The sequence below is a fragment of the Haliotis rubra genome, unplaced genomic scaffold (genome assembly GCF_003918875.1).
Source record: "Haliotis rubra isolate DU_JTF1 unplaced genomic scaffold, ASM391887v1 Scf523, whole genome shotgun sequence".
NCBI classification, from domain to species: domain Eukaryota; kingdom Metazoa; phylum Mollusca; class Gastropoda; order Lepetellida; family Haliotidae; genus Haliotis; species Haliotis rubra.
The window spans coordinates 40,360-184,538 of NW_025767217.1; the positions used below are offsets into that span (position 1 = coordinate 40,360).

The 144,179-nt window shown below is 40.0% G+C and overlaps 3 protein-coding genes and 1 long non-coding RNA gene across 4 annotated transcripts; 2 read left to right on the forward strand and 2 right to left on the reverse strand.

Annotated features, from left to right (window-relative positions):
• Nucleotides 1-20,270: 20,270 nt before the first annotated feature.
• Nucleotides 20,271-51,482, forward strand: LOC124252773 (stimulated by retinoic acid gene 6 protein-like). Its single transcript, XM_046686429.1, has 17 exons — nucleotides 20,271-20,385; nucleotides 22,160-22,261; nucleotides 25,085-25,173; nucleotides 29,645-29,775; nucleotides 31,795-31,915; nucleotides 33,775-33,826; nucleotides 34,164-34,292; nucleotides 35,531-35,572; nucleotides 42,683-42,811; nucleotides 44,039-44,186; nucleotides 44,902-45,059; nucleotides 45,494-45,542; nucleotides 46,442-46,559; nucleotides 46,903-47,034; nucleotides 49,111-49,274; nucleotides 50,073-50,231; nucleotides 51,018-51,482. Exons 2-17 carry the CDS (start codon nucleotides 22,181-22,183, stop codon nucleotides 51,167-51,169), a joined length of 1,854 nt encoding a protein of 617 aa, XP_046542385.1. The 5' UTR covers nucleotides 20,271-20,385; nucleotides 22,160-22,180; the 3' UTR covers nucleotides 51,170-51,482.
• A 4,438-nt stretch (nucleotides 51,483-55,920) lies between these two features.
• LOC124252758 (carboxypeptidase A1-like) lies at nucleotides 55,921-63,499 on the reverse strand. The gene is made up of 8 exons (XM_046686410.1): nucleotides 63,284-63,499; nucleotides 62,037-62,135; nucleotides 61,625-61,729; nucleotides 60,463-60,593; nucleotides 59,543-59,649; nucleotides 59,210-59,412; nucleotides 56,576-56,660; nucleotides 55,921-56,108 (listed from the first exon to the last, which is right to left on the reverse strand). Exons 1-8 carry the CDS (start codon nucleotides 63,497-63,499, stop codon nucleotides 55,921-55,923), a joined length of 1,134 nt encoding a protein of 377 aa, XP_046542366.1.
• Nucleotides 63,500-73,400: 9,901 nt separating this feature from the next.
• On the forward strand, nucleotides 73,401-90,795 carry LOC124252757. Its single transcript, XR_006892023.1, has 3 exons — nucleotides 73,401-73,411; nucleotides 77,303-77,307; nucleotides 90,700-90,795. It is a non-coding gene; the product is annotated as an uncharacterized LOC124252757 (long non-coding RNA).
• LOC124252755 lies at nucleotides 74,967-75,717 on the reverse strand. Its single transcript, XM_046686408.1, has one exon. The coding sequence runs from the start codon at nucleotides 75,680-75,682 to the stop codon at nucleotides 75,134-75,136; it is 549 nt and encodes a 182-aa protein (XP_046542364.1). The 5' UTR covers nucleotides 75,683-75,717; the 3' UTR covers nucleotides 74,967-75,133.
• Nucleotides 90,796-144,179: the final 53,384 nt, after the last annotated feature.

The following is a 144,179-nucleotide window of genomic DNA, read 5'->3' on the forward strand; positions in this document are numbered from 1 at the left end:
AGATCGTGCTATTGATCACTGGATTATCTGGTCCAGACTGGATTATTTACAGACTGCCGCCATATAGCTGGATAATTGCTGAGTGTGGCGTAAACAACAAACAAAGTGTCACATGATGTGATGGGATGTGTTTATGTGTTTATGTCAGTCAGGACTAATCCACTATGTAATGTTGGCCCACTAAGATACCATGCCTCTATTTAACACAAAGTCTTGCTCCAAGGCTGTACTGAATGCTAAGCTCATGGGTGTATAGTAATTCTATCCTTGAAAGAGGCAGGTCTAGATAAGCGGACATCACAAGGACCCCAGTCTGTTAAAAGGACAATGTGTTCTTTTTCTGTATATTTTTTAGAAAAGAATATTCAGATTATCAATTATTACTTTAAAGACTTGTGCAAGTGTTTATTTAACACTGATACCTGCTTCAGACAAGTTGTACTGACCAAGGTCGATCAGTATTGTTTTATCCCCTTGATACTGAGTGACAGGTTGGGTAACGATAAATACCACGTGATCTTTGTGTACGATGCCAGATTGGAAATTATATTTCAATAGCATTTTTATCATGTGTTAATCATTTTTCACACGTCTCATTTTACTTTATTCCCTCTTCATGTCTGGGACGCACTGTTTTTTAAATAAAAATCATGTAGAGTTAGGTTTTTATTACGTTTTCAATATCTATACAGTTGAATTCCTGTTTTTATCCTCGCCGTGACAGGATTATCATGTGGACTGTTGCAGACATGTTTACAGACAGATTTATATCATAGAGATTTAAAAACTGTGTGGCTCTGATAACCAGCTGGCCAGAACTGGCGCTGATGGTCCAAGAATTTGTTATGGCATGGACAGATCATGTTGCCTGTTTTTAATAACAGATTTTATCATATCCTACTGTAGAGGGTGAAAAAAGATTTCTCGTTTAGTTGATAGGAATGTCAATAAATGGTTGACATGAGTAATCCGAGCCATCAAGAATTTGTGGTAAGACATTCAAGTGACAGTATTTACTGAATTATGAATGTGGGATATATTCAGGTCGCAGCTGTTAAATAGTTTAGCGTTCTATACATTAAAATTGTTTGTCTTAGTCTTTAAATAAAGCCTTAAGGTTGATGTTTTTTATACTTGAAACCTGAGAAGGGATTTAAAGTCTGGAAAAAGTAATGTGCTTTTGATTAGCCAGCTGACCATAATTAAAGCACTGGAACCACAACATTGTATACAGTTTAAATATTTGCACTACAACAACCCAGCCTAGACAAATGCTTAGTCTATGAATATCTCTAATTTGGATAGTAACAAATAAAACCCATTTAAATTGAAATGAAGCCTCAGTGAGTTGGGAGATTCAACATGGCGAAATCTAGACTTGCTTCATTTAGGACTTTAGCATTGCAGGGAGGGCTGGGCGGAAGGGAAATAATATGGTTCAGGGACTGTGAGACAGACTAGCTAATACATGGCATCACTTGCTTTTACAGATACTTGAATGTAGCATCAACAAATGTGGAGAAAATAAGAAGTTTACTTACTGACTATCACCATGCACTGTTTGATGAGTCAGACCCAGGCTTCGCCTAGCTCAATGTTGGTAAGGGTGGTGAGGTAGTCAGTGGTAGTCACTGAAGACCCAGGTTCCGATTCCCACATGGGTACAATGTGTGACGCCCATTTCTGGTGTCCCCCAACGTGATATTGCTGGAAGTGGTGTAAAACTAAACTCGCTCAACCTTGATTTAGCTGATGGTGTTTCACAGTACTGTTATAGGGACTAATTCAGGACAGCCATCGTCCAAATATTTAAAAAGTCAAAAACTACGTAGTCAAGACATGTGAGACTTTATTGTAATTATTTATATGACGCTAATCTGTATTCTATGTAATCCTTATCACTTCCGCATTGTACATTGACTTGTCAGGCAATTAATCACTGTATATGACATTTATAACCTTAACTGGTCATCCCCCTTGGCCGTGTCTGCCATCACATCAACTGGTCAAGGAAGTGCTATTGTTTTTCTGTCTCCATTGATGAGTCGTCACCTGTCCATTGTTATCAAAAACTGTATATATATATTAAGTATGCTCACATCTGTACGGTGAAGGAGTACGAGTCTGGTATTCCGACTCTCTGTGTAGGGACGTCCACGAGCAGGAGAATGCCGCTCGTAGGAAACACCCTGGGGTTGAGCAGGTACTCCACTAACCTCTTTTATGTCTAGTGTATTTGTTTGTCATGTAACTAAAGAAGTTTGAGCTCAACGTATTCCTTCGTCTTGTCAACGTATTGTACATACACTTCATCTTAATTATGAGCTAATTCCCCAGTTGACGCGTACACCACGCGTTGACAGTGCACTGATGTAAGGTGTGTCCATGCTTTCAGCCCATGTTTATCTGGTCCAGACTTGAACACCGGTTATCTTGATATCGCTGGAATTTACTTACTGTGAAATCAACTTAACTGCTCGGTCATTTTACAATATTGACAACAGCAGTGACTTTGTCAGATGTGGACCACCAAGCAAGCTGTCATTCATTTCCCAGTGAATGTCCAGTGATTAGATTTCCAATCAAGTGGAGAGTTATAGAGCTCAATATTTCAATCATTGTGGAATTTGCTCATGTGAGACGCTGTCTTCATTAGCTGATGAAGGTCAACAGATACATCAATTCATAAATATTGACAATAGCAGGCTGACCTTGACTAGATGAACACTACCAAGGCAGCTTTTGTTCATTGTCCAGTGAACATTGTGAATTAAGAGGACTGTTACAGAAGTCAATATTTCATGCGTGGTGGAATTTGCTCACATGGAGCCCTATCTTCATCAGGTGATGAAGGTCAATAAATATTGACAATAGCAGGGTGACCTTGTCGAGATGACCACTACTAAGGCAGCTTATGCTCTTTCTCGATGAATGTCAGGAATGTCACATGGTTACATTGTACACTGGTGGAGAGCCACAGAACTGTCCATATTTCACACATCATAGAATTCATTGGGACAGTATCATCATACAGCCTTTAGACAGATCTTGTATATATGAAGGATAACCAAACCTAATATAGGCATATATTTGTAGTTCCAGAGATTGCTGTACATAAGAAAATGCACACAGCTTTACACTTTTATGTGCGATATGTAGGGGTGGGTATTGCAGAGAATTTTCATATTGCGATATATTGCGATGCGGTAGCATATATTGCGATATGTATTGCAATATATTGAAGGATTATGTTTTTAACAAAAACTACTTATAATCGAGTTAATGCTTGATTATAAAGCAAAAACACAACAAAATTACTATGACTGATTAACCTTTTATAAAAACTCTTAATCATGACAAAATAAAAAATTAAGTAACATTTGGCACTAATGAAACAGGGAAAAGAACTATTCAAAAAACGGAAATATCCGAAGATCTCCGAGCGTTACGAAGTTTTCCGAATGCATGTCAAAATACCGGTTTTCGATCAGCGTATCGCAATACGTATCGTTTTATTGTCTGAACCGGTAAATACCGGTAAACCGGTTATATTGTGCAGCCGTAGCGATATGGGTTTGGTTTGGTTGTTTGTTGTAAATGGCCTCACTCAGCAATATTCCAGCTATATGGCGGCGGCCTGTAAATAATTGAGTCTGGACCAGACAAATCAGTGATCAACAGCTTGAGCATCGATCTGCACAATTGGGAACCGATAACATGTGTCAACCAAGTCAGTGAGCCTGACTATCCGATCCTGTTGGCCACCTCTTACAACAAGCATGGGTTACTGAAGATCAATTCTAACCCGGATCTTCACGGGTCTTGTGGCATGGGAGAAAGGCAACCATGCCACCTCAAGTGGTAACCCTATCTTCAGAAGCTCATTGACCGCCTCCGTGGTGTAGTGGTTAGAGCGTCTGCCTGGAGAGCGGAAGGTCACAGGTTCGATCCCCGGCCGCGTCATACCAAAAGACGTTAAAATATGGTACTTGATGGTCCCTGCCTGGCGCTGGGCATTAATGGGTACAACAAGAGCCTGGTTGGCTCAGAGTCAGTATAATGTGTCTGAGTGGGGTATCCATGCTTCACTGCGGCATGGTATCTCAGTGGGCTAGCACTATTAAACCAGCTTAAGTCTGGGATAGTACAAGCAGACGCACATACACACACACACACGCATGCACGTCGTCATATGAGCGAAATATTCTCAAGCATGACGTTAAACCCAATTTCACCTCACCTCACCTCAGAAGCTCATCTAGCCCTTCTATGACTCAAACACACACCAAAAGTTCACAGTGCCACACAGATTGTTTCATGAAGTATTTGCTCACCTGAGGCACTGATTATCAGCTGATGAATGTCAACAAATACAACATCAGTCCTTAATTATATATCAATATCATTAGTATAAGTTATTTAGAGAGGGGTTAAAAGTTTGTCTGACATAGTTTAAGCTTTCAGACATTTTCTCCTGAATATGTGAATTTCTTCAACATGCTGAAAGACATTTTATGGAAAAGAAACAACACAAATCAGAGACCACAGAATACATGTTATCAAAACAGCACAACGAAAGTTGTTGATCAAGACAGAAAGAGACTGACAAAGGTTATAAACAGACACGCGACTTCGAAGATCCAGGTTAGAATTGGTCTTCAGCAACCCATGCTTGTCATAAGAAGCTTTACCTCCCTGATCGGGGTCAGGCTCACTGACTTGGTTGACACGCGTCATCGTTATCCCAATTATGCAGATCGTGCTCATGATGTTGATCACTTGATTTTCTGGTCCAGACTTGATTATTTACAGACCGCTCCCATACAGCAGGGATATTGCTGAGTGTGGCGTTATACAACATCCAGACCAGACCAGATATTAACAGACACAGCCTTTTTGTTTTTAACTCATTTTACCTAAAATTTGCAGTTGATTTGACCATAAATTTTCAGGTATGCACATGACAGAAGCTGTTATTTATTCACTTGAACTGTAAAACTCTAAAAGTTTATTTTGCCAGATAAGAATTACATATCTGTTAGAGTGCCTCCGTGGTGTAGTGGTTAGAGCGTCCCCGCCCGGGAAGCGGAAGGTCGCTGGTTTGATCCCCTCGACCGCCATACCAAAACACGCTAAAATATGGTACTTGTTGGTCCCTGCCTGGCGCTCGCATTAATGGGTACAACAAGGACTGGTCGGCTCGAGTCAGTATAATGTGTCTGAGTGGGTATTCATGCTTCACTGCAGCATGGTATCTCAGTGGGCTAGCACTATAAAACCAGCTTCAGTCTGGGCTAGTACAAGCAGCCGCACCTACACATACACACCCATGCACGCCGCTATATGAGCTTAAATATTCTCAAGCACGACGTTAAACCCAATTTCACCTCACCTCACCTCACATATCTCGCCTCCGTGGTGTAGTGGTTAGAGCGTCTGCCTGGAGAGCGGAAGGTCACAGGTTCGATCCCCGGCCGCGTCATACCAAAAGACGTTAAAATATGGTACTTGATGGTCCCTGCCTGGCTCTGGGCATTAATGGGTACAACAAAAGCCTGGTTGGCTCAGAGTCAGTATAATGTGTCTGAGTGGGGTATCCATGCTTCACTGCGGCATGGTATCTCAGTGGGCTAGCACTATTAAACCAGCTTAAGTCTGGGATAGTACAAGCAGACGCACATACACACACACACACGCATGCACGTCGTCATATGAGCGAAATATTCTCAAGCATGACGTAAAACCCAATTTCACCTCACCTCTCCTCAGAAGCTCATCTAGCCCTTCTATGACTCAAACACACACCAAAAGTTCACAGTGCCACACAGATTGTTTCATGAAGTATTTGCTCACCTGAGGCACTGATCATCAGTTGATGAATGTCAACAAATAGAACATCAGTCCTTAATTATATATCAATATCATTAGTATAAGTTATTTAGAGAGAGGGTTAAAAGTTTGTCCGACATGGTTTAAGCTTTCAGACATATCTCCTGAATATGTGAATTTCTTCAACATGCTGAAAGACATTTTATGGAAAAGTTACAACACAAATCAGGGACCACAGAATACATGTTATCAAAACAGCACAAAGAAAGTTGTTGATCAAGACAGAAAGAGACTGACAAAGGTTATAAACAGGCACGACTCGTGAAGATCCAGGTTAGAATTGGTCTTCAGCAACCCATGCTTGTCATAAGAAGCGACCTCCCTGATCGGGGGTCAGGTTCACTGACTTGGTTGACACGTGTCATCGTATCCCAATTATGCAGATCGTGCTCATGATGTTGATCACTTGATTTTCTGGTCCAGACTTGATTATTTACAGACCGCTCCCATACAGCAGGGATATTGCTGAGTGTGGCGTTATACAACAACCAGACCAGACCAAATATTAACAGACATGAGCTTTCTTGTTTTTAACTCATTTTACCTCAAATTTGCAGTTGATTTTAGCATAAATTTTCAGGTATGCACATGACAGAATGCACATGTTACTCATTTACTTGAACTGAAAAAACTCTAAAAGTTTATTTTGCCAGATAAGAATTACATATCTGTTAGACCGCCTCCGTGGTGTAGTGGTTAGAGCGTCCGCCCAGGGAGCGGAAGGTCGCGGGTTCGATCCCCGACCACGTCATACCAAAAGACGTTAAAATATGGTGCTTGTTGGTCCCTGCCTGGCGTTCGGCATTAATGGGTACAACAAGGCCTGGTCGGCTCGGAGTCAGTATAATGTGTCTGAGTGGGGTATTCATGCTTCACTGCAGCATGGTATCTCAGTGGGCTAGCACTATAAAACCGGCTTCAGTCTGGGCTAGTACAAGCAGCCGCACCTACACATACACACCCATGCACGTCGTCATATGAGCGAAATATTCTCAAGCACGACGTTAAACCCAATTTCACCTCACCTCACCTCACATATCTGTTAACCTTCCGCCCCTGAACTTGAATTAAGGAATTAAACTTTTATCTGTAATTTTTCAAGCACTCCTTTCCCAACCTATCCTCTATTTTCAGCTGGCTGATGTGCCTATATGGAAATACTGCTTGGCGTCGGTCGTGGGTCTGCTACCAATGGCAGTGTTGAACTGTTACCTTGGATCGACACTCCGATCCATGGAGGATGTTCTAGGAGACGGTACCAACAAAACAACGGGTTATTTTATATTTGCTGCCCAGGTGAGGACAATTTTCCAGATTACCAAATTTTCAATACTTTTATAACCCTCCAAGAATTATTAAGTAGACAAATGCTATATATTGCTTTTGAGACAAACCCTGGGTCAGTTTAAAATCTTTATGAGGTTTCATTTGATTTTGGCTCTTGCCCTAATCTTGTTTTTAAGTGTTTAGCAATACATGTGCAAGATATTTTGGGTTTTTAGAGTTCTGATAAGTTATCTTGATGATATATTGTAATACCATGACACACAGATAAATCATATATTTACAGTTTTTAAATGCCTCTTATCATTACTGTTGATAAAAAATGTGGTTCTGAATTAACTCCGAAGCTTAAGTCAGCCATTTGAGATAAATTATGACAGTTTCAGTGACTACAAACATATCTGTCTGAGGTTAATGAGCAAAAAATGTACATTGAAAATATTTTATCAGAAATACATGTTTTTGTGAGTTGAATATTTTTTGGTTTAGGTTATAAGAATGTTGATCTTTTTCTCTTCAGCTCCTGTTTACAGCTGGCGTAATATTTTTTGTGGTGCGGAAAGCACGAGTGGAACTGAAGAAAACTGTGGTTGATATAAAGGACGAAAAACAAGTGCCAGAAAATGACATTGTGTATGTTGATATAAACAACGAGAGCTGAGATTAACTGATTGTCAAAGAAATCCTCATATGTATATTGTTATTGTTGCAATAGATATTTATATATATCTATCTATATATATATTTGGTTTGGTTGTCAAAGACTGTACATGGATAGAAGGGTACCAGAGTGCAGTGTTTCTGAAATCCATGAGTGTGTCTGTGGTTTGACAAATGTGTTGTTTAGTTATGATTCCAGATTCTTCCTTATGGATGTATTCATTTTTCTGAGATTGCCATTATTTCATGTCAGAGGATGAGTTACATTGTGTTTTAGACCTGAGGCCATTATGCGTCTTAACAAATGTCAGTAAATTTTCTTAAACTGGACTTAAAAATGTCCAAATTCATGTTATGGTTAAAATTTACATTTAAACATGGCTTTTGGAGGTGACTTAAATTTTACTGACAAAAGTATATGTAAAGAAGATTTAATGCTGAGTATAGTAATTGCTTTACGTAAAATGTATACCTAAATTAATGGGGGGAAAGAACCTTTAAAAACATCCAAATTTTGAACAAGATAACAATGTCTTTTCTCAATTTTCCTGTCAAGGGCAGATAATTCCCTGTTTGGGAATGGAAGGCAATAATGAAGACCATTAGAAAAAATGTGGTTTTGTGTTTATGTGTAAAATTTGAAGATGTTTATTAGAACTGTCTTAATCAGGGTTGAATATTCAAGTAAATGAATGACAGAGCTCTAAGTCAGTCTGAAAGTGCATGTATGATAAGGAGTTGTGAATGCATGATAAGTAGTTCTGTATTCATGATAAGTGGTTGTTTATAAAGATGCATGTATGCATGATGAGAAACTGTACATGAAGAAAGGTTTAATGATGTAAACTGCAGACCTTAAAAATGTTTTGTTTTACAGATTTTGATAGTGGAGAGTATGGTTGGAAGGTCCTATAGCATTGTGTTTGCATTTTTAATCACTAACAGAGTGATCTGGAGTCGGTAAGGTTATTAAAATGACTTTAAAAATACAGGTTTATCATTGAAGAATAGTTCTGTTCCTGTCATAAAAAATCTCATGAATTTTTTTTTTGTAAAGGTAATCACTACCGTCAGCATTAATGAAATTCCTTGTCATTCTTAACTTTTGTATTGTAGGGTGGATCCATCCAACAAGCCACAAATATAATGCAAGGCTTTAGATGCAATAGAAGTGCTTCCAAATGTCACATACGACGTTTGTCGTAATATGGAATATTTAGTTGCAAGAGTCATGTTTTATGCTAAAATAGGAGCATTGCATTTTGTAATTGCATTTTGAAATTTAGTCCTAGAAATAAAGTTTCTCATTTAAAAATACAAAATATATATGTATATCTACAAAAGAAATGCAATTGGACAACAGAACAATCTTGCCTTGCAATCTAGACTTTAGTAGGACTCTTATTTGATTTGTTCTCTAGTGTCAGGGTGACAGAATAGAATGCCCTGCTATAACTGGAGTACTGCAGACTAACATCTAGTCTCTGAAATAATATATTTTACTGAAAAAACACTTCCTAAATTATAATCATAAAATATAATAAAAAGGAGCCCAGAGACTTTCTTCATTCTCCTGAAACTGTTGAAATCTAGACTTGCCACAGAATCTAGACTTGCCACAGAATCTAGACTTGCCACAGAACCTAGACTTGCATGGTCATTCTAGGATATATTTGTTTCGGGGTCTGTGTGACAGACTAGGAGTACTGTTAAAAGAACACATAAAAGTCTGAAATAATTCATGTTCTTGGGACCAATAGAATAGTTAGAGCCAGTGTTGATCTTATGTGTAGCCATTGCCAAAGTAACACAATAGTTTAAGAGCACACCCTTTGAGTTACTTGTTTTGCAGATCCGCATGTCAAATATATGTGGAAGCAAGATGAAACAATATAAAATAGAAATACATATGAGATATATTCTTTCATTTTAAAATAAAAAATCAGTTTCTAGGAAGATATTTTCTCAATTTCTTACGAATAATATAAAAGAATCTATAGTCTTCATCACACGAGGACAAACTTCAAAGTATCAGTTTAACAGTTCATTAAGATTATAGGTTGCAATACATTTCAGCCTATGAGAAGCAATATTAATTTGTGCCATTGGCATTATAAGGGACTTTACAGTGATCCCAAATGTCATATGTCAGGGGCACCATATTGGGTAGCATTGGAAACTGGAAACATGGTTTTGTTGGGTTTGGGAGTAACTTAATAGGGACAGCTGGATCCGTTAAACAAGCAACTAAATTGGTTTGGCCTTGTGATGGAATGTTACCTAGTTAATTTTGATTATCTCCCCTGATCATGTAGAGGGCATGATAGTCCTCAGTGCAAGAAATCCATTTTCAGTTTGAGTTTGTGATTAAGACAACTTCATGACAGAGATAGCTGTGATAAATTGCTTGGATATAGCTTTGAAAAATAAAATACTGAATACTTTAGAACCATTGACACTGAACAAGAGAGGAACAAGCAGGGTTGTTTATTCTCTCAATCTCTGTTGCAGTTAGGTGTAAAGAGTTTTGTAAGTCACCATCTGAAGAGACATTGATGTAGCCGAGTGTTTGCAGGTGCCTTTAACATGGCTGTGATTGGCTTATCTCTTCATCTTTTCATTTTCTACACAACTGAAGGGCTATGGATCGAACTTAAGAAATGTGCGTTGTAAGATTTACAGCACAGTTCTACATGTAATGTTGGATACAAATAAAAAATCCGTAAATTTCTACCTAAGGCACTTAACTCCACATTTGTATGCCTTTTTTCATTGTAGAAATTTGAGAAAGGATTTATGATCGACACAACTGGTAGCTCTTTCATGGATAGTGCCAGTAGAAGTAGTAGTAGTAGTAGTAGTAGTAGTAGTAGTGTTGAGGGGATGTGTGAATGCAGCTGACTTAAACTTTGTTCACTGAAAGGTGAGTTCGTGAAAGAGACAACCGTTTACAGTTTACTATGAGTGTGCAGTGCCTTTCTTTCATTGGTTGTTACGTTTGAAGTTTAGAACGTACATGTATGTATATATCGTGTGAAGAATGCAGTGATACGTATGAACGGATGTAGAATATATGTGTTGTTGAAATTCATGCCAAAAATAAAGAAACAGCGTGTTTTGCTTTCTGTACTAGTCTACTGCCAAATAATTGTCCGTTTACTTCCGGGTACCCGTTTATTACATCATACACATGCTTCCTTTTATTGCTGTTCCCTTTATTTTTTTCATGAGTATATATATAGTAGTTCATGGTTGCAATAAGGCAACCACGCTGTGGTGTACAGTTATCATTGTTATGACTGATGTGTTGCAATAATTTACTGGTTTATGATTTATTGGCCATAACATTTTATTTATAATGATTGAAATTTATACCGGATGGACTGATGAATCGCGTGAAGAATAGAGTCAGCGAATTACTTAGGGGACATTACTTAGGGGACAAAGTGCTACTATGTACATGAAGCAGGCCATTCTAACAACAAATTAGTCATATCTTTCATATCTATTCATTACTTTAATTTTTTAAAATAAAGAGATATAAAAGGTATTTCATGTGTCTATTGAAATATGATGTATCTGTCGAGTGACACTGAGCCAAAATGGAATGTTTTTCACATCACGAGATGGCAGATGCATCATATTTCACATGACATAGGAAATATACCATCTATTATGTGGTTCCAATATTTGTTTAATTTAATTAATATGTTATTAATACAAGCAGGCTCAGTCTGTCACACCTAAGTATATAGTACAATATTTTTGTGGATTTTTTTAACTTCCTTCTTTTTTTCTTCCTCATTATTTGAAAAGAATTGATGTGACCTTGTAGGGGGTTTATGAGATCTTGGCGGAGCATGGAGTAGGGTGGCCTCATGGTTAAAGCATCCACTCACCACAACTAAGACCTGGGTTCGATTCCCCACATGGGTAAAATTTGCGAATCCCATTTTAGGAGCCCTACCCCTTCCTTACTAACAGGGGCGGTGGGGTAGCGTGGTTAAAGCGTTGGCTCGTCACACCGAAGACCCGGGTTCGATTCCCCACATGGGCACAATGTGTGAAGCCCATTTCTGGTGTCCCCCACCGTGGTATTGCTGGAATATTGCTAAAAACGGCGTAAAACTAAACTCAGTCAGTCAGTCCTTACTAACAGAGGTATGATACCTCACTCACTCTTCATTGAGAGGTATCAGTGTACAACATTTGATTTTAATATTGTAATTTTACAACTTTTCTGCACTTTTTTTCACCACTTCCCCAAATTGACCTGCCTCTTAAGCCACGAAAAAAACAAACATATTACAGGTAGAATGTCAAATGGAGTTAAAAAATGTATCAAATATTGAAAATGTTCGAATAAGTAATCCTGTTTATGTTGGAGTCGAATGAACAGCCCTGTTTCCCGTTTCCCACCATGTATGTTGATATGAAAGGGTGGACACCAGTTTAACCCACGAAATTAAGTGATCAATATCTCAGACCACAGCCGAATGTCAGTGAGCATAGTGGTAGCTTTATTTCTTGCTTTCATGGAGCAGTTGGGTAGCCTTGTGTTTTAAGCGTTTGCTCGTCACGCCGAAGACCCAGGTTCGATTCCCCACATGGGTACAATGTGTGAAGCCCATTTCTGGTGTCCCCTGTCATGAAATTGCTTGAATGTAAAAGGCGATAAAACTAAACTCACTCTAGCCATCATTGTTTTTTATCTTTTTACTTGTTTAATTTTGCAAGAAATATGGTTTAATGTCAAGATCCGACGATCATATAATTGATATTTTTCCTCTTATTTTACCACAAGCTTTCAAAAATCCTTCCCAATATAGACAGACAGAGATAATGGTCTCTGTCAAGTGGCCTTATTATTTCTTCGTATCTGAGGCCACTGACATGTTTACAGCCAACTTCCTTGATTTGACTTTCATTTAAAAAGAATGTTTTAAAGTTCTGATGATAAGTGCATTTGTTTATAAGCAACATTATCAAGATATCAGGGAGGTGGATGATAAGTAAAACTTACCATCACATCATCTCTGTCCTGAAATATGAATTTTAATTAAATGATTACATTTTCAATGGGTTTGGATTTTTTTGGTTGAAGTGAATTTGGTTTCAGGGGTGTGATATGGAACACCTTGGCTTCAATGTGTTCTTTTATTTCATTCTGTCATCATACAACTCCATGTAGATTGAGTTTTTTGTCCAAATGGACCACTTCTACACTATTTTTGTGAAGACATCTTTTTCAACAATCATTTCAAGTATATTTCCTTATCATCCTTGCACAATTAAGAGTTCCCCATTAGTCAGGTCAAGGGTCATGGTCATCATTGAGGTCATTACCTAATTTTTTCTTCTTTCTTTCTTCAGTTTTTGCTTCAGAGAATGTAGGGAAGTTTTCTAAATCCTAACAAGTTGAATACACTTTCGTAATATTATTGAACAGGAATATACAACTGTGTATTATGTTCAGCATAACTCCAAACTTTTTTACTGCAGTGGCATAAGACAATATCGTCATAAGGGTAGCATGGTATGCAGTATGTTGGCCTGACCTTCCATTGAGGTCAAGGTCACAGGAATTGTTCTGCTTCCTTGTCTACTGAACCAACCCATGTGTTGCTTTGACATTTTTGTGAGATATTTACCATGTTTTCAAAATGAAATAATCAGTAAGTAATTAGCAGAAATTGAGGCTCAGGGTCATTAAATTATAAATAAATGATTAGCAGAAATTGAGGCTCAGGGTCATTAAATTATAACCTTCCAACTTATGAAGGTTGCTAGGAGTATGGGACTTTCAACATTACAAAAGTTTACTGAATAAGTCATGTATTTTCCCAAACCAGTGAAGCCATGAGACAGAATCTATACTGTGTTAGATAACTGATGTATGTACTTTAAGTAGCAAGGTTGTGCATGTTACATTCTGACTAAAGCAGCAAGAATCATGCGCCCATATGACCTGTATTTTCCACAAGCAGTAGTGATTTAACCAAACCGAGGTAATGGTATCACATTTTACAGAGACGAGTGAGTGAAGATTTCTGGTTGTCTTCTAGAAATGAACTGCTTCTGTTTTCTATTTGCATTTACTTGCAAACACCGTTCCAGTTTACTGGAATTTGATTTTTGTTTTGTTTTTAAGATTGTGATCAAAATATGTTTTTTATTTTCAAATATTTTTTTTTGCGTGTATCATTATGTGATTCAGTAAGTTTATTTTCTGAAGCACCACAGTTATATATGCATGCTTGATTGACAGCAGAGTTCCTGACTTGACCAAGATAGGTAGGTAATGTCAGAGAATGTCTTTAGAGACAAGGCAGTAGTCTTGGGCATGGAATCGGTCTTGGATTCCACAGAATAGACAAGGGCACCATTCCATAATATCATTGTCATAGCAACGTTGTGGCATCATCATGGTTGTATCCTAACATATAATTACTCACTCACTTGACAATTCTTTGTTATATGAGGTGCCAACATGATAAACTGTTACCATTTCTTGTGTGAATATTTTTGTGATGTTTCAATTTCCCAATGCTATGTTACTGCATGGATGGTTTGGTGTGTATAACAGGGATGTATATATTGGTTGGTTAAACTAACATTCATGACGTAGCATATGCAAGTGTATTGACGTTTCCCACAGTTACTCTTCAGTTGTCATGGATACATGTTCTGGCATAGACATACAGTGACACCTCATTAATCCAAACACCTGACATTGTTGCGTTGAATGTTTACATATTTTCAATGGGTTAGTGTTTCATTAATTGATTGGATTGGGGTTTTTTTTTTTCATGCCGTACTAGCAATATTCCAGCTATATGGCGGCGGTCTGTAAATAATCGAATCTGGACCAGACAATCCAGTGATCAACAGCATGAGCATCAATCTGCGTAATTGGGAACAGCCAAGTCAGCGAGCCTGACCACCCGATCCTGTTAGTCGCCTCTTACAACAAGCATGGGTTGCTGTTCTAACCTGGATCGTCACGCCGAAGACCCTGGTTCGAATCCCCACATGGGTACAATGTGTTAAGCCCATTTCTGGTGTCCCCTGCCGTGATGTTGCTGGAATATTGCTAAAAGCGGCGTAAAACCAAACTCAGCCAGTCTAACCTGGATCTTCACAGTGTAGTGTTTCAGGCTGCTTGACTGACCCATTAATTTTATTTGTGACCCAAATGTCTTTATCACAGCTGGGAACAGTTGAAGAAATCCAATGGGCACATTAGGTAACAAATTAAGGTTTCCTGTTAAGCATTGCTGCTGGTATTTTGTCCAGCAGATTTAAGAAACATCACATATATCATTGATTCGAAAGGGGATGCCCCTCTAATCAAAATAAAAGAAATATATTAAATAATAAATTTCCTACTGGTTCAGATTTGTTTGGGTCCTCTTAACTGAAATAATTGAGATTTTCTTATGCCTAATTTGGAAATTCTTGCTCAGGTGCAGTCCAGTTTCAAATTTCAGATTTTACCTAACAGAAACCCTGTTAAAACAAAGTCACCATTCTGAAAGATGTATTTATAATTGATGCTTGTATCAGGAGTCACTGAATGTCGGTCTACTCAGCTTCATTGCCGACTAGCTTAGTGGTTCAGGTGTTCGACACACTCACAAATGGGTTTGATTCCATGTATGGTTGCAGTGTGCCAGGGATCTATATTTCAGGGATTGCTGCTATAATGCAACTGAGGAATCTTCCGATAGGTCTGGGTCCAGATGTACTGGTATGTTGGTATGAGAGTTAATACTCTTAATCGATTCTGGTCAAACATATTGTGATAGTGTACAGAATTTATGAGACATTGATAGTGTAAAATAAAACCTTCAGACTTATTTTGTGTGATGTTTTGTGTATAAATACTGCCAATCAGGGCCTGGAACAGATATATTAGATTTCATGTCCTCCCTATGAAGGAGGTGAGGTAAGGTGAAATTGGGTTTAACGTCGTGCTTGAGAATATTTCGCTCATATGACGACGTGCATGCGTGTGTATGCGCGGCTGCTTGTACTAGCCCAGACTGAAGCTGGTTTTATAGTGCTAGGCCACTGAGATACCATGCTGCAGTGAAGCATGAATACCCCACTCAGACACATTATACTGACTCCGAGCCGACCAGTCCTTGTTGTACCCATTAATGCCGAGCGCCAGGCAGGGACCAACAAGTACCATATTTTAACGTCTTTTGGTATGATGTGGTCGGGGATCGACCCCGCGACCTTCCGCTCTCTGGGCGGACGCTCTAACCACTACACCACGGAGGCGGTCCCCTATGAAGGAGGGGTGGTGGGAAAAACCTAGTGGTTACAGTGTTCTCTTATCACACAGAAGGCCATGGTTCGATTCCCTACATGGACAAAATGGACAAAGCCCAATTCTGGTGTCCGCTTGCGTGATATAGCTGGAATATTGCTAAAAGCTGCGTAAAACCCAACTCACTCACCTATGAAGGAAAAGACTGCTCGAGTATACTGACACAACAGAGAGACTATTCTTTTTTTCACCATAGTTTAAGGTTGAGTGTTTATGCTATCAGCCATTAGTTTGAACAGGTGTTCATCAGCGCTTGATTGCCAGTTCTTACACAGGCACTACCAATGCAGTTACTAATTGTTTGGTTGAGAATGAATCACTTGATTGCAGGGTATGAAACTCCCAAAAATTTCAGCCAGGGCTGGTTAGATGTAAAACTTGCAAGCCCTAACCAAAACTTACCTGCCCGCAAATAATTTAGGTTTGACAAACGACGTAGTTTATCATCCAATTGGAATTCATCATTTATTTTTACGTGTGAATTAATAATGATTTAAATCATTTTCCAGAAATATGATGAACTTGATATCTTCATATACATGTCTAAATTTTAACCCGACCGTCCAGCTGGTGAATTTGAGAATCTGGCAGTCAGTGTTGAAAATAACCCGTGCGGACGGTCGGACAGGCAGGTATTTCGAAAGCTGATGATTGTCAGGTCCAGATTTCATTGTTTACAGGCTGACATATTGCCTTAAATAGCATAGAAACAAACCACACGAACATCACATGGGACATTGTTCATAATATCAATTACTAAGTTATCTGACACAAATTATTTTGATTTGAATTTTCGGATAAGTCTTTTTTCTTTTACGATGTTTACTAATTTGTAATTTGTTATTATTTGTTATTATTTACCTAGTAAGGCCACATAAAATAATAAATATCTTGTTTCTCATCACTTCTTCTTCTTTTTTAAATGGTTAGGTAGGGCGGATTTTATTTTTTAATATTTTTTTTCTGATTTTCTATACAATGTTAGTCGAAAGTTTGGAATGCCGGAAGCATTCGTGACCAACTCGTGTTATTCCGGGACAAGCTTGGAGGTTACGGAAAGAGGCGAGTGGTGCCGAATGTGCCGGAAGCTGAGACGTATTTCGGAAGTCTGTCGGCTTTATACGCACAAATTTACCAGTGCAAAAAATACACAAAAAATTGGGTCGGCGGTAATGAGATAAAAGAAATTTTGTGGCCTAACTAAATGTTATTTTACGTTATAGGTGCCATTTTGGAAAAGACCAAGTAACTGGTGTTTCACAAACTGTGAAGACTCCTTTCTTTCGGAAACAAATACATCTTATTTTCTCTTTTCCTTCGACTGATCCCAAGGCCCCGAAAACCTACAATGCAGGAAACGAAACCCGAGCTATATTTACGAAGGAATTAATATAACTTGCTTTGAAAAATCCGCTTCTGTGTTGATAACAAATGACGCGACGCGATATGTTATCGGGAGTTAACGGGTTTATCGTTAACTATAATTCTCTGGGGAATAAACAAACACGTCGTTTAACCTCAACGATAACAGTGTTCTCAGAGACTGCCCTCCGCCCTGTAGATTCAAGGTTCTCTTACATTTATAACATGATTAGATTTAGAATGATAAATAAGTCATTGCTTTTGATATTTTTATCCTCCTATCTCCAGCTCATGAAAGCTGCAGTCCAGTGAATGAATGAAAAACGCTGTCACTTTATATTCTAAATTTATTAAAGTAATCTGTTAAAAAGTGAGTTAATAACACTCAAATAGGATATGCCATGTTGTGATTGTTGTTTGACGCCGCGCACCAGAATCAAGCCATGATACTGCGCCAGTGGACCAGACAATCCAATGGTCATCGATCTACACAGTTGGGTACGATAACATGTGTCAACCAGGTCAGCGAGCCTGACCACCCGATCATGCTAGTCGCCTCTGGATCAGACAATCCAGTGACTGACGTCAAATGCATCAATTTAGGCAACTTGGATACTATGTCACGTGTCAACCAAGTCAGCGAGCCTAACCACCCGATCCCGTTAGTCGCCTCTTACGACAAGCAGTCCAGTGATCAACATCATGAACATAGATCTGCTCAGCGCCTTGAGCATGCACTAGTGCGTGGATATGCGCGCTATATAAATATCTTAGAATAATGATTATAATAATCTACGCAAACGGGATACGATGACTGTCAATCGGATGAGCGTGACCACCTGATCCTATAGTCGCCTCTTACGACAAGCATGGGTTGCTGGAGATCAATTCTAACCCGGATCTTCACGTTGTCCGAGTTACTACACATGCAGTATGAAGGTTTCCAGAGATTCCCGAACACCAAAATCTAAAAAACCAATATAAAACGCTAATACAAAGGAATGTCCAGTTTTAACTATCCTCAGAAACAGCAATTGGCCTAAAGGGTAAAATACTGTGTAAATAATAAGAATGGACTGCTACCATGTGTTTGTGAAAACGGTAAACATGTCCTCCGATACTGATACCACTTGCCATTCACACAATCTATCATAAAAAGTGTGTATTTGCAGTCCGACGAGTAAACAAACCAGACAATCAGGTGATCGATGGGCCAGAGAATCCAGCTGAGTTTGAATTACGACTACATCGCAGAAGTGCAGAGATTCCTCCAGTTACACGTAAAGAAATACGTTTTGGAAACAGTGTTTGTCCTTAACCCTGAAAAGCTGCAGGCCCTAAGGACCCAGGGCCCCGTTACACAAAGCTCTCGTAAGCCTAAGATCTCGTAACTTTTCTCGTAGCATTCGTACCTCCTATACTGTAACATAGGAAGTTACGAGATCTTACGCTTTCGATACCTTTGTGAAACGGGGGCGGTGGGGTAGCGTAGTGGTTAAAGCGTTCGTTCGTCACGCCGAAGACCCGGGTTCGATTCCCCACATGGGTACAATATGTGAAGCCCATTTCTGGTGTCTCCCGCCGTGATATAGCGGGAATATTGCTAAAAGCGGCGTAAAACTAAACTCACTCACTCACTCACTCACTCACTCACTCACTCACTCACTTTGTGAAACGGGGCCCAGAACCATAAAAAGTTGTGGGTCCTGATCAGAATGTGTAGGCCCTGTATTTTAATATGGAAATAATACTCTTAGTTATTCGGGATGAAAGAGCTGTCGACCATAACGACCTGCAGAAAACAAAAACTGTGGGTCCAAGTGGTTTTCAGTCGGCTTCAGGCCTAAGGACCGACGTTAATTTCGAACGCTGTTTGAAACAGTTTGTTTGGGTTCTGGGACCCAACGTTTCTTTTGTGGTTGACTCAGCATGCTTGTGAGATTCGACCAAGCTCATTGTACTATACATGTAGTTGTACTTAGGCCGGGATAGGTGTTCATACTGTCAACCACTGTTTTTCCCGTCAACACACATTTCTATGCAGTGCTAAGTGATGGCTGTTTTAATCCTTTAAGCATTAAGTATATATATTATGCCTAGTGTAAACCGGTTTCTGGACTGCCAGTTTTCATTAAATTTACCAAGGGGATTTTATGATAGAATTCTGTAATAAAAAAGCATCAATATGTTTAATGATGAAATGTTGTACAGGTCAGTATAAAGTTGACTCGTTTTCAAAATTATAATTGCCACATTTAAAACAAAATCGGGAATCAAAATCATTCCTATTTCAATCATCAAGTTTTGACACCCGCTTCGCAATATCGATAGAGCTTGTCTAATAAATATCTGATTTCCACAGGAAAGATACGCCATTTGTTTAAGATTAGTAAGTCACACAATCTAGAATTTAGAGATTAGTTTCATTTGTTTGTTGCCTAACGCCGCGTTCAGCCATATTCCAACTACATTGAAGCTGTAATTCATTGAATCTGGACTAGACAATCAAGTGATTGACATCATGAGCATGATGACAACCAAAGACCGGAGATCAGTTCTGTGAATTTTGTTTTCTTCTTCAGTATGCTAGTGTTGTCTATTAACGTCTTCTAATCGTTCTTTAACCAGGAAAGAAAATCCCCATGCCTCGGACAGATAAGATTCAAAATGCAATGGTTGAATGATTAAAATTATCCAACGTGGGAATACAAGCACCTGCAATGCTTATCAACTAGCCCTCGGTGAATCACAAACTGCCGTTGTACTCCAGGACAAATGGAGGGTTATGTTGCTGCAAGGTTGGATCTATTACCCTGAGGACCTCCTGTATACGATACAAGTGTTTATAGAAGGTAGGAGGGCTGTTGTTGCTGTAGATTGAGGCTGTGTGTGGTGTAACGTGGCTTTGTCTGTTATCTGGATATGCCAAAACAAGACACATCTCAGGTTTCTGACGAAAGGATATGTGTCGTGTTATAATCACGATCATCTTTTTAAGAGGAGGGACGTTAGGGGCCGTTCATAATTTATGGCAAGGGGTTGGGGGGTGATGATGATATTATGGAGAAGCATGTACAATGTGAATGACCCCCCTTAAAATTTATGTACAAAGTAGGTGAACCCTCTGCATGTCATGTACAAAATCAATGCCCCCCCCCCCTTCCCATAATTTCTAAGCATAATTGTAAACATAATTTTATGTACAAATTTGGGGGCTGACCCCCCGCCCACCCCACACACACACCTTAGTACGTGTGTACAAAATGCTGAACGCTCCTAGCTCTCCAGAACAAAATAGGTGACACCCCTAAAAATCATCATCACGGTGTGTAAATAATCATAATAATAAACCAGACAATCCAGTGATAAGCATCATGAGCATGGACCTTCGCTGACGTGTCAACCAAGTCAGGAAGCCTGACCTCCCCATCCCGTTTGTCGCCTCTTACGAAAAGCATGGGTTGCTGAAGACCAATTCGAACCCGGAACTTCACTGGTCTAATGTTTGTGACTTGTTGCGGAAACACAACCCACCCAAAGCTCCAAATGTACACTTTCTTCTGTATGTCAGTATAATTTGCACTCGGTGTTCAATGTGATTTTAAACACAACGATATACTTTCTTCACATTCAGATCCACATCCAGAATATAGAGTATAATATATTTACTTGTTACACTCCCCTCCCACCTTGCCACAAAATTTACTACCCGTGAAGACCAGGGTCTGCAGCAACCCATGCTTGTCGTAAAAGGCGTCCAATGGGATCGGGTGGTCAGGCTCGCTGACTTGGTTGACGCACGTCATCGTATCCCAAGTGCGTAGATCGATGCTCATGATGTTGATCACTGGATTGTCTGGTCCAGACTGGATTATTTACAGACCGCCGTCATATAGCTGGGATACTGCTGAGTGCGGCGTTAAACAACATGCACACAAACCAACAAAATGCACTCAGGCCTAACATAATTTTTGTCTCAAAGTAGCAGTAGATGACGAAAACGACAATGTGTGTTTCCCATTTTCATCACTTGATGCAATGGAAAAATATTTAGTCCTACCAAACATTCACGTGTAACGTTGACCATCCCCAAAGGCAAGGCAGTTAACGTACTGAATGACTCGTGATTCACTCAACCCAGCCCTCACCTTGTGTTAAGGTTTGCGAGAACTTCCAGAGATGTTGAATAAACGTTTTTTCCGTGTTTTCATCAGAAATGCTGTTTAAACGAAATGTTTATGTCGTCCATATCTCGACACGACATGTATCATTCTGGCCATTCGTGACAATATCTGTTGCAGATCAAATATTTTTAATGTGAGAGATGGCTGTAAATATCTATTTCTTCTAATCTTTCTATTACATAAATATACATTCATCTTATTTCTGTACACCTTATCAAAAATAAATGACAATAAATTTTAACGTTCATCTTATCAACCGCCATGTTGTCCCGCCAATGACGTCACGCTAGAGCGTCAGATGAACTCATACAACATTCCTCGTTATTACAGGCCGCACGGACAACACGATAAAACCCATAAAACAGTAACAATGTTTATCTTTATGTTAAATGTTTGCTATGATGGTAATCCAGTAGCAAAGGTTTTGACCTTGACCTTCCAGGGTTGAACGCTTCCCTGTCCAATGGCGGCGTCGGGCACTGACGTCTCGTGTCGGCATACCATCAGTCTGCTAGACTTCACGCACTTCGCTGTAGGTCCCGCGGTAAGTGGAGAGGGTATCAACAACCACTACGGGGTGATTGGAGATAGGTCACATCAGCTTATGGTTTCGGAGGTCTTTGTGCGTCTAATGTTTTCAGATCGCGTCAGGAGTGGCTGGGTGAGGTACCGACTGTTTGCTTGCATTCTCTGTGTGAGGAGGGGCTCAGGGGATGGGAAGTGTTACGTGTTCGTAGTTTCAAGGCACGCACTTTTTTTCGAGGGTACGGGGACTAGACTAACGCTCAGTCTCTGAATATATATGTATGTAATATTGATAGTAACAAATGAACCCATTTTTACTTGAAAAGGAGCCAAAGTGAGATGGGAAATTCAGACCTGAAGAAATATAGACTTGCCTCATTTAGCATTGCAGGGAGGGCAAGGCAGAAGGGAAAATAATGTGGTTCAGGGTCTGTGAGACATGCTAATACGGGGACGGGAAAGATCACTATACCTCGCTGTTGGAGAGGATTATTGCCACATTCTGAAACAAATATCATCTCCGTAGAAGATACTTTCATCTACGCATGTTCCTTACACCGTGATATTGTTCACAAGCGGGTGATAATTTCGTCATCGTTTAATATAGTAACATAAACATAAACGTTGATGAAAGTACGGTCTCCGTATATGTATCATCCACGTGAGTACTACGTAAGTATAGTCTCTGTAGATGTAAGTATCATCCACGTAAGTACTATATCTCGGTTTTGTTGGTGAAAGTATCATATACGTAAGTACGATGTCCGTAGATCTATCATCCACGTAAGTACTATCTCTGTTCCGGTTGTGAAAGTATCATATACGTGAGTACGGTCTCCGTAGATGTATCATCTACGTAAGTACTACGTAAGTACAGTCTCTGTAGATGTTAGTATCATCCACGTAAGTACTATCTCTGTTCCGCTGGTGAAAGTATCATATACGCAAGTACGGTCCCCGTAGATGTATCATCCACGTAAGTACTACGTAAGTACAGTCTCTGTAGATGTTAGTATCATCCACGTAAGTACTATCTCTGTTCCGTTGGTGAAAGTATCATATACGCAAGTACGGTCCCCGTAGATGTATCATCCACGTAAGTACTACGTAAGTACAGTCTCTGTAGATGTTAGTATCATCCACGTAAGTACTATCTCTGTTCCGCTGGTGAAAGTATCATATACGCAAGTACGGTCTCCGCAGATGTATCATCTACGTAAGTACAGTCTTTGTAGATGTTAGTATCATCCACGTAAGTACTATCTCTGTTCCGCTGGTGAAAGTATCATATACGCAAGTACGGTCTCCGCAGATGTATCATCTACGTAAGTACTACGTAAGTACAGTCTCTGTAGATGTTAGTATCATCCTCGTAAGTACTATCTCTGTTCCGCTGGTGAAAGTATCATATACGTGAGAACGGTCTCCGTAGATGTATCATCTACGTAAGTACTACGTAAGTACAGTCTCTGTAGATGTTAGTATCATCCACGTAAGTACTATCTCTGTTCCGCTGGTGAAAGTATCATATACGTGAGTACGGTCTCCGTACATGTATCATCTACGTAAGTACTACGTAAGTACAGTCTCTGTAGATGTTAGTATCATCCACGTAAGTACTATCTCTGTTCCGCTGGTGAAAGTATCATATACGCAAGTACGGTCTCCGCAGATGTATCATCTACGTAAGTACAGTCTTTGTAGATGTTAGTATCATCCACGTAAGTACTATCTCTGTTCCGCTGGTGAAAGTATCATATACGCAAGTACGGTCTCCGCAGATGTATCATCCACGTAAGTACAGTCTTTGTAGATGTTAGTATCATCCACGTAAGTACTATCTCTGTTCCGCTGGTGAAAGTATCATATACGCAAGTACGGTCTCCGCAGATGTATCATCTACGTAAGTACAGTCTTTGTAGATGTTAGTATCATCCACGTAAGTACTATCTCTGTTCCGCTGGTGAAAGTATCATATACGCAAGTACGGTCTCCGCAGATGTATCATCTACGTAAGTACAGTCTTTGTAGATGTTAGTATCATCCACGTAAGTACTATCTCTGTTCCGCTGGTGAAAGTATCATATACGCAAGTACGGTCTTCGTAGATGTATCATCCCCGTTAGTATTATTTCTATAGATGTAAGTGTCATTCGTATACCTTAGTAAGAACCGGTCCTTGTTAAACTACGATACGGAATTTTCGGTGTAGTCCAAGCTTTCACACACACGAGCGTGTATGCGTGTAAGTCAGTTCAACAATCTGTAACGCGTGATTAAGACCCATTTCATCTCACCGCGCCTCTTAGGAACAGGCATACGGCGTATAAATCCTATTCTTACTAGCCCCGATACAGGATAACGGGAAGATAGCTAAAACTAAACTCACCCACCCATTCCTCGACAATATTGTCTCCAAGACAGGAAAAAATAGGAGTGAGTTTCATTTAAGGCCGCTGTTAATAGTTTCAGTTTCAGCCTTGTTAATACAATGAAAATGGAATTTTTTTAATTCTTTTAATTTAATGGTTTAGGGGATTTTGTTTGCTTTTATTTTGGTTTTGATTTTTCGTTCTTTTTGTTGTTGCTTTTTACACTTTTTTTTTTTTTTGCTGTTAAACAAATATTCATTATGCTGTTACTTCTCAGTAAAAAGGCTTATGATAGACAACTTTGGCATCACAGGCCTTTATACGCCACATTTAGCAATATTCCAGCGATATGTCGGTAAATAATCAAGTTTTGACCAGACATTCCAGTGACTGACATCATGAGCATCGAACTCCACAATTTAACCGAATCTGGGCTCAAATGCTTCAGATCTGTCATGTTTTCTCGTCAGCTCTTCATCATCCTCATCCTGAGTCTCCTGGAGAAGAGGCGGAACCCTAAACGCTGTCGATGTTGCGGAGACAGACCCGGCCTCCTGGTGTAAGACACTTTCTAAATTTATCTTACAGAGGGTGAGTGAGTGAGTTCAGTTTGACGCCGGTTTTATCGGTAATTAAATAAATCACGGCTTATTCACTTCATGTGATTCATGTATCAGACCTTTACCATTTAGTTAACCTCAGGAGCAAGGGAATAATCCCATCCTACCATTGACCACAGTCAAGGCAAATCTGGGATTCGAACCTATGACTACGGAATTGAACTATTTCTTGTAATTCCTTTTTTATTCACTTTCCTGTAATCAACACTTAATTAATATGAATGCTGTTTTGCAAAAGAACGCATAGTATTAAAACTTTCACTTGACCAAAAAATCACGACCAGGCTTATTTTAAGCTTATTTTAGCTCCAAAACAATTCAAACCTGACGTGGGGCGGTGGGGTAGCCTAGTGGTTAAAGCGTTGGCTTGTCACGCCGAAGACCCGGGTTCGAATCCCCACATGGGTACAATTTGTGAAGCCCATTTCTGGTGTCCCCCGCCGTGATGTTGCTGGAATATTGCTTAAAGCCGCGTAAAACCAAATTCAGTCAGTCAGTCAATCAAACCTGACGTCCGAAGCAAGATACACCATGTCTCGCTGCTTTGTTTTAGCCACTGTCAAACATGTTTGCATACTTTCTTCTTACGGTAGTTGATACTGAGAAATCGGTAGCCGAGCATATATACACATGCTCAAAAGTATCGCAACACATTGATTGTTAACCCCTATATAGCCATTTATATTCATACTATAATTATGTTTGTTTGTGGGAGTATTTTGACCCGTTGCATGCAATATACATTGATTCAGATGGTGTTGCGATACTTTTTTCCGTGTGTATTTAGATACGGGCTAGACGGTAATCGATTCAAACGGACTGATGTTATCTACAACGCTAACTGTATTGACTGTGGGAGTTGATTACAGATCACGAGCACGTACTTAGTTAACCTGCTGGTACAAGACATTCTCATTGATTCCTCTGAAACACCCTCCTCACACCCTCCAGGGCTTCGTTTCACAAAGCTATCGTAGCGCTACGACTGTCGTACCTCCTATACTGTAACATCGACTTACGACAGTCGAAGCGCTGCGATATCTTTCTGAACCGGTTCCAGGGTCGTAGGGTTGTAGCGGTTGCAGCAGAGCCTTGAGTGAGTGAGGAAATCTACTTCAACGCCGCTTTGATCAATATTCCACTTATATAACGGCTCGAAGTGGGTGGAAAACGGAAGTGACCCAGGTCTCAGACTTGTACCACTTTCTTTTAACGTCGGGAAAGGTGCCGACATACGGACAAACCTGGAAAATATAATCGGGTGGACCCCACAATCATGGATTTCAGGTTTGCCCTAGTCTGTCTCAGAGTCCCTGAACCACATTATTTTCCCTACTGCACAGCCCTCGCTGCAGTGCTTAAGGGGTAAATGAAGCAAGTCAGATTTCCACAGGTTCAGGATCTCCAAACTCAGTGGGGCTTCTATTCAATATATGTATTCAGGGACTAAGCATTAGGTAGTCTAGGTTTGCCCAAACGGAGCAATTCTACGTTATCGTGGCGACTTGGCCCACCTGCAGCTGCGGCCGGGATAGTAGAGCCCCATATCCTCATATCGAAGACCTGTTGTGAGTGTACATTCATGGCCATCTCTGCGACTGTAATATGTGGGTTTTTTTTCTCAGAAATTAGAATTAAATTAAACTTAGATAAAATTAAATACTGTATTTTACATGGGATCTAAAAAATAATTCATGTCTTTTGTGCCATTTTTAATTTCCCAGTGAACAACCGGTGCTATCGTATAGAGCTCCATGTCCAACTCGGTGATACGTTGCGTCTGACAATAGAGGTACATACCCTGTGTATGTATATATATATGTACATAGATCACAGGTCATCTAGTTGAAATCATTGTGGGCCTACTGTCCGTTATCTCACCTGTCAGCACATGCAAGGTATGTGTGTTAATGTGGACCACGTCAGACAGGTAACTATCACAATGACCTGCACGCTTATCACTAGGTCACACCTGTGGGTATCAGTCACGGTCAGCTGTTGTTCGGATTTCTGATATTTCGTGGACTGATAACTTACTGAGCTAGTTACAATTAACGTGATGCATTGTTTCAGTCATTTAAGGTGATGCACGATGTTCAATCCTTATATGGATAGTTTATATTAATCATAACAATATAATATTAAAACACATATACGTCTCTGTATTGACAATAGCGGGTGACCTGTCCTAAATAGAAACCTTCCAGCTAGCTGTTGTTCATTTCCTGATGAGGGGCGCTTTACATGGGTACAGCGTGTGAAGCCCATTTCTTGTGTCCCCCGCCGTGATATTGCTGGAGTATTGTTAAAAGAAGCGTAAAACCATACTCACTCACTCCTATAATAGCCCAATCTAAAAATGGCAGAAATACAACAAAAGAATGACTCCAAACTACTCCACAATTCAATAGCAGCCCTTCAACGAGAGCCTTCTTACAACTAGGAGTGCATGACGCCCAACTTTAAAACATGACACTAACTGCTGACATGTTCTCAATATTACAGGGGCAGTGGGGTGGCCTAGGGGTTAAAGCGTTCGCTCGTCACGCCAAAGACCCGGATTCGATTCCCCACATGGTACAATATGTCATGCCACAGATATTTCGGGGACTGATAACTTACTGAGCAAGTAACAATTAACGTGATGCATTATTTCAGTCATTCAAGGTGATGCACGGCGTTCAATTCATATATTGACAGTTGCATGAATCATAACAATATAATATTTAAAAAAAATATCTCTCTGTATTGACAATAGCGGGTGACCTGTCCTAAATAGAAACCTTCCAGCTAGCTGTTGTTCATTTCCTGATGAGGGGCGCTTTACATGGGTACAGCGTGTGAAGCCCATTTCTGGTGTCCCCCGCCGTGATATTGCTGGAGTATTGTTAAAAGAAGCGTAAAACCATACTCACTCACTCCTATAATAGCCCAATCTAAAAATGGCAGAAATACGACAAAAGATTAACTCCAAACTACTCCACAATTCAATAGCAGCCCTTCAACGAGAGCCTTCTTCCAACTAGACCTGCAAGAGGCCAACTTGAAGCATGACACTAATCACTGACATGTTCTTATTATTACAGGGGCAGTGGGGTGGCCTAGGGGCTCGTCACGCCAAAGACCCGTGTTCGATTCCCCACATGGGTACAATGTGTCATGACACAGATATTTCGGTGAATGATAACTTACTGAGCAAGTTGCAATTAACGTGATGCATTGTTTCAGCTATTTAAGGTTTCAAATTGAATTTGGTGGCGTTCTTAAACCACTCGTATGCAAATTCCATATTACGAGATCCTCAATCTTTATGCTGACAGATACATAAATTATAACGAAACAATACAACAAAACCAAAAATACATGCCACTATATACTGAAAGTAGCGGGTGACCATTACAAAGCCAGGTGTCATTCATTTCCCGATGACCCGTGCAGGTACGGATTAGAATGAACCTTCAGTAACCCATGCTTGTCGTAAGAGGCGACTAACGGGATCGGGTGGTGAGGCTCGCTAACTTGGTTGACACATGTCATCGGTTCCCACTTGCGCAGATCGATGCTCATGATGTTGATCACTGAATTGTCTGGTCCAGACTCGATTATGTACAGACCGCCGCCATATTGCTGGAATATTGCTGAGTGCGGCGTAAAACTAAACTCACTCACTCACTCATTTCCCGATGAATGTCAGTATGTCGCAAGATTGAAAATGTATACCTCTCTTTGGATTTGGTTTATTTTGTTGTGAGTACAATATGTGGAGATCTTTTCTGGTGTCCCTCGCCATGATATTGCTGGGGTATTGTTCAACGCAGGGGCGGTGGGGTAGCCTAATGGTTAAAGCGTTGGCTCGTCACGCCGAAGACCCGGGTTCGAATCCCCACATGGGCACAATGTGTGAAGCCCATTTCTGGTGTCCCCCGCAGTGATGTTGCTGGAATATTGCTAAAAGCGGCGTAAAACCAAACTCAGTGCGTCAGTCAGTGTTAAACGTGGCGTAAAACCATACTCACTCACTCACTTAAGTCACTTATGTGCACATCGCGATGCACACTATTATTGTAAGTACCGTTACTCAAGTCCGGGTTACCGAGGTTCTGTTAGTAGAGAATGTGTTTATGTTTTAATGTTCTGTTGAGTTTAAATACATTTCGAACGTACACTGTACATACTGTTCCAAATGTAACTTTCCCAGCATGAAGTTGTGAACACACGATTGCAAGAGTTGCCTCCCTTCCGAACTCCTTTGTTCTTACAATTTGCATTTGGTCTTTTTTTCAAACATTATACTGTCCACACCATCTTCTGTTCGGAAGCCCATTTCTGATGTCCCTCGCCGTGATATGGCTGGAATAAAACTAAAAAGCGGCGTAAAACTGTACTCACTCACTCACTCTTCTGTTGCAGCCCCGTGAACCTCTTGGATGGAGACCAGGACAGATTCGCCTATGCCGCTGCCTTCGGCTCCACCGCCACCAACTGCCTCATCTTGTTCGGGGGCGACTACATCCCCGACAACTCGCCCATGTGGTCACAAGGTCAGCAAACTACCCACAAACACACGCGGTGCCTTCAAACCAGAAAATTTATTCTTATAACAAAATTGAGGCTCGACGTACCAACTCCGTACCATAGAGCCGAAGTGCTTTTTCTCACCCACTTAATGAATACGTCACTGAATTTTAAAGAAGTTATTTATCTTGAATAAACGAAGTAACAGAGGGACATCTTGCCCTGTAAGACCCTTCCAATGATGGCGACTTCAGTAACCTCTCCAGAATAATCTACAATAAAAAGTCGTAAACTGAACATGTTATGTTCAATAAGAGAATATGGCTAAAACAGATTAAAACTGAAACAAACATCCCAGCTGCCTCCATAAATCCCCTTTTCGATCCCCACTCCGCTCTAGAAAAGTTAGAAAGGTCGATGATTGTCACACCAGCAGCCAAGTGGTTAAAGCGTTCGCTGATCACGCCGAAGACCCCGGTTCGATTCCTCACTTGGGTACATTGCATAAAACCCATTTCTTATGCCCTTCACCGTGGTATTGCGGGAATAGTTCTTAAAGCGGCGTAAAATCATAACAGACACACACTCCAACAGGTTGGGGAAACCTACCGATCGGTCTATAATACGCCGAACGGAAATTATAGGCCATTCTGCCTATGTAGCTATGGGCCGATCGGGCTATATTTGAACATTTTTCTAATTATTTCACAAACTATCAATTTCCGCACGAAATGGTATTATACGATCATAGAGATGAATAGTTAATGGACCTCCTCAGCTTGAAAAATCGCATTTCTACGTCTTGGACAGGTTGGGGAAACCTACCGTTCGACCTATCATGGGCCAAACGGGATATTATAGGCCAATCAGCCTATAATTATGATATTTATCAAATAAATTTGAAGTGGTGCATTTCCGCATGAGGATATTAACATCATTCAAGTTTTGATGTCCTAAGTTTTTCATTCAAACCCTTTTTGAGAATTTTCATCACATAATAAAGGAGTTTGGAAAATGCATATTAAATATAAGTCTATAATATTTTGGACAATTTTCACTGAAGATTAATGACATAGATATTCAGTTTTTAGTTTTCAAAAAGAAAATATATGCAAAATTGTGTTCTTAATGAACATGATATAAATTTCCATTTTGTCCAAAAACTTATTTGTTAATCCTCCACAGTTCAGAATTTCCTATAGGGAATCTGCACAAATCCAATGGAAAATTCTTTAATAAAAATAGTCTTTGATACCGTAAATCCGTGTCTAAAAAGGGCGTGTGGAACACCCTTCAGAAGTGTTGGCATCATGGAAGTATGGAAACAGTTCTTTGAGGATGCCAAAAGCAACATGTCACTGCGGCTCGGGCATATCTTCCCTGATCTCTGCAACTGTCTTTTCAAGACTTTGATGGGACCATAGGGGCGTGTCTCGCTTAGAAACAGCGTTAGAAAGACATGTAGGTGTATAGATCCTATTACTATATAAAAGGACACGCCCTTATGGAAGGGACGGTGGGTCAGCCGAGTGGTTAAAGCGGTCGAACACCCGGGTTCGAATACCCACATGGGTACAACGTGTGAAGCCCATTTCTTGTGTCCCGCGTTGTGATATTGCTGAGATATTGCTAACATGGCGTAAAACTCCCGACTAAGAAACTGTTGGCAGAAATATGTCTGACATTTTCTTTTCATCATTCGTCACCACTCGCCCCTTTCCGTAACCTGCAAGAAGACTCGTCCCCCTCCATTCGTGACCAACTCGTGTTATTCCGGGACAAGCCGAATAGTCTTCTTGCAGGTTACGGAAAGGGGCGAGTGGTGACGAATGGTCCCCCTCCATTCGTGACCAACTCGTGTTATTCCGGGACAAGCCGAATAGTCTTCTTGCAGGTTACGGAAAGGGGCGAGTGGTAACGAATGGTCCCCCTCTCTATGCTTGTTCATTCGTCACCACTCGCCCTTTTCCGTAACCTACAAGTAGACTATTCGGCTTGTCCCGGAATAAAACGAGTTGGTCACGAATGTCATTTTATGTTTTCAGTGTTCCTGGCCATGCTGGCCGTGACGGAGATGGGAATAGATTACTACCCGTTCTTCGCCTGTCTGGCCAAGAAGACCAGCTTCATCTGGTCACTGATAGGCCTGGCCTACTCCATCCTTTGGTGAGCATGGTCATTGCTCTTGTTCTGAAATCAAACAATATCTTGAGAATCAGCTTAAAACGAGATTTTTAAAAATCCGAATATTTTAATGAATATTATGGTTCTTACGGTTTATGTAATTTGTGAGTGACGGCTGCAGTCGGCACGACATAACCCTTTTTAACGAACACCTCGTGACACCAATTGTCAATGGACCATTCGTCAATTTTCACCAGTATTTATCCTTGTACATCCAGTGCAATTTGGTTTGTGGGATAGTCGAGACTTGTTATTAAGTCGGAAAGCCCTAATGACACATTCATGACCAACTCGTGTTATTCCGGGACAAGCCGAATAGCGGTTACGGAAAGGGGCGAGTGGTGACGAATGCCTAATGACACAGACTTTAAAGGCACAATGTCACACATTTTCGACAATATTTTGACTTATGTTAAATATCTTGAGGCATATGCACTCACTTTAGCTTCCTATTGATGCAATAAAAAACTTATTATTCCTTACGACTTGCCTGAAATCCACAATTGAAACTTCCAGGCGAACAGCTTCCAAACAGAGAACACTTGTCATAAAGTAAACAATTACTCGAGCTCTGTGCATCGAAAACTGTCGCACGCGGTGTTGTTGGTGTTGCCGTACTGGTTTCAATCACAAGTTGTGCGTAGGATATTTGTAAAGAGCGCTCAAAGGGACATTGCTTAAAATAATGTTCGGCTGGTGGAGGGCGCGACAGTCGATTTAATGCAACGTTGCGTTAATTCATTCGAATTTAATATTGTAATCTAAATGCGTAATTTGTTTTTAGAGAGGCGTGGTGTGATATAGTGCCTTTAAAATCCTGACTGTCAACTGTTTCCCCGTTGTGATCTTTGAACAGGTATATGCTAGAGTCCCATTCCACCTATAATCCCTAGGATTAGACTCTTGGGGACATCTGTTCCTCTTGAGAACCCGGGTTATAATTGTTCCTTAGCACGTCGCGTTTGTCGTAAGAGGCTGCTTAAAGGGTCGGGTGTTTAGGTTCGGTGACTTGGTTGTCGTCATGTCATCGTTGCCTGCGGCGTGGATCGTTGTTCATGATATCAGTCCCTGGATTGTCTGGTTCAGATTATAATGATAATAATAATAATCTACTCACAGGCGCTTGTGTAGTCCCAGTCTATTTCATTTCAAATAGATGTGTCTTTAGATGTTTTCGAAATGTTTGTAGACTTGGAGCGGATTTCAGCCACATAGGGAGGTTGTTCCATAGCATGGGAGCTGCACATTCAAAGCAGCGGTCCCCGTATTTGGTCCTGGATGATTACAAACTTCAGCCGTCTTATGGCTGAACAATTGCTGAGTGTGGCGTTCAACAAAACAAATACACACATTTACATTAAATATAACGCTGGTGTTGCTTGATGCATACTACCCATATGAAGGTAGAGAGCGCCCGATTTTGTTTCATGTAACTATACGAGTATGACTATCAGTTCAATCCGTGACAGATTAATTTCAGTCATATAAAACAATTCGGTGATTTTTAACTTATTTTGTGTAGTATATATGGACACTTCAAAAGAGTTGTATGTTCTATAAGTTTTGAACACCGGTCATAGTTTTCTGGAACACATGAGCAGTTAGCAACTAAGGGCATGAGGACACTAAACTGCATGTAATCTTCCATAGAGTAGAGTGTTTTTAAAAATTTGTTTCGCTTAGGAGTTCCACTTTCAGTTTAAGCATATACTCACATATGGTAGAGACCTTGTTATGTTTGAATCCCTAAGTATGCAGGGTAAATATTCCTTCACTTGATCACTGTATTTTGAAGTCATGATCAAGAAATTCACTATGTTTTTCCCTTTAATCGATTTCAGGTTTTTAGTCAACCTGGCTCACGTGTTTGAATGCGTGGATGCATCCGACTGGGTTCGTATAAAACTAGAACTATCTACAGCACTGTTACAAACGCCGGTGGTTGAAAGTAGCTGGTTAGCTTACCATTTTCGACAGCTTAGTTATTGAGAGAGTTTCCAACCCCCTTACTGAAACATATGTTACCAAAGTGTCCCTTGAGGCAAGTCTTCGAAATGTGAACTCAGCCGCGAACCTTCTAGCCTCACTGGCTTTGGTTGTATAACTCCCAGGAAGCTGAGAATTAAAAAAGGAACACCTACAGTTCCATTGACTGAGTAATAAAATTTAGTGCCATGTGCATCGGGCGGTTTCTAAAACATGCTGAGGTTAAGTCCCGTGTCCTGCACAGGTCTTCACTGGACAACCAGTGGTCATCCAGCTTCCGGTGCTCGCCTGTCTTCTGTACCTTGTCATCACCTTCTTCATCCGGGTCATCGTCGCCATCTTGACAACCATCAGATCAATGACAGAGTCGTACGTAAGTGCTTTGTAACTCATTATCTCCCGGGGCGGTGGGGTAGCCTAATGGTTAAAGCGTCCGCTTGTCACGCTGAAGATTCGGGTTCGAATCCCCACATGAAGTCCTATTTCTGGTGTCCCACTCCGTGAGGTTGCTGGAATAGTGCTAAAGCGCCTTAAAACTATATACACTAACTCATTATCTCCCGAAGGACAGGGGTGTTCTAGAATCCTTTTACCCTTGGCCAGCATCATGCCGGAAGTGAATCGACATAGGCGCCTTAATTCGCTGCGCGGAGTTGCGGCCCATTAAAATCAGTGATCAAGGACTCGAGTCCCGGTTCGTCTCCATTATGTTTCTTGATTTGTCAGCACCATGGATTCTACCACAGTGATTAATATCTAAGACCAGGATCATATTGAGCTTTTTCTCTTTCACCTGTCGCATAACCTTATTATGATTATAAATATTTTACATTTATAGAGCAAAACCTGCATAAGAAATGATGCAATGCTAGAATATATTTCTCTTTATAAAATAATAGTTTCAGATACTATATATGTTGTTCCGATCACTGCATCAGAATTCATCTCCTTATATTATTGCGTATGTTTTATCTAAATCACCGGTGGGAACGTGTGCACAGTTGATTGCTATTTCCGACTCTGTATACAAGACAAATAGACATGATAATATTAATCCCTGCATATAAGACAATGCCTAGCAAAAACAAAATAAAATGAAATCTTGTCTGGTGATTGCAAATTTGACGTCTTTACTCACAAAGTCGTCTTCTCTCGTTTGTCAACACGAAGCAATACGATGTCGTTTTCTTACCCCCTGAATTTTTTTTTGACGAAAGTGTAACCAATAGATAAGCCGACCCCTTCTACAGACTGCTTTATTGGTCCTCAAAATTCGGCTTATCTACGGTAATATACGGTAACTCATCATGGCAGTTTCTACGGTAACGGACGAAACTTGTCTAGTCCGGACTGCTCTATAATCCGGACAAATGAGTCGGTCCCAGTCCAGTCCGTAATAGACAGATTCCATTGTTCCGGGCAGTGTTAACCAAGCTATGGTTTGTTTGTTGATCAAATTATTTGTTGTTTGGCGTCGTACTCGGCAATATGACATACATATTACAGGTACCAGTGAGTAATCCATACACGTGAGTAATAAGATTGTTTAAAGTATGAAGATGTAACTCAGATATCGTACATTCTGATATTTCTTTTCCTTTTCGTGTTCAGACACATAATACAGATTCAACCTACCTGATCAACGATAACAAGGTACCGTTATGTGATTATTATTAATATTTGAGCATGCTTACACCGAAAGCAAAACGGCGAAAGTGGCCTGTATCTTCTATGAGAAGGAACGGATCTTCTTTGTAGATGAAAGTATCATCTATGAGAAGGAACGTATCTTCTTTGTAGATGAAAGTATCTTCTATGAGAAGGAACGTATCTTCTTTGTAGATGAAAGTATCTTCTATGAGAAGGAACGTATCTTCTTTGTAGATGAAAGTATCATCTATGTGAAGGAACGTATCTTCTTTGTAGATGAAAGTATCTTCTATGAGAAGGAACGTATCTTCTTTGTAGATGAAAGTATCTTCTATGAGAAGGAACGTATCTTCTTTGTAGATGAAAGTATCATCTATGAGAAGGAACGTATCTTCTTTGTAGATGAAAGTATCTTCTATGAGAAGGAACGTATCTTCTTTGTAGATGAAAGTATCATCTATGAGAAGGAACGTATCTTCTTTGTAGATGAAAGTATCTTCTATGTGAAGGAACGTATCTTCTTTGTAGATGAAAGTATCTTCTATGTGAAGGAACGTATCTTCTTTGTAGATGAAAGTATCTTCTATGAGAAGGAACGTATCTTCTTTGTAGATGAAAGTATCATCTATGAGAAGGAACGTATCTTCTTTGTAGATGAAAGTATCTTCTATGAGAAGGAACGTATCTTCTTTGTAGATGAAAGTATCTTCTATGAGAAGGAACGTATCTTCTTTGTAGATGAAAGTATCTTCTATGAGAAGGAACGTATCTTCTTTGTAGATGAAAGTATCATCTATGAGAAGGAACGTATCTTCTTTGTAGATGAAAGTATCATCTATGAGAAGGAACGTATCTTCTTTGTAGATGAAAGTATCTTCTATGAGAAGGAACGTATCTTCTTTGTAGATGAAAGTATCTTCTATGAGAAGGAACGTATCTTCTTTGTAGATGAAAGTATCTTCTATGAGAAGGAACGTATCTTCTTTGTAGATGAAAGTGTCTTCTATGAGAAGGAACGTATCTTCTTTGTAGATGAAAGTATCATCTATGAGAAGGAACGTATCTTCTTTGTAGATGAAAGTATCTTCTATGAGAAGGAACGTATCTTCTTTGTAGATGAAAGTATCTTCTATGAGAAGGAACGTATCTTCTTTGTAGATGAAAGTATCTTCTATGAGAAGGAACGTATCTTCTTTGTAGATGAAAGTATCTTCTATGAGAAGGAACGTATCTTCTTTGTAGATGAAAGTGTCTTCTATGAGAAGGAACGTATCTTCTTTGTAGATGAAAGTATCATCTATGAGAAGGAACGTATCTTCTTTGTAGATGAAAGTAGTTCTATGAGAAGGAACGTCTTCTATGAGAAGGAACGTATCTTCTTTTTGTAGATGAAAGTATCTTCTATGAGAAGGAACGTATCTTCTTTGTAGATGAAAGTATCTTCTATGAGAAGGAACGTATCTTCTTTGTAGATGAAAGTATCTTCTATGAGAAGGAACGTATCTTCTTTGTAGATGAAAGTATCTTCTATGAGAAGGAACGTATCTTCTTTGTAGATGAAAGTATCTTCTATGAGAAGGAACGTATCTTCTTTGTAGATGAAAGTATCTTCTATGAGAAGGAACGTATCTTCTTTGTAGATGAAAGTATCTTCTATGAGAAGGAACGTATCTTCTTTGTAGATGAAAGTATCTTCTATGAGAAGGAACGTATCTTCTTTGTAGATGAAAGTATCTTCTATGAGAAGGAACGTATCTTCTTTGTAGATGAAAGTATCTTCTATGAGAAGGAACGTATCTTCTTTGTAGATGAAAGTATCTTCTATGAGAAGGAACGTATCTTCTTTGTAGATGAAAGTATCTTCTATGAGAAGGAACGTATCTTCTTTGTAGATGAAAGTATCTTCTATGAGAAGGAACGTATCTTCTTTGTAGATGAAAGTATCTTCTATGAGAAGGAACGTATCTTCTTTGTAGATGAAAGTATCTTCTATGAGAAGGAACGTATCTTCTTTGTAGATGAAAGTATCTTCTATGAGAAGGAACGTATCTTCTTTGTAGATGAAAGTATCTTCTATGAGAAGGAACGTATCTTCTTTGTAGATGAAAGTATCTTCTATGAGAAGGAACGTATCTTCTTTGTGTAGATGAAAGTATCTTCTATGAAAAGGAACGTATCTTCTTTGTAGATGAAAGTATCTTCTATGAGAAGGAACGTATCTTCTTTGTAGATGAAAGTATCTTCTATGAGAAGGAACGTATCTTCTTTGTAGATGAAAGTATCTTCTATGAGAAGGAACGTATCTTCTTTGTAGATGAAAGTATCTTCTATGAGAAGGAACGTATCTTCTTTGTAGATGAAAGTATCTTCTATGAGAAGGAACGTATCTTCTTTGTAGATGAAAGTATCTTCTATGAGAAGGAACGTATCTTCTTTGTAGATGAAAGTATCTTCTATGAGAAGGAACGTATCTTCTTTGTAGATGAAAGTATCTTCTATGAGAAGGAACGTATCTTCTTTGTAGATGAAAGTATCTTCTATGAGAAGGAACGTATCTTCTTTGTAGATGAAAGTATCTTCTATGAGAAGGAACGTATCTTCTTTGTAGATGAAAGTATCTTCTATGAGAAGGAACGTATCTTCTTTGTAGATGAAAGTATCTTCTATGAGAAGGAACGTATCTTCTTTGTAGATGAAAGTATCTTCTATGAGAAGGAACGTATCTTCTTTGTAGATGAAAGTATCTTCTATGAGAAGGAACGTATCTTCTTTGTAGATGAAAGTATCTTCTATGAGAAGGAACGTATCTTCTTTGTAGATGAAAGTATCTTCTATGAGAAGGAACGTATCTTCTTTGTAGATGAAAGTATCTTCTATGAGAAGGAACGTATCTTCTTTGTAGATGAAAGAATCTTCTATGAGAAGGAACGTATCTTCTTTGTAGATGAAAGTATCTTCTATGAGAAGGAACGTATCTTCTTTGTAGATGAAAGTATCATCTATGAGAAGGAACGTATCTTCTTTGTAGATGAAAGTATCTTCTATGAGAAGGAACGTATCTTCTTTGTAGATGAAAGTATCTTCTATGAGAAGGAACGTATCTTCTTTGTAGATGAAAGTATCTTCTATGAGAAGGAACGTATCTTCTTTGTAGATGAAAGTATCTTCTATGAGAAGGAACGTATCTTCTTTGTAGATGAAAGAATCTTCTATGAGAAGGAACGTATCTTCTTTGTAGATGAAAGTATCTTCTATGAGAAGGAACGTATCTTCTTTGTAGATGAAAGTATCATCTATGAGAAGGAACGTATCTTCTTTGTAGATGAAAGTATCTTCTATGAGAAGGAACGTATCTTCTTTGTAGATGAAAGAATCTTCTATGAGAAGGAACGTATCTTCTTTGTAGATGAAAGTATCTTCTATGAGAAGGAACGTATCTTCTTTGTAGATGAAAGTATCATCTATGAGAAGGAACGTATCTTCTTTGTAGATGAAAGTGTCTTCTATGGGAAGGAACGTATCTTCTTTGTAGATGAAGGTATCATCTATGAGAAGGAACGTATCTTCTTTGTAGATGAAAGAATCTTCTATGAGAAGGAACGTATCTTCTTTGTAGATGAAAGTGACTTCTATGTGAAGGAACGTATCTTCTTTGTAGATGAAGGTATCATCTATGAGAAGGAACGTATCTTCTTTGTAGATGAAAGAATCTTCTATGAGAAGGAACGTATCTTCTTTGTAGATGAAAGTGTCTTCTATGAGAAGGAACGTATCTTCTTTGTAGATGAAGGTATCATCTATGAGAAGGAACGTATCTTCTTTGTAGATGAAAGTATCTTCTATGAGAAGGAACGTATCTTCTTTGTAGATGAAAGAATCTTCTATGAGAAGGAACGTATCTTCTTTGTAGATGAAAGTATCTTCTATGAGAAGGAACGTATCTTCTTTGTAGATGAAAGTATCTTCTATGAGAAGGAACGTATCTTCTTTCTTCTTTGTAGATGAAAGTATCTTCTATGAGAAGGAACGTATCTTCTTTGTAGATGAAAGTATCTTCTATGAGAAGGAACGTATCTTCTTTGTAGATGAAAGTATCTTCTTTGTAGATGAAAGTATCTTCTATGAGAAGGAACGTATCTTCTTTGTAGATGAAAGTATCTTCTATGAGAAGGAACGTATCTTCTTTGTAGATGAAAGTATCTTCTATGAGAAGGAACGTATCTTCTTTGTAGATGAAAGTATCTTCTATGAGAAGGAACGTATCTTCTTTGTAGATGAAAGTATCATCTATGAGAAGGAACGTATCTTCTTTGTAGATGAAAGAATCTTCTATGAGAAGGAACGTATCTTCTTTGTAGATGAAAGTATCTTCTATGAGAAGGAACGTATCTTCTTTGTAGATGAAAGTATCATCTATGAGAAGGAACGTATCTTCTTTGTAGATGAAAGTATCTTCTATGAGAAGGAACGTATCTTCTTTGTAGATGAAAGTATCTTCTATGAGAAGGAACGTATCTTCTTTGTAGATGAAAGTATCTTCTATGAGAAGGAACGTATCTTCTTTGTAGATGAAAGTATCTTCTATGAGAAGGAACGTATCTTCTTTGTAGATGAAAGTATCATCTATGAGAAGGAACGTATCTTCTTTGTAGATGAAAGTATCTTCTATGAGAAGGAACGTATCTTCTTTGTAGATGAAAGAATCTTCTATGAGAAGGAACGTATCTTCTTTGTAGATGAAAGTATCTTCTATGAGAAGGAACGTATCTTCTTTGTAGATGAAAGTATCTTCTATGAGAAGGAACGTATCTTCTTCTGTAGATGAAAGTATCTTCTATGAGAAGGAACGTATCTTCTTTGTAGATGAAAGTATCTTCTATGAGAAGGAACGTATCTTCTTTGTAGATGAAAGTATCTTCTATGAGAAGGAACGTATCTTCTTTGTAGATGAAAGTATCATCTATGAGAAGGAACTATCTTCTTTGTAGATGAAAGTATCTTCTATGAGAAGGAACGTATCTTCTTTGTAGATGAAAGTATCTTCTATGAGAAGGAACGTATCTTCTTTGTAGATGAAAGTATCTTCTATGAGAAGGAACGTATCTTCTTTGTAGATGAAAGTATCTTCTATGAGAAGGAACGTATCTTCTTTGTAGATGAAAGTATCTTCTATGAGAAGGAACGTATCTTCTTTGTAGATGAAAGTATCTTCTATGAGAAGGAACGTATCTTCTTTGTAGATGAAAGTATCTTCTATGAGAAGGAACGTATCTTCTTTGTAGATGAAAGTATCTTCTATGAGAAGGAACGTATCTTCTTTGTAGATGAAAGTATCTTCTATGAGAAGGAACGTATCTTCTTTGTAGATGAAAGTATCTTCTATGAGAAGGAACGTATCTTCTTTGTAGATGAAAGTATCTTCTATGAGAAGGAACGTATCTTCTTTGTAGATGAAAGTATCTTCTATGAGAAGGAACGTATCTTCTTTGTAGATGAAAGTATCTTCTATGAGAAGGAACGTATCTTCTTTGTAGATGAAAGTATCTTCTATGAGAAGGAACGTATCTTCTTTGTAGATGAAAGAATCTTCTATGAGAAGGAACGTATCTTCTTTGTAGATGAAAGTATATCTTCTATGAGAAGGAAGTAGATGATCTTCTTTGTAGATGAAAGTATCTTTCTATGAGAAGGAAAGTATCTATCTTCTTTGTAGATGAAAGTATCTTCTATGAGAAGGAACGTATCTTCTTTGTAGATGAAGGTATCTTCTATGAGAAGGAACGTATCTTCTTTGTAGATGAAAGTATCTTCTATGAGAAGGAACGTACTTCTTTGTAGATGAAAGTATCTCTATGAGAAGGAACGTATCTACTTTGTGGATGAAGGTATCTTCTAGTATCTTCTATGAGAAGGAACGTATCTTCTTTGTAGATGAAAGTATCATCTATGAGAAGGAACGTATCTTCTTTGTAGATGAAAGTATCATCTATGAGAAGGAACGTATCTTCTTTGTAGATGAAAGTATCTTCTATGAGAAGGAACGTATCTTCTTATCGTAAAAATGAAAGTAAAACGTTTATCTATTTCATTGATTCCAATCATCCGTACCTGCCAACAACTTATATTTTCAACTTGATGCCAGGTGGCTCCTTTAAACGCTTAATGCTCGCTCCTATGTACATGTTAAAGTATCTTGCTTTACATGGTTTTATCATTTTTATTTGGAGAAGATCCACTCTCCTTCAAATATTCTAAAAAGTAAGTAAGCTTTTGTCACTTTAGATACAGTTTAAATTTGGACAATCTACATTTTTAAAAAGGAAATCTAATGAAAAACATCAGTCTGCAGTCTGTGAACTGAGAAACCAAATTGCCGTTAAGAACTAATATCATTCACGTTCCTGAGAGCCAGCTGGGGGGATATTTTACTTCCGCTTCTCGAAGTTCACTGGAAGTATGTTTGAAACATTAAATTGTCGATACTGTTTCATATTTGTCTTTCGGCACTCCCCAATGTCCCCGTCTTACATCCTCAGTCAAGATTTTATCCTTTACTAGATGTTGTGAAACGAAAACTATGTAGTGAAACCAATGTGTTGTGAAACGTGTGTTGTGGAACAGATGTGTTGTGAATTCAAACCAATGTGTCATGAAACCAATGTGTTGTGAAACCAACATGTTGTGAAGTTAAACCAATGTGTTGTGCTTTTAAACCAGTGTGTTGTTAAACCAATATGTCGTTAAACCAATGTGTTGTGAATCAGATGTGTTGTGAAACCAATGCTTTGTGAATCAGATGTGTTGTGAGTTTAAACCAACGTGTCGTGAAACCAATGTGTTGTGAATGAGATGTGTTGGGAAACCAATGTGTTGTGAATCAGATGTGTTGGAATTCAAACGTGAAACCAATGTGCTGTGAATCAGATGTGTTGTGAATTTAAACCAATGTGACATAGAACAGATGTATAGTGAAACTAGTGTGTCGTAAGGCATACGTTATGCACCTACTTTCAGAAAAATAATTTGTATTGTCTTGAAGCAAACTATTCTGTTCTTACAAAAGTTCCAGTACTCCCAAAATAATTTTAATACGTCGCTCTTCTATCTCGTTTCTCTGTCCCCAGGTCAGCGGACTGGAGTACAGGGTTGTGGTATGTGTTTAACGCTCGTCAAGATCCAACATTCAGATACTCCCCTCGTATCACAGTCACCGTCACTGTCGCCCTGCTCTGTCTGTACGAGGTACGGTGGTTGTTCTGTTATGTCTTCCATATCCTTAACACACCTTTATATGCAACGAAACCCTGCATAGAGTATGAGTCTTAAGCTCACATAGAATCAACTGCGCGGTAATGCTATTTTGTAATGGAATGTACATGGTGTCACAGATATATATATGCACAAAAGCGAGTCAGTTGAATGGACTGTTTCAGAGAGGTCTGTAGAATAAGCATCCTCGATAATCTCCAGGGTATAAATCGCCACTATAATGGATGTAGAATAAGGGGCGATAGGTTAGCCTTGAGGTTAAAGCGTTCGTTCGTCGCGCAAAAGTTCCGGGTCCGATTCCGACATGGATACAATGTGTGGAGTCTATAATTTAATTTTGTTTTGAGTGGCATAAAACCATATTCACTCCCTCAACGATGAAGATATGAGTACACCACAAGGGAAGGATCAGCTCCTGACATCAGATCAAAATGGACACCACTCGTGATATTTTAGATCTGTTAGAAGCTAATACAGAAAGGTTCTTGCAACGATTTGTGATTATGAACGAAACCTGGGTTCACCACTTCCAGCCCAAACAACAGTCTCCAAGTACGTCATCACTGCACGTTTCTATTAATACAGATATTTTAGATTTTTTAGCTCTGTTTGAAGCTAATACAGAAAGGTTCTTGCAACGATGTGTGATTATGAACGAAACCTGGGTTCACCGTTACCAATCTCCAAGTAAATCATCACTGCACGTTCCTTAAGTTTGTCCTTTTTTCAAAAGGTCACCCCTACCTATTTTACTGAGTTGTAAAAGCGAGACAGTTTGTTCATTCGACTTGGTTTTTGTGGATATATCTCCATGACCTCGTGTAATGCCCATTTTAATTAAAACGCAATTCCTGCGCTCTGAAACTTATGTCAACATTACATATCAACTCAATTTCGTCAAATTCTGTTAAACCTGATAAACATTTTTTTTTTAAATTGTGTTTATATTTTTGACATATGATCAAATTAACTACATACATGCAGTGCTCCATGGTAAAATATTGTTTTCTAACAGCTGCATATAATTTTATGTGTGATTCGAAATTTAACAAATGCATTCGCATAGGAACTGAAACTTGCAAATATAAATATATAAATGACATCAAATACGTGAAACAATGATAGTCCCTCAGAAGATGTTTCGGTAAATATCACAGAAGCGAAAGTTGTAAAGATCTACGCTGTCCTGATTACTTTCAGTTTGGCCTGCTGTCGTTCTTAACAATAGAGAAGGCCATAGGTGTCGCCAAGGCATCCTTGCAGAACGCAACTGTGTCGTCCAACATCGCTACAGTGTTCGGGTCAGGGATGTACAACCAGATGAAGCTCCTGCTATACGTGGGACAGAGTAAGGGAACGATATATAATATCCAGGGTGGTGGTGGGCACGAGAGGTGGGTAACTTCACACTTGCATTTATACGTACCATGATTCAATTAGTCGTATCGGGTATGTTCACAGTGACGAGTGTCATGTGAGTATGAAACATCAGTTCAGAAAACACACAGTCTCAATATCCTCAGAAAGAGATTCACATTTATTTCCTACTGATGATTGTAACCCACTAAACGAGAAATTGCATTTTTTAGCAAAACGCTCCAGAGTTTGTTTTTACGGATGAATTCTACGCCAAAATTAAAAGATGATTTTAATTTATTCTCTTTATCTCAAACTGTAGCACTCGTCTAATGTGATTTAGTAAATTTCAGAAATCCAACAATGATGTACCCTTGCGTTGACGTTCCATGACGTTGAAACGTTTCCCCTTTTCGCGAACACCTGGTGCTATCAAATACATTTCACTGTTCATTTCCACTTTACGCTTAGTGGCATTTGTATCGTTCTATAATCGAGGCGTTGACGTTCTATATATTCCCCATGTTTCTTTTACTTCTATGTATTGCAGGGCGGTGGGGTAGCCTAGTGGTTAAAGCACGGTCATCACGAAGGCGTGTGTTTGATTCCCCACATAGGTACAATGTGTGTCCATCGCCGTCATATTGCTGGAATATTGCTAAAAGCGGCGTAAAACCATACTCACTCACTCATTCTATGTCTTCCAGTGTCATGGTATGTTGCTTTTGGCGTGTCGTCGGTGGTAATAGTGAACTACATCCTCAGGATATTCGTCAGTTACAAGCTGCAGCTTAAACGACTGATCAGGGGAGACCACTCTTTTATTCCAAAGCACTGCTCTTCTTTATCCAGGAGTACACTGGTGGTAAGGAAACCTCGCGTCACTCTACATGCCGTTGAGTTTTGCATACTGAACAACATTAGAAACGCACCACCCGTATAATACGAAATATGCCCGTCAGACTGAAATGTAACCATGATATCTGAGCATCGTCGGTGCATTTCAGTGTGGTGCGTTTCTAATGTTGTTCAGTATATTACATATTAATCTCAAGCTCAGTCTAATAGTGGTTTAACTTCGCTTTTAAGATTAATGCACTTGAACATGGCGACTGTTCGCTAGTTAGTAAGTGAGAGACGGCATCCCAACTCCGACCAGACCTTGTTATATCCGTATGTGATAAAAGTTTCTTTTGGTGTTTTTTTTAATTCTCATTTTACAAGAAATAATTTATTTAAAAAAATAACTAATAATAAATACCACTATGTCAAGGTAATATAATCAGTTTCATGTTCTAGGCTCACAGTCTGATGTATTCTGGATCTCAAATTGCTTATATTTTATGGGGTAAGTTAATGTGGACGATTCTGTCCCAGTGAGTGAAGTATTAACTCTATTAAACACTATTTCACAACGTAAAATAACGTTAACATCCTTTCCGAGAACCTTTCCATTTGAAGTAATAGATTTTCATACTAATTCACATAGGGGAAGACTTCATTCGTTTAATTCAAACAACAAGTCTCGGTAAGATTTTGTTGATACTTATTCACAATGGGGAATAATTTGTTAAGATAGATTCACAGAGGAGAATAATTTGTTCATATTGGTTCAAGTGGGTAAGACTTTGTTGATAAGGATGCACATCTGATAAAATCGTTTTCATACTGATTCAAAGAGAGTAAGTCTAGGTTCATATTGTCCACAAAGAAGGCTTCAAATTGATTCCCATAGAGTACGATTTGTTTATAACAACTCACCTAAATAGATTACCATAGATGAAGATATTTCTCATATGGATGCACATAAGGAAGAACTTTCATATTGATTCACATGGTATCATAACGTGAGATGTGTTATATTAAGTTCAGTAGAATAATATTCATACATATAGTATGTTCACAACTTCATGTTGTAGCATACACGTAGTGTGTTATCAATGTCATAATACCACGAGGGAGCCACTTAGAATGGGTTTCATAGAATGTCAAGTCATACGCACAAGGGGTATTAAAACATCGGTAAGATTCCCCTTTTTCACATTGCATTATGTTGTTTCTTTTGGCTATGAATCTTGAACATGACAATATAAATAAAGTTGGAGAAGCATGTGTCTGATGTATTTTATACTCATACCATGAAAAAGGGTAAGACTTTCATATTCACTCCCATAGCGGATGATAACGTCATAGTTAGTATATTGATGACTTCATTAATATGTACATGTTGAGGGGTACTGTTTTCAGGCTACTACATGATGATATTGTCAATATTCATCATCAGTCTCATACTGGCCTACCTGCTCATATTGCCTCTGCTTGGCTTTGTCTCAAGACTACTGCTGGAACCATTCTGGACCATCCTGTACGTACTCCCATCATCACATCTTAATTCCATTTCATTGACCCATTGGCCAAACGCTACGCTGCTGTCAATGTAGTGTTGCCTTTGGGGTTCGAATTTCTGCCAGCAGGTTGCTTATGTTCGTTTGTCCGCAGTGAGAGCTGCGTTAGGCTTTACTTTCATAATGATCAGTCTTATACACTCACCTAAGTTATACAAATTGCGACTATATTTGAATAATAACTTCTGTATGCATATACATGTCCTGGGATTTAAAGTGGATTGCGTTGAGATATGTATTTGACATACGTTGGAATAACAAGTCTATTTGACTGGAGTAATTGTTCTTTTTCCTGCCACCCAGACCGACGGTTTTGGTGTCCTACACGGTATACTATCTCCAGATCCTGGTGTCCAAGAAAGCTTTGCTGCAGAATGAACATTTCTGTAACAATACAACCAACAAGGTCAGAAGGGTGCTTGCGCTGGACAACAGGTGCGATCTGTAATAATAATAGTCAAGTTCTAGTTCCTCTTTAAATTGATATGGTCAACGATAATGCCATCGACTTTCTTCCTAAAACAGATTCCATTGGGCGTAATACGCAAACGATTGATGAACATTCTACCATGACTTTAGTAAATACTAGATTGTGATTGGTTGATCAAAGTAATTCAGAGGTATATAATCACGTTATATACCTCTGATTTTCAAACACATTATGTATGGGTTTTTTAAAAATCTAAATAACGCGGTTATGGTAGAATGGAGATAAACATATTGTGTTGGAAAATCAGAGGTATATAACGAAATTATAATAGCTCTAATTTTTTTAGTTAAAACCTCACTCTACGCGTTCTTAAATCAAATTAGAGCTGATATAATTTCATTGAGATTTACCAACACAGTGTGTTTATCTTTTGATTATTTGAATTGAAACTATGTTTAGGTTGGATGTAGATCCATATGTGGCCCAGCTTGTACGAGCTGGTAATCATTCCTATAAAGTCGACCTGTTCTCTAAAATGAGTGAGTTGAGTTTTACGCCGCACTCAGCAATATTCCAGCTATATGGCGGCGGTCTCTAAATAATCGAGTCTGGACCAGACAGTTCATTTATCAACAGCATGAGCATCGATCTGCGCAATTGGGAACCGATGACATGTGTCAACCAAGCCAGCGAGCCTTACCACCCGATCCCGTTAGTCGCCTCTTACGCCCAGCATGGGGTACAGGCCAATATTCTAACCCGGACCTTCACGGGTTGTTCTCTAATATATGGAATATAGGAATATGCTGTGGGAGCCAAAAGTATTTATCACGGTAGCGATGCCGACGGATACACATCAATGCAAGAAGATGAAGATTTTTAACTGATTCACGTCATAGAGAAATACTTGTATAAATTATAATTGATTCACGTCATAGAGAAATGCTTGTATTTAATTGATTCACGTTGATTCAAGTTTGTTTTAACTGGTTTATGTCATAGAGGAAGAATTGTTTACAAAGGTCATGCCTTAGTGGGAGACCTTGTAAATATCAGTTCACTAGCCGACCGCCTCCTTGGTGGTTAGAGCGTCCGCCCGGAGAGCGGAAGGTCGCGGGTTCGATCCCCGACTGCGTCATACCAAAAGACGTTAAAATATACCTGGCGCTCGGCATTAATGGGTACAACAAGGAGTGGTCGGCTCGGAGTCAGTATACTGTGTCTGAGTTGGGTATTCATGCTTCGCTGCGGCATGGTATCTCAGTGAGCTAGCACTATAAAACAGCTTAAGTCTGGGCTAGTACAAGCAGCCGCACATACACATACACACGCATGCACGTAGTCATATGAGCGAAATATTCTCAAGCACGACGTTAAACCCAATTTCACCTCACCTATCAGTTCACTAATTATAAGATGAAGACAATTGTTTTAAGAAAATGGTTCACGTCCTAGGAATAACTGAGTAAAGTTTTACGCCGCTATTAGCAGCCGGGTCTTCTGCGTGACGAGCGACCACTTTACCCACAAAGTTACCCCGTCGCCCCACGTCATAGAGGAAGACCATGTAGTATTGATTCACATACTAGAAGGATTTATTAAAGTTGATTCACATCATAGAAGAAGACTTTATACATATTGATTCTCACACGGATAAATATATTTACATACATTATTTTCAGACAAGACAAAAGCAACACATTCGCTTTAGAATCACTGCACTTTTAAATGGCGTAAAATCAATGATTGAGAATGCAAACAAATAATACTAATTGTCATTCACTAGATTACCCAGAAAGCTGTGGTAGGACGGGTGGTGGTGGGGTAGCCTAATGGTTACAGCGTCCGCTGGTCTCGCTGCAGATCCGGGTTCGATTCCATACATGGGTACAATGTGTGAAGCCCATTTTTGGTGTCCCCCAGCCGTGATATAACTGGAATCTTGCTTAAAGTGGCGTAAAATCATACTCACTCATTCGTCCGCCCTGGTGGAGTTTTACCCACTGTACAATCTCTAGGACACTTTTGAAAATAGTGTTCTCAATATGTAAAACTGATCTTTCACATGCATAATCTTTCAGGCGTGTGTTCCACAATGTGTCCTACTTCCTGTTTTTCTTCCACATTCTGTTGGGTTTGTACACGTGTTTGGTGAGGATTGCCAAAGGGATTCTTCTTGGAGTTGTCTTCCTTGGGAGAATTGACCGCAGTGGACTGGTCAAGGGCTTTGAACACTGGGACACAGGTAGACACATTAAACACACGGACACTGTTAAAGCATATCATGTAGTGGAACTTTAGAATATTACTGTGAGATGAGGTAAATTTTGGGTGAGTAATTTTGGTTTCACGTCGCATTGAATAGAAGTTTATGTCAGCATAACCCGCTGAAAGCTCGAAATTTTGTAGCTATCAGAGGTTCATATCAGATGCGCAAGAGTTACTTAACTTGGACTCGGGCGGAGCCGCTGATCTTGAGCTGGAATATCAGATTCGCCTGTGAAAGTTGTTTTCTTTTTACCTTCCTCCATATAATGCTAGCCATTAATTAAATTAAATAAATAAAATTAAAAATTAAACTCTTTTCCTCAGTACATATGATGGTCAGCGTCAAGACCCGGGTTATATGTTGTCCTTTAGCAACCCGTGCTTAAGGAAAGTGGTGACTGATGGGATCGGGTGGTCGGGCTCGTGGAGTTGGTTAATGTATGACGTAGCCCGATTGCGTAGATCGATGACGTCAATCACTGGATTTTCTAGTTCAAACTCGAATATTTACAGCTTGTTTTTTGACGCTGCACGCAATAATATTCCAGCTGTGTGGTGGAGGTCTGACCATACAATCCAGTGATGAACATCATAAGCATCGACTCAAATGGGATACGATGACATGTGTCAACCAAGTCAGCGATCTGGTTAGTCACTTACTACAAGCATGGGTTGCTGAAGACCAATATTCACAGACCGTGATAGATGGAATTGATCTGATTGAAGCGTACAACAACGAACACAGACAAACACCAATATTGATGCCTTGTTTCAGGGTATCTGTCGTTCGTGAGTTTCCTGCAAGTGGAGCTGGCTCACACACATCCTGTACTGGTTGTGTTCTGTCAGCTGCTGATGAACGGCGCCAGAGACAGAAGGATGGCGCGGTTCTCTCTCAGTCAGGATGGCCGTAACGGATCTCCATACAAAACATGTTCGTACATACGACAAGTCATGACATTTGAACACCTCTTGAACAGATGTATTTTCAAATAAAGAAAGTTAGGCAGATGTAGAACATAAAAGGGAACATAAAACTGACTATTTGTTGCAGACATATGTACAAGTATTTCCTTAGAGTGTATACTAGTGTATGTGTAACAGTGTGTTGTTACAGTACTGAAATTATTTCTTGACACTCAATTTTACTAGATAAATTTGCTCAGTACACATATTAAGCCAGTAGAAATAACACCCTCTGGTCAGATTAAACACAAATTTGGCATGTTATCAGAAATGTCTAGGTTCAGTGCAGCTTCTACTGCCCTATAAACACTGTCAATATTCCATGTTGAACTAATCATCGTAGCGTCAGTCTCTGAATATATATATATATATATATATATTGATATCTATATATATATACGTGTATATATATATAAAAAATATTTTGATTGTAACAAATAAACCCATTTAAATTAAAACGGAGCCCCAGGGAGACCAGGGAAATCTAGACTTGCTTCATTTAGGGTTTTAGCATTGCAGGGAGGGCTAGGCTATAGGGAAAATATGATCATCTCGTCGTTGACATATGGCACCCGTGAAGATCCGGGTTAGAATGGTTCTTTCCCCTTATGTTTTACTTATGGAGATAACCGCACAGTATTTGTATAAGCCTAGGAGAACTCTGTTGGTAAAATGGTGAGGGTACGGGTCAAGATCGAGTCAAGGTCATTGTCAAGGTCAAGGTAACCGTGGTTCCATCGGTTGTGTATTTCAGTCGGTGACGTAGAGCTTCTGTCTATGGAGTCATCGTACAGGGTGCGGACCAGATGGATGAAGGCCTACACTCTCATCAGGAACCCAGCACTGAGAACAGACAGGAACACGGCACAGGAGGACTGGAAACTACAGCACCTTACCACACAGTGACTTGAAGTATAACTCTGGACGATTCTCTGTGTTTGTTTTTACAGTCGATCATGCTCTTTTTACCAGGATTTCAAAGAGCGTCATACGGCTCTTGCTCAGAAGAAGTTCAATCAAGCTTACAACATTCAAAGCCTCAGTAAAGCTATCAAAAAGTTGTATGATAAACATGGGGAGGACGTTTCAAACGTTGAAGCATCAGTGACAAAACATAAACATATGCAATTTCCTGTTTTGACTTGTACAATACGGTCTGGATTTCTTTTCAGGCTACACCTGGTATCATCATTGTGACTCATAAACACATGCTCTGTCATCTTATGTCATGTTAAGCACTGGATTGTCTACTCCAGACATCCGTCATGCAGTTGTAATATTACCGAACGAGGCGCTAAACAAACAAACACAAGCTCATTATTAGCTGAAGTTGTCGACAATCGATTCTGCTTTTAGCACAGATTTTCTGTGGTTGTAATAAGGGTTCTGTCGCTCTTTTTATAACTTGAACTCAACAATATTCCACCTTAAAGACTAGGGCTTGTGTTAATGGTGCTTGATGTCATGAGCAAAGTCTTACGTTGTTTAGAGTGAGTGAGTGAGTTTCGTTTGATGCCGCTTTTAGCAATATTCCAGCAATATCACGGCGGGACACCAGAAATGGGCTTCACACATTGTACCAATGTGGGGAATCGAACCCGGGTCTTCGGCGTGACAAGCGAACGCCTTAACCACTAGGCTACCCCACCGACCCTATGTTGTTTAGATACTATGGCACATGAAGAAACACTGAGTCTGATCACACGGTATATTCAGTTTGTGAGCGAGGTAGGTTCTATGCCACTTTTAGCAATATCCCAGCAACATCACGGAGGAGAACACCACAAATGGGTCAACCACATCCTTATGGAATCGAACTCGGATCTTTGTCGTATTTTACCACGAGGCTGCACCATCATTCCATTTTGTTTATGTTTGTTATTAACCGTCCCGAGAGGAAATACACTAAACGCCAAAAGAAACGTTACCCTCCTACCTTTATGAATTACTGAAAAACTATCAAAGATATGTTAGAAGGCATTAGTTTACAAGAGAGCTGAACAACACATCTTTATGCAAATCACGAAAATAAATTCACAGATGCATTCATATTTAGGTGAATTGCATCTTTTTCAGAAGTATTAAATTGTCCTATTTTCGACCATGCCGAAATAAACCAATAACAGTGATTTTGATGTCCAAAAGGAAGGTTGAAAAATATTTCTGCTTTGAGACAAAGATAAACCATTTAAAAATAACCATTGTTCAACTATTAAAACAAGAAACAACTGTTGTAGAGTGTGTAAAATTGTCAAATAATGATTGCTATGATTTCAATCTTTTAAAACATTTTCTGTTGATTTGCATTAATGAAAACAAGAAAAACGTGTCTTTGATGTTGTGAAAAAGTGTTTAGGAACATCTAAAACTTTCTTTTTTTAACATTTTTGCTTGCAAAGTAACATTTTTCGATTTTCTGTTTACACATAGCAATATCAATCGCCAAAACGCAGCAATATTCAAGCAGCATTTGCGTCCATTTCACATGTAGAATGATTCTATAGGGTTTGACGAGAGACTAGAATGCATGATATGATACACAAGTACGAGAAATATGCCACGATTAACAGCTGAAGAGAGAGAAAGAGCCAATGGGAATGTGCAGTTGGGGTCGACATACAACGCTGTTGCCAACGCCCTCGGATGCCTTATTCAGTGCTACAGACATACTGGGGTCACCGTAGACAGACCAAGAAGTGGACGTCCGCGCATCACAACGCCCGCTGAAGATAGGTACCTCTGTCATTAAGGAAGGGGGGTAACGTTTCTTGTGGCGTTTAGTGTATGTATCGTGTAAAGAATAAATATAGACATTAAGATGTATTCATAGCGTGTGCCATTACATTCTGCGTGACCCGTGAAGATCTGGGTTAGAATTGATCTTCAGTAACCCATGCTTGTACGAGGCAACAAACAGGATCGGGTGGTCAGGTTCGCTGACTTGTTTGACACATGTCATCTGTTCCCAATTGCGTAGATCTATGCTCATACCGTTGATCACTGGATTGTCTGGTCCAGACTCGATTATTTACAGACCGCCGCCATAGAGCTGGAATATTGTTGAGTGCGCGCAAAACTAAAGTCACTCACTCACATTATGCGTGGGAATAAACGTAACGTTTCTTATCAGACTGAGAATCCACCTCTCCTCAGACAAATGGCCCCCTGGCCAATATTTCACGATAAACGTATATTCATTACAATGGAACTTTTATATACTACTCACACTTTGATAAGGATCACAAAATTTCACAACTTTACTTAAACGTAGATATATAATTTGAAAATGTATCCATTTAAAATTGGATAAATAATGATATGGTAGCCCCTCTTTAGGAAAACAGCAACTTTTATATAACCTTATGCACTTGATACATGAGTAACCATAGACATGGTTTTCATGGCACCAATCAACCATTTTGCAAATCATGGAACGAGTCATTGACAAGTACACATCACCAGTCAATAGCAGGTATGGGATTCACAAGATGCAATGACATACTGAAACCTAGGATCCATGCTAACAATAAGCTGAGATATTTAAACCAAATTTGACCCCACATCAGAGTATTCTGTTGAATCCATGATTTGATCCTTAGCAAAGTGTGAATGGTATACAATTTGTTATTGCGTTTTTTAGTGTTTGTTTGTTGTACATCAACATCTCCCATTATTCTTGGAACCAGATTAACAAATCCTCACTTCTTCAGTGACGGAGTTTCTGACTTATGTCGCCCCTGCACGATCCTTGATAAACCTCACATTACCTGTAAACTAAACTGAGGGGCAAAAGAAACGTCCCCAAAGTAAAATTTGAAAAAACAGTTCTTCTGTTGTCGTTATGACGGAAATTTATTTAGGAACACATCTCCCGAACGCATCCCCACGTCTCACAGAAAGGAAATCCACGTGGAGTTTTTGGTAAGCATGAAAATTGCTTTTATTCACGTTTTTTGCATGCTTCGGTGGAAACATACCCGTATGAAAGTACAGTATAAAAATTATGCTCGACTGTTCAAATTCATCACTTCAATACGTTGGACACAAAGAACATGCCTCGACTCACGGCAGAACAGAGAGAACGAGCTATTGGGATGTTGCAGCTGGGTGCTTCTCACAGTCACGTTGCAAGAATCATGGGTTGCAGCAAGAAAACCATCACCAGACTGATGACACGCTTCAGAACAACAGGTCGGACTGCAGACAGGCCTAGGACAGGGAGACCACCCGTAACCACCCCTCAGGAAGACCGCCATTTACGGGTGCTTCACTTGCGCAACAGATTCCTGACTGTGACGTCATCAGCAACAACCAGCCTTACCCATCCAGTCAGTAGAAGGACCATATCCAGACGACTCCGCCGATTCGGTATCAGAGCCTACAGACCATTCCGGGGCGTGACGTTAACGCGTGAACATCGACGTCGTCGCTTGGCTTGGGCACGTAGAGTTCGGCAGTGGCAGCCGCGGAACTGGCGCCGGGTACTCTTCAGTGACGAGAGCCGCTTCCAGTTGAACAAAGCTGATGGTCGGGTACGAGTCTACAGACGTCGGAACGAACGCACAGCACGTTGTTGCTTTGGCTCAAGCTCTACAGGAAGAATGGCGTCGCATCCCAGATCACGTGATCAGACGTCTTGTGCACTCTGCACGACGTCGTGTGGCAGCATGTATCGCTGCAAGAGGTGGACACACTCGCTACTGAGGAGTTGGACACTCAAAGACACTCTGTCAATACTGATGTGCATGTGTTGTCATGATCGAAACCCGGACATTTGAACCTCCTGTGAAAAACGTCACAAAAACTCTACTTACAGCAAATTGTTTCAATTGTTCTGTAATGACAGTCTGCATAATATGTTCAACAATTATATAAAACATTTCAACATTGAATTGCACGTGTTTGTATCATTTTATGATAAAAAAATGATCGGGGACGTTTCTTCTGCCCCTCAGTTTATGAAGCGCACAGCAGAGCTCATAATACAAATAGAAAGGCCGTTCTCTCTCTTTCGCCTGCAACATATGCTCCCGTGTTTCATCTGGTGAATTCTGACTTGCCTTTGCATGTATTTGTGACGGGTGCAACAGGTGGTACAGGATACGCTCACCTTTCCGCGAACACCTGGTGTCATTACTATACCTTTCCGTGAACACCTGGTATCATCACTATATGCTTTTGACTTATGAACACATGTTTATGACATATCCCGAATCCTACAATCACATTCAAGATTGCTTACAATTATTGAAGAATTGGTATGGATTTATCGGATTTACTTCTCCTTGGTATTAAACAGTCATGCTCTTTCATTAAGTCTATAATCTCAAGGAAATAACCCGTGAAGGTCCGGGTTAGAATTGTTCTTCAGTAACCCATGCTTGTCGTAAGAGGCGACTAACGGGATCGGGTGGTCAGCCTCGCCGACTTGGTTGACACATGTCATCGGTTCCCAATTGTGCAGATCAATGCTCATGCTGTTGATCACTAAATTGTCTGGTCCAGACTCGATTATTTACAGACCACCGCCATATAGCTGGAATATTGCTGAGTGCGGCGTAAAACTAAACTCACTCACTCACTCAAGGAAATAACGAGAAAGAACAAGGCACAATTTTATTGACAGCAACACTGATCCTTATTTGGTGCCAGCTGTATCATGGGTTGTTGCGGACGTAGTCAAGGAAGGCCAAGATCCCCGCCAACGTCTCCTCCCCAGTGGGAATGATTTGTTCGGCTGGGAGGAGAAACCCATACTGCCCCTTGTCCCTGAGTTCCAGAGACACGGAGTATTTGATTCTGGCTTTCTTGTACATGTAGTCACATATGCTGCCTGTCACTTGGTCTGAAAATATTAATACACGTGCTTCATCCATTTGAATAGGGTAAGTGACTGAGTTATAGTTTTACGCCGCTTTTTGCAATATTCCAGCAATATCATGGCAGGGACACCAGAAATGGGCTTCACACATTGTACCCATATGGGGAATCGAACCCAGGTGTTCGACAAGGGAACAGCCTGTTTTTCAGCCTGAGGGCCAATAATGTTTTCAGATCTTCCCGATGGTGTCACGACCTCTAAATGTACAGAGTTCACCCAGTGGAAGTCGGTTGGCAATGCATTCACTCTGGGCAATTTTGCCTGAATCTCCATCAGGAACATGTTTATATTGGAGAGAATTAGATGCTCTGAATTGCTCACACATATCTTCTGCGATTGGCCCAAACTTGTAGGCCGTTCCATGAACTGCAGTTGAATCTACCTTACACATTGTTACATAAATTAAATGGTAGATAACATGAATTGCTCACATATAACTTCTGCGATTGGCCCATACTTGTAGGTAGTTCCATGAACTGCAGTAAGGGCTGCAGTTGCCGCTTGGGCAGATGCCCTCTGTAAACATACAACAAATACTTTAGGTCATTACAAATATTCATTATACACCTCTTGTTTTATCTCTCGATTCCGAACAATTTGGAAACTATTTAAAATCATCATTTTTCAGTAAAAACAAATTATATTGATAGGTAAAATCCTTCACACAACTTGTTTGAAATTAACTTCCAGATAAGGACTTTATTAATTTGGTTCATTCAAGAGTGAGTGAATTAGATTTAATGTCGTTGGGAACAGTATTCCAGTTTTTTAACGGGGTATCAGTTTAATGTGGGAAATAAACGATGCAGGTATCAGGACTAAAAATGTTGGTAAAAACCCACGAGCCTGGACACGGTACAGGCAAACCATCAAACAAGAAAATGGAACTGTATACAACGAAATATACTAGGCACATAAAGAAACTGTGCATTGTCAAAATATTATCCCAGTTGATAAGTACGATAACAATGTCAAAGGTACATATTAACTGTAATGGAGGGATCATGAGACCATAACAAGTCGGGAGAATTGAACTGAAAAGTCAATCACAGTGTCGTCACGAGTCCACACGCGGGAAAGGGGTCAAACGACCATGTCACAAGCTCAATAACGGGTATGTCCACCATCGTCATTGAGAACAGCAGTGCATCGACGACGCATAGAGCCTATCAAACGTGCAAGGAAGACTTGTGGGATGTCACGCCAGATTCTCTCAAGTTCTGTTGCAAGGTCAAGGACGTTATCTGGCGGATGAGGAAGACGGCGTAGACGTCGATCCATCTCGTCCCAAACATGTTCTATCGGGGAGAGATCCGGTGAATTTGCAGGCCAAAGCAGTAAGTCAACGTTGTGGTGTTGCAAGAAATCCATAGCAACCGTTGCCGTATGAGGGCGGGCATTGTCCTGTTGGAATGTTAACCCAGGGCCATGACGTTGCAGAAAAGGAATTGCCACAGGTCGAAGAATCTGATCCCTGTAGCCCACACCAGTTAAGTTGCCCTGAACAATCACCAAAGGAGTTCTTTGGCGTGCTTTTATTCTACCCCAAATCATCACGGAACCACCACCAAAGCAAGACACAGGCCTGTGCATAACGTTCTCCCACGCGTCTATAGACACGTTGACGTCCATCACTATGGGAAATGTTAAACCTGGACTCATATGTAAAAACAACATTTCTCCACCAAAACAAGGGTCTGCGGACATGATTTCCGCACCACATTCGGCGAGCTTGTCGATGACGTTGTGTCAGGATAGGCCGTATGGCGTGACGTCGTGGTCTGATCCCGTGATGACGTAAACGTTGTCGAACTGTGTTGGGGTGGATACGGCGAAGTCCTGGGATGGTCCGGGCAGTCATCACTGCAGTCTGAAACCTGTGGCGAAGATGGGTCACCCTTATCCATCTGTCCTGTCTTGGCGTTGTTACACGTGGACGTCCAGAACGTGGCCGATCGATGACGTCATTTGTGTTCTGGTAGCGTCTCACCAGTGCAGAAATGGGGTTCCGGTGGCAGTGGAAATGTGCAGCCACTTGTCGTTGAGACATTCCCCCACGGACCATCCCAATGGCCTCATGATGTTGTGCAGACGTGAGCCCTGGCATGCTATGCGTTTCAATAGCCGTTTAATTTTTTGAACGATCGCAAGGGCAGGGGTTGAGCTTTCCAAAGTGAGAGTATTGTGTGAAATTCATTTACTCTGTTTCTCTTTCCCGGACTGCACGTGCAACAACGTCTTGCCAGTCTCAAGGACGAAACCACTGACATCACGGAACGTGGCACGTGCATGCATGTTGGATACATATCACTAATCTCTGAGTTTAAATCCTTATGTGTCTACACAGGTTTGATAAATTTAGATTTTAAATTTTTGTATGCACAGTTTCTTTATGTGTCTAATATATATTGCCAATATTTTTAACGGAATTTCTCGTTGTTTCAATTATTTGTTTATAGTTTTCGATATTTCAAGAATTTTCTCGTCATATCGATTAATGTGTAGTTACTTCAACTTCCGATCAAGAAATGGAAATTTCGAGTATTTTACTTTACTTTGATGAGAAATTAATCGAAGCAACGAGAAAATAATCGAACTTTCTAGGTGTGAAGGAAACTTGAAATAACGAGAAAATACTTGAAATTACGAGAGAAATAGAAAAATAATGAAAAAGCGAAAAGAGTAAAAAAATCGAATTTCGAATAAATGGATAAATAATATATACTAATATTGGTTATTTGTATAGTGTCAATATCCAGCTCAGTTGCTCAACTGCGTTTTGTTTTTCCCTCGATCACTGGATGTTAATCGCAACGGCACATCGTATTTTCACTCTCAACTGCATGAGTATCATACAACCCTTGCAGACATTTAGGCGCGCCAAGTTAATACTTGAAATGAGGAGAAATTTCGATGAAAAAATATGCCGCAAAGGTGGCACTATTAGCCTTCCATAGTATGCAGCAAACTCATATGGAAGTGTGTTCAGTGTGCATCCCTTCACCTAACAACGTAACCACCGATTCCTGCTTTCTACAATGAAACAAATGCTGCAGATTACTTACAAAATCCGCGTCGTTGCGGGTAACGCCTTGTTTATAAGCATACGGGTACATCCATAGCTGGGCGTAACTATGGATGTCGATGAAGGCCACTCTGTTGCTGATGCTCATCACAAACGACTTCAAGGCCCTTGTCTCACGCTCAGAAAAACTGAAACTTCCCTTGTAGGTATCTGAACAGGGGTTCACGTTGTCGGGGTCCCATGCTATGAAAATATACCAGATATATGTTACAGTCAATGTGTAAAATCAGGCAATTTGTAAATTGTAACATATATATTACTGAATATGGCTGAATTTTTTGGGAGTTTCATACCCTATGGTTGGGAATATTACCTGACCAACGTATCCTGAAGTTGCGATTCAGGTCAGTTCCCAATGCACCCTGAATATTTTTCTCCAGCTGTTCTTGGGTCGTCTCTGTTCTTCCTCCAAAGTCGAGTCTGGAATTAAATCAAACCTGATTAAAGATAAAGGATAAAAGGATAAAACACTCCGAGGTTTTGGTAGCAAATCCCGAGGGCTGAAGGCCCTTGATAACGGTGTTAGCACCTACACCGAAACGTCGCACTCATTGCAATAAAGAAGTTGACTATCCATAGAACTTGATTTTCCTTCACCTTTACAACTTCTAAAATGCCTCTCAAAGAAATCTCATTCTTCACAGCTATCCTTCATAGCCTAGTGGATAAAACCGCCAAGCTAGAGAGCGATGGGTTGCGGGTTCGAAACCAGTTATCGCCACTATATATTGGAAGTTTTCAATAATGTGATATTTTACAATCAGTGATAGCAAGACAAAGTTGTGTCAATCATAAATAATGGTCATTTCAAAACCTCATATCAGGTAAAATAACGACCATTTCAAAACCTAGGTTGTGAAAAGGTCACAACCTGATTCTGGAAGGAACCCACTTTACTACAGACAAAATCGGAGATAGGTTTATAAATACCATCGCAAATCGTTACTGAAGAGTGACTATGTCCGTCACCAAACACAAATTGCTATGCATAACGACAATAAATAATTTATAAAAAAAAACATATTTAAAAATGTCCATCTCATTACATGTTCTATGTTTTGTTGGATTTAATAATGATTCCTCAAAATGAATATTTTCGCTCTCCATGGATTTTGGCTTTCTAGCGTGCCATGACGATTTGCCCAGACAGACGGACGAGACGGCTTGAACAATGGCCGCCGTGTCAAGCAGTTCATCCGCGAGCATAAGGCGTTACTGACGCCCGGTACTTACACTATTTTACTCACTTCTGGTGACTGCCAGCTGTAGATGTATCCGTCGACGTTAACAACGGGGATGACGTAGATGTCGAACTCGTTAAGGATTGCTGTCACATCGGCGTCAGTACCGTACCGCTGCAGAAGCTGAGACAGAGAGCCAACGATTTTGTTTCTTAACACCGGACAAAAAGGTGTGATTTCCGTGTGTTATAAATCAACCAGACGGAAATCACCGCTTTTCGTGCTGTGATTATCAAATGCGCTACATGGTCAGTAACAAGCGACTGCCTATCATTTGGCAAATGACAGGGGAGATTGTGTCAAAAGAAACTGCAAACTATCTCTTCAGTCATACATCAACCGGCCCTTGAAGATCCGGGTTAGAATAGGTCTTCAGCAACTCAGGCTTGTCGTAAGATGCAACCCAGACTCGATTATTTACAGACCGCATTTATATAGCTGGAATATTGTTGAGTGCGGCGTAAAACAACAAACAAACTAAAGCACTCAGTCAGTAGGCTGCTGTTAACAGGTGCTTCACTAGTATTTGGACGATTTCTCTGCGATACCAAATCGGCACCATACGAAAATAGACCAATACATTATTGCCGAACGTCCAACATTTTCACAGCATTAATGTCCATCCACACACGTCATTTATTCCGCAGTCGTATCTTATTAATGTCAATGCATGAAGCAGGAATTTGACAATAAAACCGATTTGAAATCAATCCATAGAGCATTTATTCCAGTTAGACGGCATGGATGCCAGTCCGTACCATAGTATTTCCATAAATGTACATCCTCATTTCTCATTATGTTTCGTAATTATACCGTATTCATTCCAAAAGTATAGGTAACTCTGAAACTGTTCTGCAAAGCAGTAGTGTATATACACATGCTATGAATCCGTAAAGGTACATAGTTGTGAACAGAAGCGTGATACCAGTCGGCCAAAGGTTTTTTTTGAAGGTACCTAGTTGTGAGCAGTATTGTCCATACAACTGATTTCAATCAGTGAAAGGGACTTAGTTATGAGCACTACTGTGTATACATATGATATCAATCGGTGAAAGGTACATATTTTGAAGCAGTAATGTACATACAGCTGATATCAGTCGGTGAAAGGTATTTAGTTGTGAGCAGTACTGTATATGCATTTGATATCATAATACCTCGTTGGTCATCCAGAGGATGCTGGCTGGGGATATCCACTCCCTGGCGTGGAGCGTCCCTTCTAAAAACACAGCCGGTCTGTTAGGTGCAAGTGACACGGAGATCTGTACACGGAATAAACACAGGATTAATGTGTTGTGTATGCTTTCGACAAAGTTTTAACTGCTGTGCAACTCTGGAGTAGAAGCGAGCAGGCATTTCACCAACATTTCTACAAAAACAACCAAAATATCAAGCAAGAACTTTACTTTATCAAGAAAAGTATTATGAAAACCCATTTGATCTTCATCTTCAGCGAAGAAAAGGAATTTGACCAGTTTGATTCGAAAAGTAGTATAGTTTGAACACTGAACCTTGGGATCACCTATAAACCCATGACAATTAAATATATGGGGATTGGTGATATCATACCTTGAGAACCTTGATGTCATTCCCACCATTAGTTGATCCAATGTCCATTATTGTGACGTATTTAGTAGACGCAGCTTGGTCTAACATCCACTGGTAGATCTGAAGCAATAAAACCCGCATTAAGAGTGAGTCAGTTTAGTTTTACGCCGCACTCAGAAATATTCCAGCTATTTGGCGGCGGTCTGTAAATAATTGAGTCTGGACCAGACAATCCAGTGACCAGCAGCATGAGCATCGATCTACGGATTTGGGATACGATGACATGTGTCAACCAAGTCAGCGAGCCTGACCACTCGATCCCGTTAGTCGCCTCTTACGACAACCATGGGTTACTGAAGATCAATTCTAACCCGGACCTTCACGGGTACGCATAAAGAACCCAATACATTTCAACTGCACAGACATAACACGACACTGCCCATGAGTTGGGTTAACATGATGCAAATCATTTGCATGAGGCAAGTCTTAACATAAAATGGGTTACCTAAACACGAAACATGTCAAATCTTGCCAGCAGATTGTGTGTAAACACAGCAAACTATGAAAAAGTCAGAAATGGTTTGAGTTTTTTTAGGATGCTCAACAACACGGACCAAAAGTATCCCTAAATCATGTCACACTCGTACTGTATTATGCATTTTCAGGTTGGATGTTTTAATACCGTATCTTAACACATGTAATATTATTTAATAGTATTATTATTCGGAACCGGTATTACGATTTTGAGGTTACTGGAAGGTATGCATATGCACCGTACCCTGAGCGATAACTTGTTTTATTAAGACAAGAACTTGTACTGACATGTGTTAAGTGGCAGCTGCTGACTTCAGAACCCATATCATTAAGAACAGGAGTATGTCAGGGCGATTCCTTGAGTCATTTGCTTTACTGCATTATTGCTTATAATAAGTCCAGACCTTCAACACGTCTGACTCAACATCTTGCCAATCCACACCTAAAATACATATTCTTCCTTGTGGAAGTCTTTTCCCGTGGTATTAACATGTTCTTAAAATTCTATAGCAAAAGTCTTCATCTGAAACGTGGCATGTTAGAAGCGAGAGGATTAGTTTTGAGTAGTGAGTTATTAACGTCTTGAGAAAGGTCAAATCTGTACGCATGTACACAGTTTTTGCGTTACAAGGCCCAGAGCTATTTTCATTCTGATCGCTTCGTGCCTTTATCCCACATCTTCACACACCATGATTTAGCTCTGAGTGGCTTTAAACCTCAACGCATGGTCCTACCTCAGACATGGGATGATAAACGGCGTAGTTGAAGGTCGTTACAGAACTTTGAAGACGTGCCTGTTCGTTCGAGAACAGTGACATATTGACGGCCTTCTCAACATCCGGGATCTGGACGGTTGAGGTCAAAGTGAGACTGTCCATCAATGCAGCCATGTTGGGTGGCAGGATGAAGTCGAGAGATGTGTTAGGTCCGGGAACTTGACCGCCATACATCGATCTGTAAATACAGGGGACTATTTTCACAACTTATTTCGTAATTTCGTTCCTAGTCTGTCTCACAGTCCCTGAACCACATTAATTTCCCTACTGCCAAGCCCTCTCTGCAGTGCTAAAGCCCTAAATAAAGCAAGTCTAGATTTCCTCAGGTCTGAATCTCTGGTCTCCCTAGGGCTCCTTTTCAATATAAATGGGCTTGCTTGTTACTATCAAAATTATCTATATTCAGAGACTAAGCCTTAGTCTAGTTCCTTACTGTCCAAAATACAATGACGATGGCTGTTTAAATGAGACTTTTTCAGTTTGATCTCACGTCATTGGTACAAGTGTTCTTCAACAGACACGCTGCTCTTCTAATTAATCTCGAGCCTTTGGCAGAAGCATTTTCTTTTCGTTCTGATATTAATGGGCAAATAACTGCTATTCGTTGCAATTCAAAGCAACTTTTGATGAATGAACTTGCGTAGTTATTTTCAGCAGATTGCACACCAACAGGATGACGTTCTTAACGTCACAAGAGTGAGTGAGTGAGTATGGTTTTACGCCGCTTTTAGCAATATTCCAGCAATATCAGGGTACACCAGAAGTGGGCTTCACACATTGTATCCATGTGGGGAATCGAACCCGTGTCTCCAGCGTGACGAGCGGACACTTTAACCAGTAGGCCACCCCACCGCGCCACGGCACAAGAACAATACATGTATAACATACATAACACCCTACCCCTTCCTTCTGAAGCATTTCCTGAAACTCTCTGGCGACGTGAAACTCTTGCATATTTTTGGGGGTGACTCGCAACAGCTGATGCCTTGAAAAAATGATAATTAACAATGAAAACATAAGATCAAACTTAGATTGATGTTGTTTATTAACGTAAACGGACATCGGCCCATGTAACGGTTTCAAAGCATGTAAAAATATTTTTTAAAAGCACATTGATGCATGTTAGTGTTATATTATACAGACTTGTGACAATCGTAGTAATTCAACAACAACTTATATTGAGTAGAGCGCAGTGGATACAGAAATTGTTATACTGCAACGTATACTTTGTTTGTAGCAACTACTTCTCTCTCTCTCTCTCTCTCTCTCTCTCTCTCTCTCTCTCTCTCTCTCTCTCTCTCTCTCTCTCTCTCTCTCTCTCTCTCTCTCTCTCTCTCTCTCTCTCTCTCTCTCTCTCTCTCTCTCTCTCTCTCTCTCTCTCTCTCTCTCTCTCTCTCTCTCTCTCTCTCTCTCTCTCTCTCTCTCTCTCTCTCTCCCTCTCCCTCTCCCTCTCCCTCTCCCTCTCCCTCTCCCTCTGAGGCTAAGAATACCTGTGCAAGGTCCTTTAGTTAGGACGTGTTACAACAGAGCAAGTGTCTGGGTTATGGATTCACTATAATATTTATGAAGGAATGTCTTGTCTAAGATCAGATTAAAAGGGTCGTTCGAGACAAAACTGGTACTCGGCTTCTGCTTGTAGTAAAATACAAAATTGTATCTTTGGTATATCATATTTTCTTCTACATAACCTAAGAGTATGGCTTGAGCAACAGAATCGTACGAGAGAAAAACTAAATAGGGTCACATCAACATGTTTAACACAGTCAAGCAAAAAAAGCTGAAAGATTCTTGTTTCGAATAATAAAGCACGAGCTGAGAGATTGTTCTAGCCTACCAAAACTATGTTGATTTTCAATATCAATACATAAACACAAACACAACACTATTCCCCAAAACATGTTTTCAACCAAACCGAAGCCAAAGGAATACATCACCAAAAACATAAGAGGCCCAGAACGTTTAATCCACTCTGCTCCGAAACACTGTCGGTGTGAGAACAGCATTATCTATTTCTGGGAACCTCTTTCAAACTGTAACCTTTACATAACGTACACCCCAAATATAAAACCTACTTGCAAAGAGATATTCTTCTAGTTTCCACTCAGTAATTGTCGCATCGCCATGTTGCAGCTATTCGCGGCGATTTGGTGTCAGAGGAGGGATGGAACAATATATACTTTTAGACTATTGCTTCAAATGTACGAATACATTTCGGGTAGAGCGGATAGCTACAGTGATTGAGTAGGACATGTGTCGATGCGGCGGTGAGGTTCGGCTGACAGCCTGCAATTATATTCATAATATCAATCACTTGATTGTCTGATCCAGGCTGGATTATATTCATTCCTTCTTCATATGGCTGAAAGTGACATGGATGTGCACACACAAACACACACACACGCACGCACGCACGCACGCACGCACGCACGCACACGTTAACCTTACCCGGCGTAGCCATGTTGTTTAGCCGCTGCTAGGCTAGTGACAAGCAACAGCAAAAAACATCACCACGTTTGTCGTGAGTGGGTCCCTGACTGTAGTATTGGCTAACCTTTGATTTTATATGCAGGTAGTTCTGAGGACAATATGGGATGTAAAGATTTGTGTGTCGTGTTTGTTATGCTTAACAACTGTGAGATATTTAATGTAACAAACAGCTTGAGATATGCAATTTTATAAATAATCAGAATTCTGTATCCAACTGTTTTCAGACAATGTACAATTATTCAGATGTGTGACCACATAGCACTTTTTTAATCATATACAAACTCATTATGAAGGACCGGGCACACAGGGACTCACGCACTGTGCTGGAGTTCATACTTATTGATTTTAATTATCTACATTAAACATCATATAGTTTATTGTTTAGTGACACACGTCTTGATATCTTAAAGTCAACGAGTAGGGACATTCATCATCATCAGCATCATCATCATCATCATCATCATCCTCCTCCTCTGTAACATGTGATATTTGGGATTACTCTTTCTCAGGGTGACAAAATCACCACCATCATCACCACCATCATCACCATTGCCATCATCATCATCATCACCATTGCCATCATTATCATCATCATCACCACCATCATCACCATTGCCATCATTATCATCATCATCATCACCATCATCACCATTGCCATCATTATCATCATCATCACCACCATCATCACCATTGCCATCATTATCATCATCATCACCATCATCATTATCATTGCCATCATCATCATTGCCATCATCATCATCATCATCATCACCATTGCCATCATTATCATCATCATCACCACCATCATCACCATTGCCATCATCATCATCATCATCACCACCATCACCATTGCCATCATTATCATCATCATCATCATCATCGCCACCATCATCATCCCATTGCATCGTTATCATCATCATCATTGCCATCATTATCATCATCATCACCATTGCCATCATTATCATCATTCATCATCACCACCATCATCACCATTGCCATCATCATCATCATCATCCATCATCATCATCCATCATTGCCATCATCATCACCATCATCATCACCATCATCATCATCCATCATCACCACCATCATCACCATCAATCATCATTACATCATCATCATCACCATCATCACCACCATCATCACCATTGCCATCATTATCACCATCATCACCATCCATCTTATCATCATGTGATATTTGGGATTACTCTTTCTCAGGGTGACAAAACCTTCATCCATCATCATCACCACCATCATCACCATTGCCATCATTATCATCATCATCATCACCACCATCATCACCATTGCCATCATTATCATCTTCATCACATGCTCATCCTCACCTCAGCAGCAGCAGCAGTTTTATTTCCTCCTCTTGGAGACTGTATGTACATTAAAGTCTAGCAGATAAAGAAATCTTAGTGACCTCAGGTTTTAGGAACACTCTCTCAAAAGTAAGTCTTCCCTATTTGGGTGATATTATTTGTGAACCAAGTTCTATGATTGTATAATTATGGATAAAGAAAACGCTAAGACAATTCCATTCACAGCGCGTTATGAATTTCGTGCAAACAGGTCAATTTCGTGCAGGGGTTTCACACCCTGTGCACGTGGAATATGGTCGGGCCAAATTCGGAATTTTACAATGAAACGTGTCAATGTGTATATGTACATTCGAATAATAAAATCAGAGTGAGTGAGTTTAGCTTTTGCGCCGCTTTTAGCAATATCCAGCAATACCACGGGGATTTGGCTTCACACATTGTACCCATGTGGGGTATCGAACTCGGGTCTTCGGCGTGACGAGCGAACGCTTTAACCACTTAGCTGCCCCACCGCCCCGATAAAATTTAACTGAAAGTTGATCTGATATTGTTTTAAACTCAATTAAACCTGTTTTCACATGCGACTACGTGCAAATGTTATGTTGGAAGTTGGAACATGAACAGCGTCGATCTGGTCGACCATTGGCGACAACTAGTGGGCAAACACTGTTTCAACAGAACCTAACTAAACCGTGCTCAAAACCGTCCTCTTAAACGGTGTGCGAAATAGCCACTGGCCCGCTAGCCCGTGGCTACTAAAACCCCAGTCGGGCCAGTAAATCTCCAGAGTCACTGGCCCGACTGGCTGAATGAATTTCGATGGGGTAATTTTGTAAATATATCACTCTCTCGACTGGCCTGATAATATGTTCATCATAATAGCATTCTTAATGTCATGCCGACAATATCTTATTCTCATCCATTTTTGTAATCTTCTGCTTAGTTTCTACTTTCAAATTTCGGACTAGAGATATATTTTGTGGGCTAGTAACTTTCAGGCATAGGTTGCCCGACTGGCTAGCAAATAATCTGGAAACTATTTCGCACACTGTTCTTAAATTGGAGATGAGAGAGGCACGCGATATTAATACGTCAAGTTGAACTTTTCATATTTAATGACGTGATGTACAGTAGGGCGCTAACATCATCTAACAAAATCTATAGTCATCTGACGTTCAACGACTAACGCAAATCTCAGTTAGATGGCCCGTTACACGGTTACACTTTTTTTCCTCAAATAAAATATCAATAGTTTTGACAACGTTTGTGTTGAATATCCCCTACCTTTAAATAGAGTATAATATAGTAAGAAAATAACCCCAGATAGACAGTGGACACTCTCGTAACCAGATTATATCATAACAGGACCAATTTGTTTTACTTTAGTACGGCTCTTCTTTGATTGGCAGTTAGAAGTTGGGTAGATGAAGAATGAGGACTATTTTTATGGATATACAACTTCTTTATTCTGTATAGGCGACGTTTCGACATAGATTCTACTGTCGTTGTCAAGCAAGTGATACATGAGAAGTAATTTTGAGTGATATATACATGAGATGTTTGGACAGTAGATGAGGGATGCGGCGAAAATGAGTTGTTTATACAATAGAAGAGGTTGATAACACAGGATTAAGTAGGTTGGTAGGAAGCCAGTAAAGAAGATGTACCTGGTTGTCTACATAAGAGATTAAGGATGTTGATGGGCAGCCAGTAGGGAATGATGTACATAGGTTGTTTACATAAGTGATAAAGGGGCTGTTGGGAAGCCAATAGTGAAGTGATGTTGCACAAAGGATAATGTAGAGTAGGTTACATGAAATTAATTCAGCAAGTGTACGGTTCGTTGGTATTACGTGCTCATGGTTAATTCCTTTGCAAATAGTAGTTGAATAGTATACGATCCTAAATGGGGGCTCTTGAGAACATTGACTGATTTTCCGCCTGGTTGACTGATTTTTTACATTTATTAATTTCCATTGCGATTACCATGTTTGGGGTAAAATCTAATGAGTCATTGGATAGCATTTTCAAATAACAATAATTATAATTTTCTATGGATATAATGCATGACGAATTCCCATAGTGAACTTCGATAATCTTGCTGCTATGGATTGTTGTTAATATCGACTGGCGCAGTTAATGCATATTATTCATAATACATCATTCAAGGCCCCATGCTACTTTTAAAAGGAATCCTGTGTCGTCCATTTTGAATTTATAATGAGACACATGGTTTTGAGTCTATTTTTAGACCATCAGTCTTTGTCTCAGGTCTATAGTGAGATCTATGGTGTGAACACCTGGTGTGTCTATTTTTAGACCATCAGTCTTTGTCTCAGGTCTATAGTGAGATGGTGTGAACATCTGGTGTGTCTATTTTTAGATGATGAGTCTTTGTCTCAGGTCTATAGTTAGATCTATGGTGTGAACATCTGGTGTGTCTATTTTTAGAATAATAAAAGGTCCCCCTGAACAGCCCTCCATACACAGTTTCAGTCACTACACCTAGTGATTACACATTGTGGATATACCAGTGTATTTCTCATTGGATTATACTGTGTGCACTGGATTACTAATCAACCTTGGATTATACTGTCTACTGGGTTTATATTTTCATCAGCCTCTCAACTACACATCTCTGGAGTAATTAAACATTGTGTATATTTCTCACTGGATTACAAAACATCTTTGGATTATACAATGGAGTCACTACACATTATACTACCAGTGTATTTCTCTTTAATCTCAAAGCGAGCGCCCATTATCGCAGTATCAATTCCCGTCTGACTAACTATAACTATTAAAAATGTGAAATTCAAATGCATACAACGTCCTACCTTCAGTCCTTACATTGTAACACAGAATACATCGTAACACAGATTAAGATTTACATCATCATCAGATTGAACGAGTGTTGGGGATAAAGACTAGTGTACATGAAGTCAACTCACCTCTGTTCATCATATCCATTGTTGAGGCAAACAGTGGTGGTAAATCTAGATGTTTAGAGGGGTTGGAACAAGTAACCCATTCATGTGAAGAAACAGATTGATTCATACTGTACTCCAACAATGAATGACTCATTTGCCCACCCGTAAGTCCGACCTACAGCCATTCAAAGCTATGTTTACGGGAAGGGAATCCCCTCTCCCACCCAAGCATGAAGATTAAGAAAACAAGCGTATAATGGAGTGAAAAATAAAATAACTTCAAATACATGTTACCGAGTGTCCATGTTAATACTTTCTTTTAATTTGCCACAGCCTCCGAGTGAGGTGTGCCATGTTCATTCTGCCATAACATTGCCTCTCCCTACGTTCAATGAACCGAGAAGCATGACGGCCTTCACGCCCATTGAAGAAACCAGGTCATAGATCGCGTCCCCCCGCCGCCATTTTGAAAAAAATGATAAATATATAGATTTAAACACATAACAAATTCCTAGCCATGCCCGCCGATCAAAAACTGAGTATAATGTTGAAACTCATCGCGAAATCACTCACAGCATGCTTCTCACCAAAATATCCCATGTAGAACGAGTCACCATGAACTTACTTTAAAATCCCACATAATCATATGAATAAATACAGCCCACACAGAATACAACCTATAGAAAGTTGATTACACATGACTCACATATGCCATGAGCCTACTTTAAAACTCACACACAATCACATGAATAAACACAGCCCGATACACACACAGGATACGATCGATAGAAAGTTGACATGACTCCCGTTTGCCACGAATCATTAAATCCCAACACAATAAACACAGTCCAATCATAATCAGAACCTTTCCCTAGATTCATCGTTTTTTTCTAAACTAAAGCTTGTATAAAACCAATTTTAGTGCGTAGATGTACTCGCATTGTTAACATGTGTACTCACGATACTGTCGTCAACAACATTATTCACACAATACGTTCATACGCAAAAATACTCACAAATTAGAATAGAGAATGATCCATCACATAAATTCCACACCTACTGTGCTGTTTTAAACGGTCATGAAACCGCCAGAATACCTAAACACGCACAGCACAACATACCGGCTGCACACGGCGGTGAACAAAGAGCATTCAAGCTTGGCGCCAACAGCCCCTGCCTAAAACCGGTTCTGTCAAACTGGATCGCAAAAAGGGTCTATCAAACCGGTTCGCAAACGGTTCTGACTCAAAATGGCTACATGTCCAAACCGGCTACATGTCCAAAACGGCTTTGTAGACCAAAAATGGCTTTACAACACTAGTGTAATAGCTTATGTATTTATAAACCGTTAATATATAAATATATTCATTACAGATCATTAAAATTGTTGTTCAATACAATGAACTGTAACAGTTGTTATCTTCAATACCATGAACTGAAACAGTGGTTATTCAATCAACAGGAATGACGTTTAAACTGAAACTTGTATGTCTGATAATAGTATGAGGAGGTTAAGAATATGTGGATTCAGTGAAATAGGGTTGAAATTGGTATTATAAAAAACCAAGAATTGTACAACAGTCAATCCTACAGCAATACATTCAGTGAGTCTAGTACACTCTCAGCAGCTCTATGGAGGTGGTCTGTACATAATGTACATAATCGAGCCTGGACCAGACAATCCAGTGATCAACAGCATGAGCGTCATTCTACACCATGTGCCATGTGTCAACCAGCGAGCCTGACCACTCGATCCCGTCAGTCGCCTCTTATGACAAGCATGGGTTACTGAAGGGTAACCCAGGGGTACAATACATTAAGAAACAAGAGAGATATACAGATTTCATTGTTTATTAGCTCCGTTTCGAATGAGTAGACATTAGGATAGGAGCTCTCCCAAATGCCTACTTTACATCTGTTGTCTTATTACCCTTCATCATCATCCACCTGTCCTTCACTCTCTTCATCAGATGTTATGTCTTCATCTTCGGTCATGCCTTCGACCCAAGACTTATATTGGTACAATTTTGAAATCACTTCATGATACATATTATTTGTGTCTTTTACTTGTTTCAGTATTCCTTCTGTCTTTGGACCATACTGCATATGGTACAGATAAGTAATAAATCGGGCATACGTCTCTTTAAACGTGCTCCACATCAATTTGTTCAGTTTGGCTTGAATCATGTCTTCGTTTAAACCTCTTTTTATGTACAGCTGTCGTTTCTCATCCAAAAAGTCTTTATTCAGCTCACGTGTACGTGAATACATTTGTCTTATACCTTGCTCTTCGAGATCAGCCATCTTATTTTTCCTGTTGCCATGTGTGACATCGCTTAATGATTCAACATCATCGTCCTCATTTTCCATTTCAGGACATTGTTTATCGTGTAAATGTCTTTGTAAATTATGGTTAGTGCTAAACACTTGACCACAATAGTCACAATCCGACAGAGGACGTGGTCTCTTTACAGGTGAGAAGTTGTTGTCTTCCTCCCACTGCCTTTTCACTTGGGGTATCCCAGGAGGACCCACTGAAGACTTTTCGGGACACCAGTTTCTTCTGTGTTTTTGCAAATCTTGCACATCTTGAAACACGAGTCCACAGGCATCACAAGTTGGCATGGTTGAGAGGTTTTCTTCACACGTCTGCTCACGCTGAACATCTAACTCGGACTGAATTGCCCTGGCTTGGAGGTGTCCTTTTAAATTGAATGCATTGGGACAAAGTCGCCTATGGGGTGGTGTTTGGGGTTTTAGATCAACCAACAAGTAGCCATAAGGCTTCTGGGTAGCCCTTTGAAACGGCTCCATGAAATGGTCTGTGTTACCTGGATACATTTGCCTCGCCAAAGTCATGATGGGTTGTTGATCGATAGGGTTGTTGAACAGAAGCAGATAATGACAGTTTCTTCGTTGTGTGGGATCCTTACTGAAATACAAATTCTGGTTCAAGGCGATCACTGAGAGATTACGATGATGACTTCCTTCCGTAAACAGATCTGTAATGCGTGGATCTTTGCTGGCAGTAGACATTAAGTCATCGAGGATAACCACGTTCACCACATGGGGGTCTAGAAATGCATCCTTTTCGAGATCAGAAGGAATGCCTTGATGAAATTCCACATAGGGATAAACATGGGTTTGAATGGCATTATACAAGGGCTGCCATCGTTTGTAGAGCCATATAATACGTTCAGGATAAGGTTTAATGTTCATCCTTTCTAGAATCTGTTTCACTAAGTAGGTTTTCCCACAGGAGGTGGGCCCTGAGACAATCATGGTGAATGGATGTCGCAACCTACATTCTTCCAATGCCTGGGTAATACTTTCTGATGAATGTGGTTGCTGCTGCTGCTGCTGCTGCTGCTGTGGTTGTGGAGGAGAAGGAGGAGGAGGAGGAGGAGAAGTAGGAGGAGGAGGAGGAGGAGGAGGAGGAGGAGGAGGAGGAGGAGAGGGTTGTTGATGTTTCTGTCTTCTATGTCTCAACATATTGTCTGTCCTGGAAAAAGTCATATAGCACACGGGACACGTTGTTGACTGCATGGTGGTCCGAGTCTAAATGGCAGGGAACCATGTCTACTGACTGCTTTTATCTAAAAAGTCGTCTTCCGTTTCTTCATGGGAAACTGGGAGGAACTTCCAACTTTAGATTCCCCTTTCTTCTGCATCTGAATAAGAGCCTTGGCTTGTTCGACCACTTGTTGAGTAGGGGTAACGAAATTAATCTTAGGTTGTTCTGTGGTTTCTGGTTTTTGTTTGTCTTTCTTCCACTCTGGATCATACAGTTCCAAATATCGTTCAACAGACAACATGGCAGATTTTTCTCCTCCACGTGTTATAGAATGATAAGGGTCTCCTTTCCCTTCAGCCCTGAGCATGTAAAATCGTGTCCATTTTTCGGCATCCGGACCGAAGAGTTTGTATCGTGGATTATTCATGATGAAAACGGAGGCGGTCTGAGGTGATGCGTCACTGTCACTGGTCCACGGCTAAATGAAGTTAGATAGTCCTTGTGGCCTGTTATATAGATATCTTCATTGACCTTGGTATAGCTTTCAACATCGCTGCCAGGATGGTTCGGATGCACTACTATGACAAACTAAACCGGGTGTACCAAACATACTAAGCCAATGCTCTATCATACAACCAGGCATTTTGAATGGCATCATCTCTAAGTGCATTGACAAACTGTGGTTTCAAAACAAATACTACGATTGGCATGTTGCTGGCAAAAAGACTCTTCCACCTACTGTCTGTCGTCCACAGGGGGTGAACTAATCTTCGTAACACCGCTAGATAGTTATTTCTATCATTTTTCCTCAGGAAACGACGCCTTTCATATCGAGTCACTGGTAATCTTCCCTTTAATAACCTATTGATAATACCATTGATGGCAAGAATCTGTTCTCTGTTCATTTCTAAGATGTCTTGTCGAATCTCCTCAATGTCTTGAAACATTAACATGAACCTTAAAAATTCGTAATGCTTCAACACGTACCTAGCCATACTATTTCAAGCAAACAAACTCTTATCGCGGTTGGGATCTCAGTGAGATTAGTATTGAGTCAACCTCTATTTATACTATACATAGACAACCAAGGCAGACATACTCTTAACATTGATTTATTTCCAATAGTCACACATTTTACATCACACTCTTGGTTGCAAATCCACATGACTACCCCAACGGGTCACCTCTTTCTGAGGTACTCCCACCAGGGCCAAATACGGACAATGTGGAGACCATTTTTCATGTTCGGCCCAGGGATCATCATCTACTTCCCAGTTCTTGAGAACGAGACCACATTGAAAACACTTGCAAGCGTCCCCTCTGATTAAGTACACAAATCCTGCCTGAGCCATTTGACTAGGACTCTGTTTCATCTGCACTGGCCAGTCTTTAAACGAATCGAGTCTTTTCTGGAATGAAGTCCATTCAGTCTTGATTGCACAGCAATCTGCAACGACAGTCTTGTCGAATGGGTAATGTCCACACACATCCATGATACCCCAGACCAATGGTAACACGTCCACACAGTACAGCGTCTAAACCAAGAATGGCTTTACACCCAGTAACTGTAGTCACTAGGGTTGCAAAAGGAACACTGGAGGTACCCCATCTGGTTTTGATGATCGTCCTGAAGCATACAGGGTACCCTGTCCTTCAGTTCTGGCACAAAGTCTGACATGACTCTTACACAATCTACCAGCTTTTCCCACTGATCTAGGGACAACAGAATACATTGGTTGGTAGGTATCACTCTACCACTTTTCTGATCATTCTCCCACTGTCGCACATCAATACCATTGTCGTCCCAGGAAGCGTACATGTTCCCTCCAACATGGACGTGTGAGTACCTTCCCTGCTGTTTCAGCTGCATGTGAACACTAGACACTTCCAGCCAGTGTTTCAAGGTAAGCACGATGCCTCGTTTGGTTGGGTAGGTCTTGCCACTCGGGTACACTTCGTACTTCCTCACATGAATTTCTAGTTTTCCATTCCATGTCTTGGCTGTCACATAGACGTCGTCCCCCAGATGTAAATGGCATCTGGGATTTGGAAGTGTTACCAGGACCTCGTTATCACAACTCTCACGGTGAATGGTTTCCATCTTCGAGGTAAACAGCTACCAGTAGAGTCAAGAACATAAGATCCGTACGATGTCTCTGGCGACTGAAGTCAGAATGATATGGAGGGCTGTTCGGGGGGGGCTTTATATTACCCACCCGAGTCTAAATAAAGACACACCAGGTGTGCACACAATAGATCTCACTATAGACCTGAGACAAAGACTGATGGTCTAAAAATAGACACACCAGGTGTTCACACCATAGATCTCACTATAGACCTGAGACAAAGACTGATGGTCTAAAAATAGACTCAAAACCATGGACCTCATTATAAATTCAAAATGGACGATTTAGGATTCAAGAAGCCTGGTTACAACAAATGTGGTTATTAGGAAACATAACGTTTAAGAAATGTGTTCGTTTTGCAACACTGTGTGGGGTTAAGCCATACATTTCTTTTGACTCAGAAGTCTTGACCCAACACAATCAATGTCCGTATTTTGTCTTTTGCCTTCTGATCCCGTCTTTATTAATTGTTCAGGTATACAATTGACTTGCCTTTGAATGTGTTTGTGACGATCGCCACCGATGAGGTAGGATAGTATTACTGTCACCTTTTCACGAGCATCTGGAATCAACGGTGTTTGTTGGTAATTCTTTTCAACATGCCAACGTTATAACTTGATACAATCGATTGTGCTTTTAGTAGATATATCTGATAAAAATGGAAAATACTCTCAACAGTTATTTCAAATCCACGTTTCACTAGTATATTATCTTCTCCCCATTATTGAGTTGTAAACTTATGTGTATATGGAAGGTATTTCATGTGTCCAAACGTCCAAAGGTAACTTGGAAACTTAAACAAAATTGTTTAAAGACACCTGAACTTAACCAAGTCAAATCCAATCCTCAAACCACGCAGAGTCCGTGTAATGACTGCGGTTTTGCACGGGAGATATGAATAAGTGATATTTTTGCAAGAACATTGTTTGAGTGTTTAGAAATCGCACATGCACAACGGTATAAAAACTTTCACTTCAAATGTTAGATATGGAGTGTTAAGAAAAACCTCAAAAGAAATGCCCAGATTAACAAAAGAACAACGTTAGAGGGTCAAAGGAATGTTGCCAGTGGGGGTAGCACAGCCCTGCATGTGTAGCAAGAACATTGAATTGCTTCCGTAATACTGTAGGCAACTTGGTCCAGATATTCAGAATAACAGGTCTGACAACAGACAGGCCAAAACAGGCAGACCAAGGATGAACACGCCCCCTGACCATCTGCGTAATAGATTCTTGCCTGTGACGTCATCGACCTTGAATACGTTCAGCCGTGTGGTCAGCAGACAGACAGTAGCAAGATGACTAAAGGCAGTCAGAGCCCACAGATGCCCGCCGTTGACCAGTGAACGTCGAAGACTGAAATGGGTGAGAACGTTGGCAACGTCATAATTGGCAGCGAGTCCTCTCCACCGACGAGAGAAGGTTGTGTGTGTTCCATTCTGATGGCAGATAGCTGTTTGTCGTCAAAGAGGAGAACGTACTGTCTGTTGTTGCGTCCAAGAGCTCGTACCCTTTGGTGTGGGGAGGCATGTGCGAATGACGAGAGAACGCCATTGGTCATGAGTGAAGGTAACGTGAATGCCGTACGCTACAGAGATGAGGTCCTATACCCTCGTGGTTCATGGGTTACCCTGGCCAGCTCGCCAGACCTTTATTCCACAGAGTACCAATGGGATATCATGGACAGACAAATTCGACGGCGACAACAACCTTGCGTGACTCATTTCACGTGACGTCATCAGGAGACTGACGAGTTCAGTGCGTAGGAGTTTGCCTGCATTCAAGCCAATGAGGTCACACACGCTACTAGGGTGACACATATCACCACCTATTGTCATGTTGTGCCGAGCTGAACCACGATTTCCTCTTCACCGGCGACAGCGTGCTTACCGTCGGAGATGTATGTTTTGCCCCTAGTTCCATTGGACAAGTCGACAGATTCGGTGGAAGAAGTGTCGGGTGCGATATCCAGCACACAAAGATCTGATTTAGTGGTGGTTCAGCGGAATTTGACAGCAAATCGGCACATCAACGACGTCCTTGCACGCCACGTGCTTCCGATTATGGACCGACAAAGGGAGTTGTTCCAGCATGACAACGCTACTTCACATACAGCACGCGTCACGGTTCGTCGGTTCGCTAACTTGCCAATTCGAACGTCATTGTCTTGCCATGGCCTCATGGCAATAAATTATTCTAAAAATTGCCTATGCGTTTCTTTTTGTGAAGAGTGCAATAGCCGCTACCGAGCGAGTGAAATAGAGTCATACATAAAATGTCAGTTTTGAACACCGCCAGCACGTAACTCAAGTGTTTTGAACAGAGGTTAACTCGGATGAAGCGAGCCATGGACTCGTCGCAACACAGCGAGGGACAGTCACACACATTGGTACTTGTTCAGTGCGGGTGCAAAGAATGACTCGTATATCGCCGATATCGGCGATCGGCTGATGGGAGCGAGTTTTCTTCACAGGAAATTGGACATCCGATGCCCAGGCTTGAAGACAAAGTGCATTTAGTAAAATGCATATGTTTACATTGAAAGAAATTACAATTGAATAATTTATTTACATATATATATATATATATATATATGTGTGTGTGTGTGTGTGTGTGTGTGTGTGTGTGTGTGTGTGTGTGATATGTTGGAATAAACGTCACCTCACAAACACCCCTGCAACAATTGAAAAGAAGAAAGAGAAAAACGCAATGCACTGATCAACCTTCTTTTCCCAATTCATTCATTCTATCTGTTGTAAAAATACACTCATGTGATACGTTGAAATTGGTTCCTTGATGAAGAATCAACATTTTATCTGACATCTGTGCCATTATTTATATTAAATGTACCTGTCGCGTTCATTTTACACAGTGAACTGCCATAATAATTTAACATATATAAGAGGGGCATTAATAAGATATAATATGTGTTCAGTGTGGTAATCAGATGTTCTGTGTGGTAATCAGATTTTCTGTGTGGTAATCAGATGTTCTGTGTGGTAATCAGATGTTCAGAGTGGTAATGTGGTAATCAGATGTCCTGTGTGGTAATCAGATGTTCTATGTGGTAATCAGATGTTCTGTGTGGTAATCAGATGTTTTGTGTGGTAATCAGATGTTATGTGTGATAATCAGATGTTCAGAGTGGTAATGTGGTAATCAGATGTCCTGTGTGGTAATCAGATGTTCAATGTGGTAATCAGATGTTTTCAGATGTTCAGTGTGGTAATCAGATGTTCTGTGTGGTAATCAGATGTTCTATGTGGTAATCAGATGTTCTGTGTGGTAATCAGATGTTTTCAGATGTTCTGTGCGGTAATCAGATGTTCTGTGTGGTAATCAGATGTTATATGTGGTAATCAGATGTTCTAAGTGGTAATCAGATGTTCTGTTTGGTAATCAGATGTTCAGTGTGGTAATCAGATGTTCAGTGTGGTAATGTGGTAATCAGATGTTCTGTGTGGTAATCAGATGTTCTATGTGGTAATCAGATGTTCTGTGTGGTAATCAGATATTCTGTGTGGTAATCAGATGTTCTGTGTGGTAATCAGATGTTCAGTGTGGTAATCAGATGTTCTGTGTGGTAATCAGATGTTCTGTTTGGTAATCAGATGTTTTCAGATGTTCTGTGTGGGAATCAGATGTTCTGTGTGGTAATCAGATGTTCTGATGTTCTGTGGGGTAATCAGATGTTCTGTGTGGTAATCAGATGTTCTGTGTGGTAATCAGATGTTGAGTGTGGTAATCAGATGTCCTGTGTGGTAATGTGGTAATCAGATGTCCTGTGGTAATCAGATGTTCTATGTGGTAATCAGATGTTCTGTGTGGTAATCAGATGTTCTGTTTGGTAATCAGATATTCTGTGTGGTAATCAGATGTCCTGTGTGGTAATCAGATGTTCAGTGTGGTAATCAGATGTCCTGTGTTGTAATCAGATGTTCTGTGTGGTAATCAGATGTTTTGTGTGGTAATCAGATGTTCAGTGTGGTAATGTGGTAATCAGATGTTCTGTGTGGTAATCAGATGTTCTATGTGGTAATCAGATGTTCTGTGTGGTAATCAGATATTCTGTGTGGTAATCAGATGTTCAGTGTGGTAATCAGATGTTCTGTGTGGTAATCAGATGTCTGTGTGGTAATCAGATGTTCTGTGTGGTTATCAGATGATCTGTTTGGTAATCATATGTTCTGTGTGGTAATCAGATGTTCTGTGTGGTAATCAGATGTTCTGTGTGGTAATCAGATGTTCTGTGTTGTAGTCAGATGTTCTGTATGGTAATCAGATGTTCAGTGTGGTAATCAGATGTTCTGTGTGGTAATCAGATGTTCTGTTCGGTAATCAGATGTTCTGATGTTCTGTGTGGTAATCAGATGTTCTATGTGGTAATCAGATGTTCTATGTGGTAATCAGATGTTCTGTGTGGTAATCTGATGTTCTGTGTGGTAATCAGATGTCCTGTGTTGTAATCAGATGTTCTGTGGTAATCAGATGTTTTCAGATGTTCTGTGTGGTAATCAGATGTTTTGTGTGGTAATCAGATGTTCAGTGTGGTAATGTGGTAATCAGATGTTCTGTGTGGTAATCAGATGTTCTATGTGGTAATCAGATGTTCTGTGTGGTAATCAGATATTCTGTGTGGTAATCAGATGTTCTGTGTGGTAATCAGATGTTCTGTGTGGTAATCAGATGTTCTGTGTGGTAATCAGATGTTTTCAGATGTTCTGTGTGGGAATCAGATGTTCTGTGTGGTAATCAGATGTTCTGTGTGGTTATCAGATGTTCTGATGTTCTGTTGGGTAATCAGATGTTCTGTGTGGTAATCAGATGTTCTGTGTGGTAATCAGATGTTCAGTGTGGTAATCAGATGTCCTGTGTGGTAATGTGGTAATCAGATGTCCTGTGTTGTAATCAGATGTTCTATGTGGTAATCAGATGTTCTGTGTGGTAATCAGATGTTCTGTGTGGTAATCAGATATTCTGTGTGGTAATCAAAAGTCCTGTGTGGTAATCAGATGTTCTGTGTGGTAATCAGATGTTCTGTGTGGTAATCAGATGTTTTCAGATGTTCTGTGTTGTAATCAGATGTTCAGTTTGGTAATGTGGTAATCAGATGTTCTGTGTGGTAATCAGATGTTCTATGTGGTAATCAGATGTTCTGTGTGGTAATCAGATATTCTGTGTGGTAATCAGATGTTCTGTGTGGTAATCAGATGTTCAGTGTGGTAATCAGATGTTCTGTGTGGTAATCAGATGTTCTGTGTGGTAATCAGATGTTTTCAGATGTTCTGTGTGGGAATCAGATGTTCTGTGTGGTAATCAGATGTTCTGATGTTCTGTGGGGTAATCAGATGTTCTGTGTGGTAATCAGATGTTCTGTGTGGTAATCAGATGTTGAGTGTGGTAATCAGATGTCCTGTGTGGTAATGTGGTAATCAGATGTCCTGTGTGGTAATCAGATGTTCTATGTGGTAATCAGATGTTCTGTGTGGTAATCAGATGTTCTGTGTGGTAATCAGATATTCTGTGTGGTAATCAGATGTCCTGTGTGGTAATCAGATGTTCAGTGTGGTAATCAGATGTCCTGTGTTGTAATCAGATGTTCTGTGTGGTAATCAGATGTTTTGTGTGGTAATCAGATGTTCAGTGTGGTAATGTGGTAATCAGATGTTCTGTGTGGTAATCAGATGTTCTATGTGGTAATCAGATGTTCTGTGTGGTAATCAGATATTCTGTGTGGTAATCAGATGTTCAGTGTGGTAATCAGATGTTCTGTGTGGTAATCAGATGTCTGTGTGGTAATCAGATGTTCTGTGTGGTTGTCAGATGATCTGTTTGGTAATCATATGTTCTGTGTGGTAATCAGATGTTCTGTGTGGTAATCAGATGTTCTGTGTGGTAATCAGATGTTCTGTGTTGTAGTCAGATGTTCTGTATGGTAATCAGATGTTCAGTGTGGTAATCAGATGTTCTGTGTGGTAATCAGATGTTCTGTTCGGTAATCAGATGTTCTGATGTTCTGTGTGGTAATCAGATGTTCTATGTGGTAATCAGATGTTCTATGTGGTAATCAGATGTTCTGTGTGGTAATCTGATGTTCTGTGTGGTAATCAGATGTCCTGTGTTGTAATCAGATGTTCTGTGGTAATCAGATGTTTCAGATGTTCTGTGTGGTAATCAGATGTTTTGTGTGGTAATCAGATGTTCAGTGTGGTAATGTGGTAATCAGATGTTCTGTGTGGTAATCAGATGTTCTATGTGGTAATCAGATGTTCTGTGTGGTAATCAGATATTCTGTGTGGCAATCAGATGTTCTGTGTGGTAATCAGATGTTCTGTGTGGTAATCAGATGTTCTGTGTGGTAATCAGATGTTTTCAGATGTTCTGTGTGGGAATCAGATGTTCTGTGTGGTAATCAGATGTTCTGTGTGGTTATCAGATGTTCTGATGTTCTGTTGGGTAATCAGATGTTCTGTGTGGTAATCAGATGTTCTGTGTGGTAATCAGATGTTCAGTGTGGTAATCAGATGTCCTGTGTGGTAATGTGGTAATCAGATGTCCTGTGTTGTAATCAGATGTTTTATGTGGTAATCAGATGTTCTGTGTGGTAATCAGATGTTCTGTGTGGTAATCAGATATTCTGTGTGGTAATCAAAAGTCCTGCGTGGTAATCAGATGTTCTGTGTGGTAATCAGATGTTCTGTGTGGTAATCAGATGTTTTCAGATGTTCAGTGTGGTAATCAGATGTTCTGTGTGGTAATCAGATGTTCTATGTGGTAATCAGATGTTCAGTGTGGTAATCAGATGTTCTGTGTGGTAATCTGATGTTCTGTTTGGTAATCAGATGTTTTCAGATGTTCTGTGTGGGAATCAGATGTTCTGTGTGGTAATCAGATGTTCTGTGTGGTAATCAGATGTTCTGATGTTCTGTGTGGCAATCAGATGTTATGTGTGGTAGTCAGATGTTCTATGAGGTAATCAGATGTTCAGTGTGGTAATCAGATGTTCTGTGTGGTAATCATATGCTCTGTGTGGTAATCATATGTCCCGTTTGGTAATCAGATGTTCAGTGTGGTAATCAGATGTTCTGTGTGGTAATCAGATGTTCTGTGTGGTAATCAGATGTTCTGTTTGGTAATCAGATGTTCAGTGTGGTAATCAGATGTTCTGATGTTCTGTGTGGTAATCAGATGTTCTGTGTGGTAATCAGATGTTCTGTGTGGTAATCAGATGTTCTGTGTGGTAATCAGATGTTGAGTGTGGTAATCAGATGTTCTGTGTTGTAATCAGATGTTCTGTGTGGTAATCAGATGTTCTGTGTGGTAATCAGATGTTTTCAGATGTTCTGTGTGGGAATCAGATGTTCTGTTTGGTAATCAGATGTTCTGTTTGGTAATCAGATCTTCTGATGTTCTGTGTGGTAATCAGATGTCCTGTGTGGTAATCAGATGTTCTATGTGGTAATCAGATGTTCTGTGTGGTAATCAGATGTTCTGTGTGGTAATCAGATATTCTGTGTGGTAATCAGATGTCCTGTGTGGTAATCAGATGTTCTGTGTGGTAATCAGATGTCCTGTGTTGTAATCAGATGTTCTGTGTGGTAATCAGATGTTTTCAGATGTTCTGTGTGGTAATCAGATGTTCTGTGTGGTAATCAGATGTTCTATGTAGTAATCAGATGTTCAGTGTGGTAATCAGATGTTCTGTGTGGTAATCAGATGTTCTGTGTGGTAATCAGATGTTCTATGTGGTAATCAGATGTTCAGTGTGGTAATCAGATGTTCTGTGTGGTAATCAGATGTTCTGTTCGGTAATCAGATGTTCTGATGTTCTGTGTGGTAATCAGATGTTCTATGTGGTAATCAGATGTTCAGTGTGGTAATCAGATGTTCTGTGTGGTAATCTGATGTTCTGTTTGGTAATCAGATGTTTTCAGATGTTCTGTGTGGGAATCAGATGTTCTGTGTGGTAATCAGATGTTCTGTGTGGTAATCAGATGTTCTGATGTTCTGTGTGGTAATCAGATGTTATGTGTGGTAGTCAGATGTTCTATGAGGTAATCAGATGTTCAGTGTGGTAATCAGATGTTCTGTTTGGTAATCATATGCTCTGTGTGGTAATCATATATCCTGTTTCGTAGTCAGATGTTCTGTGTGGTCATCAGATGTTCAGTGTGTTAATCAGATGATCTGTTTGGTAATCATATGTTCTGTGTGGTAATCAGATGTTCTGTGTGGTAATCAGATGTTCTGTGTGGTAATCAGATGTTCTGTGTTGTAGTCAGATGTTCTGTATGGTAATCAGATGTTCAGTGTGGTAATCAGATGTTCTGTGTGGTAATCAGATGTTCTGTTCGGTAATCAGATGTTCTGATGTTCTGTGTGGTAATCAGATGTTCTATGTGGTAATCAGATGTTCAGTGTGGTAATCAGATGTTCTGTGTGGTAATCAGATGTTCTGTGTGGTAATCAGATGTCCTGTGTTGTAATCAGATGTTCTGTGTGGTAATCAGATGTTTTCAGATGTTCTGTGTGGTAATCAGATGTTTTGTGTGGTAATCAGATGTTCAGTGTGGTAATGTGGTAATCAGATGTTCTGTGTGGTAATCAGATGTTCTATGTGGTAATCAGATGTTCTGTGTGGTAATCAGATATTCTGTGTGGTAATCAGATGTTCTGTGTGGTAATCAGATGTTCTGTGTGGTAATCAGATGTTCTGTGTGGTAATCAGATGTTCTGTGTGGTAATCAGATGTTTTCAGATGTTCTGTGTGGGAATCAGATGTTCTGTGTGGTAATCAGATGTTCTGTGTGGTTATCAGATGTTCTGATTTTCTGTGTGGTAATCAGATGTTCTGTGTGGTAATCAGATGTTCTGTGTGGTAATCAGATGTTCTGTGTGGTAATCAGATGTCCTGTGTGGTAATGTGGTAATCAGATGTCCTGTGTTGTAATCAGATGTTCTATGTGGTAATCAGATGTTCTGTGTGGTAATCAGATGTTCTGTGTGGTAATCAGATATTCTGTGTGGTAATCAAAAGTCCTGTGTGGTAATCAGATGTTCTGTGTGGTAATCAGATGTTCTGTGTGGTAATCAGATGTTTTCAGATGTTCTGTGTGGTAATCAGATGTTCTGTGTGGTAATCAGATGTTCTGTTTGGTAATCAGATGTTCAGGGTGGTAATCAGATGTTCTGATGTTCTGTGTGGTAATCAGATGTTCTGTGTGGTAATCAGATGTTCTGTGTGGTAATCAGATGTTCTGTGTGGTAATCAGATGTTGAGTGTGGTAATCAGATGTTCTGTGTTGTAATCAGATGTTCTGTGTGGTAATCAGATGTTCTGTGTGGTAATCAGATGTTTTCAGATGTTCTGTGTGGGAATCAGATGTTCTGTTTGGTAATCAGATGTTCTGTTTGGTAATCAGATCTTCTGATGTTCTGTGTAATTAATCAGATGTCCTGTGTGGTAATCAGATGTTCTATGTGGTAATCAGATGTTCTGTGTGGTAATCAGATGTTCTGTGTGGTAATCAGATATTCTGTGTGGTAATCAGATGTCCTGTGTGGTAATCAGATGTTCTGTGTGGTAATCAGATGTCCTGTGTTGTAATCAGATGTTCTGTGTGGTAATCAGATGTTTCAGATGTTCTGTGTGGTAATCAGATGTTCTGTGTAGTAATCAGATGTTCTATGTAGTAATCAGATGTTCAGTGTAGTAATCAGATGTTCTGTGTGGTAATCAGATGTTCTGTGTGGTAATCAGATGTTCTATGTGGTAATCAGATGTTCAGTGTGGTAATCAGATGTTCTGTGTGGTAATCAGATGTTCTGTTCGGTAATCAGATGTTCTGATGTTCTGTGTGGTAATCAGATGTTCTATGTGGTAATCAGATGTTCAGTGTGGTAATCAGATGTTCTGTGTGGTAATCTGATGTTCTGTTTGGTAATCAGATGTTTTCAGATGTTCTGTGTGGGAATCAGATGTTCTGTGTGGTAATCAGATGTTCTGTGTGGTAATCAGATGTTCTGATGTTCTGTGTGGTAATCAGATGTTATGTGTGGTAGTCAGATGTTCTATGAGGTAATCAGATGTTCAGTGTGGTAATCAGATGTTCTGTTTGGTAATCATATGTCCTGTTTCGTAGTCAGATGTTCTGTGTGGTCATCAGATGTTCAGTGTGTTAATCAGATGATCTGTTTGGTAATCATATGTTCTGTGTGGTAATCAGATGTTCTGTGTGGTAATCAGATGTTCTGTGTGGTAATCAGATGTTCTGTGTTGTAGTCAGATGTTCTGTATGGTAATCAGATGTTCAGTGTGGTAATCAGATGTTCTGTGTGGTAATCAGATGTTCTGTTCAGTAATCAGATGTTCTGATGTTCTGTGTGGTAATCAGATGTTCTATGTGGTAATCAGATGTTCAGTGTGGTAATCAGATGTTCTGTGTGGTAATCAGATGTTCTGTGTGGTAATCAGATGTCCTGTGTTGTAATCAGATGTTCTGTGTGGTAATCAGATGTTTTCAGATGTTCTGTGTGGTAATCAGATGTTTTGTGTGGTAATCAGATGTTCAGTGTGGTAATGTGGTAATCAGATGTTCTGTGTGGTAATCAGATGTTCTATGTGGTAATCAGATGTTCTGTGTGGTAATCAGATATTCTGTGTGGTAATCAGATGTTCTGTGTGGTAATCAGATGTTCTGTGTGGTAATCAGATGTTCTGTGTGGTAATCAGATGTTCTGTGTGGTAATCAGATGTTTTCAGATGTTCTGTGTGGGAATCAGATGTTCTGTGTGGTAATCAGATGTTCTGTGTGGTTATCAGATGTTCTGATGTTCTGTGTGGTAATCAGATGTTCTGTGTGGTAATCAGATGTTCTGTGTGGTAATCAGATGTTCTGTGTGGTAATCAGATGTCCTGTGTGGTAATGTGGTAATCAGATGTCCTGTGTTGTAATCAGATGTTCTATGTGGTAATCAGATGTTCTGTATGGTAATCAGATGTTCTGTGTGGTAATCAGATATTCTGTGTGGTAATCAAAAGTCCTGTGTGGTAATCAGATGTTCTGTGTGGTAATCAGATGTTCTGTGTGGTAATCAGATGTTTTCAGATGTTCAGTGTGGTAATCAGATGTTCTGTGTGGTAATCAGATGTCCTGTGTGGTAATCAGATGTTCTATGTGGTAATCAGATGTTCAGTGTGGTAATCAGATGTTCTGTGTGGTAATCAGATGTTCTGTTCGGTAGTCAGATGTTCTGATGTTCTCTGTGGTAATCTGATGTTCTATGTGGTAATCAGATGTTCAGTGTGGTAATCAGATGTTCTGTGTGGTAATCTGATGTTCTGTTTGGTAATCAGATGTTTTCAGATGTTCTGTGTGGGAATCAGATGTTCTGTGTGGTAATCAGATGTTCTGTGTGGTAATCAGATGTTCTGATGTTCTGTGTGGTAATCAGATGTTGTGTGTGGTAGTCAGATGTTCTATGAGGTAATCAGATGTTCAGTGTGGTAATCAGATGTTCTGTGTGGTAATCATATGCTCTGTGTGGTAATCATATGTCCTGTTTGGTAATCAGATGTTCAGTGTGGTAATCAGATGTTCTGTGTGGTAATCAGATGTTCTGTGTGGTAATCAGATGTTCTGTTTGGTAATCAGATGTTCTGTGTGGTAATCAGATGTTCTGATGTTCTGTGTGGTAATCAGATGTTCTGTGTGGTAATCAGATGTTCTGTGTGGTAATCAGATGTTCTGTGTGGTAGTCAGATGTTGAGTGTGGTAATCAGATGTTCTGTGTTGTAATCAGATTTTCTGTGTTATAATGAGATGTTCAGTGTGGTAATCAGATGTTTTCAGATGTTCTGTGTGGTAATCAGATGTTCTGTGTGGTAATCAGATGTTCTGTTTGGTAATCAGATGTTCAGTGTGGTAATCAGATGTTTTCAGATGTTCTGTGTGGTAATCAGATGTTCTGATGTTCTGTGTGGTAATCAGATGTTCTGTGTGGTAATCAGATGTTCTGTGTGGTAATCAGATGTTCTGTGGTTATCAGATGTTTTCAGATGTTCTGTGAGGTAATCAGATGTTTTGAGATGTTCTGTGTGGTAATCAGATGTTCTGTGTGGTAATCAGATGTTCTGTATGGTAATCTGATGTTCTGTGTGGTAATCAGAGCATCTCATTGTTGTAGGTTCACGTCAATGTTGATTATAATATTGTCACGGTGAATGAAAACGTCCTGGCACGATTAGTGTCTGCTATATTTTGTCAGCATGTTCAGAATTAAAAAGATATGTTCAAATAAAAAAATAAATTCTGATTACATAAATCTTAATTTGGAAACTAATGGCTGAAAAACGTTGTTAAATGGAATTCGAACCCAAGACATCTTTTGGATTTGTAACTAGCTATGGATATTTGTATTAGTGTATTTTTCTTCTCATTCCGAGATTTGAAATTAAAATGCCATTGGGCTTAATGATACAGTTACCGGGTTGGATGTGCAGGCCAGGAACTCAGAAACTACATGACTTTAATAATATATATTTCATAGTTTTTCAACATATGTTTGGACAAAGGCCTGAACACATTTCGTAAGCATTATGCCTGCCTTAAAAACAACAAGAATATATGGAAGATGTAAAATGGAACTATGGTCAGATGCCGGCAATGAGAATTCCTCTAACAATGCAAATAACATGTTAAATAAAGATGAATTTGAAAGTACAAAAATGAAAACATATATATCTGGTGTTAACATTGATTTATATACATTTGATCACTGTTTTCCATTTAGACTGTATGGAAAGAGCAGTAGATACACGCTTATTCTAGACTGGACATTTAACATTTACACTATACGTTTATGTTTTTGTCATCGTACAACACGTATCCCACTGGGTGGTGCGTGTAGCACCCATATCAACTGGTTGATCACAGATAACAATGTGTCATTGTTGATTCCGGCTTGACATTTGATAATTATGAACCATGTCCATTTCGTGTTGTTTTGGTGTGTTCGGGTCCATGTATCACCTGAATACGTACACGTATCACGCGTTCAACACGGATGACAACGTCAGCTGTCATTGATGGTTCCTGGTGCACGGTTGTGTCCACTGCGCAATTTCTAGTTGACACCATTTTGAAATGTTATCATTTTATCAATATCACTGTAGTGTTACTGGTACTCATCCCGGATGCATGTTGCCCTCATACATGTAGCAGTTGGTGTGCTTGCTATTCTTGTATTACTTCGAAATAAACAATATTCCGTTAGCCAACTTTCCCTCTCTGTCGAGCAATATACCAGCAGCTCCAGCCATTTGTGTCTACATTTCCCAAAACCAATCAAGCATGGCCTTGTTACAAAGATTCTAAGAACGTCACATACGACAGCGTTCACAAGCTGTTTGATCAAGGTTACAACATTCAAGACCCCAGTAAAGCTTTTAAAATGTTTATGGTTATATTATAAGTGAATAAAGAACGTTTAAGAAATATGGTTTTTTTGCAACATAATAAAGGGTCTCAGTAAAAGTATTTCTTTTGCAAATGATCATGACTCACAAAAGATACCTGCTTTTGCGACTATGATGAAACTTGGGGACTTCAGTGCATCCAGTCCAGGTTAACATAAATCGTCAACTTCAGAAAATAGCTGATTATCCCCCATAACGGATCCCATTAGGGAAAAAGATGTGAAAATAATATACATTATGACTGTTCAAAATTGAGTGGAGAAGGAAATACTGTGAATTATTCGAAGAACAATACAAACTCCAAAAACGCAAAAAACAAAAACGCCACGATCATCGTAATTAGATGAATTCATATGGGACATGGCCTAAGGCCCCAAAAGCATGTTCTTTCAAAGGACGTCAAGGCCAAGTAGAACGTTTTATAGTAGACATGTGGAAGACAGTCCCAAATTCATCGCATCAGAAAAAGTTCAATTCAGTTCCCTAGTTTGGCTTGTACCATAGGTTCTTACCTTGCCTTTGCATGTGTTTGTGACGGGTACCGCCGGTAGGGTAGGGTGCGCTAACACGGCCATTTGGTAGTGATTCACAAACACTTTCAATGATAAGGCCGGAACAGAACAATCGACTGATTTGCTTCGATTTTTTATGAATATCGAAAGTATTGTGCCTCTTATATTTGTCAGAACAGTTATTTTAAATGCACGTACATGTCAATGTTGATCGACTTGAGCTACTGAGCTACTGACCGACCGACCCACCGACCGACCGAATGAATGAATGTACCAGCAAGTGCTAACAGGATTGATTAGTGATTGATTAGGTTTAGTGAAATAGGCTAAGAGCGTGGGCCCGGGTGTGCTGCGAGGCTGACATGTGTACCAAATGGTTAGGTCCCGTAAGTTCGACCTTTGGATGCGTGTGAAAACAAACTGGTCAGTTTGGAGGGGTATGTCGTTGAGGTAGACTAGTTCCAGACAATGGGCAGTCAATGTTTTTACAACGGTACGGTTAATGCTAAAATGTTCACCGGAAAATAACTGAACAAGGATCACGCTGTAAAATGTCATTTTTATTTGTGCTTTCATTGCGGCACTAATTTCTATTGTCTACATGATAGATAATACATATAAATAACGTTGAGAGCTGTATTAAATAAAATAACATAACAGATGGTTTTATTTTGATACACACACAATTTTTTTTTTGTTTGAGTGGCATTCTAGAAGTTGGTGGTATAGAGATGACAAGACTTTATAGATGATCAACTTCTTTATTTTAACAATGGCGACGTTTCGGTATAGATTCTTATACCGTTTTCAAGCATATTGGGGAATGAAGGGGTACACCAGTTTATATACAAGATAAGATAAAGAGATAACAATAACAAAGGTGGAAACAAAGCATCAAAGAAAGTTACATGATGAGCTACAATAGCATGGTGATGAGCTCATATAACATGAATGAGATGGGTGGGATTACCAAGACAATTAGTGACTGTAAGTTAATTAGGCAGAAGCCAAGGTGGTGGGGGGTGAATTAGTGGGAAGCTAGTGGTGAGGAATGTGATGAGAAGCCAGGGTGGGTGAGTGGGTAATTATTTGTGGATTACGTGGTTGTAGGCTGATGGGATGTATAGCCCTGATCCCTGTTAATAGAGGGGTTAAAACGGCGTATTTGTAATGCCTCGGCCAGTTTCCGCTGAGTGTAATCATGTTTGTTGTTTGTAAGTGTTTTGACAGTGTCCCAGTTGATGCTGTGTTGTGGAAATTTGGTGATGTGTTCCGAAATGGCTGATTTAGTGTCTGCATTGTTTGTGGATGTCTTATGTTCTTTGATGCGTATGTTGAGTAGTCTGGATGTTTCACCAAGGTAGTTGTAGTTGCTGCCACAGTCGCAGCTGATGTTGTAGACCACACCTTTAGGCTGTTGTTGTTTTGTAGTGTGTTTACATTGAAGATGAATTTTTCCACTAACTTGGGGGAACCAACTGCAAAATTTATGCAGATGAATTGCACTAGGATCATGCATGAAATTGGTAAAGAGCAAGTGCAAATATCGCTAATTCGGACAGCTGCGTTTTGGTGTAAAGTTTTGTTAAGAATTTGGAATTTTTTACTGATTTTCATCATTTACTGAACTCATGAACATACATTGCAAAATCTGGTTTAGAACAGTAGACTGAAGTAAGTGTCTACATTTACACTAGTGAGTCTAAACTTTTGATGGGTAGGCTGTGCATAATGATGCAAACATGTACCTCTAATGACGCGACCCGAGTGTAAATACAGTTCAGTTCAAATTCAGACATATAATCAATGTTTATTTCACCACACAAGGAGAGTTCCACTGTTGCATGTTTCATTCTCTGTGAGGTGTCACTTATTTCAAACTTGTTGATCACGAATGATGAAGACAGCTGTCACTAATGATTCCTGCTTGGATCTTGTTACACATGTCCAATGTGAAATTGCTAGTTGGCACGCAGGTAAAATGTAAATCGAAACTTTTCATCAATATTGGTGTTAGATCTCGTGCAGATGTTTCGTATCTGAAATAGTCAGCACGATTTGTTTGTTTTAGAATCAGCCCCATCCCTCTTTTCTTTAATTGTCTTCTCTCTTTTCTTTAATTGTTGTGCTCGTACCTTGTACTGTTATGTATCACATTATTTAGACAGGTATATTTTCCATGTCCGAACGACGAACCATAGATGAATGGACATATTCGTCGATTAATGGGCAAACGTAACCGAGAAAGCTAAAAATCCCAATAAGCATGCAGACTGGCATAGTTTTCGTCTTCAGCGAAATACAGTTATTTCCGAAGTTCGAAGATGTAAACAAGAATACAATGCCAAACTTGACGAGAAGCTAAGTATCGTATCGGACAGCAAACTTTGGTGGAAAATTATAAAGAACTACGCAAATAAATCGAAAAAATCAAAATTGTTTCCGAGTTTAGAAAAGGATGGAATTGTTTACGAAAATGATATTGACAAAGCAAATTTACTTAATGATTACTTTGTTAGAAAAGCCACTGTTGATAACAAAATGGCGATATTGAAGATCACGTACTCGAGTCTTGTATAATTACCTTGTAAAATTATATAATACTGTATATGGATTGTTATATCTTCCAAGCCTTGAGGCACTTGTATAGTGCCCCGTAAAATTATGCATCACTGTACATGGACTGTTCTATGCCTTGATACACTTGGATATGGTCTATCATATTATTAACATGGGAGAAAAGCACAATGTTTTAACATATGTTATGACAGTATACGTTATTGAAATACAGAAATGTTACAGACTAACTGACCACGTTTCACAATCTGCAAGCCGCCAAGGGTCACAATGATAACGAACGTCCGAGACCAGTATCTTGTATGTGTTGGCAGATAGAGATAGGCTAATCAAATTCACTGTGAACTTCAATCATCAACACCGACGTTTATCAAAATCATTAGACAACCCTGCCAAGATAGAGTTCTTAAATGCGCAGTAGGCACCTTATCGTCAGTCGAGTTAGGCAATAGGATTAAGATACAGCAACTGAAGTTCACAACAACAACTTTATCGTCATCTTTATCAGTAAATGGATTATCTATGATAACTGGAATAGGTATAAAACAGGGACGACACACAGTCACAAATCATCCTGTGACTGCTGTGTATTAAACTCCTTGTTTATTTTACTCAGGTAAGAAACTTTACTTTCTTCTACTTTGACAAATCTTTACCATTGCTATTCTATATTAACTGTAATCTACTGTAGATACCTTAACTATATGTTCGACCCTCGGCGAAACCCTTAGGTCTATGTGGAACGTGGCGTCGTTTAATATATCTCACAATTACTCTGTATTACTGTTTAGGATTGTGCAATTACTATAGAAAATTTCTCAAGGGTTATTCCAAACTAGCAGCACCACTAAATGCCCTTTTACAGAAAGATACCCCCTTTCACTGGTCGGACACTTGCCAAACTGCATTTGAACAAATGAAACAAAGTCTTGTTCAGGCTCCTGTCTTGGCCTACCCTGATATGCAGAAACCATTTATCCTCACCACAGATGCATCAGGATCAGCAATCGGCTATGTTTTAGGCCAGTTAGATGACCAGGGTAGGGAACGAGCAATTGCATATGGGGGAAGATCTCTCAATTCATATGAGAAGAAATGGACTGTCAGTGAACAGGAGTGTCTAGCAGTGGTAGAAGCAGTCAAGTGCAACCGCATTTATCTCACGAGTAAACCCTTCAAAATCATTACAGACCATAAGGCCCTAGTCTGGTTGCAGAGCATCAAGCACACTACCAGTCGTCTCCATAGATGGGCTCTTGAACTGCAAGAGTACACCTATGACATTGTTCACAGGCCTGGGAGAGTGAACACCAATGCTGATGCACTATCTAGGAGAACCTACCCTCCTATACAGACCATGGATGTCAATGACAACCACGACACAAAACCTGAATCCTCGAAATTCAGTTTTTCTATGATACCCCATCCCCATCTATCTCGGCTGTGGATACCATTATGGAGACAACCTCCACTCCCTCTTCTCCTGATCTTGAAAATATTGGAGAAATGCAACGGCAGTGCCCTGATTTCAAAGGCATTGTAAATTTCCTCGAAGATGGTTCTTTACCACAAGATATGAACCAGAGGAAAAGGATTCAAAACACTGCTCATGAGTATGACATGTTAGATGGGGTACTTTACCATTTCTACCAGCCTCGTACTCGCAAGATGGAAGCAGCTGATAAGCTCATTCGTCAGTTAGCCCTTCCCAAGAGCCTCCGTAGGGATGCTCTTCTCTCATACCATGATTCTCAAGCAGGTGGTGGTCACCTTGGTGCTGACAGAGTGTATGGGGCTCTCAGACTCAAGTACTATTGGTCTGGGATGTATCAGTACGTTCATGATTACATCAAGTCATGTCATAAATGTCAAGTCTCCAAAGTTTCACGGCATCCTAACAGAGCACCTCTCCATCCACTGCCCATCACTGAGACATTTGAGCGGTATCACATTGACTTCCTTGGACCATTGACGGAGACACCTGAAGGCTACAAACACATCCTTCTGGTGGTAGATTCCTACAGCCGTTGGTCGGAGGCATTCCCTCTCAAATCCCAGGAAGCCACAGAAGTGGCACGTGTTTTATATCAGGAGATATTCTGTCGTTATGGTGCTCCAAGGGCCATTGTCTCTGACCAAGGTCGTAACTTCACGTCTAAACTTGTTAGTGCTCTATGTGAAATCTTCCAGGTAACACGTCATCTTACAAGTAGCTACCATCCAATGACGAATTCCGCCTGTGAGCGGACAAACAGTACCATCCTTCAGTCCCTTCGCACATATTGTGACACTGATCACTCAAACTGGCCTAGTTTGATTCCAGGGATAATGATGGCATTCCGCATGACACCAAGGGTACAGTCTACAGGATTCTCTCCATTTCACATGCTTTTGGCAAGGAAATGCATGTTCCCTTTGACACAGCAATATTACCAAAGACTTCGTTAGGTAAAAATGCAGTGGAACATGTCTCACGGGTATTGGATAACCTGAGAATTGCTAACACAGTGGCTACAGAAAACTTGAAGATAGTCCAGGAGAAAATGAAACAACGTTATGACTCCAAGGCTAAAGGGTGTACTTATGATGAAGGTGACCTCGTCTGGATGACCAATCCAGTCACGGTTAAGAAACGGTCACCCAAACTCGAACCAAAGTACAAAGGCCCTTATCTTATCAGCAGTAAGTGTTCAAACGACACTTATCAGCTGCGAAATAGAGAAACATTGAAAGAGCTGCCATCACGCACTCATGCCAACAGGTTGAAACCATTTTATGAGACAAACCCTGCCCAGAATCGACCTGGTACACAGATAGCTGTGGACACGGATAAACAGCAGGATGTCTTGGAAGAGGACACTGCTCCTTCCCAATTAGAAGACAGACCTACCTTCTCTCAAACCACCAATGATAATTTTGAGAAACAGGTATCAAAGGTAGGTGACGATTCCCAGGGTAGCCCTGAAGATGTCATAACCCCGTCACAATCAGGGGAACACTCGGAAACCAATCAGTCACTCTCACAGACCACAGACGTTGTTTGTGAACAACAGTCACCCAAGGTAAGTGACCAGTACTATCCAGTTGAAAAGCTATTGCGTCAACGCATGCAACAGGGCAAACGTTACTATTTAGTCAAGTGGGTTGGTTACTCAGAACCCTCATGGGAACCCTCTGAACATGTTACTGAAGAATCCAAGCGAATCTTTCACGAACGTTTCACCATGAAAGGTAAGAGACGGAAACGCCCCTACAAATATCTCAAAATAAAGTAAATAACAGGGATTAGGGATGTGTCTTCATACCTAAATTCATTGATGTCAACACCATCTAGATCATGCATAGTTATCAAGTGCTAGAAATTGTCTGCAGCAATTTCACCCAAACCCTATATGCTGTTCTATTTGGTGTACACATTAAGTAACTCAAAATGTCTTGTGTTTTGTTTTAGGAAAGAGGCACATCTCTAACATCCTCTGTATCCTGATAGTCGTCATTTTCCAACCATTGCTTGCTTCACCACTAGCCCTTGAAGACTCAGTACTTCGTGTAAATTATGGCATTGCCTTCACACATCGAAGGACACTACAGATTTCAGGTGATTTCTGGCTCCACTCTTTTGAGATCCCTCTACCTGAAACGAATCTTCCCGTCTTTGCATTCCATTGCTTGACAAATGAAACTAGATGTCATTATGTTCATCATGTTTTCACACCTATGTTTTCCTTTAAATCGCAGTTCTCACATTATCTGAACAATACCCGTGCTCAAATTTATGATCTTATCCAAGAAACACCTATCCTACCATCCCGTTCAAGACGAGCAATCTTTGGGTTTGTAGGATCCTTTGCAAAGGTCCCTTTTGGTACAGCAACAATAGGTGATGTACAAACACTCGGACGCCATATGGTCTCTCTCAGTAAACAAACCTCTGCAATGGCCAAGGCATTTAAGCAACATGAAAATGACCTCTCATCTTATATGCAATTAGAAAATGATCGTTTTTCAAATGTCCTAAATGGGGTCAAATCAAACCATGACGCCATTCTGGTATTGGAGAAAGATTTGTTGAAATCACAGTCAAATATGAGAAATTACTATCTGCGCATGCTACGTCTTTTAGCTCGCCAGATTGCCCATACTACGACCCTTGAACATCAGTTGGATCAACTCCTTCAGGCCACCAAAGAACTCGTAAATGGTAAACTTTCACCCTATCTTGTTCCATACCAAGTGCTTGGGCATACCCTGAGGCGAATCCAGCATACCTTGAACAAACAATATCCTCGTTTTCATGTGGCTAATACAGTCATCAACTCTTACTATAGAGAAGGTAATTTCCTCGTTGCCAGGGATGGTTTGAAACTATATGTTACTGTAAAGATTCCTCTGACAGCATTCTCATCTCCCCTGTCCATCTATAAGGTGAAATCATTCCCTGTTCCAATAAATAGAACATCTTCTCACGCCTCCCAAATTTTAGACCTACCTGATTATTTTATCAAGACTGATACCAGTGATTATTTCACCACCATGTCTACTGCTGACTTAGCAGTTTGCTCAATCGGTAACACGTTAACTTGCCCCTTCAACCTAGCATTTCATACAAAGTCCTCCATGTCCTGCGTTTCTGCCCTATATTTCAATCACAAATCACATGTTAGCAAACTATGCGACTTCAGGTTCAGAATAAACCACCTTGTTCCACAACTTCAGGAACTAACACCAGCTTCAGTACTTGTTTATGAATCAGATGTACTTGCTGTTGATTGTCATGCTCATCAAAGAATGATTCAGGGATGTAAGTTTTGCATGCTCTCTGTCCCTTGTAGATGTTCCCTTTCTTCTAAGGATTTGTATTTACCTCCACGTTTGGCATCATGCTCAGATGTTCAAAGAACGGTTTCCGTTCAACATCCAGTGAATCTTGCACTCATCCAGGCCTTTTTCAATGACACACAATATGCATCTATCAGTGGTGATACTACATTCCGGGAACCTATCAATATCGACGTGCCTCCCTTTCACTTATTCAATCATTCTTTGACTTCTGTTATAAGTCAAGATAAGAAAGACCATCTGAGTTTATCCCGACTGGTACAAAGGGCCAAGAACAGAAAAATTGCCTTTACCAATTTAGCTGAACCTATCCTTGATGGTTCAGCTATCCCTGTTGCTTCGTGGCCCAACCTTAACTCCATACTGGCACTTATTGCCTTAACCTTGGCATGCGCATCTACTCTTGCTTTTGTATACACCTTCCAGAGAATACGCACAATCTCCACCCTGCTCATACTGCTCCAGACCAGTAGGGTCAAGGCAGACGTTCAAGTTCCTCAATTCAAATATAACATTCCCACGACTACTCCCTTCAACCCTTTATCGGCATTACAGTCAATCGAATTTACCTTAGACCACGCCATGGTTACTGTACTTACAATTCAGTCGGTCTTCATTGTTTCCCTTTTATTGTGCTTCACTCTCAGGATGTTTCGTCAAAATTATCAACAGTCTTGTACTATCGTATTGGAAATAACAAATGGTCCCAAATGCTTTTTTATACCAATTGCCAAACTTACTAAATGTATAACGCAGTACAACATAGAGGCCCCAGTTAACATCACCAATCTTCAGATAATAGGTTGGATTCGACCGAGACTATATGTCGATATGCCAGGGCTTACGATCAAAGATGTTTCTCTAGGTAAGGCAGTCACGTTACCTTCTTCATTTCTACTGCCATTCAGAACGGCCTGCTGTTTGCACCCAATTTTAAAGGGGCCATTCTGTGCGTATATATTAATTAATCATCATGGGTACATGCTACCAGTTGTCTCTGTGAAACGTGCAGGGACACTGCCAGCTATTTCTATTTACCCATCTCTTGTTGTGTAAATATGCATAGTGCATTTTGTTCATACAAATTTCGGGACGAAATTTTAACAGAATAGGGGGATACTATTAACATGGGAGAAAAGCACAATGTTTTAACATATGTTATGACAGTATACGTTATTGAAATACAGAAATGTTACAGACTAACTGACCACGTTTCACAATCTGCAAGCCGCCAAGGGTCACAATGATAACGAACGTCCGAGACCAGTATCTTGTATGTGTTGGCAGATAGAGATAGGCTAATCAAATTCACTGTGAACTTCAATCATCAACACCGACGTTTATCAAAATCATTAGACAACCCTGCCAAGATAGAGTTCTTAAATGCGCAGTAGGCACCTTATCGTCAGTCGAGTTAGGCAATAGGATTAAGATACAGCAACTGAAGTTCACAACAACAACTTTATCGTCATCTTTATCAGTAAATGGATTATCTATGATAACTGGAATAGGTATAAAACAGGGACGACACACAGTCACAAATCATCCTGTGACTGCTGTGTATTAAACTCCTTGTTTATTTTACTCAGGTAAGAAACTTTACTTTCTTCTACTTTGACAAATCTTTACCATTGCTATTCTATATTAACTGTAATCTACTGTAGATACCTTAACTATATGTTCGACCCTCGGCGAAACCGTTAGGTCTATGTGGAACGTGGCGTCGTTTAATATATCTCACAATTACTCTGTATTACTGTTTAGGATTGTTTATTTGATAATGATTAGCTCTACGTTGTCTTGTGGCTATGGTAGATTTTATAGAGTGTGTCAGGTATCCTAACTATTGCATTACGCGCAAACACGATGTTGTTTAGCGACTGTTGTAGAATGTACATTGTATTGTAAGTATGGGGTGATGTCTGGATTGTATAGAGTGTGTACCTAACTAGTACATTGCGTTATGAGCAATATGCTGTTTTGTGCTGTATGAACGCGATATGCTTTATTACATGTCTCATATCTTCTGTATTACAGTTTAGGATTGTGTATTTCATACTGATCTTTGACACTACACTGTTATGTGACTATTATAGAATTTATAGAGTGTGTCGGATATTTTAACTGTTGTATTACGTTGTGAGTACTATGCTGTCTTGTGACTGCCACATAATGTAGATTGTGTGAACGCCCACTGGGGTGATGTGTAGAATATTGAACTATTGTTGTGTACATTGGAATATGTATTGTGATGAATGTAGTATGTGTCGTGTGTAACGAATCTACATGTACTTTGATATCTGATTGCATTGTTAACATGTTCTAATTATTAACTGTAAACCATTCTATTATTGACTGATTATGAAAATGATCCTGTGACTGCTGTGTATTAAACTCCTTGTTTATTTTACTCAGGTGTTGTGTTGTGTGTGGGTTGGTATAGTCAGACCTCTTGCCAAGCGAGCTAATTCCCCAACTCGCGTTTTAACACAAAAAAGTCATACTTTGGGAATATCATGAAAAATTACTTGGATAATATATACCCTTGCAAATTGATTAGGCAACACCCGTATTTTCTCAGACTGAGCAACTTATGCAACTGGTGCATAAAATGTGTCAAAAATTTACATACCATATGAATTTTGTAGTGAAAAGGAAGGGTTGAAGAGTAACATAGCCACGGTTACTATGACATAATCTGATTGTACAGAGTTAGAAAAAAATACGCTTTTTCATTTAAAAAACATTGCGATTTTCACTTTTCTTGCGCAGTCTTAACTGTCAGTACCATGCATATATCTTGAAGACAAATGTTTTGCACGTAACCGCCCTGCACACAAACAACTGATTCAAGACACTTTCTCATTCCTTGGATCAGTCTCCCGATTTAAATCTGAGGAATCCTGTTCATTCCTCATGCAAAGCAACAGTCAATTCATTGAGAGTCTGGACAGTTGGGTTTGAACTAAACTTAAACAAGACACTTTGTCAATGACCACCTGCATGATATGATAGAATGGAATAGAATAGAATAATACTTTATTGCCTTTTCAGGAGTTTGTGTCACATCAACAGCGCTACTGACACATCAGAGAGATACAAATACATAACATATTTACATAAATTCGTGAATTTATGTATCTTCACATTCGTTTACAAGTGATATGGTACTTGGAATAAAGGATGTACGGGCTGTCTTAGTTTTCACAATGGGAACTTTGTAGCGGCGGCCTGAAGGGAGGAGGTTGTATTACGAATTTAAGTAGTGAGTTGGGTCAGATAAAATATTGACAGCTTGATTCACGATTTGCCGCTCATATATTGATGATAAACATTCAAATTTGACCCCAGCGATTTTACTTGCAGTTTTAACTATTTTGTCCATTTTAGATTTGAGATGAACTGAAAGAGACCCGCACCAACAATTGAAGGAAAATGTTAAAATACTCTGAATAAATGCTGCATAAAATGGTGGCATAAGCCAACATGAACTTTCCCTGTACTTATTTATTGAAACTAAACTTTCATTGACATCTTCACTAATACTTACCAAAGAATGGGTGCTTGCGTTAAATATATATATTTCATACTTGTTTTGATATGCTTGGGTTCATATTGAAGTGGTCAAAAACTGAAAGAAGATATCATTGCAGGATCGGTCTTTGTATTGCACCATCTGTTGTCTGTGCATATCATGTGTGAACTACATTGTAACTTTACCATGTGTGAAAGTTGGTGTTTCAACACATCCTGGTTGTCATGCTGTTACGATGAAAACTCTGATAAGACACCCGAGTGGCTATAAGTAGTGACACAGGGGAGTGCTCTTGTCATCGTCTTCACGCTGCAACAAGATGAAGTACATGCTGATTCTCCTGGGAGTGCTGCTGATGGCGGGGGTCGTCCAGACGGGCTGGAGTGTATCTGTCGGTGTATCTGTCGGTAAGAACCTTACACTTGTCAGTGGGACTTGTCTCAGTGGGACTCTTTGTCAGAAACAATCAGAAAAGTCTCACATTTGAATGGGAGCTTTTAAACTGTTCTGTACCGCAATCCCATTAGGTGAAATCACATATATATGAATTCACCTAATGAATTCATCTAATGATATATATATATATATATATATATATATATATATATAATATATATATATATATATATATGTGCTTCCATTGACTGACGATGGTTTGAGACGGGTTTTCTGCTTATTTTTCAGTTTTTTTACGTCTCCGTGTATGCCCTTAGCACAATCTGTATTATCACTATGGTGTAAAGATTATATTTAGATCCACGAACATTATCCCGAGGAGTGCTTGTTACGTCGCTTCTAACTATAGATTATTCCACTGTAAGCCTTTGAGAATGTACTACTAAATTTCGAGTAATGGAGATTTTAGGTTCGATGTCGTTAAGAGACCTGACTTTGGGAGTATGCATATTAAAGAAATGGAACATGATAATTATCTGCTGAAATCAGAGCCGATTGTACTATTTCATAACCTTGAGTTTATGAATCACTATCAAATATAGACGATACGGAGGGTGACGTGAACGTATCATGTTCCACCATTGACACTCGTCACAAACAGAAGAACAAGTTCATTGTTCAGCTACAAAATGACGAGAATGGTGCAAGCAATCAGTACATACAGGAGGATTTTTTAACAAGAATATTCATTTCAATTTTTCACTTGGCAGGCAAGAAGAGAGCTCTTGCGCCTCAGTTGGTAAATGAGGTATTAGTTGATGCAAGGGCTGTCCCCGTCTCCCCTGAAATGAGACAAGGTAGGCATGAACTGACTATGTTACTTCTTTCTAATGACATGTGCTATGTTCTTATGCATGGCATATCAGGGATATGTGTATAGTCAAGAAAATAAGCAATTGAAAACCGGTGTACGAAACTCGAATGGACCTTCATAAAATGTTCGACTTACCCGAGGGCTCGGAACATTAGGAAACAGTTTCACAAAAGTCATAGAAACGTATTGTGAATCATACCCATGAAAATCTTGTCAACATTAACATACCTCAGATAACATAGAAATATAACCTGTGCAGCCGTTTTTATTGACGAAAATCAGTGTTATAATCACAACCAAGTTTGGAGTAAATATAAGTAACAGGATACTTGTCCTAATCAACAGTTTCAATTTCTGTATTCATGAATGCGAGTTGAGTCTTTAACTTTGTCAACATTTGAAAAAGATTGGTTTTAATCGTGAGGTAAATTTGAAATTTCAGTTGTGTATTCAAGTTCATTGTCTTTATTAAAACCAGCAAGAGCTGCAGTATCTTAAAGTTTGATAGTTAGACAGCTATGATATGTTCACCGGCAGTCATTTGTGTATAGCAGATAAACAAGATGGGAGGAAGCACACAACCCTGTGAACCACCACTGGCTGAGAAATGAAGAGCGTGTTCAGTTCAGAGTGATAAAACTGATCTGTCGACCAAAAACTATTTGATCTAATAATAGTAGAATTTAAATGCACGTCCCTGAATTTTGACATGAGGGAGGACAATATTAAAAGGAGATGAAAAGTCCACAAATAAAACTCATACACAAACACCACATCGATCCAGATGAGTGTAAATGTTATGATTATGCAGCAATGTAGGTGTAAACTTCGTCTGTGACTGTCCGCAAAGTGTAATGGATCGTAGATGTTCAATGTCATTTAAAAGTAACTTTTAAGAATTCCTCCAAACACTTTATGACAATGGGGATTATTGCAACAGACGCCTGTTGCCTCTTTTGAACAGGGATACTATTGTTTGGTGAATTTGAAGAGAATTAAGAGAGATTAGAAATAGTTTTTGAATTATGCTGCACAACTGCTCCGAACACACCATATGTTACCTAAGCTCACTGAAATGCTGTTCTGATAGGCACTAACCTGACTTATATACTCATTTTGTTTTACTTCCAGAGATAACAAACGATCTGCAAGACAAAATCAAGAAAGTTGTCGAGAAAGAGAGAAAGAAATTCGGTATCTAGACTTTTCAGAGATAGCTATCCTGTTTCAATGCTTAAGAAGTGCATTAATGTCCCAATACAAATCAGGGGCATATCTGTAGCCTAGTGGTTAAAGCGTTCGTCACGCCGAAGACCCGGGCTCGATTTCCCACATGAGTACAATGTGTGGAGTCCATTTCTGACGTTCCCCGCCATGATATTACTGGAATATTGCTAAAAGCAGTGTAAAAGTAAAACCGATAACCATTGTCGTCCAAAGGAATATTCATCGTTTTGTGCCTTCACCTAAAAATTCTTACATCTGGTTTCTGGTTTTCAAGTAAAGTAGTAAAAGCTCAGAAATAAATATGTCAAAGTAACATAATACGCTTGAAGTCTGCACTGATTTGTCAACTGGTTATCATGGGGTTTTGTTTCCAGGTCTCTGAAACGGCGGTCGCATTTCCTCTAAGACATCCTGTCAAATGGACTGACTGAAGCAATAAAAAAATCTGCAGATTAAATAAAACATTACGAGTTTGTTATCATTGCTTAAGGAAGTTCCATTTTTCCATCTCCTCGTCACGCTGGAGAACCAGGTTCGAGTCCCGATACGGGTACAATAATAATAATAATAAGTCATCTTCTAACACCAAGTGATTGCTTGCGGCGCTTAATCAGAATCTGATTCTTATTACCCCGGATAACCCAAGCGGCTTGTTAGACGCTAGAAGGTTATAGTCACATGCCTTTATCCAACCGGGTACCCATTTTCTGCTGGGTGAACAGAGGCCATTTGGAACAAACTCACTTGCCTAAGGTGAGACCACATGTATCACATGTGCTTCGTTGTGGGGCAGGACTGAAGTCCTAGAAATTTCAGGATTCAAGCTGCCAAACACGGTCACCCACCCAAGGGCTGTCCTAAGTCGACCTTGCTTAACTTCAACTGATTCGTGACCTGAGCTCTGTGCACAGAACCACACGCCACCACAATGTGTGAAGCCCATTTCTGGTGTCCCCGCCGTGATATTGCTGGAAGTTGGCTAAAAGTGGCGTAAAACCATACCCACTCGATACTCCAGTGAAACCACCATTGTCAGGCCCGTTGGTATACTGGGTGTTGTAGCGAATGCTGACAAAAGTACGGTGATTTTGTGTACAAGTCCGCCGTTTGCAATCTGAAGTCGAAAATGTGACCTTCCTTTCGAGGAGCGTATTTCGTTCCATGTGTAATTTGTTAAGGAATGAATGTGTTATGAGTAATCTTTCCTTTTAAACAATGTCGGCCACAATGTTCCGGTGGAAAATGAACTCGAACTGAAGCTGCACAATATGTTCTATGGAGAAAGCAATGAAAACTCAACGTTTGTGACTGAAAATGTGTGAAGATCCCGCTTATATAACTGGTCTTCAACAACCCATGCTTGTCGTAAGAGGTGACTAACGGGATCAGATGTTGAGGCTCGCTAACTTGGTTGACACATGTCATCGTATCCCAATTGCATAGATCGATGTTCATGCTGATGATGACTAGATTGTTTGATTGATCCAGACTCGAATATTTACAGCCTGCCGCCATATCATTTAAATATTGCTTTAAGCAACAAACAAACAAAACCATATGTGTGAAGGTTACTCTTAAGATGATAAGTCAACATGTGCTGAAACTGGGAGTATTCCCTGCCCAGGTAACATACAACGTTTTCACAACGTTATGGGAAGGTTGTAAATTGATAACCTCATGACACAACGTTATGGGAAGGTTGAAGATTGATAACCTCATGACACAACGTTATGGGAGACTGTCTGGAGGCATACTTGTACTTATCAAAAAATACTTTATCCCAATACGTAAAATGTATTGAGGTGTTTGAAAACTGTATTTTTGTATTGTTTGATAAACTCCTGTTTGATATTGATAAGGATATATTATACACTTGTGTGTATGTACATCCCGAAGGATCATCGTGGTACAGTAATACAGAAATACAATGTAATAATGGCATCATTATCTTTCAAGAAAGATTATTTGATATACTTATGAAGTACACTGACGTATATTTATGTATCGGTGGAGATTTTAAAGCCAGAACTGGTACAAATTCTGATTTTATAGAGAATGATATTTTGAAGTACACAGAAGGTACTGATAATAGATCATGTAATCTTTTATCGGATGTTTCTACAATGAAAAGGTATTCAGTAGACAAATGTGTAAATCGTTTTGGAAAATGTTTACTTGATCTATGCGCAGTCTTAAACATTTATATAATGAATGGAAGATGTGATGGCGATCAGGGTGATGGTGATTTTACATTCATTGGACATAATGGGGCAAGCTTGATTGATTATGTAATATGTTCCCCGGAGCTCTTTCAACACTGTGAAGCGTTTAATGTACTTTCTCATGCAGAATCATCGCACCTTCCTCTTGTTTTATCTTTACAAGCTCCTCACGCTTGTGCTTGTGTTGGTTCGGACGAGGATAACTCAAATATATTTTCTTCCAGGTTTATATGGGATACAGCTAAGAAACAATCATTCGTAGATAATTTACATTCTGATACTGTACAAGGGATATTCGAAAAATCTCTCGTTGCTGCATTTACAAATATTAATGACAGTATAGATTACATGTGTAAAGGATTATGTGCGGCAGCAGATGGAATGCAACGACGAATTGGTAATAAACGTAGAACTAGTAAACCGTGGTTTGACGCTGAATGTGAATTTAAAAAGAAAGAAAGGTGCAGGATTTTGAATAAATTCAGAAAAGATAAGGAACCCGCTTCCCTCCACGAATACGTGGATGCTAGAAATAAGTATAATGCAGTTTGTAAAGTTAAAAAAGAACAATATCATGAACACAAACTTCGCTTATTAGAAGAGTCACTTGAAAATCCTAAACGTTTTTGGGAAGTAATAAAAAAGTTTAAAATCCAACTTTACAGAAAATACTATTCCAAGTCATGAGTGGTACGACCACTTCAAAACCTTATTTAATGTTTCAGACCCTGAGAAAGAAGATAATGGTAACGTGTTCAGGCCTTTCTTTGATTTTATTATGAACAATGATGTTGAAGATGAAATTACAACTGATATTCTAGATGCACCAATTTCAGAGTTTGAAATAAGAGAAAGTATACGACATCTGAAGAATGACAAATCTGCAGGAATAGACAATATTATACCAGAGTTTTTCAAGAACGCGGAAGATGTGCTTACGCCTTACCTACTAGTAATATTTAACATTATGCTCGAAAATGCAGCCTTCCCAGAAGCATGGGATACCGGTATTATAATTCCACTGTTTAAGGGTGGGGATCCAAAATTAGCAAATAATTACCGCGGTATCACATTACTTAGTATTTTTAGTAAAGTTTTCTTGTATATCATTAATAAAAGACTCGTTTTCTGGGCTGATTCGAAAGATAAAATTCACGAATCACAAGCGGGCTTTAGAGAGGGCTACTCCACCACTGACAATATGTTTATTCTTCAAAGCCTTGTACAGCGTTATATCTCACGTAAAGGTGGTAAATTTTATGTTTTATTTGTAGATTTTGCCAAGGCATTCGACTCGGTTGATAGGAACAAATTATGGAAACTACTCACCCAGAACGGCTTGAGTAGCAAAATGGGAAAACTATTATGTAATATATATAACAATGTGAAAGCATGTGTGCGTAACAATGGTGTTATGTCATCAACATTTGATTGCAATATTGGTGTACGCCAAGGCTGTATACTAAGCCCATTTCTGTTCATTTTCTTTATAAATGAATTAGCGTCAGTTGTGTATCAAAATTGTACAGATGGTATTCAGTTGCACCCGGACATTGTTAAGGTATTTTTGTTATTGTTTGCTGATGATGTCATCATGTTCTCAAGTACAGTGAAGGGTCTACAAAACAAATTACCTTGCTGGAAAGCCATTGCCGTGAATTTAAGCTTAATGTAAATGCAAATAAAACAAAGGTTGTTGTCTTTAAGAATGGCGTTAAATTGTCCAAATCAGAAAAATGGCTTTATAACGGAGACTACTTAGAAGTTGTTAAAGGATATAAATATCTAGGGGTCCATTTTGCCAATACGTTATCATGGTATCATCATGGTAATAGTGCTGCTTTACAGGGACGGAAGGTTTTTTATGGGCATTTACAGTAATTTAAAGAAATTGGGCAATGTAAATTTCAAAACATATTTCAAAATATTTGATACAAAAATTAAACCAATTTTGCTATATGGGGCAGAGGTTTGGGGGTTTTCTCGGTTGGAAGCATTGGAAAAGGTTCACTTGTACGCGTGTAAAAAAGTCTTAGGAGTTAAATTAAATACCCCAAATGTGATGATCTATGGTGAATGCGGTCGCTTCCCACTTTATCTAGAAGCACAGATAAAAGTTATCAAATACTGGGTAAAGCTCTTGAATATGCCTGCATCAAGATTTCCTAAGAAATGTTATAACATGATGTATTTGTTTGACACCAACGGAAAATCAAATTGGGTAACGAATGTTAGAAATTTACTAAATCATTGTGGTTTTAGTGATGTATTTTTGTCACAAAAGATTACCTGCCCAAAGTCATTTTATAATGCTTTATCGCAAAGATTAAAAGATATGTACATTCAGACCTGGAACTCATCTTTAATACAGTCGCCCAAATCCACTTTTTACAGTACTTTTAAATCTTTTTTCCATACAGAGCAATACCTACACGATATCAATCTTAGAAAATTCCACGTTTCATTATCCAGATTTAGATGCTCTTCACATGATCTTATGATCGAGAAGGGCAGATATTATAATATTCCAAGAGATAACAGATTGTGCAAATTTTGTGCACTAAATGTAATTGAAGATGAATTCCACTTTTTGCTGGTATGTCCTTACTATGCTGATTTAAGGACAAAATATCTACCACAATATTACTATTCACATCCTACCATGTTTAAATTTAATTTGATAATGAACTCTAATAATACAACTTATATTCGTAAACTTGGTATGTATATCCACCATGCTTTTGAACAAAGAAAATAACGTTTGCAAACATTGTGATTGTATGCCATTATTGTTTTTATATTTTGTACTATAGGCCTGTGGCCTCTTCAGTAATGGAATAAAGAACCTCATGACACAACGTTACTTTTATAGCATCAGTATAACAATATTGCCTGATAAAATTGTAGTTTAGCCGTGTGGACGGCCTTAGACACGGTGTCCTCACGGCTAAACTACCATTTTCAAAACCCACTGATACTGCCCAACACAGCTGGACACAGACGTATATAAAATACAGGTTTTATTAGGTTTTGCAAGAAACAACATCAGCAATAAAAGACTTGAACGTAAATACTTTTGAAACCAATGTTCCAGCAATAATACCTTTGTAGTCGGTTGAATCCACTTACTACTAATAATAGACCATTTATCATGTGCATTGCTCCTTGCACAATACATGTTTAAAGCGCACAATCTGAATATCATTACCCCGGATATCCCAAGCTGCCTGTTAGGCGCTAGAAGGTTATAGTAACATGCCTTTATCCCACCGGGTACAAATTTTCTGCTGGGTGAACAGAGGCAATTTTGAAAGTAACTCACTTGCCTAAGGTGAGACCACATGTATCACATGTGCCTTGTTGTGGGGCAGGACTGAAGCCCTAGAAACTCGGTCACCCATCCAAGGACAGTGTATTGTATATTATTTGTATATTCTATATTATTTACAAATGTATATTTGTATGTGGACTGGAGGCCTTAAATACAATAAACTCTTTTGATTTTGGCTTTGACCATCCAAGGACTCTCCCCGCCCAACGTTGCTTACTGACTGACTGACTGAGTTTGGTTTTACGCCGCTTTTAGCAATATTCCAGCAATATCACGGCGGGGACACCGGAAATGGGCTTCACACATTGTACCCATGTGGGGATTCGAACCCGGGTCTTCGGCGTGACGAGCCAACGCTATAACCACTAGGCTACCCCACCGCCCCCAACGTTGCTTAACTTCGCCTGATTTGTGACCTGAGCTTATCACCAGACCATCCAGGACCAAATACGGGGACCGCTGCTTTGAATGTGCAGCTCCCATGCTATGGAACAACCTCCCTATGTCGCTAAAATCCGCCCCAAGTCTACCAACTTTTCGAAAACATTTAAAGACACATCTATTTGAAATGAAATAGACTATCTGCACAAGCGCCTGTGAGCAGCCTAGCTGGAACTCGGCGCTATAGAAGTAGATTATTATTATTATTATTATTATTATGTGTCACCTCTTGATACAAACATGGACGCTTCTCCACCTCCAAGTCAATGTTCACTTTTGACATTGCTGTCAGTCAAAATTATGAGCAAGGCACGAAGACAGCCACTTGTTTTTCTTACATTGTCTTGGAAGTGACGTCACAGTTAGGAGATTACCAATACGACGGGGAAACAGGCAGCACATTTTGACTGTTATTTTGATTCGTAAAGTTTACTGCTTGCGCATTGCCTACGCGATGCCTCAGTGTGAGTTATATTTATCAAATATGTACTGGGGTAGCGTTGTGCTGCGCTGCTTCAACGATGGTCACCTTTATGCGTCCGGAGGGTTAGCCTAATGGCTCATGAGTCCGTATCCGTGAAGGTCCGGGTTACAATTGATCTTCAGCAACCCATGCTGGTGACTAAAAGGGATCGGGTAGTCAGGCTCGCTGACTTAGTTGACACATGTCATCGGTTCCCAGTTGCGCAGATCGATGCTCATGCTGTTGATCACTGGATTGTCTGGTCTAGACTCGATTATTTACAGACCGCCGCCATATTGCTGGAATATTGCTGAGTGCGGCGTAAAACTAAACTCACTGACTCACTAACGAGTCCGCCCGTCACGCTGAAGACCTGGGTTCGATTCCCCTCATGGGTTCAATGTGTGAAGCCCATTTCTGGCGTCCTCCGCCGGCGGTTGGGAGAATAATCGAGTCTGGACCAGATAATCCAGTGACTGACATTATAAGCAATTCGAATACGACGATATGTTTCAATCAAGTATCCTTCACGACTTGAGTCAATCAGTGACGTGTTTTACGTCCGTCGGAGCATCCATACAGCCTCCACAGTCTTTAACTACATCCACAGCGACATGACATGGTACAAACGGCGAACATACACTGGAGACATAACTATGTGTGCAATACGCCCATTCATACCTTGGAATCGATCTGTTTATGCACGTAGGTGGGGATAGGGCTGTAGCCATAGAACTCTGGGTGAGGGGGTAGAGTTGGGGTTAAAGTCTGCTAGTCCCACCGAAGACCCAGGTTCGATTCTCATGTGAAACTGTACGTGAGGCCAATTTCAGGTGTCCCCTACCGCGGCATTGCTGGAATATGACATTGAGCTCGCCTGAAACAAAAAGTGAATTCAATTTATATCAGTCATCTTAGGCAGGGGAGGCCTCTGTAACCAATTTCTCAAACAAAACAGTAATTCACATTGAACAATTTTAACCAAACGTAATAAAATATATCTCAAACTGGCAAGGTCTAACATGGCTGAGTGTACGCTGTATCTGCCCAGAATCGCCAGCCTCTAATTTGTCCTGTGAAGTGAAATGTCCACAATTGTTTAGCTTGAAGTTGACTTCTTCTATATAAACAAGTTGTTTTGAAATTTGAAGCTATTTATAATCATTTTAAAATATTTATCACCCATTAATACACATAAATATGGGTATAAAAATGAAATATACTTGGAAAACCAAATAGATCTTCAAACCGTGTGCGAAATACGCATGTCGAACAGCGCACGTAACATCTCCAAAGCAAGCTCGCCAAGGAAAATACTCAGTGGGAAACATAGCCGTTACGTAAACAAGCGCACGTTTGTAGATCTAAATCTCACAGTCACCAGAAATTGGCAACACACTTATACCCATGTAGGGAATAGAAAATGACGTCCTTTTTATTTATAAAACATTGCGATTTTTACTTTTCTTGCACAGACTTTACTCTTTCCATCAGTATCTTGTGTAACCTACCTGCACACGAACACCTGATTCAACATGCCTCCTCATTCCTTGGATCAATCTCCGGATTTTATTCATAAGCTATACTTAAAACCATTCTGGAAATCAGACGGCTTAAATGATGCTCACTTCCGAATGAGCGTTGCTCAACGCGAATGGGTAAACAATGATAAACTTAGCGATCCAACATCTCAATCACGCTCAGCCTATAAAGATGAAAAACGCAACTTTAGGCGACTTCTCCGACAACCAAAAAGACATATTAAATGAAATGCTGAAAGAAATCAAAGTTTCGGCTGAAATGGATGTAACCTCCTTTTTAAAAAATGTTCGAAAACAGAGAGCAACTGTTACTAATGTCCCTTTTCTTACCTATGGGGAAGAGAGTGGATCAACCCCCCTTGCCATATGTAGAATTCTGGGGAAATATTTATACTCTGACTTTAAGAGACATGTATCTAAACATGTTAATCATATCAAAAACTCCAATCACGACTATGATGAAGAACTAGAAAAGGAATTCTCTTTCAGTGAAGTTAAAGATGTCATTACATATCTGAAAAAAACAAAGCTTTTCGAAAAGCTCCTTCTTAAAAGAATCGAACATAAATTAACAAAATCAAGACCAGATTTTCCGGATCTGTTACAATTTGGCCTTCGGCGCCGACATGGAGCCATTATGGCTGTATTCACGCTCATGGAAAGTATTCAACTTTATATGCACAGAGATTCTGCTGTTTTCTCTGTCTTTCATGACAACGAAAAAGCCTTTGACAGAATCTGGCACGACGGATTATTTTATAAACTATATGAAATTGGTATAAGAGGTAATACCTGGAATCTTTTACATACATACATACATACATACATACATACATACATACATACATACATACATACATACATACATACATACATACATACATACATACATACATACATACATACATACATACATACATACATACATACAAACATACATACATACATACACACACACATACATACATACACACATACATACACAAACACATACACACAAATATACATACATACACACATACATACACACACATACATACATACACACACATACATACATACACACACACATATACACACATACATACATACATATACACACATACATACATACACACACATACATACATACATACACACACACATATACACACATACATACATACATACATATATACACATACATACATACACACACATACATACATACACACACATACATACACACACATACATACATACATACATACACATACATACATACATACATACACATATACACACATACATACATACATATACACACATACATACATACACACACATACATACATACATACACACACACATATACACACATACATACATACATACATACATACATATATATACACATACATACATACACACACATACATACATACACACACATACATACACACACATACATACATACATACACACACATACATACATACACACATACATACATACATACATACATACATACATACATACATACATACATACATACATACATACATACATACATACATACATACATACATACATACATACATACATACATACATACATTTGTATAGCCCCGATATTCAGCTCAGCTCAGCTGCTCAAAGGCGCTTTGTTTTACATCACTGTTATACTCATAGCGAATCCTTTGTTTGTTACCAGGGTGAGATATCAGACACACACTGTGTCAAGCAAGGTGTTGGTCAAGGAAGAGTTATTTCAGCTTGGTTCTTCCTTGTTTTAATAAATGACCTCATCACTTCTCTCAGAGAAGCCAGTTGTGGTAATTGTGTATATGGATGGCATGCATGTTCCTGCAGTCTTGCTTACTGACGATACAACGCTTGTTTGTGCATCACCTAAAGGTTTACAATCATCATTAGACATCGTTTCGTCATATGTCTCTAAATGGCCTTTGACCTATAACCCAACTAAAAGTACTAAAGTTTTCTTCGGCAAAAGAAAATGCACGTATTCTAACATTCAGTATCACCTTGGTGATACGCCTATTCCTCAATCTGAATCAACTACATATGGAGGTGCTCTCCAACTCATAATCTTTCAACAAAAACAAGAATCGCTAGGTATTGTCAGAAAGCAAGACAGAACATAAATTCCCTAAGATCTGTGGGACTTCATCACTCTCAACTCGACCCATTCACATATGTCAAAATCTGGGTCAGAATAATACTTACAACAAGTGTGTATGGCTTGGAAATATTACCTAACATTAGAGGTCAACAAGCACTTGAACTTACACAACCATATTTTGCTCGTATTGTGCAGAGGCTTGATAAATGATTTGGGATTGTGGACACATCGACAAATGTAAACTCATGTTTCTTGGACGTCTGTGCAAAATCTCCTGTAATAACTTTGCCAAAAACATATTTTGTGCAGCAATAACCACATCTACAAAATCCCCTTCAATCCGTGATGATCTACTATCAGTAGTCTATGTATTCAATTTACATCAACACATAGAAACATATATTAAGGAGGGTGTATTCCCTCCAAAGTACGAATGGCGAAAACTTGTAAATACATATGTACACAGCTAAGAAGAACACAGATGAGTTATGCAAACCTCAATTTATACAAACATGAAGCTTTATGCACGGGTTCATTGCAAGCTAAGCTATCATATTCTCTGGCAACTGGCATACTTACATCCAAATTATAAATCTGCTCTCCAAATATGTATTAGAATCTCATCACGTGGTAAAATATCTAAGGAATGTAATCTATGTAATAAATATACTAAATAATATGATTATGATTTTAACATACTCTTACACTGTGAACAGCTTAATATTGTGAGAAACGAATTTTTTAAAGTTTATGATTGACATTCTTGGTGTCGAAACCTATATTGCCTTTGCTTTACAGGATGAACTCGATATGCTCTCTTTTCTGTTTGGAGGTGAAACTGCTTTTAATGAAAAGGTTGATCAAGGAACATGGGAAACAATTATTTTACGATTTTCTTTATAACTCCACACCAGTATGTTTCATAGCGCTAACAATCAATACCACTGCACATTATTACCCCGGATAACCCAAGCTGCCTGTTAGGCACTGGAAAGGTTATAGTCACATGACTTTATCCAACCGGGTACCCATTTTCTGCTTGGTGAACAGAGGCAATTTTGAACAAACTCACTTGCCTAAGGTGAGACCACATGTATCACATGTGCTTCGTTCTTGGGCAGGACTGAAGTCCAAGAAACTCTCAGGAGTCAAGCTGCCAAACAATGTCACCGATGCAAGGACTCTCCGCGTCAAACGTTGCTTAATTTCACCTGATTCGAGACCTGAGCTCTATGCACAGGACCACACACCACCACAAATGTAGGTGTCACAGCTTTTACTTGTCACAGCTTTCCATATCACTACAGGAACCATCTGCTGTCAGTACAGTTCATGTGTGAACTACATTGTAACTTTATATTGTTTCAACACATCCTGGTTGCATGCTATTACGATGAAATGTCTGATAAGACACCCGAGTGGCTATAAGTAGTGACACAGGGAAGCGTCATAGTCATCGTCTTCAGGGTGCAACAAGATGAAGTACGTGCTGATTCTCCTGGGAGTGCTGCTGATGGCAGAGGTCGTCCAGATGCGCCTCAGGTATTCAATGGGACGATATTGGGGTAAGAACGTTTCTTTACACCCGTCAGTCTTGGCAGTCGTTTTTAGTCTGCAATTGTAGATATGTTGGGATCAATTGTTTGAGATACAGGGAAATTCAGGACTGACTGACTGAGTTTGGTTTTACGCCGCTTTTAGCAATATTCCAGCAACATCACGGCGGGGGACACCAGAAATGGGCTTCACACATTGTACCCATGTGGGGATTCGAACCCGGGTCTTCGGCGTGACGGGCCAACGCTATAACCACTAGGCTACCCCACCGCCCCGGAAATTCAGGAGGTGAATATGTATGTGCATGTGTGTGCTTGTGTAGGGGCTGAAATCCTATGCAATCCTGGTATTGATGTTGTTTGGGAGGCGGTCCTGGTGAGTCTGTCACGTAAGAGGCGACCCCGTATAAACCAGTCCTGCGCTGCAGTTGTGACACGTGGTCGATCGTCGCTGGGACGGTCACGAGTTGACCCCTTCTCCTGATCGGTTTTATGGTCTTGCAATGGTCCTTGGTGATACGTGGAAAACATCACCGAGTCGCCTGCCTGCCGTCGGCCGATGGCGATTCTGCATTGAGCTCCTGTAAGTGGCGGAGAGTTTTCTCTTCTCCCTTGCTGTTAAACCCACAGTTCATAGCCCATCAGTTCATATTGCACGTTGGTGTGTTTGCCGCCACACTCTAACGTGACTGCGTTATTGCGTTTCTCCTGCTTTTGGTATTTTGGGGCCATACTTTAGTCTACCTGCACAAATCACAGTTTGACACTCATTTTGAATATCTGCAAAAACTCCGTCAGCTATTTCCAGTTATTCTACTTTTGCATCTCTTCCTTTATGGCACAGTACATGTGAAAGGCTTCAAGGGTAACATGAAAGTATACAACTAAATCTTGGCAGCGTTAACGTAACAGTGCCATCAGAATGTTTGCAGGTTGTGAGAGTTCAATAATTAATTCCGTGAACAAAGTTAACAATGGCAGCGGAAATGAACAGTTGATGTTTCCTTTTAGACGAGTTGAATGTCAAAGTTTGAAATTAGCATTTAAATAAAAGGAGTAATAAATTGCATCATGGTGTAGAAACTGAATTTGAATGACGTATATTAATATGGTTGAACACATACAACAAAAGCATGAAGAGTCTCGGTATACTTGATAATGTGAGAGCGTGATGTCACCTTCGGGTTGACACTCTTTAGAAGTTGTCAGTGTGTGTGCGCGCGCTTGCGTGTGTGTGTGTGCGTGTGTGTGTGCGTGTGTGTGATTGTCCGTGTCTGTATATATTTCTTTTTTTTCACTTGGCAGGCAAGAAGAGAGATCAAATGGAAGATGGGGTATTAGTTGATGTTAGGGATATCGACGCCTCCCCTGCAGTGAAACAAGGTAGGCATAAACTGACCAAGCTTACTTCTTTCTATTGCCATGTGTACTTTTCGTATGCATAGCAAATCGTGGACATGTGTATAGTCAAGGCAATGAGCAATTGAAACCCGTTGTATTAAAACCGAATGTTTGAATTACCTGAGTGCACGAACATTCGGAAATAGTTTCACAACGTCATAGAAAGGCATGGTAAAACAAACTCCTGACGTCCTGCCAGTGTTATAATTCCACCTACATTTGGAGTCAATATAAGTAACAAAATAATTGTTTTAATCAACAGTTTCAATTTCCTCATTATCAATCAGAGCTGAACACAAAGATTGTTTCCGTTTTTTCTGAAATAAAAAATAATTACTTACAGCTTTGCTAACATTTAAGAATAAAACGATTGGTTTTCACCGTCACGTAAAATTAGATTTTCAACTGTGTATTCAAGTTCTAAATCTTTTTTAAAACTAACTAGAGCTGCACCGTCAGCTAATCGGAGACAGCTGTTATATGTTCACCTGCAGTCATTTGTGTATAGCAAATAAACAAGATGGGAGGAAGAACACAACCCTGTTGAACACCACTGGCTGTGCAAATAACTGAAGAGCAAGTGCCGTTTACAGAAACAAACTGTCTGTCCACTTAATTATAGTAGAATTTACATTCATGTCCATAAGTTTTACGCGAGGTAATTTGGTAGAATAGCATTACAAGCAGATGAAAGGTCTACAAATATAACTGGAACATAAGCACCGCATTTATCCAGATGAATATAAATGCGGTAGTGTAAGTGTGGCATCTTTAACACCATTTCTGGGCATATAAGCAAATTGCAATGGATCTAATATATTTTCAAAGTCATTTAAAAGTACGAATTTAACCATTCTTTTCAAACACTTCATAGTAATGAAGGTTAATGCTACAGACTGTTAATCACTTTTTGTTAAGGGACTTACATGAGAATATAGAGACATTTGAAATATGCCACGAAAACCTCTCCGGACACTCTCTTAAAACAAAACCGCTTTAATTATCAGGATCACAAGCTTTACGTGCGTTGAATCCTTCCGAGAGACCATAGAACATCAAAGAATGGAAAGTTCAATCGCATTGTCCTGCTGAGGTGACCGGAATACATGTTCGCTTTCAGAGACACCCAAATGCCAATATCAGTTAGCGTACTGCCGTGTCCTTCATGTTACGCTCAGGGAAATACTGTTCAGAGAGCCAACACACCTGATTTACTCGTTGTGTTTTACTTCCAGAGATAACAAGCGATCTGCAAGAAAAAATCAAAGCTGTTGTCGAGAACGAGAGGAAGAAATTCGGTAAGTAGACTTTTCAGACATAGTGGTCAAGTACAAATGCATTAATGTCCCGATAATCAACGTTTTGTCTTCGTAAGCAATTTCACCGTGTGTGTCTCACCTAAACATTTTTTCAATGAATGTATTTAGACAGCTCATCACATACAGTAAATATGTTAAAGTGACAGAATATTCATCATGGCTCCGACCCGTGAAGATCCGGGTTATATTTGACCTTCAGCGATCAAAGCTTGTCGTAAGAGGCGACTAACGGGATTGGTTGCACAGGCCCTCGTGTCTTTGCCAGGATTAAAGGGTTAAAAATATTGTTTTTGAGATGACCCCCGATTCGAACTGCTTGACAGTACAATACATAACAAGGCCGGACACTTCGGTGTACCCCACTCGCCTGCTTTGCCGATCCATCGGGTGCATGGTAGAAGCAAGCCCTTTGGCTGGTTGACATTTACAACTGATGCTTTCTTTTGAGAAGCCATTTCTGAAAAAAAAATCCAAGTACAGCAGTCGATGAAAAAAAAAATTAACGCGAATTTATTAAGAATGTGCATATTTACAAGCGCTGACCAGTCACAGGGCTTGCTTCGACCACACACCCGTCATCCATTTGTGTCATGACGTTGACAGTCAAAATCGGCTTTCAGTCGACTTGCAGAAATAACAATAAAGAATTGGTAGATGTCATGAGTGGTGATCGATAGGCCAATCATCTATGATTATGTTTACAGTAAGTTTTAATTGATTGCATTCGATGGCAGCGTAGGGATCGGCAAAGCAGGCGGCTACACCGAAGTGTCCAGCCTTTCATGATTTATTGTACTGTGAAGCATTTTCACTGGTAGGGAACTTGGGCACAGTGAGAGTGGAGTCTTTGTGATTTTTGCGACGGAAACTTTGCGATATGTCACAGAGTCTTTGTGATTTTAGCATCAGCAAGGGAAGGGTGAGGTACGATAAATGGCCTGTATACCTACAACATCATATTACAAGAGAGTTGCATTCACAATTACTTACATTAGGTTTCCAGCAGTAACAAGTAAATACATCTTGTTCAGAAAGCTACTGATAATCATCCAAAACCATTAATTGTAACGAAATTGATACATTTTGATAATTAATCAGTATATTGTGACAAATGACCCCATAAAGAAGTGTAAAAATAATACAAAGTGTACCGATTAGTGTTTATCCCCTTTCATCATAAAGCATGTGCTGTTTTATCAACGAAAACAGCCGTACATAACAATTTCCATGAATTGGTCTGATGTCACAGAAACTTTGTGATTACGAAACTGATGTAACGGAAAATTCACTCATTGTCACGGATAATTCCCAATCACAAAATGGAGTTGACGGGGTATGACTCTTCCAATCTGGTCAATGAATCGGATTTGGAGGTGTCTTTGAACGTATCTGACACATTACCGCCATTGAAACATTGCCATGGCCCGCAAGGAGCCCCGATATGAACCCCATCAATATACTCTCACTGTGACTAAGTTCCCTTCCAGTGATTTTGTGTCGAGGGTCATCTCAAATTTGTATGTATTTTTTTAAAATCTTTAATCCTCGCAAAGAGGGCCTGTGATCGGGTGGTCCGGTTCGCTGACTTTTTTAACGCATGTCATCGTATCCCAATTGCCTAAATCGATGCTCATTATGTTGATAGGTGGATTGTCTGGTCAAGACTCGATTATTTACAGACCGCCGCCATATTCGTGGAGTTAAACATAATAAACCAAACAAGTATTAAGGCTGCACTGATTTGTCAACTTGTGTAGTCATCATTGAATTTTGTTTTCAGGTATCTGAAACGACGAAAGCGGTTCCACTAAGACATCCTGTCAAATGGATTAACTGAAGCATTAAAAAGATCTGCAGATTAAAAAAACATTACGAGTTTGTTATCATTGCTAAAGGAAGTTCCACGATTCCGTCTGTGGGGTGGGGTAGCCTATGTTTCAAGCGTCCGCTTGTCATGCTAGAGATCCCTACATTGGTACGATGTGTGAAGCTCATTTCTAGTGTCCCATGCCAAAATACTGCTGAATAATATCTAAAAGCGGCATAAAAGCATACTCACTCACTCACTCACTCCAGTGAACCCATTATTGACGTAAGAGGTGACTTAACGTAACGGCGGCCATGTGTTAGTATACTCGTACCCTGTTGGAGTCGATCGTTGCTATACTGTCAGTCACTGGTATGTCCGGTCCAAATTCTATATTTACAGGAATAAAGCTGGAACATTACGGCTGAGGTGCGGCGTTAAACAAGCAGCAAAAGGTTAATTGTAACTTGTAGCGAATGCTAACAAAGATACAGTGGTTTTGTTATTTCGTACTTACATGTCCGCCGTTTGCAATCGCGACGACGTTGAAGTCGAAACCTTGACCTTCCTTTCGAACGTATTTCGATCCATTGTAAGTTTGTTAAGGAATGAATGTATGTGATATAAGTTAACCACAATGTTCCAGGGAAAATGAGCTTGTCGTAAGAGGCGACTAACGGGATCGGGTGGTCATTCTCGCTTAATTGGTTGACACATGTCATCGTATCCCAATTGCGTAGACCGATGCTCATGCTGTTGATCACTGGATTGTCTGGTCCAGACTTGATTATTTACTGTCACAACATAGTCTTTTAATATTGCTGAGTGTGACTTTAAACAACAAACAAATTTGCATCCGTTGAAGATTTCTTTTAACGTGATAAATCCACATGTTGTGAAAGTCGGGGCTCGTGGGCACCAACAGCGGATAGTTTTGCATTGTTTGATAATGTGAAAAAAAGACAATTGCCACCCATGTTTTAAACCAGTGATGCATTTCTTCAAAATTCTTGTTTGAAGATTTCCTCGAATGATATACAGAAGAAGAGAAGCATAATTATGAAAACATGAAAAGCCTGGTTTAAGGCGATTATTCGATTTATTATGGCGTCATAAAAACATTGTATATGTACGGATTCTGGCTTCTTTCTTTAAGATGAAGTCTGTTATAAGTGGGTGGGATGTTGACAGTCGTCCTTATCATCTTTTGCAAGAAACAACATCAGCAATAAAAGACGTGAACGAAATTACTCTTTACAGTTAAGAACACCAGACTAATTTGCATTCGTGCATTTAAGGATTTCACTTGCCCCTTCAAGCACTTGACTCATGGTTCTATGAGTATATGAGTGAGTGAGGATTTAGTTTTAAGCCGCACTCTCTGGGTATTTGAAGCCATATGTAGTCGGTAGAATGCTCTTGATACAAACAATGCTCACTTTTGCCATTGCTGTCAATCATCATGAGCAAGGCACCATGACAGCCGCGTGTTTTTCTCATACGGTCTTGGAAGAGATGTCACAATTAGGTGATTCCCCAATACCCCAAGTGTATCCGGTGTAAATATCACTTTTGTTTTGTTTGCGCGCTGCTACCTACATCATGCCATTCACTCACTCTGTGGGTATTCCAGAGAGTGAGTGAGTGAGTTGGGTTGTAATATTCCAATAGCAATTTTCCATCACCAGAAATGGGTTTCACACAATGTATCCATGTGGGGAATATAGAACCCGGGTCTTGGACATGACGAGCGAACGCTTTAACCACTAGGCTACCCCACCGCCCCGGGTATTCCAGTGAACCATCATTGTCGTAAGAGGCGATTTAATGTAATGGCGGTTAGGCGTTGGAATACCAACTCAAACCAACGGAGGTGATATTGAAACATCGCGACATTGATGTCACTTATAGTCAAGGTGGACCTTTAAATCGGTAGTATTTGTGATCCTATTCATAGACAATTTAAACACAGTGCCGTGTGTATCCCGTCTGCTGGAGTAAAATTACATAATTATACAAGTACGTTTCATATACACTCATATACAGGTACCCGTACAGATCAGGGTTAGAATTGATCTTCAGTAACCCACGCTTGTCGTAGGAGGCGATAACGGGATCGGGTGGTCGAGTTTCAGGCTTGCTGACTTGGTTGACACGTCATTATATATCCTAGCTACGTTGATCACTGAATTGTCTTGTCCAGACTCGATTATTTACAGACCGCCGCCATATAGCTGGACTGTTGCGGACCACGGACATACATTGAAGCAATGGATGGGTGTTTAAATAGGAAGTTCAACAATCATCTCTTGGAATCACTCTATTTACGTTAAGAAAGTCCCACGATCCACTTTAGTTAACGAAACGAACGAAACAGTTAATGGCTTGTAACTATTCTGAGATATAGAAGTCCCCGTGCCAGTAAATCCCATAACGTCCACCGTTAGACGGGACCACTATTTTTATTAATACACTGTGTTATTGTGCTGTGCAATTCGATGATCTTGAGTTCTATATTTCCACATCCGTCTCCACTCGCCCTTCCCGTAACCTGCACGAAGATTCGTTTCCCACTCAATGGATGCAGTGGGCGAAACTACGACAAACCAGTCAGACTGCACGGAAGGACTGAGGTACTTTGATAAAAATGGCCCCGGGTACTTAAATCCCGAATGGCAGTATGTGATTGTTTCAAAAATCAGAAAAATGTATATGATCATTTTGACATTAAATAGAACGTGGCTGTGTTTTCTTTGACGATCTTGCTTGCTTTGGAGATTACACGTGCGCTCTTTGACATGATGCTTATTTCTCAAACGGCTTAACGATCTATTTAATTTTCCAAGTTTATTTCATGTTTATACCCATTTTGATATGTATTAATGGGTGATAAATATTTTAAGATGATTATAAATAGCTTCAAATATTAAAACATGTTATATGTAAGAAGTCAGAACCTTACTAAAAACGTGCTTAAAGTATGTCTTAAACTGGAGACGAGTTTAGCAAAGCGGTATGCTAAGTTGAACTTTTTATGGTAAATAACGTGATGTACAGTAGGGCGCTTTAGCCAATCATCTAACACAATCTATAGTCATCTGACGCTCAACGACTCAAGCAAATCTCAGTCAGATGGACCCGTTACACTGTTAAACAATCTTTTTCTCATTAAAGAAATAAAATATCAATAGTTGTCTCAGCGTTTTGTTGAATATCCCCTACATTCAAAATAGAGTGTAATATACTATCCAAAAGATAAAGAAACGCATATGCGTTTTGTATTTTTAAAAATCTATTAATTACCTATTGTGTTCAAACAATCGTCAAAATATGTAACAAAAGTGTTCATAACACATACACAATTGCACAAGTAAAAAAATCGACTTTACCTGAAAATGTTGATTTTGATGAGATTTCTTACAAGGATTAAAAATGCATCGCCACAACTCAATAGAAATCACATTCCAGTTGAAATTGTGCAGCAAAGAGAATGCACTGTCTGGCTATAAAAATCAAGATTACTTTCGGAAATCGTCATTCGTTTTTTAAGGAGTTTCAAGATAAAATCTCTACACCACGTCATGAAGCTGGAACACGGAACATCGCCATTGAACGAATGTACCCTGGAGATTACCAATCTTCTGTGGGCAGGCGTCTGAATGTTCGTTAGCTAAGATACATAGCGTTCATGTTAGTGAACGCTATGTATCTCAGCTAAATGTTCGTCTGAGCACGATAACACGGCTTGCAGCTCGTTAAAACCAAACACAGGTATAACAAATGACCGTCCCCGTCCAGGCAGACCTCGAGTGACCACTGCAGCCCAAGATCGGTACATCCGGGTACTACATTTGCGTGATCGTACTGCCACGGGTGAGTGAGTGAGTGAGTGAGTGAGTTTAGTTTTACGCCGCACTCAGCAATATTCCAGCTATATGGCGGCGGTCTGTAAATAATCGAGTCTGGACCAGACAATCCAGTGATCAACAGCATGAGCATCGATCTGCGCAATTGGGAACCGATGACATGTGTCAACCAAGTCAGCGAAACTGACCACCCGATCCCGTTAGTCGCCTCTTACGACAAGATAGTCGCCTTTTTTATGGCAAGCACATGGGTTGCTGAAGACCTATTCTACCCCGGATCTTCACGGGTCGCCACGGGTGAGAGCACAGCAGCCAGGGTGCCTGGACGTCGGAGGATATCCGGCCAAACAGTACGGAACAGGTTGAGAGAGATTGAGAGCCAGGAGACCGTGCTATCGCGCTCAACGTCTCCGTTATCTAAAATTATCCACTTGGTTGTATAGACATTTCCCTCTTTTAAACTGATGTCAAAAATCATGTTCTAAAGTCTATTTGTGGACGAGTTATACATGTTTGAAAATCCTACATGTTTTGCAACTGATTTCTGGGTTATGCGTTTCCATTTTAGAATAGTACATAATGAAAACATAAGCCCAGATATACAGTGAACACTTCCGTAACCAGATTGCACCATAACGGGACCAATTTGTTTACTTCAGTCCGGTTAGGTGGCGTGCTATATATAGTGTTACGTGCTCATGGTGGGCGGTGGGGTAGCCTAGTGGTTAAAGCGTCCGCTCGTCACGCCGAAGACCCGGGTTCGATTCCCCACATGGGTACTATGTGTGAAGCCCATTTCTGGTGTCCCCCGCCGTGCTAGTGCTGGAATATTGCTAAAAGCGGCGCAAAACCATACTCATATGGAATCCTGGAAGGGACATTGTCGCGTTGTCGCCCTCTCAAAAACAAGCAACTTGAGGCAAACCTAACCAAAGCGCGACAATGCGACAACGATCAGGACTTCACCTGATGTTTATGCCGATGTGGCCTGAATGTTAATAAAATTTCAGTTTTTTCACAACCTGTCAGCTTGATATTGGTGAAATGTCCAAAGTGATGAATGTGTATGGTGCTGGGATTCGAACCTATGATCATAGTTTTCTGATGTGACTAAGAAAAAATCTGCACAGCAAATTGCCCCGCCTTGAATGACAGAGCCACCGTGTGCCGTGATTACAATGAATAGTAGCGCTAATAATTTGTCTTGCTGCTAAAACATACTTGATTGGCTGAATACATTTACAATATATAAAATAATTTTCAAAGAAACAATGAAAGATTTGCATTAAGTTCAAGAAAAGCAGCCCCCATTGCCATTACGAGCATTTCTTCATTTTAAAAACCACTGGAGGTAACAAAAGACCAGTGAAGTCTGAAATACAGTATAGCATTTTCTGCGCATGCGTTGACTAATTGACTTTCTACACATGCACAGCGGTAATCGAAAAGGGCGACAATGCGACATATTCAATATGTCGCATTGTCGCGTTGTGGCGCATTTTTGCGCCTTTTTCACAAATCTTAGATGGTGCGACAACGCGACATATTCTGACCTTGAAAATTGTCGCTATGTCGCATTGTCGCCCTTTGGAGGAATAGAAAAATATTATTCAAAATGCTACACTGCGACAATGCGACAAATGGCCGAAATTTCGCGTTGTCGCATTGTCGCGCTTTGGTTAATTTTGCCTCATTTTGCTTGTTTTTGAGAGGGCGACAACGCGACAAAGCGACAACGCGACAATGTGCCTTCACGGATTCCATACACTCACGTGCTCACGACTTATTCTCTTGGCATTAGGTGTATTGAATTGTATCGCCGGCATACGATTCCAAACGGGAGGTCTGACTCATTTTCCATTGCGATTACTAATTTGCTCTAAATATAGGCGATGTGATATGAGCCATGGGCTAACTTTAGCATTTCTCAAATACCAATAACCACAATGTGCCATAGATAGTTCCTATAGTGAACCTTGATAAGCTTCTGCTTATATCTTCAGTATCAACTGGGGCAGTTAAAGCATATGATTCTTAAGACTGATCATTTTCTATTCGGAGGATCTTCCGTTTCAGTCATGACAAATACCAACCGAGATTTATTCATTAATTTTGTTGTTAGTGTAAATAAAAAGGTTGAACGTATGTTAATGGACTATAAGCAGCAATTTTCCAGCAAACGAGATGCGCACGTTAAATCCGTTTACACCACTGACCTGTGTAGGTTGTGTGTGTTTGTTGTTTAGCGCCGCCAAAGAGCGTAACATGCGACTATGGTTCACAACCTGTTTAACGTTTACAACATTCCCGATCCCAGTAAAGCTTTCAAAAAGGAATAGGCGTATTAGGAAATACTATGTTTATGAAGTGTGTTCGTTTTGCAACACTGTGTGGGTTTCAAGCCCAAACATTTCTTTTGACTCGGAATGTTTGATCAAAGCTACTGAGCCTATGGCGAAACACGCAAATACATCACGTCCACGTAACCAGTTCCAATTATCAACCATAATGTCTGTTTGGTTGGTTGTTCTAACCGCGCGCTCGACAACATTCAAGCTTTATGACGTCAGCCTGTAAATAATCGAGTCCGAACCAGCATGAACGTCGATTTACGCATTTGGGATAGCATGTCATGTGACCAACCAAGTCAGCGACCTCGACATCTTGTGGACTCAAGTAAACAGAAACACGACAATAAAGACTCTTTGTCTATAGACGTGTGAATTTTCACCTTTTCACCATTGATATTACATGAAATATTTGCTGTTAAACTAACGCAATAAATTCTTCTAAAAATGGCTTATGCGTTTCTTTTTTGGAAGAGTGTAACAGCCTCTACCGAGCGAGTGAAATAGAGCCATACATAAAATGTCAGTTTAAACACTGCCAGCACGTGACTCAAGTGTTTTGAACAGAGGTAAACTCGAATGAAGCGAGGCATGGACTCAGCAAGGGACAGTCACACACATTGGTACTCGCTCAGTGCGGCATTCGTAACTACTCGCCTCTTTCCGTGACTTACAACAAAACTCGTACCTGTATAGTACGCCATTATTGCCCAAACTCGTGGCAAACCAATCAAATCCCGCGTAGTAAAATGTGAAAGGAGTCAAATAGTTTCTTTGCGATTATCGATTTTCATTATTATTTCCGTGATTATAAAATTATCATGTTACTGATATTTGTTGACGACATAAGAAACTTACTTAAAGTGACGTTCGTGTTGTATTATGAATTTTTAGGAGTAGCCATGTTTGGAAATTCAGAGTTATCTTTCCTTGGGAATAGTCCTAGACTATTTTCACAACCTTGCCCGTTTGCGCTTAGACAAGGCCTAGTCTATTCGTCACCACTCGCCCCTTTCCGTAACCTCCAAGAAGACTCGTCTCGATGCTTGTTATGTGAGAAAATACGACAAACCAATCAGAACGCGCGTAATGATTGCGGTGCTTTGATAAAATCCCGACTACTTAAATCGTTTATAGCATTATGTTATTGTTTAAAAAATCATGAAAAATATATATCATCATATTGAATGAAAGTACTGAGAACGTAGCTAACAGAATTGTACTGTATAATGTGGAGTTTTCTGTAAGAATCATGCGATTGACGGTGAGAGATTTAAATACACAAACGTGCGTTTATTGACATAACGGTTCTCACTGGTCCAACTGAGCTGTGTATTTCTGACGATCTTGCGGGTTTGTTGTGGTGATTGTACGTGCGGTTCCTACAGTTTTAGGAAATGTAATCATAAATCGCTACGAGTTTGTTTGGTCATTCATATATTTTTCAGCGAATTCATCTAAAATTCCACTGAGGGTATGACAGCAAGGTTACACGCATGTTCAGTTTAAGAAATATAATTAAAGTCATTTTTGAGTTTCTGCTTTGGGATTTACTGTAGCGTATTTTTTTATAAATTTTATTCGCATATTCAATAAAAGAAATCCCATTTGTGATTATTATACCCTTTTCAGAAATATAATTTGAAATATAAGGCGAACATCTGGTAATAATTACGTCAGAATGTGTCTATAACAAATATGTTTTTCTCCTTCTTTTAGTTGTACCAAGGAGGTTTAATTGTTTAGAATAAATAACCAGCAATACAATGTATGAGTACTTCGGTGATATTAAGTACCATTGGAATCAAACAGGAATAGAGTTATCGTTCCTGTTTGAAGTAGTTCTGATGTTCCTACGCCAATATGAAATCCTTTCAGAGGGGCACGAGTCGTTATTCGGCTTGTCCCGGAATAACACGAGTTGGTCACGAATGGGCCCTAGTAGTGAAAATGGCCGCGAGATGGGTACGAGTCGCCATCCGGCTTGCCGAATATCAGTTACAAATGTCAATGCGAATGCAAAGAATGACTCGGCGATCAGCTGATCGAAGCGAGTTTTCTTCGCTGGAAATTGGCCATCCACTTGGCACAGCACTTTCTCAAACTCGGAAATCTCCGTCTTTCACACTTGAGTATATAATAAATACATGCCCACTCTGGAGTGACAACCTACTGTTATAGCTATGACCTTGGACTCCAATTCAATACTTAGTAATGACATCAACGATCAAGGGAAATAACTTTAAACACTACGAGTGTTTTCTGACTGGCGATTCACGATTTGAATATTGAAATATCAAATATCTTTTCCAGTAGTATAACTAATGCATTGTGGCTGAAAAGAAGCGTGATAGAAAGACGCAATGCATTATCAATCGTCTTTTCCAATTTCTTTAACCTGAATACCCGTGAAGATCCGGGTTAGAATTGATCTTCAGTAACCCATGCTTGTCGTTGGAGGCGACTGACGGGATCGGGTGGTCAGGCTCGCTGACTTGGTTGACACATGTTATCGTATCCCAATTGCGTAGATCGATGTTCATGCTGTTGATCCCTGGATTGTCTGGTCCAGACTCGATTATTTACAGACCGCTGAAATATTGCTGAGTGCGGCGTAAAAATAAACTCACTCACTCACTTCAACCTGAACAATGGGACAGTAAGAACGGTGGATGTCCATCAGATGCCGTTATTTGAAAATATCCAGGTAGTTCTTGTCGGATTGTAATCCAGTATCCCAGAAGGGGGGGGGGGGGGCTTTTTCGGATTTTCTGATGCGTGGATGATATGATGACTGATCCAATTTTATCCTATTTCTGTGTTTTTTACCTCATATTTAATCATATCATGTAACAATGTGATATCTATTAACCTATGATATTAAAACACACATTTGATTTATTTGAATATTTCAACTAAATCAACCCCACTTTGCCATTGCTAAAAAAATCTGAAAATTTACTCAGGTAAATAGGTATATACATATTAGTGGTGTTCCGATTAATTGAAATAATCGAAGATTGGTCGCAGTGACCAAACGACCAAGCAATCGATCACATTTTCTCATAATCGAACATAAACAATTTTGGAACTACTGTTTTAGTGTTTGAAATACTTGACGATGGAACATATCTTAGAAGTTGTCAGGTCCTGAAAACATGTTTAATTCTTAGAAAAGTCACTTCACTAACTGAAAAGTCATGACTGAATATTTCTCTAAGGCTCCAGGAAGTTTATGTCCATGATATATTAGTCATCACTTTAAAGTAGCAAGTTGCATCATGTTATACTTTTCTGCAATAACAACCAGGATAGGAAAATCTGAAAAATGACGCTAACCAATTTTTTTCGATGATTGTTCGTTGGTAATGAAGCAATCATCAATTGTGAGATTTCAACCAATTCCCAACACTAATACATATGCAGTTTTTTACTTTTGTCCACGGCATATGCTTATATGTATCCAACAATGAAGTTCCGCTCGTATCCTTAAGACAGCGTCGACCCCTAAGTCTTTAGACAAATAAAATTGCATGCAATACACCGATTACTACTCCCTTGCTGTAACCCATGTTTGGCGGTATAAACCTAAACCTGTTATCATTAGCTTGATGGTCAGTTAATGAATTTATAACAGGTATAATTAGTAGTAATACCACTCAGATTACCCGACAAAGTTTCCCTTTTAGCATGTCTTGTGTCTGAAGTAAATATTCAACATTATGAATTAAGATCTGATGTGGCAAATGTATTACATTACATGTTTTCAGCTGCGTAAAAAAAACATCGATCAACCGATAACACGCTGATTGATTTAGTTCTTTTATCTTGCACAGCGGATTTGTCAAAATGTATGTAGATTTACAAACGCACACGGAATACACCCACATTCTGCCGCAAAAGTGTCTGTGTTGCTATGTATTTCTATTGTAACTTGTTTTTCCTGGGAATACCTTTTCTTGCCTGGTCGCATGCTCCCAAAAAATACAAACCACATGTGCAGTGTTTGCAATACTTTAATTTGCCAGTTGGCCATCAGGGCCTGCAGCATGCCGGCTTTAAAATCTACATGCCCTAAATGAAATCTGCAGAAATCATTGACACTGATAAAAACAAAATAGACTACACCGTACACAGTTTCACCAAAGTCAGTTAGCGAAACCTATGGCGTAGTTGACATTCCTATGCGCAAAGCACTGAAATACCAGAAAGTGAAACTGTAAGTTATCGTAACATGATGGATCGTAGATGATTCCCGAACATTAATAAAGAGTGAGTGAGTTTGGTTTTACGCCGCTTTTAGCAATATTTCAGCAACATGACGGCGGGGGACACCAGAAATGGGCTTTACACATTGTACCCATGTGTGGAATCGAACCCGGGTCTTCGGCGTAACGAGCGAACGCTTTACACACTAGGCCACCCCCGCCGCCCCCCGTTAATAAAGAAAACTAATTGTGGGAAAGATTCCAATTGAAAAAGAAATAATATAATTTACTGAAGGCCACAAGGGCCTGCAAATATTTGAAACTGCCGGCCCCATATAATAACAACTGGCGCTGGGCCTCCGGGCCGGCGGTTATATCGAACGCTGCACGGGAACGATTGAATAACTGACGAGTACAAACATAATTAGAAACTCTTATGGTGCTTCCAACCTATATTGGAAAATTAAATGTTAGCTACATATTTGCAGAGGAATATGGAAATATGTAACTGATAATTTTCAGTGTCTCCTCACAAAAACATTCACTAAATCATATTCCGCGAATAGATCGCCTTAAGTTTTAGAGTTAACCGGGAGCAGCACTGCAGCAAATAGGGTTTTACGAAATTGTGGACTGTTTGTCCCAGTTCTGGTCGTATCCTAGTTATGGTCGCTACACACGTGTTTCTTCCTTCCTTTAACTACCCGAACACAAGGTTACAGCATTAGAGTTACCTCCCTTGGGGAAATGTTAAACTGAAGGAAGCGTCTGACCAATCACTCTCCATGACCTGTAGAACTAACATAAACTGGCTCAAATCCAGTCTGTGTAAAATCGATGTCCTTCCTTCAAAGGATTAACCGCAGTACGGCAATTGATTGCTCGTTGTTGTCTAACTAAATTACTTGTGGAATAGTGGACATCATGCAAATAGTTCTCTGGGCCCTTATTCTCGAAACGTTCGTAGCCCTAAGAATTCTTAACTTTGATCGTGGCCAATGTGTTAAGAATGGGCTGAAGAAGTTCGTAGGGTTACGAACGTTTCGAGAATAGCTAGCCAGGTGTGCCATCTTGGGTGATCAATGAAGCTACAATATATACACCAGTGTGAAAAATCGGAAACAGTAACGTGAAAAGTAGATCACTAGTTATAACGTTATATGCATTGTTTGCATATTAGACTGTTAAATGACACATGACATGGAACAGGTTTCTTCGTCAGCTGCATTTTTAGCTGTGAAGTTTGATGAGACAGGCAACATACACAAGGTCGCACCGAGGGCGTGTGTGTGAAATATGATTCACGTTGTCAAGCTATAAATGTCCAGATATTACACTCAAGTGTATAAGATCGTGTACTTTTTATGAAGTTCCAAAGTGCATAAAAATATAATAATAAAATCATTAGGATTATAAGACAAAAATATAAAGAAATTCATTGACTTCGTATTTTTTCAGTCCTTACATATTGTGTCACTGGCAGATGAAGTTAAACTTAAAGTTGTTATCAGAATAATGAACATGGAAATATTAATGAGGAAAAAAAGATTTCGTCTTTGTTGAGGATATACACATTATACTTATACTACCAATTGCGCTTGCGGGTGGCGCAGTAGAGATCGCAACCCAGTCAGAAATTCTGGGATATCATCCGGGTAGTCCGGAAGGAAAAAAATAACAAAAGCAACAACCAGTCCCGGGGAATTGCGCTGGGTCAGTGCCCTTTTAATCCCCCAGTATCAGCAGCGAGACAAAGCACTGACCTCATTTCCAATTGTCAATAAAACTGCTGACTTGTCGAACTGATAAGCAATAACATTGTTATTGCACTGCCAGCTGTGTGCACCATGATAAACAATCACATTTCAAACTTAGCTATATGGCTATCACAAGGCGCAGATTGGAAACATTATATTTCTAAGGTTAAATCACATTTCACTATGACAAACTCTCTGGTTTGTGATGAATTTATAAGTATTATTGGTTAAACCAGCCCCACTTGTAGAGATCTTAGCGCTATCAGTGAATGAGTACACACAGACACTAGAAATGGGCTTCACACTTTATATCCATGTGGGGAATCGAACCCGGGTCTTCGGGGTGACGAGAAAACGCCTTAACCACTAGGCTATCTCACCGTCCCAACATTTGTTGAAGCCATGTTCTGTGTGGTAATCAGAGTATTTCAGTGTTGTAGGTTCACGTTATTGTTGTTTACAATATTGTCACATTGAATGAAAGCATCATGGCACGATTAGTGTTTGATATATATTGTCAGCATATTCAGAATAGAAAATATACTTTTAGATTAAACAAACTTAACTTTGAAACTAATGGTTTCAAAAACCGCTGTTAAATGGAATTCGAACCCAGGTCATCTTTCGGATTTTTCACTGCGTATGGATATTTTATATTCTCACTATAGAATAGGTATTTTGCAACCACCGTGAAGATCCGGGTTAGAATTAGTCTTCAGTAACCCATGCTTGTCTCCCCTGTGAAGATCCGGGTTAGAATTGGTCTTCAGCAACCCATGCTTGTCTCCCCCGTGAAGATCCGGGTTAGAATAGGTCTTCAGCAGCCCATGCTTGTCTCCCCTGTGAAGATCCGGGTTAGAATAGGTCTTTTGCAACCCATGCTTGTCTCCCCTGTGAAGATCCGGGTTAGACTTGGTCTTCAGCAACCCATGCTTGTCTCCCCTGTGAAGATCCGGGTTAGAATTGGTCTTAGCAACCCATGCTTGTCTCCCCTGTGAAGATCCGGGTTAGAATTGGTCCTCAGCAACCCATGCTTGTCTCCCCCGTGAAGATCCGGGTTAGAATAGGTCTTCAGCAGCCCATGCTTGTCTCCCCTGTGAAGATCCGGGTTAGAATTGGTCTTCAGCAACCCATTCTTGTCTCCCCTGTGAAGATCCGGGTTAGACTTGGTCTCCAGCAACCCATGCTTGTCTCCCCTGTGAAGATCCGGGTTAGAATTGGTCTTAGCAACCCATGCTTGTCTCCCCTGTGAAGATCCGGGTTAGAACTGGTCTTTTGCAACCCATGCTGGTCGTAAGAGGCGACTAAAGGGATCGGGTGGTCGGGCTCGCTGACTTTGTACATCAGGTGCTGTAGGTACATCAGATAGTAATTACTCACGACTTATTATTGTGAAACACAGGGTTATGAACTTCCGTTGAATCTTGACAGAATTTATGTAATACAATTACAATTCTATAATATATTACACTGCTGTATAACTCCAGTTATACCTGAATTCAAATGACAATTCGCTGTTTATATTTAGCTCCCTACCATTGAAGCTAACACTACGAGAAAAAGTCATATTTGAGGAATATTAGAAAATATTACGTGGATTATATACACATATGGATGTTAATTTAGAAACACCTCGTGTTGTCTCAGACTGAGCAACTTTAATGGACTGGTGCATAAAATGTGTTAAAGATTTCCATGCCATATACATTTTGTGGTAATGAGAAAGGATTGGGGAAAAACAACCACGATTACTGTGACATAATCTGGTTTATTTGATGATACTACAGATTTTGAAAATGACGTCATTTCATGCAAAAACATCACGAATTTCACTTTTCCTGCACAGACTTAACTCTCAATACCATGCACACATCTTGTTCACGGAATGGAAGAATAGTGTCTTGCAAGTCCAAATACTGACTTTCTATCAGTATTTTGTGTAACCTCCCTGCACACGAACAACTGAATCACGGCGTCACCTCACTCCTTGGATCAATCTCCGCATTTGATCCTTAGGCGGTTCAGTTCTTCATGCAAAGCAGAAATCAGTTCATTCAGAGTCTGGACAAGTGGATATTGCAACACGTGTATTGAATATTTCCATACAAAAATCATGCTGAGATTCTTGAGAGGCATTTAGAAGTTAGTGAATATATAAGGCGAGTATATGGATGGCAGCTTCTTGTTTATTGTATAACACAACGTTTCTGGGCTACCTTTTGTCCCTTCTTCAGGTGATATGAGACAGATTGTATATACATGTACATCTCTGGCTTCCTGTAAATCTAATTGTCACTTAATTAGCTGTATATCACTCTGCTGTATCCACATCTCTTTTTCCTAATTATTTGTGTCAACTGGCTTTACCTTATCCCAATTATCATTGTTTTTATAACTGCTTTTGGTCGGCCCTTTGAGCGGCTCTCTTGTACGTGGAGGGACCGAGTGGTATCGATTACATTATCTGGCAATATGTGACAATATCTATGTTACTACAATAGATGAACAAAATAGATACAAAACAGGAAAAAAGCAGAAAAACATTTTGGAACTAATTTTGGTACAAAACTAAACTAAGACAAGGCATTTTGTCAATAGCCACCTGCATCATATTTCGATGCATTTGTACAGATTGATAACATGAAGTTAGCTTGTAGTTAGTTATTGAAACTAAACTTTCATTGACATCTTCTCTAGACTTTACCAACGAATGGATGCTTGCGTTACAAATATATTTGTTTGATACATGTTTTCATGTGTTTGGGTTCATAATGTACAGGGATCAGAAAAACTGAAAGAAGATATCATTACAGGATCTTTCTATTGCACCATCTGCTGTCTGTGCAGATCATGGTTGAACTTTATTCCAACTTTACGATGTGTGAAAGCTATTGTTTCAACACATCCTGGTTGTCATGCTATTGCGATGGAAACTCCGATAAGGCACCCGAGTGGCTATAAGCATCGGCACAGGGAAGCGTCATTGTCATCGTCTTCCGGGTGCAAAAAAGATGAAGTACGTGCTGATTCTCCTAGGATTGCTGCTGATGGCACAGGTCGTCCAAATGGGCGTCAGGATCACAGTCAAAATACGTGTTGGTAAGAACCTTTCTTCAATCTGTCAGTCTTGGTGGGGCTTTGTGAATCTATACATGTAGATATAATAGGTCCAACTCTCTCTCACACAATCATACAAGTCTCACATCTGTGACCTTACGATCCCCAATGAATGGGAGATGGGAAACTGTTATGTCCCGCAATCCCATAGAGTGTAATCAAAGACATATCTGTATCAGTTGATTGATAATTTCAGACAGGTTTTTCTGTTATTTTCCTGTTTTTTAACATCTCTGTTTATGGCCCTAGTGCAATATGTATTATCGCTTTGGTGTAAAAATCAGAAAACATTACCACGAGGAATTGTAAGTCTTTGAACATGCACTATCAAATTTAGAGTAGTGGATATTTTAGGTTCAGGTCGTAAAGAGACTTGGCATGTCCGGCGTTTGCAGTATGCACATTAAACATGATAAATGGCTGATGAAATCAGAGTCGATAATACGATTCCAACTATGCAGTAGACCTGAGTTTATGAATCGCTATCAAATATGGACGACACCAGAGGGTTACGAAAATGTTTGCTTATCATATCCCGCCATTGACACTCGTCACAAACACAAGAACAAATCATCTGCACAGCTACAAAAGGACGATAATTTAAGCTATCAGTCATCAGTTATAATTATCATTTCTGTCTCTGATGTGTCCAATATGTAAATGTCCTCCCCATGTCTACCATAAAACCTTTGGACATCCAAACTGTTGCAACCAATATCAAACAACCTTTGAGCACGAGTCCTATACAATGAGAATACTTGATTGGATTTCACGCTTGCCTTTGCATAACTGTGCATTCAGTATCACGATTATCAGGTGAAGTAGCGATGATGGTTTCTTGATATTGTAGTTACACTGAAGAGCGGTGAAAGATCTGATGTACCTAAAGGAGTTTTGACAAGCACGAATATCTGGACTCTATCTTTTATAATATATTTGTTTGCTTAAGCATCTGAAGAAATCACTTGTTTGTATAGATATATATTTTCAAATTTTCACTTGGCAGGCAAGAAGAGAGCTCTTGTACCTCAGTTGGAAGACGAGGTATTAGTTGATGCAAGGAATGTCCTCGATAACCCAGAAGTGAGGGAAGGTAGGCATAAATTTTAAACTGACTATGCTTACTTATTTCTAATGTCATGTGTAATTTTCATATGCATAGCATATCGGGGGTATGTGCATACTCAAGACAATAACCACCTGAAAATCCTTTACGTCCTGTCAACATTCAAATGCCTCAGACATTGTAAGAAATATAACCGCTTCAGTCGACTTTTATAGACAAAATCAGTGTAATAATTCCAGCTAAGTTTAGAGTCAATATATGTTATTAGATACTTGTCCTGATCAACAGTTTCATTTTCCTTATTCTCAATCGGAACAGAACACAAAGGTAGTTTTCATTTTCTGAAATAGAATTTATTTCTTTAGGTTTGTTAACATTTAAGAATAAATAATTATGTTTACTCCGTGACGTAAACTTAAAATTGTCAGCTCTTTTATACACACACGCAAGAGCTGCATCATCAGCGAGTTTTATAGTAAGACAACTGTTATAAGTTTATGTTCATCTACAGTCATTTGTGTATAGCAAATAAACAAGGAGGGAGGAAGAACACAACCCTGTGGAACACTACTGGCTTTTAGATCACTGTGGACAGATGCCTGTTGCCATTTTTGAACAGGGATGATTTTGTAAAGGGAATTACATGAGAATGTAGCGACAATTTTAATGCCACGAAAACCTCTTCGGACACTCTCTTAAAACAAAATCGCTTAAATTATCAGGATCACAAGCTTAACGTACGTTTAATCATTCGGAAAGACCATAAACATAAACAAAAATGTTCAATCGCAATGTCCTGCTAAAGTGACTGCAATACACACAAAGGATTTGAGGGCCCAATGCCTCAGACACACACACACGGCTAGCGTACCGCCGTGTCCTTCATGTTAAGCTCAGTGGCACACTATTCAGAGAGGCAGTACACCTGACTTACTCATTTTGTTTTACTTCCAGAGGTAACAAAAGATCTGGAAAAAGAAATCAAAGCTGCTGTCGAGAAGGAGAGGAATAAATTTGGTAACTTGACTTTTCAGACATAGCTGCACTGGGCATTAATGTCCCGATACTCACGTGAACATTCCATTCTTACATCTGGTTTCTGGTTTTCGACAGCTCAGCACATACAGTAAATGTGTGTAAGTGTCAGAATATGCATTAAGGCTGCGACCGGTGAAGATCCAGGTTAGAATAGGTCTCGAGAAACCTATGCTTGTCGTGAGAGGCGACTAACGGGATCGGATGGTTAGGTTTGCTGACTTGGTTGACACATGTCATAGCATCCCAGTTGCGCAGATCGATGCTCATGATTTTAATCGGTGGATTGTCTGGTCCCGACCCGATTATTTACATACCGCCGCCATATAGCAGGAATATTGCTGAGCGCGGCGTCGAACAACAAACAAACAAGCAAGCATTAGGCTGCGCTGATTTGACAATTTGTGTGGTCATCATGGGATTTTGTCTTCAGGTTTCTGAAACGGCAACCGCAGTTCCACTAAGACTTCCTGTAAAATGGATTAACTGAAGCAATAAACAAATCTGCAGATTAAAAAATCATTTAGGGTTTGTTATCATTGCTTAAGGAAGTTCCCACCATTTCCTCTATGGGTATTCCAGTGAAGCGTCTTAATGTAATGGCGGCCAGGGACGTTGTCACGTTGGCATATTGTGTTTTACAGAACACCTGTGGGCGTCTATCGTTGCTAAACTGTCAGTCACTTTCAAAATCAAAGCCTCCTCATCAATGCTCACTTTTGCCATTGCTGTCAATCAAAATCATGAGCAAGGCACATGGCAGCCACGTGTTTTTGTTAAATGGTCTTGGAAGTGACGTCAGAATTAGAGGATTCCCAAATACGAAGGGGCGGCATGCAGCAAATATCACTTTTATTATGATTGGTAAAATTTGCTGCTTGCGCACTGCAACGTACGTGATGACCACTCCAGTGAACCCATCATTGTCGTAAGGGGCGATTTAATGAAATGGCAGTCAGGCGTTCGTATACTCACCCACACCAATGAAGGTGATATTGAAACATCGCTACATTGATGTCACTTATAGTCAAGGTGGACCTTTAAATCGGTAGTATTTTGATCCCATTCATAGACAATTTAAACATAGTGCTGTGTGTATTCCGTCTGCTGGAGTAACATTACATATACACGTATACATATACACTCATACACAGGTACACGTGAAGATCCGGGTTTAAACTGGTCTTCGGTAACCAATGTTTGTCGTAGGGGTTACTAACGGGATCTGGTGGTCAGGCTTGCTGACTTCGTTGACACATGTCATCGTATCCCAATTAACTTGATCACTGGATTGTCTGGTCCAGACTCGTTTATTTACAGACCGCCGTCATATAGCTGGAATATTGCTGAGTGTTGTGTTAAACAACACACTGGCAAAGTCATAATTTAGAAGACCTGTAGTCACTTTTGATGAAAATTGATCGTATCCAAAATAAATCGAGTGTGGATCAGACAATCCAGTGATCAACATCATGAGCATCGATATGTCAAGCACGTCAGAGTGTCTTCACGGCATGAGTCCGTCGATCCATACAACCACAGTCGTACAACCCTACATCTTCACGGCATGAGTAAGTCAATGCATACAACCACAGTCGTACAACCCTACATCTTCACGGCATGAGTAAGTCAATGCATACAACCACCAGTCGTAAAACCCTACATCTTCACGGCAAGAGTAAGCCAATGCATATAACCACCAGTCGTACAGCCCTACATCTTCACGGCATGAGTAAGTCAATGCATACAACCACAGTGGTACAGCCCTACATCTTCACGGCAAGAGTCAGTCAATGCATACAACCACCAGTCGTACAGCCCTACATCTTCACGGCATGAGTAAGTCAATGCATACAACCACCAGTCGTACAGCCCTACATCTTCACGGCATGAGTAAGTCAATGCATATAACCACCAGTCGTACAGCCCTACATCTTCACGGCATGAGTAAGTCAATGCATATAACCACCAGTCGTACAGCCCTACATCTTCACGGCATGAGTAAGTCAATGTATACAACCACCAGTCGTACAGTCCTACATCTTCACGGCATGAGTAAGTCAATGCATAAAACCACCAGTCGTACAACCCTACATCTTCACGGCATGAGTAAGTCAATGTATACAACCACCAGTCGTATAGCCCTACATCTTCACGGCATGAGTAAGTCAATGCATAAAACCACCAGTCGTACAGCCCTACATCTTCACGGCATGAGTAAGTCAATGCATACAACCACCAGTCGTACAGTCCTACATCTTCACGGCATGAGTAAGTCAATGCATATAACCACCAGTCGTACAGCCCTACATCTTCACGGCATGAGTAAGTCAATGCATACAACCACCAGTCGTACAGCCCTACATCTTCACGGCATGAGTAAGTCAATGTATACAACCACCAGTCGTACAACCCTACATCTTCACGGCATGAGTAAGTCAATGCATACACCCACAGTCCTACAACCCTACATCTTCACGGCATGAGTAAGTCACTGCATACAACCACCAGTCGTAAAACCCTACATCTTCACGGCAAGAGTAAGTCAATGCATACAACCACCAGTCGTACAGCCCTACATCTTCACGGCATGAGTAAGTCAATGCATACAACCACAGTGGTACAGCCTTACATCTTCACGGCAAGAGTCAGTCAATGCATACAACCACCAGTCGTACAGCCCTACATCTTCACGGCATGAGTAAGTCAATGCATACAACCACCAGTCGTACAGCCCTACATCTTCACGGCATGAGTAAGTCAATGCATATAACCACCAGTCGTACAGCCCTACATCTTCACGGCATGAGTAAGTCAATGCATATAACCACCAGTCGTACAGCCCTACATCTTCACGGCATGAGTAAGTCAATGTATACAACCACCAGTCGTACAGTCCTACATCTTCACGGCATGAGTAAGTCAATGCATAAAACCACCAGTCGTACAACCCTACATCTTCACGGCATGAGTAAGTCAATGCATACAACCACCAGTCGTACAGTCCTACATCTTCACGGCATGAGTAAGTCAATGCATAAAACCACCAGTCGTACAGCCCTACATCTTCACGGCATGAGTAAGTCAATGCATACAACCACCAGTCGTACAGTCCTACATCTTCACGGCATGAGTAAGTCAATGCATATAACCACAAGTCGTACAGCCCTACATCTTCACGGCATGAGTAAGTCAATGCATACAACCACCAGTCGTACAGCCCTACATCTTCACGGCATGAGTAAGTCAATGTATACAACCACCAGTCGTACAGTCCTACATCTTCACGGCATGAGTAAGTCAATGCATACAACCACCAGTCGTACAGCCCTACATCTTCACGGCATGAGTAAGTCAATGCATACAACCACCAGTCGTACAGTCCTACATCTTCACGGCATGAGTAAGTCAATGCATATAACCACCAGTCGTACAGCCCTACATCTTCACGGCATGAGTAAGTCAATGTATACAACCACCAGTCGTACAGCCCTACATCTTCACGGCATGAGTAAGTCAATGCATATAACCACAAGTCGTACAGCCCTACATCTTCACGGCATGAGTAAGTCAATATACCAACCACAAGTCGTACAGTCCTACATCTTCACGGCATGAGTAAGTCAATGTATATAACCACCAGTCGTACAGCCCTACATCTTCACGGCATGAGTAAGTCAATGCATACAACCACCAGTCATACAGTCCTACATCTTCACGGCATGAGTAAGTCAATGCATATAACCACAAGTCGTACAGCCCTACATCTTCACGGCATGAGTAAGTCAATGCATACAACCACCAGTCGTACAACCCTACATCTTCACGGCAAGAGTAAGTCAATGCATACAACCACAGTCGTACAGCCCTACATCTTCACGGCATGAGTAAGTCAATGCATACAACCACCAGTCGTACAGGCCCTACATCTTCACGGCATGAGTAAGTCAATGCATACAACCACCAGTCGTACAGCCCTACATCTTCACGGCATGAGTAAGTCAATACATACAACCACCAGTCATACAGTCCTACATCTTCACGGCAAGAGTAAGTCAATGCATAAAACCACCAGTCGTACAACCCTACATCTTCACGGCATGAGTGAGTAAACCACAGTCAATGCATACAACCACCAGTCGTACAACCCTACATCTTCACGGCATGAGTAAGTCAATGCATACAACCACCAGTCGTACAGCCCTACATCTTCACGGCAAGAGTAAGTCAATACATACAACCACCAGTCGTACAGTCCTACATCTTCACGGCAAGAGTAAGTCAATGCATACAACCACCAGTCGTACAGCCCTACATCTTCACGGCATGAGTAAGTCAATGCATACAACCACCAGTCGTACAGCCCTACATCTTCACGGCAAGAGTAAGTCAATGCATACAACCACCAGTCGTACAGCCCTACATCTTCACGGCATGAGTAAGTCAATGCATACAACCACCAGTCGTACAGCCCTACATCTTCACGGCATGAGTAAGTCAATGCATACAACCACCAGTCGTACAGTCCTACATCTTCACGGCATGAGTAAGTCAATGCATACAACCACCAGTCGTACAGCCCTACATCTTCACGGCAAGAGTAAGTCAATGCATACAACCACCAGTCGTACAGCCCTACATCTTCACGGCATGAGTAAGTCAATGCATACAACCACCAGTCGTACAGCCCTACATCTTCACGGCATGAGTAAGTCAATGCATACAACCACCAGTCGTACAACCCTACATCTTCACGGCATGAGTAAGTCAATGCATACAACCACCAGTCGTACAGCCCTACATCTTCACGGCATGAGTAAGTCAATGCATACAACCACCAGTCGTACAGTCCTACATCTTCACGGCATGAGTAAGTCAATGCATATAACCACAAGTCGTACAGCCCTACATCTTCACGGCATGAGTAAGTCAATGCATACAACCACCAGTCGTACAACCCTACATCTTCACGGCAAGAGTAAGTCAATGCATACAACCACCAGTCGTACAGCCCTACATCTTCACGGCAAGAGTAAGTCAATGCATACAACCACCAGTCGTACAGCCCTACATCTTCACGGCAAGAGTAAGTCAATGCATACAACCACCAGTCGTACAACCCTACATCTTCACGGCAAGAGTAAGTCAATGCATACAACCACCAGTCGTACAACCCTACATCTTCACGGCATGAGTAAGTCAATGCATAAAACCACCAGTCGTACAGCCCTACATCTTCACGGCAAGGTAAGTCAATGCATACAACCACCAGTCGTACAACCCTACATCTTCACGGCAAGAGTAAGTCAATGCATACAACCACAGTCGTACAACCCTACATCTTCACGGCATGAGTAAGTCAATGCATACAACCACCAGTCGTACAGCCCTACATCTTCACGGCATGAGTAAGTCAATGCATACAACCACCAGTCGTACAGCCCTACATCTTCACGGCAAGAGTAAGTCAATGCATACAACCACAGTCGTACAACCCTACATCTTCACGGCATGAGTAAGTCAATGCATACAACCACCAGTCGTACAGCCCTACATCTTCACGGCATGAGTAAGTCAATGCATACAACCACAAGTCGTACAGTCCTACATCTTCACGGCATGAGTAAGTCAATGCATACAACCACCAGTCGTACAGCCCTACATCTTCACGGCAAGAGTAAGTCAATGCATACAACCACCAGTCGTACAGTCCTACATCTTCACGGCAAGAGTAAGTCAATGCATACAACCACAAGTCGTACAACCCTACATCTTCACGGCAAGAGTAAGTCAATGCATACAACCACCAGTCGTACAACCCTACATCTTCACGGCAAGAGTAAGTCAATGCATACAACCACCAGTCGTACAACCCTACATCTTCACGGCAAGAGTAAGTCAATGCATACAACCACCAGTCGTACAACCCTACATCTTCACGGCATGAGTAAGTCAATGCATACAACCACCAGTCGTACAACCCTACATCTTCACGGCATGAGTAAGTCAATGCATACAACCACCAGTCGTACAACCCTACATCTTCACGGCAAGAGTAAGTCAATGCATACAACCACCAGTCGTACAGCCCTACATCTTCACGGCATGAGTAAGTCAATGCATACAACCACCAGTCGTACAGCCCTACATCTTCACGGCAAGAGTAAGTCAATGCATACAACCACCAGTCGTACAAACCTACATCTTCACGGCATGAGTCAAGTCAATGCATACAACCACCAGTCGTACAACCCTACATCTTCACGGCAAGAGTAAGTCAATGCATACAACCACCAGTCGTACAGCCCTACATCTTCACGGCAAGAGTAAGTCAATGCATACAACCACCAGTCGTACAACCCTACATCTTCACGGCAAGAGTAAGTCAATGCATACAACCACCAGTCGTACAGCCCTACATCTTCACGGCATGAGTAAGTCAATGCATACAACCACCAGTCGTACAGTCCTACATCTTCACGGCATGAGTAAGTCAATGCATACAACCACCAGTCGTACAACCCTACATCTTCACGGCATGAGAGTCAGTCAATGCATACAACCACCAGTCGTACAGTCCTACATCTTCACGGCATGAGTAAGTCAATGCATATAACCACCAGTCGTACAACCCTACATCTTCACGGCAAGAGTAAGTCAATGCATACAACCACCAGTCGTACAACCCTACATCTTCACGGCAAGAGTAAGTCAATGCATACAACCACCAGTCGTACAGCCCTACATCTTCACGGCATGAGTAAGTCAATGCATACAACCACCAGTCGTACAGCCCTACATCTTCACGGCAAGAGTAAGTCAATGCATACAACCACCAGTCGTACAACCCTACATCTTCACGGCATGAGTAAGTCAATGCATACAACCACCAGTCGTACAACCCTACATCTTCACGGCATGAGTAAGTCAATGCATAAAACCACCAGTCGTACAGCCCTACATCTTCACGGCATGGGTAAGTCAATGCATACAACCACCAGTCGTACAGCCCTACATCTTCACGGCAAGAGTAAGTCAATGCATACAACCACAGTCGTACAAACCTACATCTTCACGGCATGAGTAAGTCAATGCATACAACCACCAGTCGTACAGCCCTACATCTTCACGGCATGAGTAAGTCAATGCATACAACCACCAGTCGTACAGCCCTACATCTTCACGGCAAGAGTAAGTCAATGCATACAACCACAGTCGTACAACCCTACATCTTCGGCATGAGTAGTCAGTCAATACATACAACCAGTCGTCGTACAACCCTACATCTTCACGGCATGGTAGTAAGTCAATGCATACAACCACCAGTCGTACAGTCCTACATCTTCACGGCATGAGTAAGTCAATACATATAACCACAAGTCGTACAGCCCTACATCTTCACGGCATGAGTAAGTCAATGCATACAACCACCAGTCG

Coding starts and splice junctions, on each gene's coding strand:
- LOC124252773 (XM_046686429.1), top strand. CDS start 22,181: ATGGCGGCGTCGGGCACTGACGTCTCGTGTCGGCATACCATCAGTCTG. Junction 29,776..31,794: donor CTCGCCCATGTGGTCACAAG/GTCAGCAAACTA, acceptor TTATGTTTTCAG/TGTTCCTGGCCATGCTGGCC. Junction 33,827..34,163: donor GCGTGGATGCATCCGACTGG/GTTCGTATAAAA, acceptor TGTCCTGCACAG/GTCTTCACTGGACAACCAGT.
- LOC124252758 (XM_046686410.1), bottom strand. CDS start 63,499: ATGTATGGCGGTCAAGTTCCCGGACCTAACACATCTCTCGACTTCATC. Junction 60,594..61,624: donor TCCTCTGGATGACCAACGAG/GTATTATGATAT, acceptor TCTCTGTCTCAG/CTTCTGCAGCGGTACGGTAC. Junction 56,661..59,209: donor CCCGCAACGACGCGGATTTT/GTAAGTAATCTG, acceptor GTATGTTTACAG/AGGGCATCTGCCCAAGCGGC.
- LOC124252755 (XM_046686408.1), bottom strand. CDS start 75,682: ATGGAAACCATTCACCGTGAGAGTTGTGATAACGAGGTCCTGGTAACA.